Here is a 144179-nt window from a genome sequence, read left to right on the forward strand (position 1 = left end):
CAAAAACAAGACTTCCTGAATATTCAGCGCGAGTCTTAAAACGTAAAATATAGCTACATGCGGTGGAATCTTTGTAAAACACGCTCAGTAGAAGTCATTTGAAGTGATTTTACAAATTATGGACACAACTAGTCCGGAAGCGTCGGTTGTCTTTTAAGAATCAGCATGAAATGTCGCCTTGTGACGCATGATTCCATTCTCAAGGTGTCTATACACCTTGGCTTTACTTTGAGCGAATAAAAAGAGGGGCTCCTCCTCTTCCGACTGGGGGGGAAAATATTTTGAACATCGCTAGTCGATCTGGAGACAGCTGCTTTGGTTTGCTTGATGCTATCTTCCTTGACAGTTGAGTAACAAGTCAATACACTCAGCAGGTAAGCCAACGTCGTCGCTCCAGTTTTTATAGGCTAGCTATTTTCTTTTTTTTTGTGCAGTCCCGCCTGCTATTAGAACCTGGCTGCAAAGATCCACTGGGAGCCGCAGGGAGTAGTCCTTTGCTCCCCCCCAACCTGGGAGCAGGGACCTATCATAGCAGAGGACAGTAGGGATATATATATAGGGCCTAAACTACCAGTAAGACTTTAGTTTGCTGACGAAGTTTCTTGGATAAGAAGCGAAACGTCCGACACCTTCAAAGAAGTACAGATGACGGCTGAAGAATCCTTTTCATCGATGGACCACTCCTGTACGACTGACGTATCCCCTGGGATTCACTTCACATTTGAGAAGGACTGACTTAGAACTGAAGGACTGACGATATGAAGGTTCATGTAGAAACACTTTTACAAAACAAGAGCAAATAAATGATATTTTTGTTGTCATGGCAACCAATGACAGTATTGGCGCCAGTTACATTCAGAATTAAAAGAAATGCAGAATGACTCAGAGGTTTTGTGCTTGGATGTAAATTGATTGGTTCCCAGCACTTATGTCACCCAATGACAGCACCGTATCTCGTGGTTTATAGCCATGTGGATTGGCTGTGCATCTCCTCAGCCTTGCCCTGCACCTGGTCTGTTTGATCACGTGGGTTATTATTATATAACTCTACTGCACGGATTTTTGTCTATAGCGGGTGGTCCTGGTCCCCCCCATAAACCGCTTTAGTTTCATTGGTACAGAAGTGGGTTCAGTGATCCAGTTTCAGGGGCAGTTGAATATCCGGTGAGCCGTAAATAATTAAACTATCGAATTTAGGGATCAAACACAAACTAAAATACAACAAAAGTTTTCAGTTTTGGGCTACTTGCATTTGAAAACACCAGCAGATTTTTTCCCCTCTCAGGAGTTGAGAATTGATTCAGTGCTTTAAATAGTTAATTACTCTCGTCTCTGGGTGTGTGAGTTGAGAGTGAGAGGGGTTGGGGTGCATGGCGACGCTTCTGTCTTTTTCCGGCCGAGCCAGCTATATATTTTTCAGCTCATGTCTGAAAGAGTGGCTCCAAGCGCCCGGGGTGGGCTCCAGCCCTCTGATGGTTTTCCAGTGAGTATTTGTCAGGTCAGACTGTGCACCGCCCGCCGGTCTCCTCTCCTCTCCCCGGGTTATTTATTACCTCTCTCCCCCGCCGGCAGCGTTGCGGCTCCGCGCCGCTGCCAGTAACGGCGCGGAGGCGGGGGCCGCAGCAGGGGGGGTCGCGGACGGACGAATAGCAAACGCAATGGACTCGCAAACGAGCCACTTTAAACTTGGTCTTGGCGTGACGCTGTCAGACTTGAGTCCTATGAAATCATTTCACTCATCTGGATTAACTCCTTAAGGACTTTTATATTTTAAAAGCACCCAGTTGAAAGACTGCGACTGCGCTCCCTTTGTTTTGTTCCGATTCGGCTTCCAACTGTGTTATTAATCCCAACTGATCGCCATCCATAACGCATTAAAAAAATCTTCACGACAAACGCAGACTCAGCAAGATGGATCATCTGGATTGCTCTCAATTCCCTGGTCGTGCCGAATGGTTCTTTAGTAAAAAGAAAACCAATTATATTCTGCCAACGAGTTTTATTTAAAACACGGGTGTCAAAGTTGAAGTCCGGGGCCCAAATATGGCCCACTACATCCTTTTATTCGGCCTGCTAAAGCAAATCTAACTTGTGAAATTAGTCCAAACTAACATTTTAAAATTTCCCATGTAAACCACAATAACAGTTATTATCTTTATTTAGATTTTGAAAACGAGTTATTCATTAATTTCTTGTGCGCTCTATATGTACTATGTGAAAAGGATGAAACAGTCTACTGGCCGTCCTAAATTCAGAATGGCCCCTGAGAGGAAACTGTTACAACAACGTGGCCCTCAGTAATGAAAAAAAAGAGTTTGACACCCTTGATTTTAGGTAAGTAAGGAGCTCTATCAAACGCCGTCACATCATCTGTACAGTATAAAGCAAAACTTTGAAATACGAGTGCTACGTGTGGTTTGTCAAATACAACATTTGTTTAAAAAAAGATGCTATAAATGTCACGCGTTTTTGTGGTTGAGATCCCGGGATTCAAGGGAACGGTGCTTTCATAAAAAGGGAATCTAAATTCAAAAGATAAGACATCTTACGTTCGGCTAAACAACATCTTGGCTAGTCCTTCCATTGTGTTGTAAAAGCCAAAGTGTTTTTTTCTTCTTTTTGTTCATTGTCTTTCCTTACAATACATTAAGAAGACAGTATATTTAAATTTTAATTTAAATACCGGGGAATTATCCAATATTTCATTAAATATATTAGATACTGTAAATTTGTCATACAATCAGTTTCCTAAACACCGTGATGCATGAATTTCAGTCTGTTAATGCATAAACTAACGCTAACTTGTTTATTTACCAAGAAATATTAAAAATATGTAGTGTCCTAAGATCAGAGCATTGTCATCAAATGGTGAGTATAGTTTTTGCTTCTTTGAATGTTGATGTGCCGATGACCATTTTGTGTTTGGGAGCCTTTTACTGAGCGAGTTGCTTGTTCTGTAGCCACATATGTCTTCTTGTGCCGGTTCCAAGCCCGGATAAATACAGAGGGTTGTGTCAGGAAGGGCATCCGAGGTAAAAACTTGGCCAAAACAAACATGCGGATCAAACCTCTAAAGATGGAGGACACTGATTTGCTGTGGCGACCCCTTGAAGGGAACAGCCGAAAGGAAAAGAAGAAGTTCATTGTCTTTCTTATAGAAGTAAAGGTTAAGCGTCAAACAGCAGAAAGAGTGACGGAAAAGTCTGCAATGAGTTGAAGGGATTGGCTAAAGATGTGAAAGTTGAAGCGTTGACATTGTAAAGGTTCGGGGAAACCCTCCAGGATGACTCACAACTTGGGATGTGTGTGTGTGTGTGTGTGTGTGTGTGTGTGTGTGTCTGTGTGAGTGTGTGAGTGGGTCCGGGTCTGCCTTTTCCGACCGCTTTCAGCACGGGGCCGCCGGCTCCACTAAAGTTTCCGTGACGACACTTTGACATTTGGGGTAAAAGGTTGGTTTGATAGTGGGAGAACCTCGAAGCTTCTCGTCTGGAAGTCTTCCTCTTTCTGGAAATGACTGCTTCAAAATGTAAACGGGCACGCACACACACACACACACACACACACACACGCACGCATACACACACACACACACATGCACGCATACACCATAAATGTCAGCGGGTTAGAATTTATGTCAGTGCTACTGTTCAGTGCACTCATAAACGAAGGAAGTGACATTATTGTTTATTTCCAAATATATCTGCTTTCATTCTCTAAGCCGCACCCGCTTTGATTTGTGTCTCTTTCTGATCCCTTCCCACCTTTGCTTCGACACGTCACAGCCGGCGAGGTCCAGAAGGAAACTTGTCTGTCTTGATCTTTGCTGTGGTAGCCAGCATGTGTTTTTGTTCATGTCTGCGGCGGTTTGGCCTGCCCGGTTCTGGCTGCGGGCCTTCTACCAGATCTGGCCACGCTGCGGTCTCCGGCCCTCCCATGCAAGCCGTCCGGCTGCCGTGCGGCGTGCCTCCTTCCTGTGTGTGTGTGTGTGTGTCAGAGGCCGTTTGGCCTGATTTATGGGTCCCGGACACACAGTACTTTGGACCCCACCTCTGCCGCTCCAATGGCTATTCCATGTGTCGGAAGGGGAATCCACCTGGGTGGTTCGACGTTGATGGGGGTCAGATGTGGACCTGCTTACGAGCTCCACAAACTCAGGGCAACGTGCCTGCGCAGAGTGGGGAGTGAAGCTGCTTCCACCAAATGTGCTTCCCAGGTTCAGGCAACATGCTTCCAGCAGCGCAATAACATGTCTGAGCATCCGATCCTCTGAACTGTTCTCCAGTTCCACCTGCTTTTGGTCCAAGATGTACGACTGGCTGAGGAATACAGATGAGGCGGAATGTTTTTCGGACGGGATGTTTTAGACCAAGGGTGTCAAACTGGTTTTTTTGCCGCGGCCACATTGGAGTGACGGTTCCTCTCGGGGGCCAGTATGAATTTGGGGAAGTCTTTGGAATGTTTCATCTCATACACGTATTCTATACAGAATAACTCGTTTTCAAATTTCATCTCTCATTGTGGTTTACATGGCACAATTTGACATTTTGGTTCGGACTTTAGCAAGCATCATGGCACTTGGCAAGTTTGATTTGCTTTCGTGGGCCGAATACAAGGATATAGCCGGCCAGATTTGGCCCCCGGACCTTGACTTAAACGTCTGGTTGAGACTAATCATGCGACTCAATCTTTGGGTTGATGCTTCGAAACGTAGGGAGTCCCCCTCGTTTGCCTCATCAGCTGACCCTGATAACACCGCTGCACATACCGTGTTTTCCGCACAATAAGACACGCCTTGTACATTCCAAAAACATACATGACAGGCTAATTAATCACTCTAAATCAGGGGTCAAGTCATTTTTTGCAGCGGGCCACATTGTGGTTATGGTTTCCTCTCAAGGGCCATTATGAATTTGGGGAAGCCATTAGAATGTTTCATCCCCTCCACATATTACATATAGAGAGCACAACAAATTAATGAATAACAAGTTTAAAATCTGAAGTCAAGAATAATGACTGTTATTGTGGTTTACATAAAAAAAATATGACATTTTGGCTCAGATTTTAGCAAACATCATGGAATTTCACAAGTTTGATTTGCTTTCGCGGGCCGAAAAAAACGAGTTAGCGGGCCGGATTTGGCCCCTGGGCCTTGACTTTGACACCTGTGCTCTAAATCGTCCCTAGGTATGACTGTGAGCGCGGAGGTTGTTTCTCTCTGCGATTGGCTGGCAACCAATTCAGGGTGTCCCCCGCCTAGTGCCCGAAGACGGCTGGGGTAGGCTCCAGCATCCCCTGCGACCCTAATGAGGATAAAGCGGCCTGGAAAATGGATGGATGTATAAGGCGCACCTAAAAGCCTTCAATTTTTTCAAAAGCTGACTATTCGCCTTATAATGGAGGGTGCTTTGGGATTGAATGTGAATGAAAAAAGACAAAATGAATACCGGTAAGTTTTAAAGTGACGCTTCTGCTTGTCACGCTTTGCAAGGTGGTGGTGGTGGTGGTTGACCCCAAAAAAGCAGGCAGGAGGAAAGAGCAGGGTGTATTTGACCAATTGTATTAAAGTCGACAGGAACAAAATCTCAAACAACAGTCATCAGAACAAAAAGGCCCAAAGTAGCAAACAAAGCATCTCAGGTCACAAGAACTTTGTTGATGTCAATTAAGGAGCTTCACTTAGAGAAAATTACTGCTGTGCTGCCTAATAATGTCGAAAGTGAGTTGGTGAGTTTAATTTGAACACAATTAGTTTGTGATTTTTATCAAATATGTGAGCTCGCACTGCTTCACAATTTGTATCCAACTGCGTTTATAAATCAAACTTGTCTCATGGTGACGACTATAATGTCGTCCATCATTTGAGTCGACACGGCTTCGTCCGTCGCTGGCCCCCTTGGCCGCTGGCTTCCGCGGAGCCTCCGCGGTTTAAATGGGCCAAGTTGAGACGAGGCGGTGAGTGCAAATCTTGTTTGGTCTGCGTCTGTGAACTTCAGCCTGACTCCACTCAAACAGACACGCACACACACGCGCGCGTGTGCGCGCATTCTAGCATTAAAAACACAACGGACCAAAACTTTAGACTCTATGGTTACCAAAAAAAACGCAATGCAATATACCGAGAGTGCAGCTTAACGCAAAGTGTGTCGAAACAAAACACGAGTGACACCGCAGAAATCATTTCCAGTCCAAGCCAAGGCAATAAATCATTTAGAGGGGTGGTGGGTGAGGGTGTGTGTGGGGTGGGGGGTGAGGCAGGGCGGGGAAGTGCGCGCGTTAATGATCCCCGTATGCAGCATCATGTCCGCGCCCGGCGCGCGCAGCATGTCAGGTATTAGCAGAGTGTGTGTGGGTGCATGTGGGAGGTAGGAAGCTGTAAGAAGCTGTGGGGCTGGCGGGGAGAGCGCTGCCGCCGCTGCGAGCGTCACACCGCTGAATGGGAATCTATCCGGCAACTCCAGCAGACCGCCGTCCCCTACGCGCGCCCTGCGTAAAACCAAGCGGCGCGTCTCCAAGTGTGGCTCGGGCCAACCCACAGGCGGCGAGCGCGCTCAGCAGCTCGGATCGTACGCGGACTTTTCCCGCACTTGTTCCCGACTGGCGGCGGCTCACCACAGAGGCATGCCCGCCATCAAGAAGGAGCGCCTGGACGGCGACGACATGGCTTTGGCCGCCTTCAACCAGTCCGAATACTTGGCCCCTTTAAATGCCGCCGCCATCCCGGTGGTGACCCCGCACCCGCCGCCTTACGAGCACATTTTGGCCCACCACCGCGCTTACTTGGGGCTCCACGACTCGAGCCTGCATCACCAGCACCTCCAGCACGCCACGGACGACTTGATGCTGGAGAGGTTCTCCTCCATCCCGGACTTCCAGCCTTTCTTTGACAACGGCGAGCCGTGCATCGAGGTGGAATGCGGGGAAAACAAGGCTTTGCTTTATATTAACAAACTCTGCCAAGGCAGCAAAGGACCTTCCATTAAATATCGAGGCGAGTGGCTCACTCCCAACGAGTTCCAGTTTGTCAGCGGACGGGAGACGGCCAAAGACTGGAAACGGAGTATTCGACACAAAGGTATGTGGCATCACCTGGAGCGGACATATTTGGGCTCACTTTTGTTTAGCCGAATGGAGTTTTTTTTTGGGGTGGGGGTGGGGGGGGGGGGTAGCCGAGGCAAAGTTCCTCCACTTTACAAAATGAAGAGTCAAGAGGGCTGCTCTTCAGGGCTGAAGTGGGGAAAAGGGACAATTCAATTCCTTTTTATTAATCTTGGTTTGTATCATGTTGTATAGCAGGCTCGATGTGATACTTGGATGAATTCACTTTTGTTGTTTCTGCTGCTATGTTCAAGATAGAGCTAACTTGCTTTATGAACACTCACTTTAGGCAGGGATTCCCAAACTGTGGTACGCTCTCACATGGGAGTGCTGGTCCAATACAAAAATCGCTGAACCATTTTTTTGCCAACTCCCTTTGCCACCATAAATTAATGAACGTGTTAATCTGAATATATCCCCATGGTCATAATTTCATGTAAAACAACTTGAATGGCTATAAAATGCTTTATTTTGATTTCTTTCTTTCTTTTATTATTATTTTTTCTTGGCTATGTTTGGGAAAGGTTACTTGAGTATCTGAGATTTCTTCAACCAAAATGCTTATTAAGCGATCCACAAAATCTGCAGTGGTGATGTTTACCCTCCACTTTCAGGTGAATGTGTTTTGGGATTGGGTTGGATGCTGTCAAGGTCATCCTAGATAGATTTGTTGTGAATTTGTCGTTGACAAATTCTCATTCATTCATTCATTCATTCATTCATTCATTCATTCGTTCATTCATTCATTTGTTCGTTCCTTCCTTCCTTCCTTCCTTCCTTCCTTCCTTCCTTCCTTCCTTCCTTCCTTCCTTCATTCGTTTATTCATGTATTTATTTATTTGAGCATTTATTTATTTATTTATTTATTTATTTATTTATTTATCTGTCAGTTTATTTATTTATATGTCAATTTATTTAATTATTTCTTTATTTATTTATATGTGAATTTATTTATTTATGTCAATTTAATTATTTATTCAGTCAATTAATTTATTTATGTATTTATTTATCAGTTTATATATATATATATAAATGCATTTAGTTATTTATTTGTCTATCAGTTTAGTCATTATTAATTTATTCAATCATTTATTTATGTATGTATTTTTCGTTATTTATTTACAATCCATAACATACCTGTTGTCAGTGTGGTGTTTTTTGTTTTTCATTTCTCTTAGTACAAGAAAGTGAATTGGCTTTGTTTTTTAAAATTTATTATAAGGAGGAGGTGGTGGGGGCTCAGGCGTCATGTGATCTTTAGGTTAGACTTCTTTGATGGATACACCATTGAGCAGGTGAGATTTCAAAGCAACTATTCCCGCTTCCCCCACCCACAACCCCCAATATTTTTAAGACTGAGATGTATTGGTGGGGAAGAGGCGGGAGGGAGTTCACCACGCCTCAGACCAGGAGTGATCGAGCAAATAATAACAACATTCTGCTGGCTTTGACATCACCTTTTTGGTAACTGACGAGAAAATGAAAGTCCCGTTGATCAGATTTCAATGCATTCAGGTAACGTGTTGCTGTTCTTTTCATTCATTCATTCATTTGGAGTTTCGCATTTGTTTGTGTTCTAGGGAAAAGTCTCAAGACCCTCATGTCCAAAGGAATCTTACAGGTGCATCCTCCGATCTGCGATTGTCCAGGTTGCCGAATCTCATCTCCCGTGGTGAGGATATTTTATCTTCTGTCAAAATCTTTTTTTGTGTCATTGTTTGTGTTTTGGACTAACACCGCTGAGCTACATTGATAGTAGCCTGGAACGTGTATGCACGGGATATGAACAATTTAGCCGACTTGTGATGTGGTTTATTTAACATTAACTCATTCAATGTCAATATGCAAAAAACTTGTCCACTCCAGTGGCGGGGTTTTTGCCATTTTCACTAAAGTTGCAGGCACCACAGAATATTGAGTTTTAGGACTACATAAACATTTGATGCAGCATAAGAAACTTTTGTCTCTCTTCTTTCATCAGAAACAAGAGTGAATTCCTAAATTATATGGGTCTGGACTTATATGAACTTGAAATGAGGGCGGCTGTCCAAAGGACAATGCAATACATACATATTGGTTTATACAGCGCTGTAACAACAGCTGAAGCTGGAACAAAGCGCTAATATGGAAAAAAAAGGAAATGCTGCCCCCTCGTGGAAGGGAAGAAACATAGCCAGAGGTCTGGCCTGCACTTTATCGGCACCCTCAATAAGAAAAAACAAAACCGAATAAATCCAGAAATGGCATTCCACGTCATATTTTCAATTCTCGAATAAAAATTTGGGGATGCCAGTGAATAAGTTAAGGACAAATGCAAAAACTGAAGCAAGTTTGTTGTTGTTGTTGTTGTATTCTGTGATGTTTTTGTCCTTGAAAGTGATGTTTTGACAAACATGCACTGTTCACTTGGCCGATGAAGAAGTCGGAATTGGTAAATTCTGATTGGACTTGTGTGTTTACCGTTTGGTGGAATCAAAATAGTTTTATCAGCAATGGTCACTCATGAATTTCATGTTGTTCGGAAACGGAAGGATGCCAAAAAGTGTGACAACATACCTCGGAAAAGGCAAAAAAAAAAACAGGAAGCGTTCCCGACAAAAGAGAATTAAAGACCACCGCCTGTAGTTTGTGTGAGAAAGCAACAAGAGCTATTTCATTGCTGTGTTTGTGTTGTCGCCCCGTTGCATGATGGGAAAGCGCGTTTAGGGAGCTCTGCCTTTGTTTATAACCTTTCCGCTGAAGACCCTACAGGCACACTGTGACAGATTTGACAGTAATTTTCTCTCAGCGTGAATAGCGAATGCACTTCCAGCCTTTCAAAGACGCCCAGCATCAAACAGCCATTTATCCAGAGACAACGAGCTGTCTGGCGTGGCGCGTATGCATGCCTGTGTGCTTGCGTGTCTTGCGTAGACTGTCGGTCAACGTTCAGTCAGTCTCCTCACCTGGCTGACAAGCTCTTGTTTTGCCCATTGCATCCTCTCGGGCTTGACTGGAGGGGGCCAACGCCAAAACTGAAGGCCCCGCAGATGTGTCACGATTACGGCATCGGCTTTCTCTGGGTTTCAGCTTTGCGCAAGATCACACACACACACACACACGTCAGATCTCTTCACACAGGTGCGCCAAGTTGTGGGTCTGCGTATGTGCGTTTTCATCACCACGGCGTGCATCTGTTGTCGCTCCCCAGCCCTAATCTTGAGGGAAGGGTGTAAGAGGCTTAGCAAGCTTCTGAGTGTGTCTACCGCTGATTATTGTGTGTGTGAGACACGCAAGGCGAAGGCGCCTTAGATAAAGGCGGAGGTGTTTGAGTGATACAGGTTAACTGGACTGGACTGGATAGCAAACTACATCTGCACTCTAAGGGTGTGTGGAAAACTAGTCCGCCAGCCACCGTGGCACTGTGTGGTTTGGTTCATCCGCCGAAAACTAGTTCGTATGCCAAGATTATATTCTCGTGAATTTAATGTTCGTAAAGCGGAAAATTTGTGAACTAAAGTGTTTGTAAACTGAGGTATCACTGTAGATGGAATTGGAGAAGGAATTGGCTGAAAGAGTGTCCACTTTGCGCTTCAAACATTTTCTAACTACTGTACAGGTATGAAAAGAAGTAAAAATAACCAGTTTAGAGAATGTTTTCATTAAAAAAAAGATACAGCACGTCAGGATGTTGATGTCTATTGTCGCATTTAAAAATACTCGTTGATGGGAAATGTTTCGGTTTTTGGAACAGATTATGGTCAAAAACCGAGGTTTGACTGTAATTAATCCAGGTAAGAGATGGGAAACCAGATGCACAGTCTAATTTTGTATTTTTTTACGTTAGGATTTGATTATCTCAATAGGTTTGCACGTGTTTACACTCAAGTAGAAGGTTATCGTCCAATGACTTTTTTGGCTTGTCTCGGCACGTATTCTTCAACCTCCATTTGCAGGCGTGATGGAGTGAAACGTTGCTATTGACGTAAGCGAGGGGATACGAGAGCCCGGAGCTTGTTGTTGTTATGGTCCTCGTTTCCTCGTCTGGCGGTGAAGCCTGAAGTTTAACCCGCCGACTGAATACCACCATGACGCCTTAGGACACCCACGTGCACTCTGTGCATACACGCACACCCACAACCACACACATATACGCACACACTCGCACGCAGGCTAAGAATGTCAGCAGTTTCACGCGAGGGCGGCGAGGGTGAGACGGCGGAGGGAAGGCAGCGGGGCTTGTATGGCCTCTATGGCGTCGCCCCCCCCCCCCCCCCCCAATCCCCTCCGAATCCCCTCAGGGCATGGCAGCCAGCACTCCCCGACCCACGCCATCCCTCCCACCCCGCTTTTCGTCCATCCCTACATTTCTCCCCTCCTTCACACACACACACTATACGCCTGCCTACTGACACAAATTACCTCATGCGGACATTTATTTTGAAAGTTTGACAGCTGAACTTTAAGTGATCTCGTTTCGCTATAGGCATGAGGCGAGTTTTTTTTTTAGTAAAAAGGAAAAAATAATAATAAAAAGTACAGCTGGTGGGAAGACGTTCCACCTGCCTGCTGAGGCCTCGTGCAAGATAATTGCAGCGTCAGCGCCGACTGGAGCTCTTTGTCATGTTGGCACACAAACGCTTGACAGTTAGTGATTAAATTATATGTGTAACGTCATGTGCTCGCACTTGAGTGATTGATAGGCTGTTGACTGGCATGCTTTTTTTTGTTTTCCCTCTTTCCTAGCCTCATGTGTGATCAGACGTCGACTTTTTTAATGGACGTACTCAATGCCGCCTATTCCGGTATGAATTGGTCCATAAAATACCAAAACCTTCCCGGGGTGGTTTAATCCTACGGCCCCACACTCTAAATGTGGTGTTTGTTCACTTTTATGTGTGCACGTCTATGTGTGTGTGCGGGTGAGCCCAAGATGGCCTGCTGATTAGCAAGCTGTGTGTGCATGCGTGTGTTTGCGTCTCCTCCCGGGAGAGCTCGGTTTCCTCTACTCTGTTATTTCAACGGAACTGGCGGAGGATGGGAGGAAATTACAGTCGCCTCTTCTGGCTCATAAAGACCCCCTCCGCCTTCCCCAATCGTGCCCCTCAGGCCCACCTCTCCTTCTCCCTCTCCCGCCGTTGCAAAACGGAATTAAATCCACACGTTGGCCAACATCTGTGGAAGTGGCCGCCAACACTGTTGTGCTTCAAAATAAAAGCTCGTTTGTGAGTTTTGTGTTTACGTGTGTGTTGCTATGGTAACGCCCGAATAGGCCATTGGATCAGAAGTAAGCAGAGTTTTGGTCAAGTGCTTTGGCGCACTTTCGGACTGAGTGATGTGCTCCTTTATGCACGCTTAATGGAGATCAATCGAAACCATGACGTGTGTCAGACATGTTGCTAACACGTGTGTTGTTGTTTTGTTTACTTCTAAAATTCATTCAAGTTGAGTTAGGTAATAATGGGTTAACACTAGTATCCTATTTCGCAAACATGTGATATGGACCGAAAGGCAAGTTTGGATTGATCTGCATGAATGAACAAACCGTGCGCGTTTCATTGTGTCGCTCAGTATTTCAAACAGGTGAAATAAGTTAAGGATAAGATAAGGATCCTTCTGATAGCTTCCCCTCCCCCCAGTTGCGATTTGCAAGGTGGTGGTGGTGGTGGTGGTGGACCCCAAAATAGCAAGCAGGAGGGAGGAACAGGATGTATTTGACAAATAGTATTGAATAAAGTCGATAGGAATAAAATCTCCAACAAAAAAGTCATCAGAACAAAAAGGTCCAAAGTAGCAAACAAAACCATGACAAGGCAAAAACAAACCTGTCAGAGTGAAACAAACAATGACTGGACACTGAATGGTCGTCCCGGTAGTCTTTTTAACTGCCACTGATTAAAACGACCAATACCTGTGCAGCTGCAGGTGGGGTCGTACAGTCCCAAACCGAAACGTGACACCCTGCAGCCCTACACCGACATCATAAAAGCCAAGAGCTATTATTCTGAAAATTCATCTTCCCAACATCCATGGCCCCATTCCGCGTCAACATGTGATTTCTTCCACGAGTTGCCGTGACGTCAAATTGGGTCTCAGCCGTCTCATCTTCTGACGTCCGTTATGGCAACAAGCTCCAACAAGAAAACTTAAACGGCTACGAGGAAATGTAATTTGTCGTTTATTTAGTAAGGTTATAGAAATCACACACGGCCATGATGATTCTGCCCGATCGCATGAACTACTTTTGGATTTTTCTTCATGATAAAAGATGACGGAAAGTCTAATAAAAGGTGGATGAATTAAATGTGGTAAGATAAAAGTAGGCAGTTTATCTGGGCTTCCTTTACGCGGCGATTCCAAAGGATTGCATTCCAAAAAGGAGGAGTGAGCATGTGCGTGAGTAAAACCTCATCAAAGTGCTTGTTTAAAACTCAAGGAGGTGTCGTTTTAGTGGTGTTTTTAATGAATTGCGCCGTTACATGTCAGGAAACCCATATTAGGTGTGTTTGTGATACTAGCTTGTCTTTGCCTTCACTTCCGCCATCGCACAGATCCAGTAGCAACCTGTCTGGAAAGCTCCCCCGCGGTGGTCTCGGCGGTCCAATCCAAACACGCAGGCGGCGGGAGAATGAGGGAGATGGAGGATTTGGGGGGGGGGGGGGGGGGCGAAGGGCGGGTCGGGAGGGGTGGTGGTGCGTTTGAGACAAGAGGGACAGGGGAGCGTGAGAGGCGCGTTGGCACGCTTGACTGCACCACCACTGACCTCCCAGCGCCGCTCCAGCACTAACCCACCACCCCCAACCCCCGTCCCTCCGCCTCGCCGCCCTCTCGCCCTCTGTGCATCGCCGCCCCCTCCCGTAGTCGCAACCCCCCTGCAGCAACTCCCGCTTCTCTCCCTCCCCTTCCCCCTTTTGCCCTGTGCCGCTCCATTGGGCTGAAACTGCCGCTCGGCTCAGCGCGTGGGGGCCAAGAGTGCAGATGAATGCGAGCGTGCGTGTGTGTGCGCGCGTGAGTGTACGTGTGTGTGTGTGTGTGTGTGTGTGTGTGTGTGTGTGTGTGTGTGTGTGTGTGTGTGTGTGTGTGTGTGTGTGTGTGCGTGCATGCGCGCGTCTTTGTTTTGTGTGTGCGTGTGGGAAGGTGTGGAGGGGCTTAGTCGTATGCCTGCCTGCCTCCTCACGATGCTTTCTCACTTTTCTTCTCTCCCGTCTCAAAAAGCCCAAAAAAATGAACAAAGTTTGCTTCATTCAAGTAGGGAATCAGTTTTCACTTGGTCAAATTTTGGGGTACAATGGTACTTTGAGTTTCGTGTTTAGTTTGTGACCAAGTTCGAAACAGTTTATTCCTATACATTTTCCCGATTGCAATGCCATCAGTGTTTTTCAGACATTTATTAATAACCACAATAGTTCTTCATTTTATAAAAGACATTGAAAGTACATTGGGCAGAATAAATTGGTTTGATAAGTTGCTAGAAGTGCACGCTGGAATGCCCGCATCGTGTGTGGTGTTCTTTTAAGGGGTGTGGCCATGTGTATGACGTAACAAACGCGTGTCACTTGGACTCCTTTTGTGTTAATGCATTTTCCTGTTTGTTCCATGGAATAAAATAGCTGTCAGTGCTTTGGTGACTGTAGCTGTCCGTGCCCACACCACACGGTGCTAGGCGTAGAAATAAAATAACAAAAATAGGGTCCGGGTGGTCGTAAGTGGCGCCGGTCGTAAGTCAGATGTCACCTGTATTTTCCTGTTTATTATTCTTCGTTTTTAACAACCAAATTAGGCATGCCTAGAATAACGCACATACAAAGACAACACAGCTTGCCGTCTGAGTCCTAAATGCCCTCTCAGGGTCATGCTTTGTGAGAAAATCGTGATCACTGCGAACACTAGAGAAGCGTATTGTTCCGCCATGACTTTTAACTGAAATATGCTAGAGCACGCTCAGACTAAAACTTACCAAACGTGCAGGTTTTAAAACAAGCTTAGCGAGTTTGTCTCATTAACTGAGGAGAAAAAACATTCAGTCCGTCCCGACAGTGACCTCAGACAGTCGAAGTCATCTGCAATCTCTCGGGCTGTTTTTCCATCACTGCACATGTGCAAAGTGGGTGAACAGCTGGCAAAACTCAAGTTACGAAGCCACTTATGCACTTTGATGTGCCCGTGGTGGTTGTTGTTGTTGCTGTTTTTTTTAAAAGTATTTGGTAAGAATAAAGATACATGTATGTATGTATGTATGTATGTATGTATGTATGTATGTATGTATGTATGTATGTATGTATGTATGTATGTATGTATGTGTGTGTGTGTGTGTGTGTGTGTGTGTGTGTGTGTGTGTGTGTGTGTGTGTGTGTGTGTGTGTGTGTGTGTGTGTGTGTGTGTGTGTATGTATGTATGTATGTATGTATGTATGTATGTATGTATGTATGTATGTGTGTATGTGTGTATGTATGTGCGTGTGTATGTGCGTATGTATGTATGTAAGTATGTATGTATGTATGTATGTATGTATGTATGTATGTGTGTGTATGTATGTGCGTGTGTATGTGCGTATGTATGTATGTATGTATATGTATGTATGTATGTATGTATGTATGTATGTATGTATGTATGTATGTATGTACTGTATGTCTATTTATGTATATAATTTTAAAAACGCTTCCACGCTACATTTTGCTTCCCTCCCAATTGCTGTGCCTAAACAACATCGCTCTGATGCATTGCTCATACTGTAGTTAATGTTGTTGCCCCACCATTTTATTTTGCAGTCCCGGGCCTCAATGTATTTGTCTCTCTGACATCACAAAGGTCACGAGTTGCATGTGATGCTAATGTGAGTCTTTGTAAACAAACCGCTGCTCTGGCATGACAACAACAGTCCTGTAAATAGCATTTGTCGTATTCTCGTCACGTATTTGTGGCGCTAATAACCTATTTCATATACACGTTAGCTGGCATATCGAGCAAATGATAGCCAGGGTATTTAGAGGGTTAGCCGGGGTGGAAATGTGGTGACCGGCAACCTTGTAAACACTTTAATCAAACTACTACGGTACTTTAATCCGGTTATTGGCAGTAATTAAGTTATGTTGGTCTGTGTTTGCATTCTGAGTGATCACAATCTAACCAGCGAGAAGTTTTCGTATCTTATCTAATCAACATCCAGGCACGAACCTGCGGAAATGTCACCCCAGTTTCCACGCGCCAGAGCCAGACACGAGGTGGTGAGACTAAAGAAAATAAGAATTTGGACGTGGTGATGAAATGGACCTGGAGACTGCATTCTGTTTGTTTTTGGCCTTTTTTCAGAGCTTTTATTTGAGCGTGGTAATGACCGCTTCACCCCACACTCATGCCTTGTGCATCCCCCCAATTCTCTCTCCTTCCCTGTCATCGCTTCAACCCCCCTACCCACACCTCCCACTCCCTTCCCCAAAGACCTCATGCCAAATCGGCCCGCCATCCCGCCCGCTTTCACGCACGCACACACATACACACAAACGCACACACACACAAACGGCGAGGTAACGGCAGACAGGCGCGTGACTCATTAGGCATTCGTCCCCTAGGGAGTTGGCAGGGGGGGCGCGTGCGAGGGGGAGTTTGCGCCGCAGCTGCAGGAATGTCACGGGCGGCTACCATGGTGTGTGTGTGTGTGTGTGTGTGTGTGTGTGTGTGTGTGTGTGTGTGTGTGTGTGTGTGTGTGAGGGAGGGGTGAGCTTGCTAATGCTGCTTGGAGCCAGCGGCAGGCTACCTTTCAGGAAATAACGCAAGGGAAGTGAGGGAAAGAAAATAAATGAAGGAAAAAATAACACCCCTTATTCTTTGTTTTTTTTTCCCTCCGCCAAAAGCGCAGCTAAAAGTCAGAAATAAATCTAGGGAGATTGATTGCTTAATAATCCCTGTTTGAATTTCAATGCCTTTGTTTAGCATCAAGGTGGTTTTGTTGCTTTCTATTCGAGCCTTGGCTTAGAATTAATCAATTCGTGATGACACCCAAACATAGAAGAATGTATGGTTTTTTTATCCTTTATAGACACCATTTCTTTTCTTTGTGTTATGGTTCTCAAGAATGCAGTCTGAACTAATGAATGGATCCTTCAGCATTTACAACTGTACCAAGTAATATTTGATCCAAAAATGTTACAGCTGAAAGATTTATTGGCTTACGATTTGGAAAATAGCTTCTGTTTTGTTGTTGCTCTGTGTAAAATTGACATCGCTTGTGTTAGCATTAGCATTGTTATTTTCCATTGCATTGAGTTATGTGCAGTATTTATGCAACGGTTTGCTTGCAACATGGTGTTAGAACATAAACATGGTCAGTCAAGATTAGTCAAGAATTGATTAATTTACTTTACAAATAGTTTCCAACTGTATACATAGATTAGCTTTCATCTTGTGAGCATGTCCGCCATGTTTGATGTGGCACCACCCTCGTATGTAATATCATGTTAGCTTCACTCTACCTCAGAAAGTGACATCCTGAAAAGCGCATAAAGTTCATCATTTACACACACAAATTAAGTTTGGGGGAAAAGATTAGCACCCAAAAAATGTACATAGCATTAAAATCAGATACTTATCCATGTTTATGCTCACATTCAGCACAATTCAGTATTTATCACCACATAGATAGTTTGCCACTAAAATGTTTAGTGCAATATATGTAAATATTTATGTGTAGACATTCATTTTTAAAGGTAAGTTGTTTTCATTTCATATTTAGAGACAATGGACTTTTTTATACATCCGTTATCTGATCTGCTTATCCTCAAAAAGGGTTGTGGGCATGCTGGGGCTTATCCCAGCTGTCTTCAGGCAGCAGGTGTGGGGCATCCTTGAACTGGTTGCCAGCCAATCGCATGGCCAACAACCATTCACACTCCCAAACCTCACAAGGGACAATCTAGAGTGCTAAATTCATACATACATGTACAGTGATATCTTGGTTTACGAACTTAATTGGTTCCCAGACAGAGTGTGTAAGGCGAGAAGTGTGTGTATCCCAAAAATCAATTTTCCCATAGGAAACCATTAAAATGAGAATAATACGTTCCCAGGTCCTCATAAAAAATAAATTTCTACTTTCTAATTTTCTAAGCCTTAAAACTACACAAAATATACCATTGCTTTAACCAATCACATTCAGAGTTGGCAACCCAAGGCCTGCTTGCAAACGCTGGGAATGTCAGTTTTCGGAAATTATAATTGATTAGTCTCACTAGCCACTTGTGAGAGCATCCTGGCTAGAGTCCGCACACTGTATCTGTAGTGGGCTGCATAAGCAAATATATTGTTGTGTTGATTTAATAGTGGTTTTGTCAACCCACAATGGCTGAAGTAGGATCAGAAATGGATTTGGTTGCAGATATACTGTTAAAGCCATTTTCAAGACGGACTTTTCAAAAATAGATGGATATCGTTAAGAAAGGTTGGACAGCTCCGAAGCTAGCAAAAATATTAAATAATATTGCAATTTTATGAGGCTATCAAGAATCCACACGTTCATAGTAAAAATCCGAAATGATAGTATTTCTTACATTTCTTCAAATCACAAGTTATTTCCTGGCCAATGACACCCTCTAGTGGATTGATTCCTACATAGCACTACTGAAGGCCTAGGAGTGACATGCACGGCCCACCACTGGTGAAATGTATTCCATGTTCAAGAAAAGTATTTTTTTTTACAACATTTGACCAAAATAAAACACATATTGACAATACGCTTTTTGACAATTCGACTAAGTTAACATGTTGTACACTCGCCTGACCTGTATGTGGGCAAAGTGGGATTGTTTCCCATTCAGTGACAGAGTGAAGGTGGGTGTGTATATAAAGAATAATTATTGAAAGATTGTTCTCTGATCATAGTCTATCCGATGAATCATTTAACAGAAAAAGCCAAAAGAAAAAAATGTGTTTTTTAATATATATTTTTTAATGTATGAATGTGAAGCCCTGATATTTTCTTTGGCTACTCGACTGTCAGAGAAAAGGCGTGGGAGGCGATATTCATAGTGGTGCTTGTAGTGGGACTTTTATGAGAGACTTTTTTCCGAGTCTGAAATGAGGTTGCCCACACACATTAAGGTTGCGACACACACGTTCACACGCGCACACATTCGTTGCGCGTCTTTCCTTTTTAGGGCTCCTACGTGGGCCGCCTGGGGTGTGTTACACTCGGTGTTTTTGCTTTGGCGAGCCCTCCCCCGCCTTTGCGGAAGTGTTGCCGGAAGCAGTGGGAGCTCAACCCAAGCCCTTCGTCAGTGCCGCTAAAGAAAGCATTGGGGCTTTCCGGGAGAGGTATGGGCGTGTGCGTTGTGTGGAAGCGAGGGGGACTGTCAGGCTGTCTATGTTACAGCCAGTGTGGGTGGTTGTCTACAGACTCGCATTCGCAGTCTTAGTCACAAGTGTGCTCAGACAAGCTATTCCTGTCGATGCTATAATGCTGGCACGCTCCGAGTAAAGATCCCCACTTTAGAGGGGAAACGCAACGTGGAAAGACCAGGAACAGGTGTGCATGCGTGGGTGTGTTTTGGGTGGGGGTAGCGCAGGCGTGTTTCCCTTTTAACAAGAGCAATAAAGGGACTTTGACTCTGAGAATTTGCATTGAACAGATGCGAATGTTTTGGTCCGCTATGCTTGACGTGACGTCGACTGGTTTGTGTTTAACAAAGGCTCCCAGCCCTCCTAGCGAAAACCACCACCTCAAATTACAAAGCGGTTCCTCACGCTGTCCTCCAGCATTAAAGCAATACTAGCCGCGGCACGAAAAGAAGAAAGAGGACAAAGTGCTTTTTCTGTGGCGCCCAATGAGGGGATAGTAAAGGGAGAAATATGGCGCAAGTTTGTGGCCTGCTCATCCTGGGGGATGCTTTCACCCAAGCCGGGTTCCCTCCCCTTCCCGGCTCTGTTTAATGTCTGCCATTTGAGAGACTCCGGAGGGGCTGCACCTGTTTGCCTCTTGGCTAGAAGCCCCCCACACAAACACTACCTCCTCCTCCTCCCGACGCCGCCGCCTGCCTGGCTGCCATTCACGCTGCAGCGCCTCCTGGGAGGCAAGAAGCGAGGCGAGGAGAAGAGGGGGAGGGAAGCAGAAAGGAAGGAAGGGGGAGTGAGGGAGAAGAGCAGGATTGCGTGTGGTGGAAGGGATAGCTGCAGGGCTGGAAGGCGTCCGGGAGTTGGAGTGGAGATGTCGTCGTGCAGGGAAAGCGAGACACCCGGGAGGACTTTTGACTTCAATGTCCACTTTCTCACAGCCACCTTCCTTTGTGGAGCCTTTTCTCTCACAAGTTTTACTCGCCATGTTCACTTTTCTCGCTTTTCTTTTCTCTCTGGTCGTTTTACTCATGGCCTTTCTTGCACAAACACAAACCAATGCTCAATTCCTTCTCCAAATGTCCCAGTTCTCTTGCTCCCTTCCAATTTCCTTCTTTTTCTTTTTTCTTTGCTCCTCAATTTCGTCTGCCAAGCTGATCATTCAAGATTCCACCTTTGTTTCCACATTTCCGAAATGTTTCTGCTTATTTGTACAGTGAAAATATTTCAGATATTCACTCAGTGGCCACAAGATCAGCACCAAATGACACACTTAAGGAGCTATTGCATCATCAATGTCCTCATTGTCATCTGCTGTGGCGTCAAACTGATTCAGAGAGAATTACGCACGTGCGGAAAAGACAACCACAAATATTCAAATTCAGTAACTGGCATATCAAATGCTGATTTGAAATCAAATACGAAAAAATACTTTTTTTTTGCCGCATTCGTATCTATCACCCAAAGTGTTGTTATCTCAGCATGTTGAAATGTTAACCGCATAAAATGCTTACTTTTCTCCTGTGTGTGCCTTGTTGTCCAGAATCGTGGGCGCCTCGCTGAGAAGCGGACCATCCCGCTTCCCCCCAACCGTGTGCCCAAGAAGGAGCTGGCCTCCATCTTCAGCAGTGACGACAGTGAAGGGAGTGAACGGACCGGCGGAGATCATGGCCATATTAAGCAGGAGGACGAGCTTCATTACAGTATCGTGCGAAAGGGGTACGTCATGTTTGATTGATGTGTGACTGACTTAAGTATGTCAGGCTCAGTCCGTAACACGTGCACGTAGTTATTGCGTTTTGCTCTAAAGGCTTGTTATTCTTTTCTCATGATGTGCGTCTTGACATGATGTTGAGTCATTGATGTCTTTTTTTTCTTTTTTCCAAAGCATTTCTTGCGATGTGCTCAAGTGACGTTCGTTGCTATGACCTCATGTCATCTTATTTCACGTTTGCAGCATAAGCGGCAAATAATGAAATGACCGTTGGAGCCCTGCGAGCGCTCATCTTGATGGACATTTTTTTTTCCTTGCCGACCATTTAACAAGATTGAGGACCTTAGTGCGTAAAGTGATTAATTAATACAAACAGAATAAATCAGACGTGGATTAATGGAAGGAAGAAGTGACGCTGCCTAAAAGCAAACCCTGCACAAATTAAGAACGGAGCTGTCTGGCATCAGCAAACAGATTTGGCCCCCAGTCGCACATTCTATTCATCACGTCGGGAGGAAGTCAGGATGTTTAAAAGTCCGCATGATGAATTCTGGAAGTGGTTTTCAGTATCTCGGCGAATGAGCGACTGCCTCGCAGCAATAAAATTCCCGAGTTTGATTGCACCAAAGGTCGCTCTGTGTCTGACTTGAGGGCCTTCCTAAGTGTGAATTAGAGTGCGCCCTTTTTTGCCCATGTGCCACATCTCCGGTTACTATAGGTCAGCATGACCAAAGTCCAGCCCAGGGGCCAAATGCAGCCCATGGTCAATTTTCATCCGGACTGCAGTCCTAAAATCCCGTCATGCATGTTTTTGGAATGTTGGAGGAAAGTGGAGTATCCAAATACCCCTCCCATACAAACACACTTTTTCAAAGAGGCGCCACACTCACTCGTGATCATTTGATGCTTGAATAAACTGATTTGTGCGATTGTAAAATGTGACGGAGTCGGCAGGATGAATATAATGCAGCGGCCGTTCATTGATTAACCACAGAAAGTCCCCCGGCTGCATTATTAGCAGCTTGTGCAAGCTCATTAGCGGAGGGGATGTTTTTCATGTCTTGAGACTTGGCGTGTGACACAGCGGACAGCGCACCAACTGTGACGCTTTAAATGGATCCACTAACCTCATTTAAGAGGGCTTCCTCTCCCCCTGACACTTGTGCCGCTGGCGCGTTAAGATGATAATGAATTTAAAGAACACTTATGACGAATATGTCAGGCTTTTACCCTTTAGAAAGGCCACGGACCCACTGGAGCCGGAGCTCCGGTCTGTACTGGGCATCCGTCTCGGCGTCGCTTTATCCGCCGATGCAGGTCTGGACGAAAGGGATAATGGGATGTCCAATCACAGAAATGTGATTTCCATTGACCGCAGCTTCGTAAGTGAGTCGCAGGAGGGTCTGAACAAATTGGATTTGGCCATTGGTTGTGAAAAATACAGGACGCCTCTGCGTGTGTGTGTGTTTCTGTGTGTATCATCATCGGCAACCGCAACGTATCGCTAAATTGAGGCTGAATGTGTTTGTCCAAAATATGTCTTCTCCACACAACCTTGTACAGCTTAATGGGCTGAATAAAAAGCACACTTTGCTGCTTTAATCTCCTCCATTCTTCCCTTTATTTTCAATTTGAGCCACAGATGATGACAACTACGAATTGACAATTTATAGGAGAACGACATTACTGAGGATTATAACACCGACTGATACATCACGACCTCTCAGCGGAATTTCCAGGATCTATGCTGTGTATGCCCACTAGAGCATCAACAACATTTAAGAAATTTGAGCCACCCCAAATTAAAAGATTTAGCAATGCCATCAGATGGAAAATCATTGCTGTATCAATCACACTTGAAGTCCACATCCGGTCAACCAATGGAACATTTCATCTAAAAAATGAAAGCACGTTCTCTAAATAAACATATAAACAAACAAATAAATGTATGCTTGAATACATGAAGACATAAATATATAAATCAATACACAAATAAATAAATGCATGAATAAATAAGCACAAATAACTACACAAATAAAAACTATAAAAATAAACGAATACACAAACACAAATAAATACATACAAATAAATAAGTAAATACATAGAAAAATAAATACACACAGAAGGAAAATCATTGCTGTATCACACTTTAAGTCCACATCTGGTCAACCAATGGAACATTTCATCTCAAACATGAAACCACGGTTTCTAAATAAATAAAAACAAACAAATAAATGAATAAATAAACAAATAAATCAATACAAATAAATAAATACACAATAACTATAAAATAAATTAATAAACATAAATAAACACAAATAAATAAAAATATATATACATAAAGAAATGGGTAAATAAACACACTTAGATAAATAAATGCATACACAAATGACTGATTAAATAAGTGGATAAATTAATAAATAGGCAAATAAATAAACAGATGAATAAAAATAAATAAACATAGAAATAAATAATTATATAAGTAAACAAGTAAACAAATAAATATGTTCATACATAAATAAAATCTTACTGTTTAATTTTTCAGTCCATTTAAAGATTGATTAAAATGTGCTGACAAGGAGTCGGTTTAATTATCCAGTAACAATCTCTGGAGCCTGCTGATGTTTTCAGTTTACCCTCCTTGGGGGGTGAAGGGTGTGACGGGGTGTATATGTGCATTTTCAGTGCACATCATTTGCAACTTAATCACCATTGAGGGGAAATGTCGATAATATTACTGAATGAGGAGATCAAATAATGTCAGAAAAAAAACATCAGACCAACAGGACCTCAATTCAAGCTGACAAATTGTCATACTAAAATGTGGCAAACGACATTAAAGAGACTTGGGACCTTACTTAAATGAGCCAATTGACGACACGATGCAAAGTAAAGGCACAAGTTCCGGCCCATTTAATTTATATTATGTACAATCTTTATCTGATCCATCTATGGGCACAATTATGAACATTTGTGCAAATGGCAACGTTTCATTTGCACAGTTTTTAAAGAAATCACCCCTCCATTTTTCCCCCATAGTTATGTTTAAATGTTTCTTGCTATCGCATTCAATGGAGCCAGAAAGGTCTTTAATCAGCCACCGTTTTCCTGAGAGGTGCACAAACCAACGAAGCCTTGAACTTAAAGGACAACCGAGGCCTCCGGACAAGTTGTGTCCATAATTTGTAAAATCGCTTCAAATGACTTCTACTGAGCGTATTTTACAAAGATTCCACCGCATATAGCTATATTTTACATTTTAAGACTCGCACTGAATATTCATGAAGTCTTGTTTTTGAGTTGGTGACGATTCGTGACGTCACGTCACGGAGGGAATGCCCCTGACCAAGAAAGCGACACGCAATGCATTTTGGGGTACTTTGTTTGGTCTGAAAACTTCGTGTTGATCAGTGTTGATGGCGAAATTAGAAGGAAAACACATAAATAACGCCATGGTGAATCGTGGTGTGTTGCACCAAGACAACTATTAGATATTCGCTGACACAAATTCCCAGCAGACAAATCAGCCCATTTCCAACGGAGCTTTGGCGCCATCTTCTGCATTTTCTGGGAGCTACATTGGAGTCCAGATGCCTCAAAATGACACGGAATAAATAACGTCTTTAATCGATTGCAAACATTTATGCTTTCCTCTTCAGAACTATTTGAGTCATATTCACAACTGGATGAGTAACAAGAAAGCATCTTCTCCGAATCTGAAGCCATTGTTTTGATTCTCGAGCAAGGCAAGACGTCTTGGCGTGACCTCACGAACAAGGGGGCGGGACCTTCTGAAACTGGACACTTCCGGGTTCAATTTGAAGTAGTTTTTGGACACTTTAAGTCATTTTTATTGGTGTTTTGCATTTGACTAAAAATATCATCCTGCGTGTTTTGGGTACTTTAGATGCTATATAACGTTTTTCTGATGTCAGTTAGGAAACAAAAAAGTGGTGTCGGTTGTCCTTTAAATAACTGCAATTGTGCTGATTAGAAAACACAAGACTTTTCCCATAGGGTGGGTTCATATTTGCACATGGTTACGTTTGTGTCAATCCGAGTAAAGAACCATGACCACGGAAACAGTTTATTTCTGACGTATTCAACATTTCGCTTTGCGGCTGTATTGAACAACTGCGCTTATTACCTTCTTCCCGGAAAGGGGGGGTCACGGACAGTGTGAATTTACTGGAAATGTCTCTCTTCTAAGTGTTAATTAGTGAGCTTCGGGGGGTGGCTTTATGGCTTTGTGGAAGTGCTTTTTGTTTGAAGCCATTTTGGTATGGTTGATGCTTGTTTTCCAAAGCAAAATAAAGAAGTATTTGAGTGGGTGTTGACAACAAGTAACTATTCTTAACTAATTACTCATAAGTCTCTCTCAAATTTGAAGGCAGCTTGTGCCATGTGATGCTCTTTATCTCCGTTTGACTAATTAAAGAATTATTTCCAGAGTTTCTTAAAAATAAAGGAAGCGGGTCGATGATGAACATAGATTGCGTTTGGCCAAAATCTGCGACACTGTTCCAATTGGAGTGACTTGTTGTGCCTCAGAAAAAAGAGCATCAAGTCAAAAACGAGCGAGTGGTTATTTTTATTCCTGTTTATTCTCACCTCTGCTTGCTTGACTTTCCATTTTGTGCTGTCTTTCATAGCTGCAAGCGGCACAATGGTTACTGTCTCTTTTATTTTGTTCGATTCCTCCTTTCGAATTTTGGTCCCATTGCTAGCGTTCTGATAGCCGGGTGGACCCAGCACCTTTCTGTAAATGAAGGACTCTTCTTGGCCCTCTTTCCTTCAGAGTGCAGGAATTAGGCATGTTGCTCGCATTAGGACCAATTTATTTGTGTGGTGTATTTTTAGGACAAAAACAGTTCCTAGCGTTGTATTTAGTATATACAGTAAAGTCTCGTTATATCGATATCGGTTATATCGATAGTACTGCTTATTACGATACTATTTCTATGAACGCAAGGAGAAAATTTACATGCCGCAGGATCGGATATATCGATAGTCCCGTTATATCGATATTTTTTCCGACTCCCGAGAATATCGATATAACGAGACTTTACTGTATATGTAGTTAATAGGCTATTGCTAAAGCACGACTGTCCAGTGGTTAGCACGTCATCCTCACAGTGCAGAGTTATCAATTCCAGGTCCGGCCTCCCTGGTTTGGAGTTTGTACGTTCTCCCTGGGCCTGCATGGGTGTTCTCTGGGTACTCCAGTTTCTTCACACATTGCAAAAACACTCAAGGCAGGCGGAGTGAACACTCTAAATTGTCGCAAGATGTGAGTGTGGATGGTTGTTTGTTTCTGTGTCCTATGCAATTGGCTGGCAACCGGTTCAGGGTATAGCCCGCCCACTGCCCAAAGACAACTGGGATAGGCTCCAGCACCCCCTGTTACCCTTGTGACGATAAGCGGATCAGAAAATATGTGGATAGATGGATAAAGCACGGCTAAGCTGACAAAACGTCAGGCACAGTTTGAGCTCTTGCTTGCCACCTCATTTGTAAAAGCATTCAGATGCTTGTATTTAAAATAAAGAAAACAAAATAAAATCGGTGCCTATTTTACATCCTACCTTGAGTTCTTAGTCATTCTGAGAGTCATTTATAGGCGCTGACGGATGTGGACACCAGGCTGTACTTTGCCCCAGGTCTGGTGTAGGCTGAAGTTGGTTGTGCGTTCGGTCTGCTTTGGAGGTTACAGCTCTAGATCTTCACGCCCTATCCCGCTTTTGACCTCTTTCTGTCTTGTCTGAGTCGCTATTTCTCCTCCACATTAACATCCCCATCGTCTGTCTGTCAGCACTTTGCCAGTGGCTGTGTGAGACGTGGCGTCAGGGTGCCTCCGCGCCAGCTTTTGCCAGCTCATATGGTGACCTCCAGCATTGCTACCTCAGACTCGCCGTGCCAAAGCCTCTGTGGGGTTACTGCTGCACCATACCGAGTCCTTTCCTGTTTTTCTGGCCTGTTCTCAGTTGTAGTTGCATGATATATGGGAGTCAGTGCAAACAAAGCACCCTACAAAGGGTTGTGCTGATTCTTGTGAAATGTTGAGGTCCTGTGTTGATTTGGAGGGATTAAGATTTTAACAAAATGGAGTAAAAAATAACACAGCAAAGTGACCATGAAGGATTTCCCTTCAAACTTATACACTGAAGAAAATCGGGTCCAGTTAGTCCAGTGATGGCATTAGCAAACATATTTGTAGCGTATTGAGATCAAACTATTATTAAGAATTGTATTAACAGCCATTTTCCACCTCAATGTCTGGGTCGGTGAGTCTCCTGTGGTTCAGGATGCAAGGGTTGAGTTGACCGTTTCAGGGATGACTTGAGGCTGAAATGGCAGATTGTGTCCTTACTAGCGGCCAGGCTCAACATTAACATAATACTCCACTCACCACAGCCTATCCTCACCAGGCTCCCATCCTGAGAGCTCATGTGGGAGCGCTGACTCAGGTGACTGGATCTTAAGCTCCATCTCCTTCTCCACCATCTGTGGGGGGGAGTGTGACCTTGCCGTCATCCACTGAAAGGAAAGGGTAGCCAGACGTGGGTGAAGATCGGCCCCAGCCCCTCATTAGGACAAGCCGGACAGCTGAAGAAACGTGCGCTAATTACTCCGCTAACAATGCCCTTGCCGTTCATGGCTTACAGCGGACGACGTGCCACAAGGACGATAAACCTCTAACCTCCCTGAGGAGCTCACGATAGTATTATGATGGTTATTTTGAGTAACCGATCGAGGGAGACCCCCTTATGAGGCTGCTCTGCTTTTAATCATCTTGAAAGCTGACATGTCATGCTTTGCGACATACAGTATGAGAGGATAAGTTAAAAAACACGGGCTAAAAAAAGGTCTTCATAAGGATTGTTTGGGGTCACAAAAAGAGAGACTAATGAATTTATAGACTTAGTTTTTTGGAATGTCAGCTAAAAGCGGAAAAAAATCAAGCCTCTGCTTCCACAAGCTGTTTGCCATTAAGTGTGACGACACTTCCACTAGACGGCTGCTACACTCCCCCTGAATGCTAAGCGGCTATTTCCCATCATTATGGCATTTAATGCGATCAGGATGGTAATCAGATTGCAAATGAAATACCCCCCTGACACACTTGTGTGGGTCTGCTGGCGAGGAAAGAAGGTAATTGATGGGGAATTGGACAGCACCAGCCAACTTGGGGGTGTAAACCCATTTTTTGTTCCGTTCCTGCGTTTAAAGCAAGGCTTAGAACGAATGTACGTTTTTTGTGTGCACCAGAGCTCCCCCTATGGTGAGGTTTATCAATGTTTGTGAACATATAAATTATAGGTAAACAGCTGCTTTTTTGGTCATTGCAAAACCTCATAGTTTGATAGGCAATAGAAAGAGACACACTTTTTTTTTCGTTTATTAATGTTAGTTACAGCAAAAATTAAAATAAAAACAAAAATATACCGCTGTTAAATGAGAAAAAGTCTACTCCAACAGTGAAACACTGTCGGTATATTTTCCAGATCAAGTTACAATAGTTGGCAATCCTGCATTGAGACCGATCACATGATTAAAAAATAATCTACCCCCCCCCCCCACCCCCCACATGCATGAAGCACATTTAAACTCATTGAAACACACTTAATTGTTTTGGGCTCAGTTTTGAAAGTATTCATTTATTGCTTGTTTCACTCTTTTGTACACTCAGTTCTTCAACTAAGAGGGAAAGCAAAGGTTCAGGCTATGACCCCCCCCCCCCAATTGAAATTTACTGTAAGACTGACGCATGAAGAAAAAAAATAATTCAAGCTGTAAAATGTACAACCAAACCATTTAATCCACTCTATCTTAATGCTAGCTTAATGCTAGTTTAATGCTAGCATATAATGCCAAATACAACTTCCATGCTAATTGAAATCAGCCAAAATCTAATGCGAATTACGAACCTTCAAATCATTACTAATTTTAATGGATGTAGCATCAAAATATACAGATGAAGTATATAACGATACTTCAAATATTATATTCACGCTGCTCCCTTGAAACATCTATGACTGCAACATGACTACATGACTTCCAGTAGCAGCTCGGTGCCCCCGGGGGATGTTGCACAATGTGGTACGATGCGCATCTTAAAATGTGGAATGGTATATCAATTTAAAATGTGTTCTAATTTTTAATATTGCCTTCAAACAGCTGGTATAGTGGCATCTGTTTCAGCAGCAGCGTAATCATTGCGCCTGTTGAACTACCTGTACTTAAAGGTCGTGAAATCGTTGGATAATTGATGAGAGCCAAAAGCGCTAGCGGTTGTAATGTCATCTGTCAGAACGTGTGACACACGTATGAGTTAAGAGCCAGTTTAACGCGATCACCTGTCACTGCTGAGTTTGGGCATACTGTGGGTACCGTCAGTGGTCATTTAACAAATGTCAGAAAGAAAGAATAGGGAATGAAACCAAAAATTCGGAAGATACAAAAAGGAGAGGAGTAGCAGTACCTTACAATGCAGGAATTTCTGATTTCAGAGTCCTTTGGCAACACAAAATTCCTACGTATTTCAAACCGATAAACACTTTGAGGCAAAAATTAGTGCATCCAAAAGATAGGCTGCCAAATGAAAAACAAAGTAATGTAGTTTATTCAACACATTGTAAGAATGAAAATTGTAAAGAGCAGTACATTGGGGAGACGAAACAAATTCTCAAAAAAGACTTTAGCAACATCGCAGGGATAAAACTAGTGGACCTCAATCGGCAGTACATATGCACCTAAAAGCTAGCAACCACTCATTTGACGACAATGAGGTTAAAATCTTAGCGAAAGAACATAGATGGTTTGAAAGGGGAGTAAAAGAAGCAATTTTAATCAAACAACTAAATCCTTCATTAAACTGGTTTGGTGGGGTGCGGTTCAATTTGGTTATATCAGTGGGGCTGCAGGGAGTAGCACTCTGCTCCCCCCCAACCTGAGAGCAAGGACCTATCATTAGCAGAGTCCGGCACCGCCATGTCTGGACAGTAGGGATATATATATATATAAGGCCTAAACTAGCAGTAAGACTTTAGTTTGCTGACGAAGTTTCTTGGATAAGAAGCGAAAGGTCCGACACCTTCAAAGAAGTACAGATGACGGCTGAAGAAACCTTTTCATCGATGTAAGGAGAGTGTTAAAAAAATTACGTCACACTGGTTTGGATCTGGGGATTTCTGTTTGGAAGTGTTTAACGCTTTTGTTTGTTTCTCTTGTCTTCTTCTATGGGCGTGCATCAGTCGTGACAGCGACCTCTCTACAATCATCTCAAACCTGCACCACAGCAGACAGCACGGCATGCCTGAGGGCCAGCCAGCCTCCGACCACAATGCCAGTCCGGGACACACAGGTAGGACCTCCGGTGATGTTGCGGGGCACATTGTCATATTGGCAATTATTATTTTATTTGTCTCTAATGTGCGATTGGGTTTTTTTTTTGCCATTGAGTTCTTGAAGTTCGCTCTCTAGTCTCTTGTTCAATGTTCTTTTTACATTCCATGCAGCAAGTGTGGATTTATTTTGTCTTTATTTCAGTTTCAAATGACCTCTGAATAAATAGCTTTGTTTGCTCTTAATCCAAACAATCATGTGAGTTGAGGAACCGTGTTGTGCTAAGATAGGTAGGATCTCACAGACGGAACACAGACAGCTTTTAATCGCAGCTATTTGTCAAGTAGCCCGTGTGTGGATATTGTGCCGCCATGAAAGACATATGGTTGGTAAAACGACCTCACTAATCAGCAATTATCACAGAGTGCTTTGATGTTTTATGCCACTCGGACGATTAAAACTCACATAGTTGTGTTTAGCCTGTAAGCTAAATATACAAAAAGCACATCTTTTTTTATTTGTTATTGCATGCGCACCACTTTGTAAAAGCATTAGTGATTCCGCAAAAGATCGCCTGTTCACGAACGTTCGAGTAAGGTCTAACACAGTTGACTGGAAGTTTGTTTTTCTCAACTTGAACATGAATGGTCATCACTTGAGAAAATTCTTAAATAAAACTCGTGATATGAAATTCTATTTAGCAGCAGAACCCCAATTATAACTCATAAATTATATATAGTGCATATGCCATGCATTGACTGTATGCAAATAGTAAAGCCAACCCTGCGCATAGTTGCACGTGGGTGCGTTTGAAGTTTGAGTGCAGTGAATTACTTGACTAGAAAGCTTGGAAAAGCTAATTTATAGTACGAATGTCTCTTAGGACAGCAGTTATAGAAGACATTTTTTATTCCGCATGTACAATGCAGCTTTGTAGGCAAAACCCTAAATTTGCCCCCGGAGTGACCCTGCCCTCTTCTCATCCTATTAGCCATTAGCGCAGCAAGTGGCAAATCAGCTCAGACCCATCACCTCCATTCCCCCGCGCTCTGTTTGTTCATCTTTTGTCTGCGGGATTAATTGTCCATACGGTACCTGTGGGAGCCGGGCATTGTGGATACACGGATGCCACCAATAGACGGGTAGCGCCTTATACCCAATTTAGGAATGGATTTTCACCCCGATTGCTGTTTTAATCATCCTCTTTCCGCACCACTTAATTGTTGAGTTGTTGCGCTAACGAAGAAAGACACAAAGGGCGGACAAGGACGTTCATTTGGCGACCGCTGACGAAAGGGGGTTTGCCTTCGCCAGAGGGGGTCCTGGGCCTGAAAATCTGCCCGTTTAAGCATTAAAGTGCGATTTAACAGGCTGCCCGCGCGCCACGGTCCGTGTCTGTAAACAGGTCCAATCCGATCAGTGCCTGTAATTCTGTCTGCCAGTGAAATTAGACGCAACACACACATTCACAAGCACACGATTGCACACAAAATAGCGGTAAGCGACACGGAATGCGTGCCCACGTAAAATCAACACAAGTTAGGGAGGATTGACGTCTAAATACAGCCTCGGTGTCTGTGTAAGGTTTCGGGCTGGGGATTATTTAACTTTTTTTTTTGTCTAGCCTTTTCTCCTCCATCAACGTTGCAACTTTACGGCGAATTGTGAAATTGAAGTGTGCGCAAACAAAAACAGGAAGTAGATGAGGCAGAAGAAGAGAATGCTCACAGGAGAGAGACGCTGTGATGGAAGAAACATTTGGAATTAGTGAGACAGAGGAAAGAGAGATGAATGAGTGTGCTGGCGGCTTCGGGGGAGAGCTGGCGGCAGCTATGGTGGCGGACAGCGCCGCCTGTGTATATGTGTGTGTGTCTGTGTGTGTGTGTGTGTGTGCGTGCGTGGGGAGGAAAGGAGGTCGTCTCTGTGCCGGAGCAGGCCGTTAATTAAATCTGAGGGACAGACAGGAAGGCCGCCTCCCGCCTTCTCTTCTCCTTTCTATCCCTCCCTCATTCGCGCTCTCGCTCCCCAGCCGGCGGCTATTCAGAGGGTCTGTGAGCGGCGATGGGGGGATGTGGGGATGAGGGGATGAGGGATGGAGGAAGGGAGGTGGGGGCTGGCGGGAAGGGTGGCGGTAGTGGTGGGGGAATGGGGGGGCGGACGGGCGCCGTTGCTGAGAGTCTGGCGGCCTGTGGAGACTGTAAACTGTGGCGCTGTGGTCAGACCGGAGACTCAAACAGGCAGATAAGGTGTTTTTGGACCGCCTCCTCCTCCTACTCAGGCTCCCACAGGCAGTTACAACTTGTGTGTATGTGTGTGTGTTAGCATCTTACCCAGTGTGTTTTTAAGTGCCTCTTTTGTTTTTTACTTGCACATGAATCTGGAACACAGCATGTTTAGGGAAGGGGATTTCTTTTTTTTCCCCTCAGCCAGGTAGTGAGTGCAAGTTGCCTTTTAAGTTTTACTTATGTCGGGTTCTATGAAACAAAGCAAATACTTTTGGATTTCTCAGGCTGTAACGTAGAGATGAGGAAGTATGGGTGGGTGGCAAATACTGTAAAATGTGTCTCGGAGAGGTTGATCTTTGACCTTGCCACTGTTGGAAGGCTTGCTTCAAAGAACTGAAAAATTATCATTGTGTCTATTCCAGAAGTTGAGGTGGATATTTTGGAATAGGGGGTGGTGGGTGAATTTTCTATAGACTATAGGGGTCACAGGTGAGGTTGAGGCTATTGCAGTGAGCAGAGGGCAAAAGTCAGGGTAAACTCTGGACTGGTCACAAGCCGCATGCGGGACACATTGAGACAATCAAACGTTCACCCTTATGGACAAATAAGTGTCTTCACTAAATTGGCTTTTTGGAATGTGAGAGGAAGATGGATGGACAAGCAATCTTCAAAAACAAGGAACTTCGGAGCAGACTGTCCATCCAGCGTCAACTCTCGGAGCCGTGAGACAAACGTGCTAACAACGTAGTCACTCTGCTGCCTGATGGGATGATGTTCACGTTTTATTTGAACGCAAATAAAGTCGTTCATTTGTGTCTCACAGACACTAATTTGTCCAACTACCCATGTCGGGTAATGGCTTGTCGGGTAATGTCGATTTTTAATTTAATCTTCAATCATGTGAGGGTGCGTAAAAAAAAAATCCCTAACCTTTAAGATCCGTTGTTTTGATGGTAATGATTCACACGAATAGTGTTGCTGAGCAACAGGTGCTGTAAGTGAAGTCTGATCAGTCAATTCAAGGTTTGATGACGAACAGATACACATTTATTTATAAAAAATATACAGATTGCTACACACACAAAAAATAAATATATTGACAACAAAACAAATAAATAATAAACAAATGACTAAATAAATTAATCCAGAAATTGATAATTACAAATAAATAAATAAATAAATACATACACATATACATAAATACATAAACACCCAAATAAATAAATACATAAATAAATAAATAAATAAATATATAAAAAACAAATAAATAAATAAATTAATTAATTAATTAAAAATAAATAAATGGTTTAGTAATTAGAAGTTATCTTCGGGACTTGATCAATCAATTTTGATAATATGCATTCTCTTTGTAATTTTCATTTTGAAAACTTCCTGCTGTCTCCAATTATGTGGCCTCACTCAAAATCCAAGAATAATCAAACGTAGCTACCGCCAGACTCCAAATAATTACTTGTTAATGGCTTCCTCCGTGTTTGTCACAGCGTTACGCTAATCTAAATGCGCTAAGTTACGGTTTCCGGAAACTTCTTAAACACACACGGCCACCTGTCCGCCAGATGACTTAGCAGTTAGTGACATTTTGTCCACATGCCGCCCATAATTCTTCTAGAGTTCCACTTTTCTTAATTTCCTCCGTCTCCCGCCAAAAAAGACTAGCACGCGCCGTCAACTATATTACCACGGCGTGTACTTTGCATGTTGGCAGCGTCCCATCCTCCCTCGGCACGAGCCCAGTGCCCTCACGTCGCCCCCGTCTCCATCACCCACCGCGACTGCCCCCTCGCCCAGCTGCATCGGCCCGTAAGCCAATCAATGGCGGGGCTTTCAGGGCCGGCGGAGGCCCCAGTGCGCGGAAGGGGGGGATCAATAAGTTATTAGCACCATTCTGTCAGCTGTAATGTGAAGATTGATTGGGGGGGCTGCGGCTGGCGGCCCACGTTCCCGCTTGTCACCCTGCCTCCCCCCCCCTTCCCCCTTCTTTGCCACCCACCTTCTCCCATTCTGGCCTGATAAAGATGACAGATTAACGGAGTAAGAGAGGAATTAAGGAGTCTGGCTGTCGGAGCTGTCACCACGCTCGCTGCAATGGGGAGAGGACGGAGGAGAGGAAATTGGACTGGAGAGAGAGAGAGAGAGAGAGAGATAGAGAGAGAGAGCAAGGAATGCTGCCTTGCTTGATGGTTCGCCCTGATGGTGTCACATGAAAGAATGGTTTAGAGCCGGCTTTTTCCTCTCGGTTTTGAGACGCTCTTTCCCTCTCATCTGTTTTTCCTCTCAGCCGGATGAATTGCGCTTCTAAAGGCGGTTAACTTGCAAGGTTGACATAAAATGGCATTTGGACACGTTTCTGATGGCTGTTGAAGGGCGAAGGATCCAGTTGGGTTTGCATATAAACAAATCACAAGTTATTGAATGGTTTCACAACGCAATTCTAGGACCATTCCACTGTTTACGTTCAACGTGCAGTCTTGCAGTTTACACCGCTAAACTCCGATCTGATGGCTAGCATCTCTAGCTTGACAGAAATGCTGCGTCAGCATAAGCTGTGGCCTCTCACGGAGTGACACCTGCCAGCAATTTCCCGACAGCGAACAAAGGACAACATTGGAGGACATCCAGTGTCCTGTGTTACTTCTTCTTGCCACGTGGCTGTTTATTACAAATGGGAGACAAGGTTTGTTTTAGAGAAGGCGCATTCAGGATTTTGTCGTCAGCCAGAAAGTCGCGTGTGCCAAATGTTTTGCAAAGTTGGTACCCTGGCAACTTTTGAGAATTGAAACATTACTATACTAGAACATTCCAAACCGTACTAAACAAATATAACACTTCAGCAGTCCGTTTGGTGATAATGGTGAAGGCAAAGCTAGAAACTTATAAAGAGATCCTTGTGGGGTGCCAGCTGCTTCAACGGGTTGGTTGAAGAAAAACAAAATATATAGAGACTTGAAGTCTTGAACACATAAGAGAAGACACCCAGTATCGATACAGATCACAGTTGAACATATCAATATGCTCTCATCATAGTAATGAATGTAGTTGTGTTGTTTGCTCCATTCCAGATCACCAAAGAAATTCCCCGCACCAATCATCAAATAATAATCACCACCAACATAACAGGCATGTGATCGAGAAGCGCTCCGGGTAGCAAACTTGACTGTAAGTTAGTAAACGGCTTGCGCAGACGCTAGCACTGCTCAGGGCTGGGCATTAAAAGGCAGCATCAGTCTTCTAAGAAGCACCATTTAATTGGCTTTAAAAGCTTGCCGCCCTCAAATCTCTGGCCCTCGGGCACCCAGCTCTGGAGACTGCGTGTCTTTAGTGAGGTCAGCTCCAGAGATGACTCCAGGATGTGTGTTTGATCATCAGCGGGCGCCTCCGAGCGTGGGTTGGAAGCATGCTTTTTGCATTTTCTGAAGGTGGAATGGAGGATCCAGCTAATGGAGATTGTTGTCGTTTCTGGATTAGAAGATGTCTTTTTTTTTTTTCGAACAAGGGACAAGTGGGGGACGGGGGTGCAGAGCATTGGGATTGCAGATGATGAGGGGCATCATTGAGAAGGACCCTTCATGTATGCACGTGTGTGCGCGTGTGTATGCGTGTATGCGTGTGTATGTCTATCTATCCATCCTCATTAACATCTTCCACCCTCTAATGGTTTTTCGGGTGGTAATGCTTTTGAATCTCTTCAACAACATCAAACAAGGGATTAAAAATTGAAGGTTTTTTTCCTCCCCACTTAAAGATGTTGTGGGGAAAAAAATAAACACGCCTAAAGGCACCGTAATTTGCATACCATACTAGGATGTATCATATGGTGGTGGAGCAACTGCTTTCCCACGTGGAATTCAAAAACATATTTTAACACTCTACAATTGAAGTTATGATCACGCTCAGTACCGCATTTCTAAAGTACTGAAATGACCGAGTTTTTGCAAGTACATGACTTACCGCTTGTAATGTATTTTGACCTTGCGATGACCAGACGGCAACTTTTCTCTCGAAATGTCCACTTAGTGGACATATAAACCACTTCCAGCTGGCATGTTAATATTATCCACAATTCCAGTCAGCCTGTATGCCATTTGGGACCCTAATTAAGTCTCGATCTTGCCAAGCTAAACTTTATCACCATTGGGACTATAACCCTGAGCTAACATTGTTGACCAGTCTGCCGCTTTAAGGTCATTTCTGTAAATAATTCCTGCGGCTCGACAGTGAAGTATTGGAAATAAAGTTGACTAAACAAGACAAAAAGTGGTGGAGCCCCACCAGAATGTTCAATCTTTTCCATCTCCACTCAGAAACATTTTTTTTCACAAAGGAGGCAATTTTCCAAAAATACACTTTGATATCAAGCCAAAAGATGTGTTTGTTTGAACAAGGCCTGAGCTCATGACAGAAATCGACAAACTTTTGCAAAGAATAGCCATTGTTTTTGTTGTTCATTGTTTTTATGGACACATACAGAGTAGACAGAATGGCCGTTCTCTTTGTCGGGGGGGTAAAAAAAGCTCCTCCCCATCCCTAAAAATGCTCTGAATAAAGAGACGGCAGGAAATCGGAAAAAACACCAGAGGAAGCAGTCTCTGCTGTTGTTTGTCTGACAGAGTCTGACAAAATGCGAGGTGCGCCGGAAAAAAGAAAAAAAACAGCCAGCAAGAGAGATGACAAACATCTTTTCCATTCCTGCGACGCGGTCTGCATCTCCTCCCTCCGTGATTAGGCCCGTATTGATTTGAGGTGTGTTTGATTGGATGGAGGTGAGACGGCGGCGCTGGAAGGAAGGAACGCTTGAGAGGGGAGGAGATGGCGAGGAGGACGAGGAGGCAGTGGTAGGGGGTGCTGTGATTGTACACAAGATGAGGAACGGCAACGAAATGTTTGTTCACAAGCTGGAAATGGGCTGAACATCGCCAACAGTCAGGACCAAAACAAGAGCAATGTGCGTGTTTAGCGGACCTTGACATCGAGTAAACACGGAGTCAATAATCACGATTCCAAGACATGTCTCACCGAATGCCGTGTGGTGGAAATCAAGGAACTGACAGATGAGAAAGAATGTATTCTTCTTCTCTTATTTCTTAAAGTATAGTACCAGTAATACACCATAGGAAAATGACGTGGGCATTCGATTGGAAATTTTAGTATCTTTCACGAGCTGAGAAAAACACAGTGGGCAAATGGCACCCAGGCTGTTGTTTGGACACCGTCTGCTTTGAGGCGATGCAACCACAGTTTTTTTAACCACATCTGGTAAAAGAAAAGCAGAGAGAAGACCTCTGGGCAGTCTGTTGGAAAATATGGTAGTGCGATAGAGAGACAGGACCCTTGTGCTGTTTTCACATCTCCAGATACCTGTGGCCTCAATAACTCTTGTTCCAGCTTTTATTTTTATTTTGGGGTGGGTGGAGGGAGTTGCTCTTTAAATCTTTTAACTCACGGCCCCAACTAATTTCCTAGCAATCATTCGTTCAGGAAGACAAACCATTTTTTTAATACACCAATTGCATTAATTTCGCTGTTTTTGTCTGCATGTTTACAGATGACCTACTCGGAAAGAGGAGAAGCTTTTCTCCCAACAGTAGCAGCAACTCCCCATCCGACAGTAAGAAGTCCCGCAGCGTATCCCCCAAAGGTAAGAGCAAGTATTGCACTCAAGACCAAAAACTTTAGTGGAGTCAGACAAGAATTGTCAATTGTAAATTCAACTTGACTCACTTGAACTCTGAAACTGCACAAGGCATTGCATTATGAAGTATAAAGTATATACAGTATACCGTTTTCACCAGGAATGAAATGGGACAGAATCAGTCAAGAGGCAGTGTTGATTTTACCCAAAGAAGCCAACATTTTAAAATTATGCTGATAAAATGTTTTGTTTGGACGCTTTAGAAGAGCACTTTTCTTGCACTTTGTAATCTGCGTATAGACGCTGCCCACCTTACGAACGAGATACGTTCCGAGCTGTCGTTTGTAAGGTGAATTTGGTCGTAAGTTGCTTCAGTTCTATATTTTGTATGGAATGTACGTATAGAAGTCAATCACTGAATAGGGGAGTACAAAACACAAACGCTCTAACAGTCGTAAAATGAACTCATTGGCAACACTTCAGCATAGCTGGGCGCTGATTGGTCAACCTTGATGTCTTTCGCATCTCAGAGGAGATCCTTAAAAAAAATAAATCCCATTCACAGCTAATTAAGACATCACCGTTAATCACTGAAAACATGTAACACATGTTCAAATATATGTAAATGTGTGATGATGATAGCAGACCCTCATTATACTTTACATGTATTGCATCACGTCACAAAGCACTTGCGCACCTCCAATTTGGGAATCCAAATGCAATTTAACATTTCGGAAGCAATATCATTGCACATAAGTTGGAGTAACATAATCAGGCTAGAATTAATTCATTTTATTGTTGCTAGATACAAAATCTTTAGTTGACATTTTCTATTTGCCAATGACACGATACAAGTGCATGATAAATTGTGGATTGACAGGAATACCTTTGGCGATAGTGCTGCAATCCAGTCACTATAGTCTATTATTCATATTACTCTTATGTGGCGTGGAACTGGACGCCCGACGCAGCCAACAGGCTTTTCCCTCTCGGCTTCCGGAGAAGACTTCCTGACTTATGCATTATAGAGCAGGCAAAACCCAGGGCGCTTTACCGTACATCCAAGCCCAACCGTGGAAATACTGTACATCAGCAGCATGCATACTGTTCATAATTTGGCACATAAGTACTGGCTTGTTTAATGTAACTTTTGATTAGTTAACCTGTCAATAACAGCAATCCATAGGACCAAGTCACGACAGCAGGGTTTGGTGACATTTGGTTTTTGACTGCTCCTCCTACACACCTACTTTTTTAGGCCCCATCTCAGCCTATTAAAGATGCAGTTACTTATATGTGAGTATGTGTGTGTCTGCGTTTCTGTGTGTGCGTGAAGAGCGAGGGGAGAGAGAGAGTGTGAGTGAGAGAGTGTGAGTGAGAGAGTGCATGTTGATTTTTAGACCAACAGTTTACCCATTTTATGTCTGTGTTTTCAGACTCCACAAACATTTTTAATGGAGCCGACGTCCCAAATGGGTGTAATGTGTTGTTTTCACCAGGAAACAACACATTAGATCGTTTTCACCAGTGAGTGAGATGGGACATTTATTTTTTTAAACTTTTTGACTATAAGTTACAAATGGTACTGGATTTTGTGGGTTTTGATTTTGTGCATGAAATGCAGCTCTTCCGGGCTGAATTCAAATGGAATGAGTGAAGCTGCTTTCATTGGCTTGGAAAAACGTTGGCTGTGGTCATTCCCACAACGGCGCAGATGGCACTTTGTGCGTCGCTTGAATAATACCCCAAAAAAATAGGGGCCAACTCCGGCCCTATATTTATATCTGATGTCAGTTAAAAAACAAAAAAGTGATGTCGTTGTCCTTTAATGACTTTTTTTGACACAGCATTTGCAAGAAGGGCATTTTAACGTTGGTCCTCATCAACTAAATTGGTCCTACTCTCGTCCCTCAGAGACCGCACAGAGCCCAGAAGGAGAGGCAGGTGGTAGCCACAGCCACATGAGCCCTGAGGAGCACTACAGGCACATGATGTCAGCGCTCAGCGAGCACGGATCCTACGAGGAGCAGCAGCAGCGCCTTTACCAGCTGGCCAGCAGCATGGGACTACCCGGACACGGTCAGTCCGCTGTCTTTGTCACTCCAATGCATTTTGGGGGATGTCAAATAAACAAAGCGCACGTGCCAAAATATCCATCACAGATGCGTGACGCGTTGTTATCCTCGCCGCCATCGAAAGGTCGACCTGACATTTCTAATTGTCGCATTGCCCACCCTGTGTCAAGGTGGGATTCACATTGATTTCCGACCACCCCGCCGCTTTGTCATTAACAACGCCCGCAAGCGGCATGCATCAACGCAGCCATTGATCCAGAACATCTTATTGGCTGGTTGCCAGGCATCTAAATCTCACAATATCCTTGTACACTTTGTCTTTGTCTTTTTTTTAGAAACAAGTCCATATTAATGGAACTAAAACTGAAAAAAGATAAATGAAAGTGGTGAACATTGTTGTTAAACCATGGCATCCACTTTTTTTTAAATAACACAACATACGTACTATTTTTCGAGAATTGAAAAGTGTGACGTGGAGTGCCATTCCTGAATTTGTTTTTTTTCTTGCGGGGGTGCGATAAAGTGCTGGTCAGACCTCTGACAATGTTTTTTTTTTTGCCTTCCAAGAGGGGGCAGCATTTGTCTTTTGTTACAGCTTAAGCTGTTGTTAAATCAATATGCATGTATTGTATTTTGTACAGCCGTCCCCATTTCAAGCTCAGATAACTCCAGACCCATTTAGCTTAGGAATTAACTGTTTTTCTGATGAAAGAAGAGAGTCTAAGGTTTTTAAAGCTGTATTGAATGTTTATGTAGTCCTAAAACTCAATATTCTGTGTGTGCTGCAATTTGAGCGAAAATGACAAAAACCCTGGCACTGAAGTGGACACATTTTTGCACATCATCTGGCAGTGAATGAGTTAAGGTCTTCCTATGTCGTAGCATAAAAAGCCAATCAATGCCCAGCTCCATTTCAGCTACTTTTATTTTTATTTCATTAGCACTGATGAAAATTTAAGGAGAGGAAGCCAATAAAAGGTTGAATTACCTTCCTGGGGTCTTAAAGGAGGCATATTTCAGAGTACTATGTAGTCTGATTGATCACTGATATACTTTTCCAGCAGTGTTGCTGGTACAAAACTGATATTTCACACTTCAGTGTTATCCTTGGCATTTAGTATTTTCATATCCATTCCATTTTTACACCTTATGTCACACGGAAGCTGCCTTTTTGTGTCGCCCAATCCGCATACTATGCTGATGTCAACAAGTGAAACTTCTTACCTGACGATTTACATATTCACTGAAACTGGCTAGCTGGCTTTTCAGTTCTTGGAATGAAAAATCTGAGATTTTTTGGGGAAGCAGCTACATCTGAAATTTGGGAACGGTGACCGTTTTGTGTCACGGGAGGCAAAAATGAATCTGTGCAGGGAGAGCCACTTGACATTGACCTCGTCTCCAGTGGGGGCCCTCGTGAAGCACCTTCCTTACCAGCCACCGTCTCTTCTATACATCCATCTCAAATCTTGCATTCGTCTTTCTCTCCCGGCAGCCCCTTTTGCTTTGGTCCCCACAGAGCTTGCTTTTTTTGTTTGTTCATGTGTGTGGATTTGGCATTGGTGTTTCTGTGAGATGCAGTTTTCTCTCTGGGCAGTTTTTATCTGAGAGGGTGGAGGCCGGGGTTTGGCTGGTTGAAATAGCCGACAGGGTTTTCCTTTGCACCATCAGTAGATGAAAGCAACTTGTGAGGAGAAATGAGAAAACAAAAGTGTGTGTGGGGGAGGGGAGGTATAGATCCATTTGAAAGTGAAGGGATGGGTGAGTCATTGTTATGTCTGAGTTTACCCAGATTAGAAACGATATGCTTCATTTTTTTATCATCACGCCAGACAAATTGACCACTTCACCCCCGTGATTGCTCCAAACATAATCAGTCAAAATTAGGAACCGTGACAAACTCTGCATATTTATTTACTTTTGCCTAAGATTGCCACATTGTGAAAGGATTCGCTATTTGCTGCTGTATTCTGGGCTAAGCGGATGGATGTCGGCTTTTCGGTACCTGCCAGTCCACCAACCCCATCACAAGGCCGGCCAAGCTGCATCGGCGCGGCATTCGTCTGCTTCCTCACGAGCTGAACTGAAAGGATTTCAGGCTCAGTTCTAGGAATGATGGCGAGAAGGAAAACAGGGATTGCACAAAAGGAGGATAAGCGATATGGACCCAGTGGTGTGAACTGGGACCCACCAAAATAACTCATACATAGGAAGAAAGGTTTCATGATTTTCAGCATTTGTGTTGTTTCCTCTTTAATGGAAGGAAAATTGCAGTTGCATGGAGTGGTACATGTAATACTGGTTGAACTTTGATCTGATCAACCTTCAAAACAAGATGCACAATTTGGTCAATTCACAATAATGATTGTTACAGTGCCCGAAATGACAGATTAATAGCTACCAAGAGAAGCTGACATTGCAGTCTACATCGTCGTTTCATGGTCCTGGGTGGACACACATGTCCAACACCAATGGCGGTAATTCCAATGTCCAACGTCTTTTTTTCACAGGCCTAGCAGTGGAATAAAACAGGAAATCAGAACCTTCCAAAATAAAACCAGCGATTGCTCTGATCTTAGCTTAACTGTTATATGGGTCTGGAGTTATATGAACTTTTTACAATTTACATTTTACAAATTATGGACACAACTTGTCCGGAGACGTCGGTTGTCCTTTAAGTGTTTGTATATTTTTGAACTTATTTTGGCTTTTTGAACCACCACACCCAAACCTCAATAGTGATGCAATCCCAAATCACTATAATATCCCTTTAATTGAGCTGCTCATCCAAAATAGCCGATTTGGTGTGTAGCGTTACCTTGAGGAAATTCACAGAGGTCAACGCTTCCATCGTGTCACCCCTGCATCATGCACTACTGTGTGCTTGCGCTCCGGGGCTCCGGTTTCCTCTGATCCTTCTCTTATCTCCTCACAACCACCTCAACACACACACACACACACACACACACACACACACACACACACACACACAAACGCACAAAACCTTGTCTGCCGCCAGCCGAGTCCCCTGTGGCCTGGCGCAGCAAACAGATCGATACACCGGAGCTAGGCCGCATTAATATCTGTCGCTTCACCTCCCACCCAACCCCCAACCTCGGCGCCCGCTCAGCACGCACACACACACACACACACACACACACACACACACACACACACACACACACACACACACACACACATGGCGGCACCTAAATCACCCTGACACACACAAACACACATAACGCCCATACAGGCGGCGGAAATGGCCCGCTGGCACCTGAGGGATCTGTCTAATTAAAAATGAGGGGGGGCAGATAGATTGAGGATCAGAGAGAGAGAGAGAGAGAGAAAGAGAGAGAGGGAGACACAGGATGGATTTTTCCCTCATTAGAAGCCTTGTCTCCTGGTGCGTCCTGGCCTAGCCAATAATGATGAGGTCTCGTCTGCGAGAGGAGCGGTGAAGCTGGGGCGGGAAAGACGAGGAAGCAGGTCGAACGAAGAGAGCGGCAGAGGTCAGGGTTCGGCGTGAGGCAGCGCGAGAGAAGACTGTTTTGGTTGCGGAGGTGAGAGGGAGAGCCATGCATTCGGACTTCCATCTCACACTGTCCATCCATACTTCGATCCACAAATCATCACCAGTCATGATCATTGCGATTGCGCATCGTGAATTAAGGGGGTTTATGTCCAAGAAAAGTCACACAAAAGTTAGGTCTGTGAATCACAACAGTGGATGGTGTAAAAACAAAAATCAAATTTGCCTTTGAAACTCAATCATTATGTTACCTGCTTCCATTGTTTAACTGTTTGCTGTTTGAAGTGCACTTCAACGGCCAAACATTTAGGGGGAAAAAAACGGATCGCCAAACTATGTTCACGTTAATCAAGCTCCACAAATAACCCGCACAAGCCATCTGTACAATTTGAAGAGAACATACAAGCAAGGAAACCAGCTACTAATGAAGTTTCTAGTGTGTCTGCCTATATCTGTTGCTGTTGCAATATCACAATTTACAAGATGTACAACCCAGAGCTCCTTGAGGCACTTTATGCAAAAAGCTATCCATTCCATCAAGCCATCAATGACCATCACCAAGGTAAATAAAATGACTTTATTATATAGTACAGTTGGTTTATTTAATTACAATACCATAGCACATTTATTATACATAAAATAAGGTATTGTGGGTAGTTTTAAGGCTTATTTAGTTGAAAATTGTTTTATGGGGATCTGGAAACGGATTATTCTCATTTTAATGGTTTCCAATGGGAAATTAATGTTTGGAATACACACTTTTCGCCTTACACACACTTTCTGGGAACCAATTAAGTTCGTAAGCCAAGGTATCACTGTATTAATTTCGAGTTTACTGCATTGAAAGTGGTGGCGGCTCCCTCATGGGAGGCAAAAACTTTGCCAAAGGTCTGACTGAAGCTTTAAACACACACACACACACACACACACACACACACACACACACACACACACACACACACACACACACACACACACACACACACACACACACACACACACACACACCCACCCTTCTTCGCAGAGTTGCTTGCTTCAACTCTGCCATATTAGAAGGATTCTAAGCATGAAGTGTCCATCTAAAGTCACAGCACATCTCAATTAGGGTGGGGAAATGATTTCCCACCACTGTCTGATTTTACTTTGGCTAATAAGTGCTAAATTACAAATGTGGCACTTCATGTGTGTCATCTGACTCCTTCCTTCATGTCCAACATGTGTGTTAGAGAGATGTTTATGAGGATTTTCTGGCTTTCTACTTGAAATTAGCCGCCGGATGCTAAATTTGTACTTTCCCTTCTCTTGTTTTTCCTTCAACTATCATTCTTCCATCACATTCCCTTTTCCCTGTTCCCGTGTTTTCCATCTTTGTTCTTTACTCAGACGTGCTGCGCGCTCAGCAGGAAGCGTTGGCTGCGGCGGTGAGGAATCCGGCGGCCTTAGAAGCTCACCTGCCCACGGGAGGCAGCTCCTCATCATCTAGCCAGAGACGCAAGCAGGGTCTACCGCAGCATCGGGATGCGCATTACACAGAAAGGTAACAAATCTGTTACAAACGCTTGCAGGCCACAATTTTGTTTGGTGTCAGGTTTGATTAATGAGTCACGCTCGCACTGTAATGTCTGCCATAGAAGTGATGGTCACTTGCTTGGCGGACGTTGATGTACGGAAAAAGGAGGGGCAATATTTTGAAAAAGTGGGTTGGTTAGTTGCTATAGTCTATGTGTGGGTGTGTGTGTGCCCAAATAACCTCTTGCCTACAACTATGGAGACGCATGGCTGTGTACGCGGCTCGTACTCCCTCCCCTATACCCACAATGCTGGCCCCGGTGCCTCCCAAACAAAGCCGGGGGCAGCGGGAGTGGGCGGATAATTGCTTGTCGATTATTTATGTGGCGCGGGGAGAGGCGGGGGATCGATAATGGGCCGACGGTGCGGCAGCGGGGAGTGAGTGAGGGAGGGAGGAAGAGAAGGGGGGATGTTTGTATGAGAGCAGGGGAGTGAAGGGAAGGGGTGGGGACATAAGCAGGAAGCGGAGCGGCCTCCTGGTGCGGTGTTGGGATGTTGTGCATCGTGTGCATGTGTGTGTGTGAGTCTTTTGTGTGTATGTATGTGAGTGCGAGCTCGGGTGTTTGCACGTGTGCTCCATTTTTGAGTGTCATGTACGCCATATATGCAGATTGAATTATGAATATAATTTATGCGCGCATGTGTGTGCAGTGCAAATGTGGTCAGCGAGCCGCGTCTATGCGCCGCCAGTATATACAGAGCAACGTAATTGGCCAGACAGAGTTAAATAGGCCTCACCCCAAACCCCAAAACCTCCCATCTGCCTCCTCTTTAACCTCTTCATAAGATACACCCTTTTGGATGGCGTATAATGGAGGGGGTTAAAAGAGAAAATGGGCTCAAGGGCACTTGGCATTAATTGTAACTTTTGTCAGAATGAGAGAAAAAAAGGGGGGGAACGTAAAGTGTATCAGTAAGTGTCCAATGAAAACCCTTTATTACACCTGTCCTCAAATACTGTATCCAATTTGGACATTAAAGCCACGAAATGACCATAGAAACCACAGGTACTATATCCATCTTATCTTATCAAAGTCAAAGAGTCAAAGTCAGCTTTATTGTCAAATATGCTAATATGCATGACATACAGCACAGATGAAATTACTGTCCTCTCGGACCCAGCATGCATGGCACTTTATCTTATCTTATCTTATCTTATCTTGTCTTGTCTCATCCATCTTTAGCAAGCTGGTTAGTTCGCTAGCTAGCTAGGGAGCTAACTAGCCAGCTAACTAGCTAGCTAGCTAGGCCTCATCATATTTTGGACTATATTAATGCAAAAATGTTAAAAAATGAAAAAAAAATGTTTTGTATGTTTTTCATAAAACAGTGATGATATGTATATGCACACACACACACAAATAGGCCAATCTACATATCGAATCAGCATTTATTGGAGAGATACAGCTTAGAAGGGCATTTACATCACTGACAAGTTCATTCAAATCTACATAAGATAACAAACACAGAACCAAAGTGATTCCATCAAGCCCTCTCTGAATACGAGTATGACTTTGAGTCATGACAGTGAACCAAACCTTACTTTTCTTTCGTCCAGTAGCACAATTAATTCGAGTCTAGTGGAACATGGGTGTTACGTTCCCATACTTTACACCGTGGCGCATTTGAGTTGTAAAGGGCCGGACAGTGTTAAAACAGCACAAAGAAAGAACAGGAACCAAATTCTAGAGCGACCCCAAAGTGGAATGAGTGCAAAGTGAAGAGAGAATTCAAATAGAGATAATTGGTGAAATGAAAAGCCGTGGCTAAGGAAGCGAGTCGAGGCGGCAAATTCCCTTCCTCACTCGCTGTACGGCTCACCTTTCCTTCGACCCCTCATCATTGATTATCTTGGGCCCATTAGGGCCCATTGTTAAAAACAAATCATTAGGGCCGCTCAATGGGCTTAGAGCCTGACGCTCCATTTGTCTGGCCTTAAATGGCGCTAAGCTCGCCGAGCATCTGCCAGGCAAATAGGCAGGGATGGAGAAAAATAAAGAGAGGAAGGAAGTAGCAAAACATGGGGGCTTAAAATGGGGATGAAAAGATGGAAGCAAGAGCAAAAAAAGCGAAAAAGCGGAGAGGACGCTGTGACGGAGTGAGTGAGAGAGAGAGATGAAGCAAGATAGGGAGTGAGGCGATGGAGAGAATGTGAGATAAGGGAATGGGAGGGAGGGCGGGAGAGCGAGGAGGCAGCTTCATCCATTTTAATGAGCTTCCTGTGTAAATGTGTTCCTGCGGAGAAGGAGCCGAAGGCGGCTGCGCGGCGCTCCTAATCCCCCCACGCTCCCGTCATTAAGGGCAGTCCTGTCACACACACACACACACACACATACACACAGACGTGCATGCACGCACACGCGCATTCTCACAAAACACAAGGCCGCACACACCTCGCCTGGGCTGCTTCAGGACAGGAACGCTGTCGCCACTCTGACAGGTCGTCACACACGAGTGAATTTCCCAGAAGCCCTTGGCCTCACTGGCGGCACAGCGAGACACACACACACACACACACAGACACACACACACACACACACACACACACACACAGGCCAAGCATGGAGCTTTGCATTACTAAGAGTCCACGTTGCATTTGTGCAATAGGAATGTATGGAAAGGCCAAAGAGAAAACAGACCAAAACACGTCACTCGTCCGTCCAAATTGTGTTCTAAAAAAAAAGCGTGAGAGAAAGAATGAGAGGAAGGCAGCGGAGGGGAGTGTCGGGCGCACTCCTTTCCCGCCTTCTCTCCCTCGCTCTCCGTGATTAGGCCTAATTATGGTGGCGCAGACGCCTGGCAGCCCCAGTCATGCAGCTTTAATTGACCGTTATTCATCTGCGGCCTAACGCTAGGCAACGGTGGGCGGCGCAAAGCGACGGAAGGAAGAAAAGGGAACATCTGAGAGGCGGCGGTTGAGGCAGTTTGGCGTGCGGGGAGCCGACCGCGGGTGGGGGTCGTTGGCGGTTTTTGCGTGAGCGGCGGCGTGGCCCCGCGGAGAGGCGCGTCGCCAGGCTAATTGCTTGCCCTGAGGGATTATACCAGGTGATTACACACTGGGCGGTGTAATTACATAAGAAGCGGCGAGTGGGGCCCACGGCCCGGGGTCACGCGCCACAGCCCTCACCCAAGATTAATTGGCGCTGCCACAGGAGTGCAAGGCGCCGCCGGAGAGAGCGGTTATACGATTAGCATTAACATTTCAGCGGCAAAGGCGATCGATGAATGCTTTTCACCCCCTCCCCTTCACACACACCAATAAATCACAACCATCACCTCCCCTTGTCCCTGCATGCGAGCGTTCCCTCCAAGCTGTTCCGCTCCCTCGCCGCTAAGCCAAGCGAGAGACAAGCAGGCGCTAGCTAATTTGAACATGGTTCCAAAACAATATTTGCGGTTGCACGCATCCCGTCGTCGGTTTCCACGTTGGCTTCCTCAGCTCCCTTCCCATGTGTGGCTGTGTGTGGCGACAGGCTCACACGCGGACTGACTGGCGTGCGAGCAGAAAGGCTACATTGTGTTAGCTATTGATAGAGTTTCAACGTAGGGCTACCAACATTAGTTGACCCGTCACAACTACGGCTAATTTAATCGTTGACGTCGTCATAATTAATTTTACAGTTTTGTTTTTTCCTGTCAAAACTGCTCAGTATCCAATTGTTGTCTTTATGTTTGTCTGTGATGCACGAGTAAAGTCGCGGTAATCTGGGTCATGCGTACCCTGATTTTGGAGATCAATTTAATACTTTTAAAGGACAACCGACGCCTCTGGACAAGTTGCGTACATAATTTGTAAAATCGCTCGAAAATAAAATATGACTTAGAGCGCCATTCCCAAATTTGTTCGAGTTTAGTTGTTTTTTTTTTGGGGGTGGGGGGTGCCGATAAAGCACAGGTCAGACCTCTCGCAATGTTTTTTTTTTCCGTTCCACAATGGGGCACCATTTGCTTTTTGTCCATGTTAACGCTTTGTTCCAGCTTCAGTTGTTGAAGCGCGATATAAATCAATATGTGGTGTTGCGTTGTATTGCATTTTGTACAGCTGCCCCCATTTCAAGCTCAGATAACTTCAGACCCATATAACTTAGGAATTAACTCTTTGTTCTGAATTGCGATTTAAGTGAAAATGACAAAAAAAAAAACATGCCACTGGCGTGGACACATTTTTGCACATTGTCTGGCAGTGAATGAGTTAATTTGCACAGACCTCAAAGAATTCAAGCTTTAGGATAATAATGCTTTTTGTGATTTACGTATGATTGACGAGTGGACTAAATAGTCGTTTGCGCCAGTCCTAGCTCAAAGGCTCCAATGGAAGCCGGCATCATTTTTGCCACCTTGCAGCGAATGAGCGCCAAGGCACATTTTGACACAGCCACGAGGTCAACGTGCAGAAGACTCATTATTCTGTCATCTTAAAAAACATCTTCCGACTGTGAAGATTTACAAATAACTGGCAAAATGAACGAGGAGAGGGAGGGTGGCGTACCTTGACGAAATGGTGAGTGATGAGGAAGGGGAGGGAAGAGAGGGCAAAAAGAAGGGCGCAAACAACACCCATTTTTCATGGAGGACATAGAGAACAGAAAGAGATGGTTTGCTTTCAAAAAAGGAGAGAGAGAGAGAGAGAGAGAGAGAGAGAGAGAGAGAGAGAGAGAGAGAGAGAGAGAGAGAGAGAGAGAGAGAGAGAGAGAGAGAGAGAGAGAGAGAGAGAGAGAGAGAGAGAGAGAGAGAGAGAGAGAGAGTAGAGACACTGAGTGGGAGAAAGGTGAGAGGCGCCTTTCCCCCCTTGACGAGGACAAAGGACGAGGGAGATAATGGAGAGGCCTTTTCAAAAGTTGAGGTTGCAGGACGCGCCATCTTTTTAGCAGCATCAATGCTGCCTGGCAAAGTGGGAGGGAGGGAATAGGGGGAGGGCATCAAAAAAGGGGGGGTAGGAAGGGGGGGGTGACGGTGCGAATAGAGGCGGGATGAGTGTTAATTAGAAGGTCCTTCAGCCTGTGGCCCCGGTCAAGATGCAGGGGCCGCCCCAGCTGTCAGAGCATGACACACTGGCATTGTGCATTCAGCTCTCATTATGTGTATGGCTTGAATGCATGTGTGTGTGTGTGTGTGTGTGTGTGTGTGTGTGTGTGTGTGTGTGTGTGTGTGTGTGTGTGTGTGTGTGTGTGTGTGTGTGTGTGTGTGTGTGTGTGTGTGTGTGTGTGTGTGTGTGTGTGTGTGTGTGTGTGTGTGTGTGTGTGTGTGAGGCGGTGGTGGAGGGTACAGCAATGGCCAGCGGTGTTTACTGCAGCCTGACAAGACTGATGAGGCACTGGGGCGACGTCGGGGCCTTTGGAACACGGTTGATAAAAATACAGCGTACACATCGATGTGGCAGCACGAACACAGAATGGCGGAGGCGCGTGGCGACGGGGGAAAAAAAAACAATAACATGCTCGTTGGAATGAACGTTCCAATTGAAAACGTTTTCTTTGTTTTCATCTTTGCTTCCGCAGAGAACTGTCCCAACCTCCGCCCCTCCTTTCACCTTCAACGGCCCCTCACATCGCGCTTGGACCTCACTTGAGGGCTCCTTTCCTCGGTTTGCCCTCAGCTCTATGCCAGACCCCCGGTGAGTCAGCATTTGACAGTTTAACACCTTTGTCAGCATGATAATACTTGCACTGGTTCCCAGCGTGTGGTCATTGATTCATATAAGAAAAAGTTAAGGGTCACATAGACAACGTTGGTCCACCTCCGGTTGGTTCCAATTTACGATCAATTCGCTGAAACGCAAACCGTAGCAGTATTAGAATAAATATTAAACTTGCTTCTTGATGTGAGTGAGTCACTTGGATGTTTTTTTTTTCTTTTTATCATACATCTCTCGACCTGCAGTGACTATCAAATTGGAAAACTGGTCGGGAAAGCAAACCTGTGCTGTCCGAACAAAAACCAAGTGTATTTTGTTTGCCATACGAACTGAAACTAAATAAATCAATCAATCAATAAAAGACTCAATTTTTATGAGATTAGATTAGATGAGTCTTTATTAGTCTCGCAGTGGAGAAATGTACATTTCACTGCAGCAAAGTTATGAAGGGAAGAGTAAAGGAAAGAAAGAAGTCGAAAAACAAAATACAGGAGCTGCTGAAAAGGCAGCCACTCTCACAGCGCCATCTCGAAGTCAAAACAACAACAAAACAACTAAATAACAAATAATATGACACAACATAAAATACACAATCATTCAATCTTAAGCACTTTCTGCACCCTCTTTGTTGTATGAAGCAGATGAAAGAGGACAGGCGTCCTTTTCACCACTGGATCAGAGACGTCAGGGCGGTATATGCATGTCCGCTACAAGTTAAATGTTGAAAGCAAACACGAAGCTGTAGTATCCATTGACGAAAAGAGATTGTCTCACATCTCCTGTCGAACGTAAATCCGCTTCAATTCCAAGTCGCGACAGTTCCACATACGCATCGGCGCTCTGTGCTGACGCTCATCCTTTTCCTACAAAATATTAAAATAGTATATATATATACATGTCTGAATGAAGTCAATTCAATAATCTGCAGATGCTTTTATTTTTATTTTTTCGCAAAAAATATACATTGAAATGTTTCTTAATAAGCATACATTTGTAAAATTAGGCTCGCCATAAAACTCGTCATAAAACTCTCTGTCCTCAGCAGTAAACTTTGTTGACGTGCTGTGTGTCGAGAAGTAGAGGATGAAAGTCACCTTGCATAAAGAGGCGCAGGCTACTTTGACTACATTATGTCTTGTCCCCTCATTGTCATATTATAAGAATAATCCAAAGGGAAAAAAGCACGTGCCGTACGCCGTATGAATATGAATAATGTGTGTATGAGGACTAAAACAAAATTGAAATGAGAAGATACGATACACAGCAATACTTAATGTGAGGTGAGAACATTATGACTACCGTATTTTCCACCCAAAAGCCTTGATTTTCTTCCAAAAATGAAGCTGCGCCTTATACGCAGGTGCGCCTCATATGTGAAGTCATATTGAGCCACAACTACTGTCAACTCGCAACTACTGTCAGCTTTTTGCCCTGTAGAAAAAGTCATGCGTGACCATAGCCTCTACTGTAGCGCCTTATAATGTGGTGTGCCATATATTTGGAAAACTTTGAAATATTTATATATTATATTCATTTTTTTCTTTCATTAAAGGTGTGTCTTATACTCTGGTGCACCTTATATCTTGAAAAAGTTTGAAAATACACCATTCATTGGGGGTGCGCCTTATACTCCGGTGTGTCTGAAACTCATGACACAAAGTTAGCGGACACCAGGGCAGACAACTCTGTAAAGTTGCCTACCCCAAGACAACTAATCGCAAAAAAAAAAACATTGTTGCAAAGTATAAATGATTTTTTTAATTAAGGAAGTACCTACCACAAATGCTCCTCTGCTTAATTTATGGTAAATATCCCTTGTTGAAGATTTTGCTCCAGTTGTCGTTTGTCGTCATGGTGCACAATGCAATGTTTGCATTGCGTTGTCTGCTAAGGGCGACCTGGACTCCTCTTTCTAAGCGCCTTTCAATACTCTCAAGTACACTTTACAGTCACGGTATAGTCTGAAGCACGAAACAGGCTTCTGATTGGCTGCCGTGCCAAGTATGCAAATTGCCAAACGAACGTTCGTTTGGCAATTTGCAACAAACATTCGTTCGACTAATTTGCATACTCGGCACGGCAGTCAATCAGAAGCCTGTTTCGTCCTTCGGACTACACCGAGACTGTAAAGTGTACTTGAGAGTTTTGAAAGGCGCTTAGAAAGAGGAGTCCACGTGGGTTGTTGCGGTTTTCTTGTAGCTTTTACTTTATTGAATAAAACAAATGTTTGATTTATTTATTTGTATTTCTTGAAGAAATTGTCAGCCCCTCAGGCCGAGACATTTTGAAAGTTATACGCCCGACGTAAAAGTTGTACACCCCAGGCTTCCGGGCAGACGTTATTTCAAACACTGCTTATACACCAAAAAATACTGTATTTTGTACAATATTTTCATTAGGATATTGATAGTTGTGTATAACTAACAATTTTGGTGGATTTTTCTAAAATACTGACCCTTGTGAAACTGTGTTTGAAAGTTAGTTGTTCTTTTTTTTCAATCTAACTCTTTGGCAGTCAGTATATACAATACCAAGGCCTATGAGTCACCATATCTACTTGACGTGGAAAAAAGGTGGACTCTGAACTGTTTACATTTTATTTTCCTTTTCAAACCCAGGCTATGGTTTCCTGCAACCGGCTCAAGCCGAAATCTTTGTGCGGCAGCAGGAAATGCTGAGGAAGCAGAATCTCGCCAGGTGTGTATGCAAGACGTTGGTAAATGTTGTGTGTGTTTGTGTGTCTTGAGTTTTAGAGTCATGCCTTTTTTTTCCGCAGTTATTCCAGTGGATGGAAATGTCTCCTTGTGAAATGCTGAAATCCGACTTGATGGGACTATGTGTGTGTTTTGTGTGTGTTTGCCCGCGACAGACTTGAGATGTCAGCCGAGCTTTTGAGACAGAAAGAGTTGGAGAGTCTCCACCAGCGACAGCAGCAACAATTGCTGAGCTCCGACCCGCTTGCCGCCCACCCCGCCAGCCTGCCCTTGGACCACCCGGCCCTGAGGAGCCTTCAAGACATCCCCGAGGGTCACCCGCTCCGGGAGGAACTGCTCCGCCGGTCCAATGCCATGCTGGTGCTTCGACACGGGGCCACGGCGCCCCTGCTAAGCGCCGACCAGCAGGAGCAGCCCAAGACGTCATCCACCCACAAAGAGGCCCAAGACCAGAGCTCCACGAGCGGTTCCGACGCCGATTCCAAGAAAGCCGTCCACCGTGGCTCTAAGCCTGAGCACCGCGCCGGCCATCGCAAAAGAAGAAGAGCGGACGCGGGAAGCGAGGGAGACGACGAGCAGATGAAGGAGTCGGACAGCGAATCAGAAACATGTAACGAGAGGCGGGAAGGCCCCGCTGCCAAATCGAGGAGTAAACACAAAGACAGTCGAGAAAGAGACGGCAAAGGGGCATCAAACAGTGCAAAGGAGAGTCGAGAATCCTCGGGCCGGCTCAACGCGTCTTGTAGTTCAGCCGGTACCAACTCGCCCAGTCGCCACGTATTCACCTCGGCGCTGGGGAAATCCGATGTCAAGCTCCAGCTTCCACCTGGATTTGTGCCACCCCTGCCTGCTCTTCAAGGACAGTCGTTGCCCTTTGGATTCCCATACATCAATCCTTACTTTCACATGGGTGAGTAGCTCAGACACACACACTATACTGGCAAAAAAGGGGGTGGGGCTGCATGTGAAACCCATTAACCTTCACAAGGTGTGCCTATCTGGCTGCCTGTTTGAGGGTCTGCCTTTCATCACATGGTTGGGGTCAGGGCTAGATGTTCCAGGTTAGGACTTAGGGGTTCCTGTTATGGTTAAGGGGATGGTTAGGGGTAGGGTTGAGGGGTTAACGGTTATGGTAAGGCATTAGAGTTAGGGGTTAGGTTACGAGGGTTGGTTAAGGGTGTATGGTTATGGTTCGGGGTTAAGGTTAGCGGTTAGAGTTAGTAGGGTTAGAGGTTAGAGTAAAGGGTTAGGCGTTAGTGTTAAGGTTAAGATTAGAGTTAGAGTTTATGGTTAAGAGTTAGAGGTTAGGGTTATGCGTTACGTTTAGTGGTTAGGACTAGGGAATTGTGGGGTTAGGATTATGGTTCAGGGTTAGGGTGTGGGGTTAGGCTTCGGGGTTATGATTAAGGGTTAGGGATGGTGAGGGATCAGGGGTTAATGTTAGAGGTTATGGTTCAGGGTTGTGGTTAGGGTTAGGCGTTTGGGGTTACGGTTAACATTAGGCGTTAGGGTTAGCGTGTGAGCGTTAGGGGTAGGTTTTGGGATTAATTTTTGAGATTATGGTGAAGGGTTAGGGAGAGGGTTATGGGTAAGATGTTAGGGGTTAGGAGTTAGGTGTAGGGTTAGGTTGGGGGTTGAGGCTCGTGCTTCGGGGCTATGGATAGGGGTTAGAGGTTAGGGTTAGATTTTGGGGTTACGGTTAGGGGCTAGGGTGAAGGGTTAAGGTTAGGGTTAGTGGGTCCTTAGGGGGTGGGTTAGAGCTTTCTTTAGTCTCACGTTTTTGTGTGAGTTTCAATTATTTGGTATTATTGAACTCACATATCCTTTATCCATGCAGCAGGGAATATATTATGAAAAATAACATTTATTAAGAGCATATATCTTGCGCATGTTTTTCACGTTTAGCCCAAATAATTTTAAATCTAAGAGGCACTCCAACAGATTGAAGATTTTTCGTAAGTCAAGCAGTACCATTCACGTGTCGTTCTTCTGAATTTTATTCAATGAATCTGCAACAAAAGTGAAGAAATAGAAAGGCCCTCCACCTTTTGTCTTTTAATTGATTGGTCTCCCCCCCCCCACCTCAACGGGTGCTGCTTTCAGGCTCTGTGGGAGGTCTTTTCATGGACGGGGAGGACTCGGTTCCAACAAACCCCGTTGAGGACTTAAGCAAGTGGAGCGTGGAGGATGTATGCGGCTTCATAAGCAGCCTGGCAGGATGTGCTGAATACGCTCAGGTGAGCCTGTGGACAACAAGAAGGGGGAGAAAGAGAGAGAGGGAGAGAGACAGAAAGAGAGACAGAGAGAGAAAGGAGGACAAATGGAGGCCAGGGGCAGGCTGACCAATAACCATCGAAGTGTGCAGTCTTCACCATTGCGTCTCCTGATGGTCGTTTTGTACAATGAGTCAACATGATTAAGAAGTGTGCAGTTGGGGCGTGTGTATGTGTGTGTGTGCACAAATTGCGAGTTTCAGAATGTCCCGCCCCCTTGTTCGTGACGTCACCCCAGGACGTCTTCGCCTTGCTCTAGAATCAAAACAATGGCTTCAGATTCGGAGAAGATGCTTTCTTGTTACTCATTCGGTTATGAATACGATTCAAATAGTTCTGAAGAGGAAAGCATACATGTTTGCAATCGATTAAATAAGTACTTGCGTATCAATTCGAGCCATCAGGTCTCCAATGTAGCGTCCCAGAAAATGCACAAGATGGCACCCAAGCTCTGTTGGAAATGGGATGATTTTTCTGCTGGGAATTTGTGTCAACTAGTATCAAATAGTAGTTTTGGTGCAACACACAACGATTCACCATCGTGTTATTTATGTGTTTTCCTTCTAATTTCGCCATCAACACGAAGTTTTCAGACCAAACAAAGTACCCAAAATGCATTGTGTGTCACTTTCTTAGTCAAAGGCGTTGCTGACGTGATGTCGCGTCAGGAATCGTCACCAACTCAAAAAAAAAGACTTCCTGAATATTCAGCGCAAATCTTAAAACGTAAAATATAGCTATATACGGTGGAATCTTTGTAAAATACGCTCAGTAGAAGTCATTTGAAGTGATTTTACAAATTATGGACACAACTTGTCCGCAGGCGTCGGTTGTCCTTTAATGTCAAGACATGAGATCCCAAAACAACATGAAAATTTGGATTTTTAGATTAAAATAGCTATGTTAGTCTTTTGGAGCAAGCGTGGAAAAAGGAAAAAAAAGGAATAAGGAGTGTGAGTGGGTTGAGTGCGTGCGTGTGCGTCTGAAGCGGCTTTGTCTCCGCCAGGTTTTCCGGGAACAGGTCATTGATGGGGAGACATTAGCTCTGCTCAGTGAGGAGCACCTGCTTGGCATCATGGCACTAAAGTTGGGTCCTGCCCTCAGGATTCGCTCGCAGGTACACACACTGCAGCTGTGCGTGTATCCTCGTGTGCCAGATAGTAGAGCCGACAAAGACAGCCAGCGTAGCGTAGAATCCCCACACGTAGGCTGCCCTGAAAAACAGGAATTCTCTCTCTCTCTTTTGCTTTACGTCTGTGTAAGCTCTCAGTCGTACAGGAGCGGGCCATCGATGAAAAGGTTTCTTCAGCCGTCATCTGTACTTCTTTGAAGGTGTCGGATGTTTCGCTTCTTATCCAAGAAGCTTCGTCAGCAAACTAAAGTCTTACTGGTAGTTTCGGTCCTATATCTATCCCTAATGTCCAGACGTGGTGGTGCTCTCAGGTTGAGGGGAGCATAGGACTAATCCCTGCGACTCCACTGATTACCTGTATTGTCCTGACTGACGACTGTCCTGATTGCCCAATTTGCCCGCCATGGTGGGGTGAGGTTCAATTTGGATCGGTCGTACAATAGATTGCTTAGGCAACATAGGCTTCGTTATGCTGATGAGCTGATACCAGGGCAAATTGGGCAATCAGGCCAGTCGTCAGTCAGGACAATAGAGGTAATCAGTGGAGCAGCAGGGATTAGTCCTCTGCTCCCCCAACCTGAGAGCAGGGACCAATCATAGCAGAGTCCGGCACCACCGCGTCTGGACAGTAAGGATATATCTAGGGCCGAAACTACCTGTAAGACTTTAGTTTGCTGACGAAGCTTCTTGGATAAGAAGCGAAACGTCCGACACCTTCAAAGAAGTACAGATGACGGCTGAAGAAACCTTTTCATCGATGTCTTTTGCTTTGTCGTTGTGTCTGAACTCAAATGTGTAAGCAGCACGTCTCCGCCATTGCTGAGTCCCGTTTCCTCGTCTCATCGGCACAGGTGGTGCGGCGCATCGGTCGACTTTTCTACATGACTGGATTTCCACTGGCCTTCCCGTTCCCGCCGTCGACCGCCCTGCGCCCTTCGGAGCGGGACGGGGACGCCCCTGGGGTGCCCGCCGACACCCCCACCTTGCCCCTCTCTTTACTCCAGAGACCCGCATCCACAAACGGAAGCTCTTCTCCTTTCAGTGGACCCACCCCGGGCTGCTCGTCGCCCAAGCAGGAGAAGAACAACGGCTCCGCGGCCGTGGGGAGATAAGGGCTCCCTTTTCACAGGGTTCGCTTGAACTTCCGGGCCTTAAAACGGAAATGGACGGACGGGGTGGGCAGGGGAAGGGAATGAAAAAAAAAAAAGGCATCATGAAGGACGACATGGACTGAACGGAGATCCTGGCCCGTGGCTGCGTCTGAGCCGAATCCAAAGAAAGTGGCTCTGGAGACGCCAAAAAAGAGACAGCTGGTCACAGACAGCACGCCAAAAAGAGGCCACAAACGCCACATTCTTGCAAGTCAGACAAGCCAACGCCAGCGGAAAGCCGTCTGTCCTTTCCTTCATTCCTTCCTTCCTCCCTCCCATCCTGTGCTGGTTTTTTTTCTCCCCTTTCTTTTCGGTACTTGTCCACTGCAAGCCCAGCACAATCCAGGAATAAGACTCATCTCCCCCTCCGACTTCGGGGAAGCTGTCGTCGTCCCCGAGGCTGGAGCGGCGCCACGCTAAAACGAGCTCCGTCTTTTTCACAGCAACTATGCATTCCACTGTCCCGATACCAAAGATGACCGGATGAGTGGAATTGAAACCGTGATTCTGCTTCTGTTTGCATGAAGGCTGTCAGACAGAGAGGAAGTGCCTCAACGCGAAGCACTCGATGGGATTGAGAAAGTACTGAATTCGGACCACACTGATCGGAATCACCAATCGCAATTTCTCATTTGCCCCCCCAAAAAAATGTGAGTTATTTTCATATTGCAAGAAAAAAAATGGTTAAAGGACAACCGACGTCTCCGAACAAGTTGTGTCCATAATTTATAAAATGGCTTCAAATGACTTCTACTGAGCGTATTTTACAAAGATTCCACCGCATGTAGCTATATTTTACATTTTAAGACTCGCACTGAATATTGCGGAAGTCTTGTTTTTGAGTTGATGACAAGTCCTCACCCGACGTCACTGAAGGAACACCCCTGACTGAGAAATTGCATCACCTCAATGCATTTTGCTGTACTTTGTTTGGTCTGAAAACTTCGTGTTGATGGCGAAATTAGAAGGAAAACACATAAATAACGCGATGGTGAATCGTTGTATGTTTCACCGAGACAACTATTAGATATTCGCTGACAAAAATTCCAAGGTGAAAAATCAACCAATTTCCAACGGAGCTCTGGCGCCATCTTCTGTGACGTACACATCAGTCTTGATCCCTCAAAATGACCCAGAAGACCTTCTTTAATCGATTGCAAACATGTATGCTTTCCTCTTCGGAACTATTTGAATCATATTCATAACTGGATGCGTAACAAGAAAGCATCTTCTCCGAATCTGAAGCCATTGTTCTGATTCTCGAGCAAGGCAAGACGTCTTGGCGTGACGTCACGAACTGGGGGCGGGACTTTCTGAAAATGCCCAATTCGCAGCTCAATTTTTTTGCAGATTTTGGACACTTTTTATTGATGTTTTGCATTTGACTAAAAATATCAGCCTACGTGTTTTGGATATTTTAGATGCTATTAAACGTCTTTCTGATGTCAGTTGGGAAACAAAAAAGTGATGTCGGTTGTCCTTTAAAGTCACCCTGAGTGTAAGTCTACCCCAGTGCCTTGGGAGATGTTCCAGCTACCCGTTGACCTTGAGCGGGATAAAAATGATTGAACACAGATGGGACGGATTACAAGAAAAAAATACATCAAATAACTGTCATATTATATAAAGGTCAAATGTCGCAAAGTCAAAATAAATTTTCAATTACTGTATTTTCCGGTGTATAATCATTTCCGGTGTATAATCATGCACCACCAACGAATGGTGTATTTTCAAACTGGTTCCATATATAAGGCGCACTGGAGTGTATGGCGCACATTTAATGAATGAAAAACTTTTCCAAATATAAAAAAACGTTACCAAATATACGGCACACCACATTATAAAGCGCTACATTATAGGCTAGGGTTACGCAGGAGCTGCTGACACGAGCTGCGAGACCTGTTCTGGCTCAATATAACTTTACATATAAGGCGCACCAGCATATAAAGCGCAGGGTCATCTTTGGAAGAAAATCAAGGCTTTTGGGTACGCCTTATACACCTGAAAATACGTTGCGTCACGTTAAGGAATAAAGTCAAACGTTTCATGACTTAAAGGACAACCGACACCATTTTTTTGTTTCTTAACTGACAGCAGAAAAACGTTTTATAGCATCTAAAATACCCAAAACATGCAGGATGGTATTTTTAGTCAAATGCAAAAGATGCAGTTTCAGAAGGTCCCGCCCCCTTGCTCGTGACATCACGCCAGGACGTCTTGCCTTGCTCGAGAATCAAAACAATGGCTTCAGATTCGGAGAAGATGCTTTCTTGTTACTCACCCAGTTATGAATATGATTCAAATAGTTCTGAAGAGGAAAGCATACATTTTTGCAATCGATTAAAAAAGTTCTCCCATATCAATTCGAGCTGTCAGGACTCCAATGTAGCTCCCAGAAAATGCCCAAAATGGCGCACAAGCTCCGTTGGAAATGGGCTGATTTGTCTGTGGGAATTTGTGTCAACTAGTATCAGATAGTAGTCTTGGTGCAACACACAACGATTCACCATAGCGTTATTTATGTGTTTTCCTTCTAATTTCGCCATCAACACAAAGTTTTCAGACCAAACAAAGTACCGCAAATTGCGTTTCTCGGTCAGGGGCGTTCCTTCAGTGACGTGACGTCAGGAATCGTCACCAACTCGACAACAAGACTTCCAGAATATTCAGCGCGAGTCTTAAAACGTAAAATAAAGCTATATGCGGTGGAATCTTTGTAAAATCCACTCAGTAGAAGTCATTTGAAGTGATTTTACAAATTATAGACAAACTTGTCCGGAGGCGTCGGTTGTCCTTTAAGTCCAAATAAATCCAGGAAATATACAAAGACCCGTATTTGCTCAAATATGAGATATTATATTGTTTCTTTCTGCAAATTAAATGGCAGGTTTGTTTCATTTGACTTCATTTTTTGTTGTCTTTTCAGTGTGGTCCGAATAGTCTAGTCGCATGTTGCTGGAAACAATAGCTCACACCGTTTGGACATTTGTGTTGACTACTGTTGGGAGAGTTTGAAATAATAATAATAATAATGATGATAAGAAGAATGATGAATCATGCAAAATTGTACAGAGTCATGCTTGAAATGAAAATATCCAGAAGGTTGCATATGCGGTACTTTCAAATTTTTGCTTAATGTAGATGCACGAAAAGGAAAAAAAAAAGTTTTCTTGACTTAAAAAAAAAAAAAAAAAAAAGATAAAAATGTGACTCGCTGAACTTTTGTGGTACTTTTGTTCATATATTTTCCTCTCCTTTTTGTTGGACATTTTTTTTAAACTAATATTAAAAGGCGCTCCAATCCTGAATGCTACTGTAGCATATGAACAAGGACAAAGTATTTATAGGACTTAGTAAATAAAGCAAATTATATGTATTATAATTAACCCCTGAGATGGATTCCAAAGATACTTTTACTTTTGGTTGCAGGGCGAAGAAAGGCACAGAGCTCTTAATACTTTTTTTTTTTAATCCACGCAAGCAATTGATTCAAATGGTCCCTTTAAAGGTTTTGTCTTCATCCTATTTTTCTATTCACCGCACGGGTGAAATAAATCATAAAGAAATGGCGCCATTGTCTCTTGTGGTCACGTTTTTTTTTCCCCCTTCTCAACCCTCTGTATGTCTTCTTTGGGTTTAAGTAAGGTTTGCAAATAAAGGTTGGGGGTTTTCGAAGCGGAGAGGACAAAGCATTTTTTTCCTCGGCTCGGTGTTTGGACGAGGAAAGCCGCACGGCCAGCACGCAGGCAGGAAGACAGCGGGACCAGTGAGAACTTGGCAGAGAAACACAGCAGCCTGTGTTGCCGCTCTCCCACCTGGGCCCGGCTTCTTGGCACGGCATCAGACGCCAACCCGCCAGGCCGGCACGCCTCCGCTGCCTCAGGCCTTGACGCCCACCTCCTGCCTAGCTTAAGCCCCCCCCCCCTCCCCAAATCACCACCACAACATCAACCTCCCTCCCGCACCCTACGCGCTGGCCTGAGGGAGTCCGAAGGTGGGCAACATGAACATGCATGTGGACTATTGCTAAGAATTTGCATACAGTGGGACCTCGGTTTACGAACGTTAAATTTATGAAAATTAAACCTTGGCATATGCACTACTTTTCGGGATACACACGGAGCGCCGCCCCACCACGGCTGGCGGAGTAATCTTCGGCGGAAGAACACCAAAGCACACGATCGAACAGCGTCACAGCCGGCCTACCTTTCCACACCTCCTTTCTCTTAGTGCACACGTCGTTCATCTTCAAGGATTTATCATGGATATTTTTGCTGTTATGGGACCGAAAAAGACCCCACCATAGGCTTGTGTTCAGCCGAAGAAGACACAAAACAAAATTACAGTCGAGGAGAAGATCATTGAGAAACACGAATGAGGTGTGCGTTTGTCTGACTTCACGGCCCAGTAGCAAAATGCTAAGTCCACCATTGCTACCATTCTTCGCAACAAATAAGCTATTAAAGGTGTGTGTGTTGCTAAAGGTGTTTCCGTGCTGTCAACGGTCTCGGGCAAGAGAAGAGGTTGAAAAACTTCTGTTAACATGGATTAACGAAAAGCAGCTAACCGGCGACAGCGTGAATATAGCAATTATATCTGAGAAAGCACGGCTAATTCACTCTGATATCGTCATGCGGCAACCTGTAAGTTCGCCGTTTATTGATGATTTTAAAGCTAGCAACGGATGGTTCGAGAACTTTAAGCGCCGTACAGGGATTCATTACTCATCATGGTGAGACAGCCAGCTCTGACAGTAAAGCTGCCGAAGCCTACAAGGGATCATTCGTCGAAATGGTGAAAGAAAAAGGCTACGTTCCTCAGCAAGTATTTAATGCAGATGAGACCGGCCTTTTTTGGAAAAAGATGCCTAACTGGACTTTCATAACACAGGAAGAGAAGTCTGAACCCCATTCCATCAAGCCATCAACGACCATCACAAAGGTAAATAAAACGACTTTAATAGACAGTGCAGTGTATTTCTTTCATTACAATACAATAGCACATTTATTATACATAGAATAAGGTATATTGTTTGTAGTTTTAAGGCTTATTTAGTTGAAAATTATATTTTATCGAGACCTGAAAACGGATTATTCTTATTTTAATGGTTTCCTATGAGTAATTAATTTTTGGGATACACACTTTTCGCCTTACACACTCTCTGGGAACCAATTAAGTGAGTGAGCCAAGGTTCCATACAAAAAAAAGGCAATGAGAGCATCAAATGTTCGGGTTTTAAGCGTGAGTATCAGATTTGGGTTTGAAGACGGGGGTTCATGCTCCAAAAGTGGTTTTGACTTCCATATTAAAACAAGCCAAACTGGGGTTACTTAAGCAAGTTTATGGTTTATAAAAGGACATGATGGATTTGTACTGTACAGAGAAGTCAATTCAACTGTCAAAAGCAACAAAAAAAAAAAAACATCGTATTAAACGACGAAGTGGCTTTACGCCATCAGTCGTCATCAGAAAGCTCCAGATCTTCCACCACATCTTCGTCTCCTTCGGCCAGCTCGATGAGAGCAGAGGATGGGAGTGGCTGAGGGACCTTTGACACCTTTTCATCCTCTTTGTCCTCCTCTTCCTCATCTAGAAAATGGAGAGCGGAAATGAAATGTGAGTTTCTGGTTTGGATGTGATGGCATGAGAATAGTTTGCCAACTAGGCGATTTTTGGCTTGCTTTTATAACGAGCCAACTGTCTTATCAATGGAAATCTTGGAAGTTGGGTTCCAGATAAACGAGAATATTTTATATAATAATATTTATATAATATTTTTGCAACGTGTCCTGATAAAAAGGGATGATTAGGATGGAGAAAATGGTTAATTTGACCTCAACTGAGCTGTTATTGGAATCTATTTTTAAAAGTGTTATTTCTATATTTTTGAAAAACAATAATTACATTAAAAATAAACAAGTAAAATGGCCTTTTTAAAAACCGTCATAACACCACAAAAATACTGTAGTGACCTTGAGAGTTTTGAAAGGCGCTTATAAATGAAATGTATTATTATTATTATTATTATTATTATTACAAACCAGAACATTTTAATTCAAAAAAAATGTGCAAACATGACAAATAGTAAAAATATTACAAATATATTCCTCGAGAATTTATAAATGACAAAAATAAAGTGAAACTTCTTCTTCTGAAACTTTCTCAGATCATTTTGAAGTAGTTTTGGGAGACTTTTTTGGGAGTCATTTTTATTGTCGTTTTTCATTTGACTAAAAATATCAGCCTGCGTGTTTTGGGTATTTTAGATGCTATAAAACGTTTTTCTAATGTCAGTTAGGAAACAAAAAAATGGTGTCGGTTGTCCTTTAAAGCTGCTCAAGCTAATTTAGCTTAGCATTGCTCGCTCTCGCTACACATCGCAAAGCTGTGATTAACCCCGTAAGACTTGACCCATCACAGAATAGTCAGAAAATTCAGATTTTTGGGATCGCTTAAGTATAAAATGATGTGATTATTGGCGGAAATGTGAGTGGAAATGAATGAAAACCAGCTAAGTATGACAGTCACAGTTTGACTGGTCATGACAGCATTGGGCGTGGCACAAAAGGGGCAAAGATACAAAAAAAATACAAACAGTGCTGTTTATTTTATACCCACCCGAGTGTCCGTCACTCATGTCAGACAGTCCCTCAAGATCTTCGTCGTCGTCGTCATTTTCATCACCATCGTCATCACTATCGTCATTTTTATCTAGGCACAGATAGAGACGAGGGGGGGGGGGGATAAAGAACATTACACGCAGATAAAAAAATAAACCAATTCTCTCCCCACCACAATTCAATGAATTTTTCTCAAGTTTTCATTGCGACACGCCTGCCGTTCTTTGGAGACGCCTCGATGTGGGCCAAGCATCACAGACAGCTGCAAAGCGTTTCTGCGCTCTTGCGTGTACGCTTCCCTCCCACTCCTCCCAGAGATGGAACCCAAAGTCGATTACAGCCACTGCCGCCTGTACGGCACCAACAGCCGTGACAGTTTACTACTGGCAATTTCAGACGTCTTTTGGCTGACGGCCTAAATATAGCAAACGCTGGCAGGTTTCATAGCAACGCTTATGATGGAGGTTCTATGCGCGTGTGAAATAGCCAAAGGGACGACGGGGGTTCACAGGCTTTGAAGTCGAGGTGCGATGAGACATACGCACGTACGACGGAGCGGCTCGTCCAGTCTGCTACGCACACGCGGAAAAAATGTAGACGTAAACATGGAGACAAATTCTCTCGCCATCTCAAAATCAATGGCTTAGTGCTCACTTTGAATTTTGCTATCTTTAAAGGACAACCGACGGCACTTTTTTAAATGACATCAGAAAAACGTTTTATAGCATCTAAAATACCCAAAACACGCAGGCTGATATTTTTAGTCATATTAAAAACACCAATAAAAATGACTTAAAGTGTCCCAAAACTACTTCAAAATCAGCTCGAAACTGGTGATTTTCAGAAAGTCCCGCCCCCAGTTCGTGACGTCACGCCAAGTCGTCTTGCCTTGCTCAAGAAACAAAACAATGCTTTCTTGTTACTTTGTTGTCAAATAGTTCTGAAGAGGAAAGCGTAAATGTTTGCAATCGATTAAAGGAGTCCTCCCATATCAATTCGAGCCATCAATGACAGCAATTTTAACTTTTAAGACTCACGCTGAATATTCAGGAAGTCTTGTTTTTGAGTTGGTGAGGATTCCTGATGTCACGTCACGGAAGGAACGCCCCTGACCGAGAAAGCGACACGCAATGCATTTTGCGGTACTTTGTTTGGTCTCAAAACTTCGTGTTGATCCGTGTTGATGGCGAAATTACAAGGAAAACACATAAATAACGCGATGGTGAATTGTTGTGTGTTGCACCAAGACTACTATTTGATACTAGTTGACACAAATTCCCAGCAGACAAATCAGCCTATTTCCAACGGAGCTTGGGCGCCATCTTGTGCATTTTGTGGGACGCTACATCAGTCTTGATGCCTCAAAATGACTCGGAAGAATGTCTTTAATCGATTGCAAACATTTATTCTTTCCTCTTCAGAACTATTTGAATCATATTCATAACAGATGAGTAACAAGAAAGCATCTTCTCCGAATCTGAAGCCATTGTTTTGATTCTCGAGCAAGGCAAGACATCCTGGGGTGACATCACGAACTGGGGGCGGGACTTTCTGAAACTCGCCATTTCTGAGATCATTTTGAAATAGTTTTGGGACACTTTAAGTCATTTTTATTGGTGTTTTGCATTTGACTAAAATCATCATATAATAGCGTGTTTTGGGTATTTTAGATGCTATAAAACGTTTTTCTGATGTCAGTTAGGAAACAAAAAATGGTGTCGGTTGTCCTTTAAAGTTTCCCTTAGATGACCCGGAGGACTTCCAAGCCCCCCCCCCCCCCCCCCCCCCCCCTTGACCCCACCCTCTTTCCCAACGTCAAAGCAGCGCATACATACACCACATCATTTGCCTCCTGCAAGTTGGCCGCGTCAACAAAGAAGAAGCTTGTGAAGACTGAAGAGCGGACGACCAGGTCCGTATTGGTGTGCTGTCATGTGTGTGCGCGCACGCCAATGAAAGCAAGAGAGGAAGCCGCCACCTCTGGCTGTTCCACTGGTCTGGTTTGAATTAGGAACTCCCGCAGGGAGCCCGAGCCCGTACATCCTGTCGACGGAGGTCAGTTTGTGTTTGTACTGGGTGGAGGAAAAGAGCAACCAGAGGGAGGCTGGGAGGCACGGAGGGGGGACGGCTGCACGTGCGTTTGCGGGGACTCTCCCGACAATCAAGTCCAGATGCATTAAGGGGAAGAGAAAAAAAACTACAGCCGACTCCTTTTTTTTCTCTCCGTGACCTCGAAAAACCACCCCCTTTCCTCGCCCCAACTTCTGTGAATGTGTTTCGAGGTGAAACGTGTGGACGACAGCTCCAAAAGGACAATGTACAAAACAGCGAAGGGAGTTAAGGACGCAAAAAACAAAACAAAAAAAACTATTCCCTCCATCAATCCAAGGCGAACATTTACAGTTGATTTACTTTACATAACACAAAAGTAAAACAAAAAAATACAAGAAAAACTCGATGGCAACAAGCCGACTTGAGCTGACGTCACCTTTTGGAAATGACGCTACTTTTTGTTATGAATCAAAACATGGCAAAACACCGCCCCCCAGAGGCCAACATGGATAATGTATCTTCTCTTTTTGCTTTGCAATCCGGGTGGTCCTCGAAGGTCGAATGCAATCCGTTCTGGGACATTGCTTGAGCAATCCATTCATCATTTTGCATTACAGTGAGACCTCAAACTTTTCGTCTTACAAACGTCAAATTTATGAAAATTAAACCTTATAATAAGCACTATTTTCATAATACACACCCACCACGGCTGGCGGAGTGATCTTCGGCGGAAGCACACGACCAAACAGCACCAGAGGTTAAGTTACCAACAGTCCTTATGGAAGGTGACTCTCCTTTCATCAGCCATCAACGACCATCAAAAAGGTAAATAAAACTTTATTTTACAGCAGTTTATTTCTTTAATTACAGTCCTCACGTAATGCGCCTCTCCTTCCAAACAGCAATTCCCTTTGACCTCCAACACCATTCCATCAAGCCATCAATGACCATCACAAATGTAAATAAAGTGACTTTATTATATAGTGCAGTGTATTTCTTTCATTACAATACAATAACACATTTATTATACATAGAATAAGGTATGTTGTGTGTAGTTTTAAGGCTTATTTAGTTGAAAAGTATATTTTATGGAAACCCGGGAACGGATTATTCCCATTTTAATGGTTTCCTATGGGATTTTTTTTTTGAGATACACACTTTTCACCTTACTCTGTCTGGGAACCAATTAAGTTCGTAAGTTGAGGTCTCACTGTATTTGGGACTGGCTCGTCAATATTAATTAAAAAAAGAGATATATTTCTACACACACTGACACACTCACCTTTAATTGTGAGTCCTATATCGTCATCATCATCCTCGGAGTCGCTTTCAAACAAGCCCTTAAACTCCTTCTTGTCCTCTGCTTTCCTCTCCTGAATCTTCTTGCGCTTAATCTCTGGCAAGTTCAGATCATGCATCTTGACAAAGCAGAAAAACGGTGTTAGTGGATTTTTTTTGGTTGCATTTTCGTCACTGAACGGAAAGAATATTATTTCCTGTACAAACTTTATACACGTGTTTTTAAAAGAAGCATAACTGATTTGTGAGCTGTGTGGGTAAAAAAAAATGTGTGCTTTTTTTGGAGATTTATTTACCCTTTCTTTTCCAGATATCTCCAACAGAATTTCCTTCTCCCTCAACTTCTTCCATTGAATGTAGTATCTGCTAAGAGGAGTTCCTTCCTTAGCGGTCTCCTTCTCCCATGCCGCCTGAAGAGAGCAGAAGATCACAACAGCATATCTTCATTTACTTTATAGAAGAAATCAACAAAGACCACAGGGGCATTTGAGATAGAGGGCAACTTCCAAATTAGACGACAATCGGTTCTATGACACCTGTTGAACTTCGGTTAATTTATTTATATGTATTTTGGAAAGAATATCTTCTAACACGACCACTCATAGTTGAAAGCGAAAAAACAATCTCTCATACTGTATGAGGATGTTAAAATACTACACAGGGTGTTGCCTAGGTTAGCGGCTAGCTTAGGAAGCTAGCGTATCAATCTACAACATCCTTTGTAACGCATTCCACAAAAGAACTTTTTTTGTCGTGGCAAGAAAATAACACCTGTCTTGACAAAGACCACCATCTCTAAAAATCACTTACAAAAACCACAACATTTGTGTCTTCTGGAAGACATTTCCGACACTCGCTAACATCAGACAAAAGTACAGTGATACCTTAGGAACTTAATTGGTTCCCAGACTGAGTGTATAAGGCAAAAAGTGTGTATCTCAAAAATTAATGTCCCATCGGAAACCATTAAAATGAGAATAATCCGTTCCCAGGTCTACATGAAACATAATTTTCTACTTTTTCATTTTCTAAGCCTTAAAACCACACAAAATATACCCCATTTTATGTACAATAAATGTGCTATGATATTATAATTAAAGAATGGAATGGGTAGTTTTTTTGCATAAAGTGTCTCAAAGAGCTCTGGGTTGTTCATCTTGGAAGTTGTGATATTGCAACAGCAACAGATGCAAGCAGACACACTAGAAACATAATTATTAGCTGGTTCCCTTGCTTGTCTTTTCATTTCAAATGGAACTGAAGGCTTGTGGGGGTTATTTGTGGAGCCTGATCGATGGGAATTTTAACCTTGCAGTCTACACTCTGCCTTTGAACTATCAAAGTTGAAACGAGTCCAAATTTCAGTTTTCTATCCATTCCACTCACTCTCTGTCGTCTGCCTGTCTCTTTCATGTTTGTCTGTCTCCTCACTGCTGCATTCTTGACCAATCACGTGGCTTTAACCAACGACTGGGGGTGGGGAATAGAGGACCAAAACAAGCCGGCTGCCATTTTCTTTTAGGAGAACGGACTGGTTCGCGAACAACACATCACTCATTGTGGCAGCTCCGTGTGTATCACGAAAAGTAGTTTGTATGTCAGAAAATGCATGGATGGATAAAATAATAGAGTAACACAATATCTTGAAATCACTAATGGTGTGCATAATTGTTGGAAACAGAACCGCAAGTTGTTTTTACCCGATACTACGAAATAAAAGGACATAATCGAGAAAACAGCCTTGAATGACTAATTTATGTTGGTTCTCGCCCGAGCTCCAGTGGCAAGGCGGCAGAGGGAGCTGGTGGCCAGAAGGGGGGCCGTGGCCTTTTGCGTAGCAGCAGCGGCGGCGGGGTGACGTCCCCTTTGCCGTGCCTGCAGGGACACCTCCGCCACTGCTCTGTTGACAGGAAGTGGATGCCGCGGTGACAGCATTCAATGAGACAGCCGTGGCGGTGGCGGCGTTCAGACCGCTGCGGGAGCCAAGCTGTCCGTTCATTTCGCACACGGATGCGTTTGCACATCTTATTGCCTCGCCTACTTAGAAGCACTGAGACCGTCCGTCTCTTTGTGATTATTTTCAGGTCGCTGATTATTTCTGACAGGCAAAAAAAATGCAGGCGTGGAATTTGCATAACGCTGTTCCTAATCTGGCGCTACGATTGATGGCAAAGTGATCAAGGTTATTCTTTGAAGATTGCATAACAATGTGTGTCTTTGACAGGCCCGATGTGACACATCAGCACATTAACTCATTCACTGCCATTCCCGAATTTATTTGGGAATTGAAAAGCATGATGTGGAGTGCCATTCCTGAATTCTTTCGGGTTTTGGTTTTTCCTGCTTGGGGCTGATAAATCGCTGGTCAGACCTCTGCCAATGTTTTTCCTTAGACCCATATAACTTAGGAATTAACTCAGTTTTTCTGATGAAAGAAGAAAGTCTAAGGTTTCTTACGCTGCATTGAATGTTTATGAAGGCCTATAACTCAATACAGTGATACCTCAGCTTACAGACTGTGTGTAAGGCAAAAAGTTCATCTGCCAAACATTTATTTCCCATTAAAAACCATTAAAAATGAGAAGAATCTGTTCCCAGGTCTCCATAAAACATAATTTCCTATCAAATAAGCCTTAAAACGACACAAATATACCTTATTTTATGTAGCATAAATGTGCTATTGTATTGTAATTCAAGAAATAAACTGTACAGTATAATAAAGTCGTTTTATTTACCTTTGTGATGGTCGTTGATCATATTGCAGTCATGATGGATTTTTTTGTGGGTTGATGATCACTCATTAAAAAAAAGGTGAAACAAATTTTAAAAGCTGACTTAAAATTTTTTTCTAAGAATATCTAATAAGTAATTTTCAGAGCCCTTTGGTCTGCACTCACCACAGCGCTAGAATTGGCCACTCCAAAGGTGGCGTGTTGTCGTTTAGCGGTGATGTGGTTGCTGTTCTCTCGCACCTTCTCCATCAGCTGGCGCACCGGCTTGCAGTAATTGGCCACTTTGCATTCTTTCAGGAACACTTTCAGCTGGAAGAGGAAAAGGGTTTGTCTTTAGGGTCATGAGGAAAATCAGATATTGGACATGGGTTACGGGATCGATGTTTTTTGTTTATTTTTTAATGACAGGGAGCATAATTATTAGTTTGTTGAAATAAAAATGTAATTGATGTGTGTGTAACCCAAAAGGCATCTTTGTGTTTTTGTCCCTCGGGAATCCCAATGGACGAATAGATACACGCACAATTAAATGTCGTTGGTCTCTGTACATTTTGTGCGTGCGCACTTTGGATTAATGTCAACACCCGCCTCTTGCGTTGTGAAATACCCCCTCGCACAGGAGGTCGAAAAGTGCTGATTTTGTGCAAATGTGGTCTACTCGACACAAAACAGCGGCAGGGAAAAACGCAAACCAACAAAGTCATCCTACTGAGGTAATCAAATTAGTCACCGTTGTTTTGGAAAAATCTCTTCACGTGCTGAACATTTGCCACTTTCCTCCAACACGAAAAGTGTACATTTCCTTGAACTGAGTTCAACATAACTGTGACGATCACGGCAGGGTTACCTGAAGGAGAGTGGGCAGAGCGAGCTCTGGGAAGCCGATGGAGCTGGCTTGCGTGTGGAAATATTCCAGCATCAAGTCATAGAGCTGGTCGATCAATCCGTCCTGCGGCAGGGTAGAAACAAACAAACAAATTCAACATTAGCTTTAATGAGAAATAACTGAACCGGATTTTTCACACTACAAAGCACCCCTAAAAGCATAACATGTTTTCTTAAAAGCCAACAGTGCGCCCAAGAATCCAATGAGCCTGATGTATGGTGTTACACCATTGCTTCTTTTTCTCGATTGGGTTGTTTCCCTGTTAGTGTTCCTATGCCACCTAGTGGTGATTATTAGCGGAAAAATTATAACCGAAAAGGCTTCTGCCAAGACACTAATTGACATGTGCTTTCACCAACACACACTCGGATAGCGACTTAACTACCGTATTTTCCAGTGTATGAGGCGCAACCCCAATGAATGGTGTATTTTTGAACTTTTTCCATATACAAGGCGCACAGGACTGACTATAAAATGCACGTTCATCGACTAAAAAAGGTTTTCTAAATATAATACTGTATATTAATAAACATTTTACATATATAAGGCACACCACATTACCAGGCACTACAGTAGAGGCTGGGGTTACGCACTACTTTTTCTACACGGAGAAATGGAGCCGGTGGCAGCTCACAGTAATTGCAGGACCTGTTGTGGCTGGAGATGACTTCACATATACATTACATTTAATTTCTAAGCGCATTTCAAAACTCTCAAGGACACTTTACAGTCACTGGATTTTTTTTTGTGCGGGTGAGCAGGCGCAGGGTCATCTATTCAAGAAAATGAAGGCTTTTGGGTGCGGCTTATACACCGGAAAATACAGTAATCTGTGAGCTCTGCGCAGCCATTATGAATCGAAGTAATACCAAAAGCAGTCAACTACTGACTAAACAAAGAAAGACTCAAGGATATTTAACACTTTGTTAATGTGAGGTTTGTGTGCCTTTTTTTATGAAGCAATCGACTTCATTACTTTTGTCTTTCCACCACTGTATTGTGTTCCTGTAGCACAATTTACTGGATGCAGAGCGCAACAACAGCCATTGTTGTAGCTTCTATCCTATGCACCTTACAATGGAATGTCCCTTATGTATGAAGACTGTTTTAAAATAGGCCATTTATTGAGTGTGCGCTTTATAATCTCAAATTATTTATCGATGGAGCAAACCTCCAAATGGAAGTCAGTTTTGACATCAAGAAAAGCGCCACAGTGTTGGGTGTTTTTCATACAACAATTTTTGTTAACTTTTTCTTGAAAACAACCTTATTTTAGCACGACACAATCGGCATTTGTTGAGCGGTTGACTCTGGGTTTATATCCAAACATTCAACGCTAGACCACGTCGGGTGACGTGACAAAGAATGTGGGAATAATCCCAGAGGGCTGCGCCGCACTCCTCTTTGGTTGCAGCACTAAGCGTGGCGCCTTTTGGGGCAGATTTAGAGGCCTGGAAGGGGGGCGTTGAGTGCTCAATCCCGTAATGTGCGCAAATACACACACACACACACACACACACACGCAAAGACTCGGCACACAGTGTCAGATGTGTAACATGAAAGCAACTCTAGCCAAGGCCTGAATCAGTCATTAGGATCAGCTGCTCATCCACGGTGCAGCAAAAATCAGATGCACATGTCCAATGGTGGCCATCTGAGCCCTTCAGTTTAGACCAGTGTGACAACCTATCTTATACTGTGCATGTCGAACAGTTTGAATTTGAAATCAACCATCTTACAGACCGTATCTCGTTTAGCAGCGAAGGTTTTTGAGTGTTAGCGCACGGATCGAAGACGGGCTTTTCATCAGGGTTCGCCCAATGTTGCAAAGAAAATTTTCAGACATACGCGAACAGTTTTAACGCTCATAAAAACAGTATAACACAATCGGGCAGTATGACACAGGCTTGGATGTTTAACATCAATAATGAACTTTTTTTTTGTGAATTAAATACAATTGGAAGTCCCTTAAACACCATAAAACAATTTAAAAAATCATAAACAAATGAAATCTTTTCATATTCAGCAGGCTTTACCCCCCCCCCCCCACACACACACAATTTGCACACAAAAAAAATCACACTTTTCTCTGAGTTCCTTAATAACCATAGCTGATCCAATTGAATAGGGTGTGTTGGGAGTAGGGAGGGCTCGAAAATAGGCAGGGTATGGCTCTCGACGACCCTTGGTTCCCCACCGCACCAATATTTAAAATATTCTGTTATTGTTGCATGTGATGTTCACTAGGCCCGTTACCTTGTAAGCTTTCTCTATGAGGTTGACTTTGTTCAGCTTCAGGATGACGGCAAAGTTGATGGGCCTTTTGCTCATCCGTCCTGGTTTCTTGTTAAAGTCCACTTGCTGAAAGATCTGTGAAGGAAAGCAGTAAAAAGAATTGTGAGGAACAGTGGGTGAAGCCTGACTTTGGTGATCACCTTTACGTGGTGTCAGGCAAAAGGAAGTGCCGGATTGCAGCGAGGAAAACTGGCTACGACTACTCAACATGTATCTGCTTGACAACAACACTGTGAAAACTGAGGAAAAAGCGAGTTTTACAGTCAATGTCAAACGGGATCCTGATCTTACACTTAAAACGTGGAGCCAGAACAAAAATTGTCCAATGCAATGACAAAACACTGCATGTCCGCCATTGTTGCGAAGAGGAAGTCAAGATACAGTATTTACACAAGTTATAAATTGATGGCTATCCCACCCAGCAGGCCCTCTTGGAGGCAAACACAAGCCACATCAAAGTTACAAATTATATGATGGGAAAAAAATCAAGTGAAGTGTGTATCGCTTGGTGGAAACACAGCATTGTATTACAAGGCTAAGCACGAGTGAAAAGCTGTCTAAATATGAAAACTAGACAACTATGGTTTCATAGATTAGGCATTGTTTTCAAAATATGAAATAGTGTACTATTCTGTTGATTTCAACACTTTAAATATTTGGTTTGAACTCGCATGTTTTGCATCCTATCAGATGAGACTTTCGTATAATCGAAAATGTAATTTCGCCTTGAGGTATTAAAACAAGGTTGTACATTGAACAAGTAGTTAGCAGTTCCAATGTCGGAGGTACGAATTTGGGCAGCAGTTTTCCAGGGTGGAGTTTTTCTGCAAAGTATTTCATTTACCCCCGCATTCCAAATACAAGACAAAGTTGTCCTTTGTGTGAATCTAAGTGTTTTCGCCTGCGCGTGTTTTGCAATTGACTGGCTATCACTCCCGCCAGATGACAGTTGGTTTCGGTTTCAGCATAACTGCAAGACGGCATTGAGGAAAAGGGGTCGACAAGATTGATGGATGGATTAGATTAAAAATTGAATAGTCGTTGATTAAATCGTCAAAATCATGTGGGGTTTTATGTCTTTACTAATACAGGACAATACATTCTAAAATATATTTACATTCTTGAGTAGAGCCTAACATTCATTTCTCAATTTTACGCTACGATCATGCAGCACATTCTTAGGCGGTGGGAGAACATTCCAGGCAGTGCATGGACTTTCTGTCCACATGCTTTGGCGTTGTGCTCATGGCGCACACGTGAAAATGTGCCGCGTCCGTGTTTGAAGCTATTTCTGACACCCGCTTATCATTGTGTGGTTCTGTGCGCCTGTGTGGTCGTTAATGTGCTCAGTGTGTGCGAAGCAGAACGGCGTCGCTGGCCGCTGCTGTCTCGATAAACAGAGGATGTGGTGGCGGTCTGAGGGAGGGGGAGGGGGCATGGCGAAGTGGGACAGTATGGACCAACCCCGATGCATGCTTGGGTACGTGCACACGCACATTCTGCTGATGCGAAAGCGGCAACGTATGCACCCCCGCAGAGAAGTTAGAACGCACACAGGCGCAGCTGCCCTAATTAAATCAGTAGCAGCGCACCCCATCTTAGCTTGAGCAAAAGGAACAATACATGAGTAAAATCGGACAGGGGAAAGAAAAAGATAGGCATCACAAATGGTTTTGATGTTGGGGATGTAGTGGGGCGGGATGGGGGGACAGCTAGCTAAATGGGGCCTATGCATGAAAGTACAGACGGGTAAGAAGGGGTGCAGGGGTGAAGTATGGCATCGGCAGAGAGGATGTGGTCTGCGCAGCGGGCTGAGTTTAGAGTGTGAACCACAACCGCAACTTTATCGCTTTTGTCAAACTGCTACACGCACAAACCCACACAAAGACCGCCGCTATAGGGGGAAGTTCAGTCGTTGCTGGCAGCAGAAAGAAAGCACTGTCTTCCCTCAGACGGAGCGCACGCACTACACCCGGCGCCTTGAGTAAGTTGTCAGTTAGTGACGGATGATTTCGAAGGCAACGAAGCTTTCCTGCAGCTCATAAACACGCTCCCCCCTATGGACAGACACACAACACTGGTTGTCTTCCACGTAAACTCAATCAACTCCAGCCATTTTCCTAAAAATGGGAGAGGCTGTGCCTGCCATTTTTTGAAAACCTTTGACAGATTTTTTTTATAAAAATATTCACCATTCAGGATTGATTTTCAATGTAAAATTATTCATTTGTACCAACTTTTCAACTAAATATCTTTAGATGAAATTCGTGAAGCTCTCCAAGTGAAAAATTGGGATTTTTTTTTTTTTACTTGAGTGGTCAGTGCTTGGTGCAAAGGTACAAAGTACTTAAAAAACAAACAATGGAAGACCTCAAAATTTAACGATCTCTTGTGAACACAGCGGTGCCTTTATTTATTCAGAGCACACTGAAGGAAGGTTTGATTTAAAGAATGTATCATTGTGACCTGGTTTTGAACAGGTTTATTTTAGGGCTCTCATGCTGCATTCCTGAAGCGCACTTTCTGAGAAGCGGCCCTCAACAAAAGGCCCTTCATGTCTATATTTATCTTGAATGGTCAAAATTCCAACGCGCCGGCGCTGTATTGTTTTGGTGTTTTTTTAAAAAAAAAGTACATTTCAGGATCACTGGAGATCACTACGCGGAAAAAAAAGTGGAGCAACTTTAGCCACGTAGATCTATTTGAACAGGACAAATACGCCACTACAGTGACATGGAGACTCACCTCTATGAGGAAAGGAAGAACCGGAACAAACATATTGGTGCTGCCTGATAGTTGTGTGAGAGCTCTGCAACAATGCATCCTCAGAGGATAATATCTTGCCGTGGGTACCAACCTGTTGAGGGACACAAAACGGTGATCATTGTCGCCACCTAGTGTTGGTGAAACATACATTTTTTTTGCTGCGTTCTTGAAAAAGGTGAACATTGGACATCATTACGTGAAGTACTTACTTGATGGTACCAATGATCACTTGGCACAACGGATAGATGAGAGGGTTAAGCACGTCACTGGGGTGCAGGGTGCCGAGGACGCGACACCACAGGTAGAGACAGTGGATGTACTGCCAGTTGTACACTGACTGGTATGTTTCCTGAGAGACAGACACAGGCACAGTTTCAAAGAACTCATCTCAACTTTCTTAACGACAATGTTACTCAGTCATTATGGCCGTTGCTCATTACGACGTGCGTGCGCTCACAGTCGGTCGGCTCGGGTCAAAACCGTTTGCGGACCCCTAGATTATTCCATTAATTACTCAGAATGAGAAATGTCCCTCTCTCGTTTGACCAATTCTTAATGACACTTCAATACATAAAAAAATACATTGTCTTATTTGAAATAGGAAAACATCGATATTGATATATACATTTATACAATCTCCCGACATGTATTAATTTGAATATGCTCAAAATTGTATTTATGGTTTATAGTCGGAGATTATTAATATTGGATATCTTCAATATCTGTACGTTAGCAAATGCTACTTGCTTCAGAATCAGAATCAGAATCAGAATACCTTTATTCGTCCCGCAATGGGGAAATTTGCAGTCCACAGCAGCAATTGAAGAGGGATGGGGTTGGGGTGGGAGTGAAAGGATAGAAAACAAGATATTCTAAGCATAACAAAATAAAAATGTCAACTGTATACTGTGCAAATGTAGATGTGCAAAAACCGTTTTATAAACAAGACTGTGTTTACATGTTTTTCCACATGTGATCATTGGGAATTGTGAAGCCTGACAGCAGTCGGTAGGAACGAGCGGCGGTACCTCTCCTTCTTGCAGCGCGGGTGTAATAGTCTCTGGCTAAAGGAGCTACCCAGAGCTGTCAGGATGGGCAGGAGGGGGTGGGAGGGGCTGTCCGTCATAGCTTTTAGTTTAGCTAGCGTCCGTCTTTTGATACAAATATTCATCAATGACAGTGATTCCCCACTATAGAGTCCAAACTAATCGTTAGTTAAAGATTCTAATTATGACTGATTTTTATCCGCTAAGGTCGCAAATTTTGCATTTTATGTTTAAAATGAAAAAAGTATTTTAATAAACCAATCACGCCTCAAAAAGGTATGTTAACTTTTTTATCTTATTTGCATGGTAATATTGTTAAGAAAGTCATTACTCTCAAATTCAAAGAAACTAGTAAGGAAAAAATATTACATTTTGTACATACAAGTACATTCAACATCATGTATTGCAAATTACTTATGCAAAACCCCAAATTTAGGTTTGCCCGTCACTACTGCCCCTTTTGAAAACCACTGGGTTAAATCATTTCCAAAATGGGGGTGAGACAGAAATAAAATTAAATACAGTAAAGTCTCGTTATATCGATATCGGATATATCGATAGTCCCGGTTATATCGATACTATTTCTTTGCACGCACGGAGAAAATTACATGAAAACAGGGTCGGATATATCGATAGTCCCGGTTATATCGATATTTTTTCGGACTCCCTTGAATATCGATATAACGAGACTTTACTGTATTAAACATGACCTAACCGAGAGTGATGAAGTTTTATATAAAAAAAAAATAGGTGGGTGATTTTGATGTAGCAAATGCAACCTCAGAGAGTGAATTCTGAATCCCAGAATTCTTTTGAGGATTACATTTCAAACTATCCTTTGGTTTGGTAGTCTTCCCACATCCACCTTTTCACATGATGGGAAACCAACCTTTTTATTCATGGTCATGGCGTTCCTGAGGTGGATGGCAAGCTGTCGGATGTAGACAAAGGCATGCTGATAAGTGGCCTGCGTGTCCTGGGCGTACATTTCTGTTAGAGTGCGCTGCATGAAGTTGATCATGGGCAGCGCATTGGGGGATGTGAACTTGCAGTTTTGCACATAGGAAATGTACATTTGCTGTGAGTGGGGAGGTAAAAAGTCATATTAATTTCTTGACATTAATCCACATTGAATAACATCACACTGTCTTTTTGTTACTCACCTTCAGAATGGGGTCAAGATAGGTTTCTTGCTTGTGTCTGCAGATTTTGTTGAGCACCAAAAAGGCCAGGACCCGACACGTCTCTTCTCCAGTGCTCCATTGCTTTATCAATTGCTGAACACAAACAGATGTGATATAGATGATTCCGCAAGAATCAAGGTCCGTGCAATGTCGTTGGAGGTGATTTATTATTCAGTTCCTTTTAAAGATAATAGAAATTTTTGGGATGCTACCCTCCATCTAACATCTGTCTTACCTTAACCAGGTACCGACATTGTTTTGGGAGACAAAGAAAATAAGCGACGAGTTGATTGACGTGTCTCAGGACAGCGCCGATGACTGTGGCCTCCGTGAGACAGGATAGCAACTGTGGATGACAGCATCAATGAATACAGAGCACAAGTGTTTGTTTTTGAGGGGGTAGGGGGTGGTGCAGCATGCCACAGAAGAGGTACAACTTCAGAATCGATCAGCGTTTCGATCTGGAGCCCACAATAATGGCAGCAAACCAACCTGAATAACGCCGCTCAGATACATCTTTATGTCTAATTGATTCTTCTGCCATTTCGTACTTGTTTGTGCAAGCACCAGTCTACAAGTAGCAGCAACAGAAGAAAGTCATTCATTTATTTCCATCAGCCCTAATATACAAAGTGGTTGAATTTGGCAGTTTAGAGAGTCCCTACCGTTTTGAGTCTGTTGCAGGCTTTAAATTGAGCATCTGCTGGAAGGCACCGTGGATGTTTCGGATGCAGAAGATGACCAGGGAATTAAACACTGCAGACAGAGTTGAGGATAAATTACATCACTACAGTTACACCAATACAAGCAGATCAAAGACATTTGGAAGATAACATTGAGCAGTTCTCCACAGTCACAGGATAAGTTTTTCTGTGGGTTTAATTCTTTGATGGCAGGCAGGTCCTCCAACATATCCCAATTAGATGGCTGATCATGACAGATACAAATGACTTGCGACTTGAATTCACCATGAAGGTGGAGTGAGAGAGGTGTTGTGAGAATATGTGCTCAAATATTTTAGCAAAATGTCAATGATTCTGCAGTCTTGCTCTTTTGACTAAAACACAGATACAGCACGTACAGTACATGTCTATTAACTATTAATAAAGACGAACCCATATTGAACTTATTTACGGACATTGATGAACTTCACTTAGTTATACGAGTCATTCAATGACATTTTTGCAATATGTTGAATGATTTTCCAAAGAATGTATTCATAATCATTTTGCATGGAGTTTGACCCCGACCCCAAGTAGTCATTATACCCAGAGTTACATTGCAAATATTACAATTATTACAATTTCACCATATAAAATGAGTGCTTCTTACCTGAACTATCATCCACCGTGTATTTGGACTGGGTAGCTCCGTCACCCTTAGTTGTAGCAACGGCAGCCTTGAAAGCTTGGGTGATTTCTCTGATGAGGCGGGAGGAAGGTGCCTTTTTTATAGAAGCTTTCCAATCACGGATCATTTTCTCTGTGATTTTAATGGTATCGTCTTTCCTCTTGGATTTCTTAGAGGCTTTTTGAGCCCCATCCTCATCATCGCTGGCTTCCTGGATGTAGAAGGTGGTTTTGTAGTTGGCGAATAATTTATGAATTGATGAGAAATTTTAAACACGGGTGTCAGTCCCACCTCCAACGTAGATGGGAGTCTGTGGTATTTGTCCTCATCCTCATCCTCACTATCCGTGTCATCAAAATTCAAGAGGTTATTGTCATTTTCCTGGAGAAACTTGTAAAACTCTGGATCTTTATTTTTTAATCTGGACAGCTGGTCCTTATGCTGGGACGCTTTACCCTTCTTCACCTCATCGCTAAGGAGGGAGAAATGCATTGTTTTAGGACGGCGTTTAAATTCGTACGTTTGAATTAACACGCATGGCCATTACTTGTTATCTTTCATCTTCTCCTTTTTCTTCTGTCCATTTTGCACTGGTGATTCTTCGTTCGCCTCCTCTTCACCGTCTGAATCCAACCCATACCGCAAGAACTCGTCGAAATTGAGGTCCTCTAGTTTTCTACGGCAAACATAACATCTCTGTCAATCACTTCGTTTATATGGAAATAATGATAGTTTCAAGTATTGTCATCAAAAAGAAGCAAGGCCAGTACATTTCAAAAGCAGTACGGATAACACGTCCTCCTGATTGTTGATAGCAACGGCTAGCAAGACTCCCTCAAGATAGCATAATCAGTCACCTTAAACTAACTCACGTTCACTGTGCAACATTCCCAAACATAGCAATCAATATTAATGCCAAAACATAAAATCCAGTATTATCCCAAGCCTGTGAAACAAATGTACAACAAACTCTTGAAAATAAATATATACATGTACGAAAAACAGCACGTACCGTTTCCCTGCCATGCTGTTTTCAACATGTGTAGCCGAACTTCCTGTACCCACAATCCACCGGGAGCTGTTAGTTTTATGTTTCATGGACAACTACTGATGCTTTGTCACCGGTGTTTGTTTTTATTCTTTAAAAATGACCGTGTGATTCCCTCAGATATGTGTACCGCTGTTGAAAGGCCATCGAAGCTACATTGATCATACATACATACATACATACATACATACATACATACATACATACATACATACATACATACATACATACATACATACATACATACATACATACATACATACACACACACATACATACACACATACATACATACATACATACATACATACATACATACATACATACATACATACATACATACATACATACATTGAGTGAAATATGTTTACAATTATTTAGTTTTGTGTATTCTAAAAAAGTTAAATACAACGTTCGGCGCGCACAATAATCTTGTTTTTTGTTAGTTGTGTTGTGACGCTGCAAATGATCTTTAAATCGAATGACAGCTGTATCCGAGAGACGTACATGACCAATCATGATTATTTAAAATATATCCGGTCTTTCGCGCAAGCGCAGACATACCATTCAAATTTACTTCCGCACTCAAAGATGGAGGCGGACTTCTTAAGGTTGTATGTGCTAATTGCAAATTTTATACAAGCATCAATATTCAAATTTAAAATACGTGTTGGACTTTTAAAAATCAGTATATATTTGAGGCAAAAATATAACTTAGAGTGTAATTTTGCCCCAATTATCTAAAAAAATAAAGACCTTCATTTTGAATCGTATCGTGCTTTTAGATGAACTATCTTGTTCCACCTTAACAGTCACTTGGTACCGTCAATATGTATTTTTTGTGCATTGACGTCAGTCGTATACTAGACACAGAACAGGCGTTTTTCTTTAATATTTCCTATGCTTCAGACAAATATGGATAGATAGCTTTGCTGCACCCGATTTCCAAACGATCCTGACTGCGACAGCTGCAGGTTCTTCTTCAATTTTCTCGGGAGGAGCTATTATTGCAAATATAACTGCAACAAAGCTACCGGTAAAGAGACAATACTGTATCTCTGTCTGCTAATGTTGTCTATGGATAATTACGGGCCAGGTTGGAAAAAAATATTCATTCGTAGAATTACACACGTGTTGTGATACAATAAGATGTTTACGTTGTACAGTAGTGTCGGCTCTCGCATTTTTGAAGACAAACACCGTGGACATTATATATTGTCCCTAAAGGCAGAGCATAATTATGATGATTATAATTGTCGCGTGCGTGCGTGCGTGTGTGTGTGTGGTGATGGTGGTGTTCAGAATAAGAATCAGAAAGCCTTTAATAGTCCCACAATGGGGAAATTTGCAATCTATAGCAGCAAAATTGAGGGGGGGGGGGTGAAAAAATAAAAACAAATAATAGAAATAAAATAAATAAACAAAATAGTAGAATGGAAAAGGTTTGGAAAAGGGTTCGGAGCTGCTGTAGAGGTAACCACACATATTGTTGTAAAGGCAAGGCTTTCCGAAAGGTTCTGTTTGTGATGAAATGTAGAGAAAGAGATGCCGTTTCATTGTATGATCAGAGCATTGTCATCAAATGATGAGTATAGTTTTACTTTATTTGAATGCTGCTGTGCCGATGACTATTTTGTGTTTGGGAGCCTTTTACTGAACATCTTCATCTTTATTAAGTTCACAGAATTGCTTGTTCTGTAGCCAGCAAGGGGACACGATCCAGTGTATTATTGTGCTGGTCCCTAGCCTGGATAAATACAGAAGGTTGTGTCAGGAAGGGCATCAGACGTAAAATTTTTGCCAAAACAAATATGTGAATCCCGAAAGGAAAAAATCTTAGTATCGTTTCAGATACAACATACCCAATAATGTGTAAAGTTGATGTATAGCGGCTCCAATGTTATTTGATGGACTCTACAGCTTTGTGTTTACTTTCAACATTTAGCTTGTATCAAACGTGCACATTCCACCATGACGTCTCTGATCCACTGGTGAAAAGGACGCTTTGATCCCCTCCATCTAGAACTGAAAGAAAGGTCAATCCAATCCTATTTATATGTATCCGGTTTGAATTGCTTCATGCAATGTGACTACAATATTTACCATAGCAACATTTTGTAGTTAAAAGTCATTGTTAAGATACACCCTTCTCATTACCAATAATCATATAAAATGATAATGTACACACTGTATACTGCATTATAGACCTGATGTTTTGCTGCTTTGGGTTTTAATCAGCATAGACAGCAAGTTCCCTGCGAGCCTGCAATTAATGATTGGACTTCTTGGATGTGCTGAGAGGAGTCCTGTCATAGCTGTCACCATGAGAAATACAACAGTAGCACAAAGAACCGTGATTGCTCCGGACACCTGTCATAACAGCGGCTGATGAACTAACCTCTTTAGGTGGAAGATTGACGACAAGGTTTATTTTATACTGTAGTTTTCTAAGTAATGACAATCCCTCTTTTCAGTTGGCCAGAGTGCGGCAAAGGCCCGAGCCGGCGACCGCCACACCCGGCACCATGATGGAGGGAGGCATGCAGCTGCTGAACCGCGACGCTCACAGCATCTCGCACAACTCCAAGCGCCACTACCACGACTGCTTCATGTCCATGAACAGGATGAGACAACGCGGGCTGCTGTGCGATATTGTGCTCCATGTCTCAAACAAAGAGATCAAGGCACATAAAGTGGTGCTGGCTTCTTGCAGCCCTTACTTCCACGCCATGTTTACCAGTAAGTTCAGAACAGTGCATATCATCCCCCCTCAAATGTCGAAACAGCATGAGTGCAGTAAACACCTTATGCATTTTAAAGGACAACCGACGTCTCCGGACAAGTTGTGTCCATAATTTGTAAAATGGCTTCAAATGACTTCTACTGAGCGTGTTTCACAAAGATTCCACCGCATATAGCTATATTTTACGTTTTAAGACTCGTGCTGAATATTCCGGAAGTCTTGTTTTTGAGGTGGTGACGAGTCCTCACGTCACGGTCACGGAAGGAACGCCCCTGACCGAAAAAAGGACACGTAGCAGTCCTTCCATCACGTCAATGCATTTTGCTGTACTTTGTTTGGTCTGAACACTTCGTTTAGCACCAAAAAGAGGCAGAAGAGGACGACAAAGCTCCGTGTAAGGAATTAATCAGCCCGTGGAAACGGAACCTTACATGGAGCTTTGTCACCGTCTTCTGCCTTTTTTTGGTGCTACATGTCCCGCCCCCAGATACCTCAAAATGGCACGGAACAAATTCTTTCATCGATTGCAAACATGTATGCTTTCCTCTTCAGAACTATTTGAATCATATTAATAACTGGATGACTAACAGGAAAGCATATTCTCTGAATCTGAAGCCATTGTTTTGAATAATAATAGTATTTTTATTTTTTATTTTCCTTTCTTCTTACTTTCATCACTTTTCTGCTGTGACTTTCTCCACTGTGAGACTAATAAAAACTAATCTAATCTCTTAATAATAATAATAATAATAATAATAATAATAAATGTGCATGAATGAGCCATTTACATGAAAACTGGTCCTCAAATGAAAATATAATTCGAGCAGCTGAACACTGTTATTGTGTCCTTGAGCAAAACTCCAAATTGACACTAGTCAACATTTTCAACATTCCTACTATAATGAAATTGGTCCCCTCTCTGCTTATGTGTTATTTTCCGGTCGTTGTTTGTGTGGATGCATGCTTGCTACTTTTATTGTGTACTCAAATGTAGATGAGATGTCGGAGAGTCGTCAAACCCACGTGACGCTTCATGATATCGACCCCCAAGCATTGGAGCAGCTCATTCAATACGCTTACACAGCGGAGATCGTGGTCGGGGAGGGGAACGTTCAGGTAAGCGACAGATTCGATCACCAATCAATCAATCAATCCTCAATATGCATTGAATACCCCGGGACTACTTCCAACCTGCAATCCTTCTTTAGACGTTGCTTCCAGCGGCTAGCCTGCTGCAACTCAACGGGGTGCGAGACGCCTGCTGCAAGTTTCTCCTCAGCCAGCTGGACCCCTCCAACTGCCTGGGGATCCGAGGCTTTGCTGACACACACTCCTGCAGCGACCTACTCAAGTCGGCGCATAAGTATGTCCTGCAACACTTTGTGGAGGTGGCCAAGACAGAGGAGTTCATGTTGCAGCCATTGAAACAGGCAGGGGCAGGTTTAGTCGTGTAGCCAAATGAGCTTGTTCAACAACTTCTCAATGTGAATGGTTTCCATTCCGCAGGTCCTGGATCTGATTTCCAGTGACAACCTAAACGTACCATCCGAAGAGGAAGTATACCGGGCTGTGCTGAGCTGGGTGAAACATGACATAGATGGGCGTCGGCCACATGTTCCATGGGTAGGATGCATTTTGTCTCACCCGAGATGAATTCGGACTACACTTAAAGGACAACCGACGTCCCCGGACAAGTTGTGTCCGTAATTTGTAAAATGGCTTCAAATGACTTCTACTGAACGTATTTTACAAAGATTCCACCGCATATAGCTATATTTTACGTTTTAAGACTCACGCTGAATATTCTGGAAATCTTGTTTTTGAGTTGGTGACGAGTCCTCACCCTACGTCACTGAAGGAACGCCCCTGACCGAAAAAAGGACATATTGTAGCAGTCCTCCCATTACGTCAATGCATTTTGCTGTACTTTGGTCTGAAAACTTTGTGTAGGACCAAAAAGAGGCAGATGAGGGCGACAAAGCTCCATGTAAGGAATTAATCAGCCTGTGGAAACGGGCTGATTAATTCCATACACGGCTTTGTCGCCATTTTCTGCCTTTTTTGGGTGCGACATTTCCCACCCCTGATGCCTCAAAATGACACGGAATAAATTATTTAATCGATTGCAAACATGTATGCTTTCTTCTTCAGAACTATTTGAATCATATTCATAACTGGATGAGTAACAAGAAAGCATAGTCTCCGAATCTGAAGCCATTGTTTTGATCCTCCAGCAAGGCAAGACGTCTTGGGGTGACACCACGAACAAGGGGGTGGGACCTTCTGAAACTGGCCACTTCCGGTTCATTGTTTTGCACATTTTGGACACTTTAAGTCATTTTTATTGGTGTTTTGCATTTCACTAAAAATATCATACTGCATGTTTTGGGTATTTTAGATGCTATAAAACGTTTTTCTGATGTCAGTTAAGAAACAAAAAAGTGACGTCGGTTGTCCTTTAAAATTTCAACTCACCGAAACAGTGTTACCGTCCTGTCAGTTGATGAAGTGCGTGCGGCTGCCGCTGCTGAGGCGAGACTTCCTGATGAGCAATGTGGACACAGAGCTGCTGGTGCGTCACCACTCGGAGTGCAAGGATCTGCTGATCGAGGCTCTGAAGTATCACCTGATGCCCGAGCAGAGAGGCGTGCTCAGTAACAGCAGGACAAGACCTCGCCGTTGCGAAGGCGCCAGTCCTGTGCTCTTTGCTGTTGGTCAGTGACAAACTCAAGACAGTCAATTGGATTAAAAATGGCCACAATGGTCCAGTCTGAACTTTGTGTATCAGAATCAGAAAACCTTTATTCGTCCCACAATTAGGAAATTTGCAGTCCACAGTAGCAATTTGAAGGGCGATGGGGTGAGGGGGGCGGTTGAAAGGATAGAAAAAATAAGATATTCTCAGCATAGTAAAATAAAAATGTCAACTGTATACTGTAAATGTGCAAAACCGTTTCATAAAAAAACTGTACATAGTGCAAGTATCAAGAAAGGCATATTGATATATGTAGATGTATTGCATCAACCCGTATTTACAGTACAAGTGTCCAGTTTTTTTATCCATATCTGATTATTGAAAATTGCAACGCCTGGCAGCAGTCGGTAGGAACAAGCGGCGGTATCCCTCTCCTTCTTGAGGTTCAGGTTACGTATTGTGTGAATGTTGGGAGGATTTCAGAGAAACATGATTAAAGTCCCCTGAGATAATGAACAGGGCGTTGGGGGACTGGGTGTGCAGCTTGTTTAAAACAGTCATGAGGGCATCGGAGGCAGCGCCGCCATTTGCCGTAGGGGGAATGTACGCCGTGTGAGACGTGTGAGAAATCCCGTGGCAGGTAATGAGGCTAACAGCTAGCAGCTAGCAGCTCAATGTCACGAATGCAGAGTTTTTATTTTACTGTGATGTGCCCAGGGTTGCACCATTTGTCATTCACAAACACAGCACCCCCCCCCCTCCTTTCTGCTTACCGCTGCCTGCATTTCTGAAAAAACTTCTGTGCTCGTTTTGGGTAAGGTGGGGGTAGCCTGTTTGCTATTCATGGAGACTGCGAAGCATACGATACCAGGACAGACCGCTGGCACATGGTGGCATCCATGTCCAATCGTCGGGCCCGGGTAGGCGTGGCAGCTGTTGGGAACAGACTGTATGCTGTCGGTGGGTGAGTGACAATTCTGTTAGACACACAGTACATGCCTAACTTTGCTGGTACACCATATTATTACTTCAACATACATTTGTGAATTTGTAACCGCTAATTACTGTATTTTCATTGCCTTGGATGTGCTGCAGCCTCTGCCATCTGATTTTGGGCGCATTGATCACCAATGAACAAGCTCACTCTGCTTACACTAGCATGTCCAAAGTCCGGCCCGGGGGCCAAATGCGGCCTTTGATCAATTTTCACCCAGCCCACAGCTTCCATCATACAATCAATAACGTCTGGCCCCGCATGTTGAATGAATACATTGGGCACTAGTGCTGTTACCTTCGTGTGCTAAGTGCTGCCATCTAGTGGCTCAATTAGGAACAGCAAATTAGTATATGAGTAATTGACGTGGCCAGCACCAACTTCTGTATTTGTGCTAATTGCTACCTTTAGAATGCACTTTAGAAGACCACTAAATGAGCCCCCCAATTTTCTAAAATGGCGATTTTCAAAAATGTGCCACCACTGTCCTACAGTTTCCTTTTCATTGATCCACGTCATTCAGGTATGACGGGACCTCGGATCTGGCAACTGTGGAATCATATGACCCCATCACTAACTCCTGGCAACCTGAGGTTTCCATGGGAACAAGGAGGAGTTGTTTGGGTGTCGCAGTGTTGCATGGATTGTTGTATGCGGCGGGGGGTTATGATGGAGCTTCCTGTCTCAATAGGTACAAGCAGCGACACACAAACACATCAAACAGGACGAGAATGTATGTTTTGATTGTCTTTTGAAGACATATTCTCAAACATCTTTGCTCTTTTTACAGCGCGGAACGTTTTGACCCCCTGACCAGCACATGGACCTCAATTGCTGCCATGAGCACACGCAGGAGATATGTCAGAATCGCAACTCTCGGTAGCAATTTTTATTGGAATTCTTCACATCTATAACGTAGCATCAAGCTGGACTTAAAGGACAACCGACATCACTTTTTTGTGCCTTGCCGGAGAATCAAAACAATGGCTTCAGATTCGGAGAAGATGCTTTCTTGTTACTCATCCAGTTATGAATATGATTCAAATAGTTCTGAAGAGGAAAGCATACATGTTTGCAATCGATTAAAGAATTTATTCCGTGCCATTTTGAGGTATCTGGGGGCGGGAAATGTAGCACCAAAAAGAGGCAGAAAATGGCGACAAAGCTCCGTGTAAGGAATTAATCAGCCAGTTTCCACAGGCAGAAGGACTGCTACAATGTGTCCTTTTCTCGGTCAGGGGCGTTCCTTCAGTGACGTAACGTGAGGACTCGTCACCAACTCAAAAACAAGACTTCCGGAATATTCAGCGCGAGTCTTAAAATGTAAAATATAGCTATATGCGGTGGAATCTTTGTAAAATACGCTCAGGAGAAGTCATTTGAAGCCATTTTACAAATTATGGACACAACTTTTCCGGAGATGTCGGTTGTCCTTTAAGCTCAAAGGTTTAGAGATGCATTTTGATACTTTTCGCTTTCTTTTCCCACCCAGACGGCAACTTGTATGCGGTAGGTGGTTATGACTGTTCTTCACATCTTGCAACAGTGGAGAAGTATGATCCTCAGGTGCGTTTTCTGCTGTTTCCTATGATATGGGAAATCTTTGTTTTGTGGGTCGAATATTGATTTTTGTCTGTTTCTGAATCGTTTGATCGGATGAGCAGAGCAACACGTGGACACCCATTGCTAATATGCTGAGTCGACGTAGCAGTGCCGGCGTGGCCGTCCTGGATGGTATGCTGTATGTCGCAGGAGGTAATGACGGCACCAGCTGCCTGAACTCGGTGGAAAGGTTCAACCCCAAGACCAACACATGGGAGGGAGTGTCTGCCATGAACATCCGCAGGTTTGTCGACAGGCACAACTCACAAAAAGTAGGATGAAATTTCCTTCATTCAAAAAAAAAAAAAATCTAAAAAAGCCAAATTGAGTCAGCTTTGAAAATACCTGTGAGTCGTTTTCCTTCAGTTCATGATCATAAAAGTTTGTTGTAAAAATTTGGAAGTTTGTTACTGAACAACTGCAGCAAAAGTGACTTCAGTGCGTCTAGGAACAGAGCCTAAAACATTCATCGTCACACAAAAATATCTTTAACTCATTCACTGCCAGACGATGTGCAAAAATGTGTCCACTCCAGTGCCAGGGTTTTTTTCATTTTCACTAAAATTGCAGCACCCACAGAATATTGCGTTTTAGGAGTCTAGACTCAAGCTGAATATTCAGGAAGTCTTGTTTTCGAGATAATGACGTCACGGACGGAACGCCCCTGACCGAGAAAGCGACACACAATTCATTTTGCGGTACTTAGTTTGGTTTGAAAACTTCATGTTGATCCGTGTTGATGGTGAAATTAGAAGGAAAACACATAAATAACGCGATGGTGAATCGTTGTGTGTTGCACCAAGACAACTATTCGATGTTCGCTGACACAAATTCCCAGCAGACAAATCAGCCCATTTCCAACGGAGCTTGGGCGCCATCTTCAGCATGTTCTGGGTGCTACACATCAGTCCTGACGCCTCAAAATGACCCTGAAGAACTTCTTTAATTGATTGCAAACATTTATGCTTTCCTCTTCAGAACTATTTGAATCATATGCATAACTGGATTAGTAACAAGAAAGCATCTTTTCCGAATCTGAAGCCATTGTTTTGATTCTCGAGCAAGGCAAGACGTCTTGGCGTGACACTACGAACAAGGGGGCGGGACCTTCTGAAACTGGTCACTTCCGGGTTTAATAAGTCATTTTTATTGGTATTTTGCATTTGACTAAAAATATCATCCTGCGTGTTTTGGGTATTTTAGATGCTATAAAACGTTTTTATGATGTCAGTTAGGAAACAAAAAAGTGGTGTCGGTTGTCCTTTAAGATCGTTCGATGTGTGATAATCCCGCGCATACTCTCGGACAAATATAGATTCAGCAGATCAGCATCGAGCGGTGGTCTTTGGAGATGGAGCCGTCTTGGATCTGTGGCTGTGTCAGCTCATTCGCTCAAACCTCTTCGACACACACGCCCAGACGCCCTCTTGCTTTTGTGTGAGTCAGAATGTGGTGGGAGCAAGTGCAGCGCCATGAATAAACCATGGCGCTGAGTGCTTTTCTTATCCGGTTGCTGGGCTCTATTTAACTGTGCAAGTAATGTCCCCGTGTCCTGGCCTCCAATTTGTCTCTTGACCCAAACACCCATTCTCATCGGGAGAGTATTTTTCACTTGTTTGTGCACTTGTGGTGCAATATTTCAAAATCAAATCATTTTTTGGGCACTAATTGATCTCAGTTTTTCATCTGTGTAAAAATGATTTAGCTTTTGGTTTGTTTTGTTTGCCCATCACAGGAGCACTCACGACTTGGTGGCGATAGATGGCTGGCTGTACGCCGCGGGAGGTAACGACGGCAGCTCCAGCCTCAACTCCATCGAGAAGTACAACCCGCGAAGTAACAAATGGCTGGCGGCCTCGTGTATGTTCACGCGTCGCAGCAGTGTGGGCGTGGCTGTGCTGGAACTGCTCAACTTCCCACCGCCGTCCTCGCCTACCTTGTCTGTGTCCTCCACTAGCCTTTGACACGGGGTCATCGCATGGATGACTTCAGCCGCCGCTGCGACACCCCGGACTGGTTCTGGGAAGAGACGTAACTGTTCAGTTTGAGGGGCGTTGGGGGGTAAAGATGAAGTATCGGCTCATGGTTGTCATTACTGGCACTTGTGGTTCAGATCGGCCATCATAAATGTCCTAAAAATCTGAATAGACCTCAGAGGTCTATTATTGAACAATGACATTGAATATTTTGCCCTTCTATGCAGCGTCCTATTCAACCATACGCTGTCTACCCAAGATAGAAACATAAACTAAAGAAGATTGCACACACCTTTAATTGCAACTACCCCAAAATACAGTGTTTGCAGTCTCAAAAGAGACACGAAAAAAACGGAATGTCGCTCATGGGGTGCTTAAAGCAAACTGCATGCTTATTCCATCCACAACAGCTGGCTAGCATCACCTCCCAAACGGGAGAGTGAAAATAAAGTAGTACCGCTAATGTCACGCTAGGTGGCAGTAACATGCCAAGGTATTCGCCGCCACACCCCCTTATTACCTTTCAAAATCGCTGTAATACAGCATGCACGCACCACACGACCAGCCAAGCTCGCGTGTCTAAAAAAGTTTCAAACGTTGAAGTGATGAATTTTAATGTATTGATAAAAATATGTGGATGTTAATATGTTTACCTGTAAAATGTTGAGAGGGAAACAGGAGATCCCTAATGTTAAATTCCTATTTAAATGTTAATATGTTTATCTGTAAGATGGGAACATCAGGTGCCTGTTTAAAAGTGTTTCAAGATATTTCTTTATTTGAGACATGTCGTGACAGCGGGATAGCGTGCTTGCGTCCGGTGTTTATCCAAAATTAGTTGTCATGCAGAATTCCATTTGTTTCGTAAAGGACAACCGACATCACTTTTTTGTTTCCTAACTGACACCATGAAAACGTTTTATAGCATCTAAAATACCCAAAACACACAGGCTGATATTTTTAGTCAAATGCAAAACACCAATAAAAATGACTTAAAGTGTCCAAAATCTGCAAAAAATTGAGCTGTGAATTGGGCATTTTCAGAAAGTCCCGCCCCCAGATCGTGACGTCACGCCAAGACGTCTTGCATTGCTGGAGAATCCAAACAATGGCTTCAGATTCGGAGAATATGCTTTCTTGTTACACATCCAGTTATGAATATGATTCAAATAGTTCTGAAGAGGAAAGCATACATGTTTGTATTGGATTGGATTGTATTGGATTTGCCTTTATTAGTCTCGCAGTGGAGAAATTTGCAATCAATTAAATCATTCCGTGCCATTTTGAGGCAACATTGAGGGGAAATGTCTAACCGAAAAAGAGGCACAAAATGGCGACCTCCTGTGGCCACCTCCGTTTCCACAGGCTGATAAATTCATTATATGGAGCTTGGACGCCCTCTTCTGGCGGCTTTTGGGTGCAACACGAGGTCCCCAGACCAAACAAGTACAGCAAAATACATTGACGTGATGGAAGGACTGCTACAATGCGGTCAGGGGCGTTCCTTAAGTGACGTCACGGACGGACTCGTCACCAACTCAAAAACGAGACTTCCTGAATATTCAACGCGAGTCTTAAAACGTAAAATATAGCTATATGCGGTGGAATCTTATTAAAATACGCTCAGTGGAAGTCATTTGAAGCCATTTTACAAATTATGGACACAACTTGTCCGGAGACGTCGGTTGTCCTTTAAATCAACTTGCCCATTTCTAATGGAGATGCTGTTACTGTTTAAATCTGCAGGGAAGGACTAAGGATCACATGCTGATCAAAATGTCCTGTAAATAGGAAGACGGCTCAGTGAATCCATGTTGTTCAAGGTGAACGTGACTGCAGCAGTGATTTAAAGTTTCTGCTCTGCTTCAATGTGGTGAATATTTATTTGAACTGTAAAATATGAATCTAATTCAATGTATTTTGCACTGTTGCACATGGAGCTATACAAAAAAAATGAAATAAAGATGTTCCAAATGTGATCCAAGTTTAATACAAGAGCGATATCTTTAAATCGACACATCCTCAAATATATTACGTCACGCCGTGTCTTGAACCTCTCGCTAGGCTCACTTGCTGCAACACTATCACATGGTAGTGTCCCAAGATGCTCTCTTTTCACTGTAAGCCGCATTGACGGCTGAGCACAAAGGTAACCCATGAATTTGGTGACAACACATACCGACCTCTGTTAACAGAGGAAAGATATCCGATTACAAGAATTTCTGTCTTGATGAAGCTAATACTGATTTCACGATCAAATTAATGAATCTTCTTCTTTTCCTTTCAGCTTTTCAACCGACCCTTCAAGGGGTCGCCACAGCGAATCAGTGTCCTCCATCTTCAGAGGTTTGATTGTCATGCTTGTTTTGGCCAAGCTTTTACGTCTGATGCCCTTCCTGACACAACCCTCTGTATTTATCAGGGCTTGGGACCGGCACAATTCAGGAGATACTGGCTTCTGTCCCCTTGTGGCTACAGAACAAGCAACTCTATGTATGAACTTAATAAAGATGAAGATGCTCAGTAAAAGGCTCCCAAACACAAAATGGTCATCAGCACAGCAACATTCAAAAAGGCAAAACTATACTCACCATTTGATGACAATGCTCTGATCTTACCGTGAAATGGGCATCTCTTTCCCGACATTACATCACAAACAGAACTTCAAAGTCCTTTAAGATGCGTTATCTTCCCGTCACAGTATGTTTTTCACATATATGCATCTGTTAAAGTTTCAGAGAGGTCCTCACAAATTCCCCCCAAATGATTTTTTGGTGTGTATTTTCATTTCACTTGGATACACACACTTTTTACTCACTGTGTGTGTTTATGTGTGTGTGCGTGGTTAATGAGCGGAAAAGGTTCATACCACAAAAAGTAAAACGATATTTTAACCAAATTCACAACAGGAGTGAGGACTTTGAATGTACCCATTCAGAAACCGCACTCCTGCTGTTATTTCAGTTTCAACTCCACTTTTTATGGCTTTGTTTTTAAAGAAGTTGCAGTAGGAAATGGGGTGACATTTAGTGTTTAAATATAACACTAGTTCTTCTCTAAACTTATCAGCAACGGTGGTCCTCACTCCTTATCTGGAGGTATCCGGACCTCACACAACCATTGAAACAAGAATATGTGTGTGTGTGTATGCAAGTCTGTATGTGTGTTTGAATGGGGTTATTTTGAAGATATAGAAATAAATGCAAAGCTATACTATCGTATATAGATTCTTCAAATTTCCCCATTGTGGGACGAATAAATGTTTTCTGACTCTGATTCAAGATTCCAACCCATTCCATAAAATCTTTGCAAAATCTAAATCCCAAATTATTTCTGTATAACTTTCTGCCTCTATCTCGGAGAGAAATACACATTAATTTTCCAGTAATGATCACATACAAAACACAATGTGAGGAATGAATTTGTGAAACGGATGGTGAGTGATCTCGCCTTCAAAGGAGCACCAAGGTCCAATTAAGATTCCTTTATGTTGGCCCTGTGTGAGAACTTTGGCACGTTGAAGTTTCCACTGGACACCTGATGTTTGTGCTCTCAGAATCAAGGCTCCGTTGAAGTGGGCCAAGGTGTGACTTTAGCACCCGTCTCTCTCACCCGCTGAGTCTGGATAAACAACAGGGAGCGGCAACCCGGCCACCCCACACACGGAGAGAGGTTAAGATTAGATTGGTTGCATTGGAAGATATGAATAAAAAGGGTTTGACACATTATGCGACAAACTCACGCGAGCTGTTACCAACACACGAGGCGCGTTGAGCAATATGAAATAAATGCATTCAGTTAGAAATTGCTCATTCCTGTTCAAATTGGTAAATCAGAGCTTGATGAAAACAACGGTAGGGATGAACGTTAGAAGGCACTTCATGACCCTGGGAGGTCATAATGAGGTTGAAAGTTTGAATAAATGTATTATGCTGAATTTATTTACTCTACAATTACAATATGAATGCCTCATATAATTATACTAATGATGAGACAATGTTATGTAATTACATTCTGCCAATATGTCGAGATAAAAATCATTTTGTCTTCGGTACTTCTTGGTCGTAGAACAGACTCCAGACTACAACTATTGAGGAATGTATCATTGTTTCTATTGGATTGGATTGAATTTGCCTTTATTCGTTTCGCAGTGGATAAATTTACATTTCACAGTAGCAAAGTGATGAAAGAGAAAAGGAAAGGAAGAAATAGAAAAACAAAATACAGGAGCTGCTGTAAAGGCAGCCACTCTCGCGGCACCATTTTGAAGTCAAAACAACAACAACAAAATAAATAACAAATAATGTGACACAACATAAAAGACACATGCAGTCATTAAATGTTAAGCACTTTCTGCGCCCTCTCTGTTGTATGAAGCATTTTTAGATGAAAGAGGAGAGAATCAACGCATCCTTTTCACCAGTGGATCAGAGACACCATGGTGAAATGTGCACGTCTGCTACAAGCTAAATGTTGAAAGCAAACACGAAGCTCTAGTGTCCATTGACGAAAAGAGACTGTCTCACATCAGCTGCCCCACGTAAATCCGCTTCAATTCCAAGCCGCAACATTTCCACATATGCGTCACCGCTCTGCGCGGACGCTCTGTCACTTTTATTGTTTTTCAAATGTTAATCCTCAGGTGATTTAACTTGTTTTACTCACTCGGCATTCAAACTATTATTATTATTATTATTATTATTATTATTATTATTATTATTATTCAAACACAGGAATCCCAGATTTGTACCCGCAATCATTCAGGAGTGTACCACAAGTGCGCTGTGCAACATTTAGTTGAAGAAATTTGTATTTTTAGACCAATTAAGCAACTTTGGATAATTTCCCATGACACACCTGGTGATCTCTCACAGCACAGTAATGCGCTCAAGAAATAAGGTCTGGTCTGCTGCAAATGAAGTAACCAGTACATGAGTAAGTAAGTCTCTTTTCGTCATCTCTTTTTTTGGGGGTGGGTTGGGATGATGAATCCTACTTGAAGCTATGGATGGAAAAGAGAGATGAGATAAAGCAGAAAACCCCGGGAATATTTTGCAGGACGTCAACTTCCTTGTGCCTGTGAGGAATACTGGTGGAAGATGTATGAGTCAGCATGCTGGCTGCCTGTGGCAACAAGCCCACTGTCATAATTCTCCATGATGGGCCGCATATTAGAATGACATCTCATTTCATTTAAGAATGACGGGACTATGTATCTATTGATAGTCAGTCTGTCTGTCATTCAATCGATCACTCAATCTTTCTATTGAACGTTGGTTTTAATTGTTGTTTGTTTAGTATGACATTTTGTCCTCATAAACCTGTCACCTTATATTTGTTATTTTTGCTGAATTCATATAAAAACAAGTCGAAACAATCCAAATGTATATTGGCATGATACTAAAAGTGTTTCTTGGGAGATATGTTTGGAATAGCTATATTTCTAAGATGACGTATTGTTTATAAAACACTTTATTCATGTTCATATTTATGTACCACCATCCATAACAAAGTTCTGTTATGCCATTCATCAAATCCCTGTTTCAGTTTAATCTTGTTTCACACTTTATCCGATGTTAGGTTATCTCAACTCAAATCAGTCGGCTACACTTTGTTGATAAAATCAACTTTCTTTGAAATTGTTACAGGTTGCTTAGCCCATCAAAGAAGAGATTTTGAGAGAACAATAAAGTATTGTATGACAAAGTGATAACGACCGTGAAGTGGACCGTTGATGCCTCAGGTAATTCTGTTTTACAACCTGTCCAACAGGTTACTTACAAACGGGCGGCGCGTGTTGGATTTAATAATTTAAGATGGCTGCAGATACAAATAGAAATAAAACTATACATGTCGCACAGCTGTCCGACTGATAAGACATAGAACTGTGTGTCATCTTTATTGCCAAGTACTGTATGTAGAACACAAGGAATTTGTTTCCGGTAGAACACGCTGCACTGGTATCATCATCAAAAAATTGCAAAGAGGCACTATACAGTCCTATTTTGGGTTACTGTTTAAAGGGTTACTGTCTTCGGGGAAGAATGTTTATTTATATTTTATAATTTATCTCTTGGGAGCGAGCTCCCTATGCAACCGTGATCGTTACTCTTTGCATACCCATATGCAAATAAAAGAAACATTCGAAGACACAACTATCTATGCTTCACGTCGCGTAACACTGACAGACGACTGACTACCCCAGGCTAAAAAACGATGGGGTGGGGCGGGGGTTATATTCCCTGGGTTTAATACAAGTTACCTGTTTATTTTTGTAGTCTGTAAACGAATCGGGTTACATAAGGCTTCCTGGGGAAAAAAATCGCAAACCAATTAACAGATTTTAACCCATTCCCCCACATCTTTTGGTGAAAAACGTCCCTTTTCACAAAAAAGGTTTAAATGCACTATCATCCGCTAAAATAGACATTTGGAGTGTAACTTGAAAATGCTACAAAACAATGCAAATATATTGCGAACAACACAGTTATCCCACAGCTGTACCCTATCGCGAGAATACTCGTTTCACGCGTACAATGGCTCTCAAAGATTTAAAATTGACGAGTATACACGAATAGAGCTGGTTTTGGAAGGTAAACGTTTTGAGGACTATACTTGTCAACTTCTTTCTGCCGGCGAAGTCGTTAAAACATAAGCGATAATTATTGTATTAAATTCATCTTGTCTACTTGATATCTAATTTAAAACAGATTGTTTTCTTACAGACAGTGTATTTCAGGTGTTCAATTGCCTGACATGTTTCGGCGTATACTTCCGCCTTCGTCAGAGTGTCACTCTGACGATTGCGGAAGTATACGCCGAAACATGTCAAGTAATTGAACACCTAAAATACACTCTGTAAGAAAAGAATCTGTTTTAAATTAGAACAGCGATAATTAGAAATAGCCTTACAGTAGCAAGCTCATGCCTGGGAATGCTTTTGTAAGCTTCGTCCTATTGTCCCTTTGATTGACACACGCCAGTCTGTTTGCATAGACCACCATTTTTTTAATTGCAGTGGCGACCCACACACAATGAGACCCGTTTGGCTCCTGGAAGGTGTGAAACGGCACACTTCTCTCCTATCCCTCCCCCTGAGATTGTCTTTGTAGCTGCCAGGATTGATTGTCCAGACAGAACCAAGTCAAGTCCCATAAGGTGTGAGACAATCTAATTATTCACGCACATGCAACAATGACACCCCCCCCCCAGCTCCGCCTACTTTTACACTAGCACACTCGGTATACAACTCTCAGCTCACATGCTTCTCCCTCAGTCTGACAATCGCACTTCGTGCACTGAGCTGCAGCTCCGGACTACTTCATACCACCAAATACTTTATTTTTCTCCGACTGAGGACATATATACGAACGCGCGAAGAGTGACATTATGGGGAGCAGCATTTCATGTGTGCCCCAGCACAACTTCGCTTTTTCCAGCAAAAGTTTCATCCGCAGAAACAGGTAACCCATATTATCCAGATATACTTTGTCTATTCTTAATGTATCAGAACCGCACATTCCGAGTTGACTTTTTACCCGTGATCTGAGGTGGAAAGAATTCCTAACATTTGTCAGCCTTTGGAGAAGTAGGAGTTGTGAATTCCAAGATCCCATGGTAACACGGGGGTCATACCGGTGGCTTTGGTTCTAAGAATTGTCTGACTGGTGGGCCGTCTGGCTGTGTGTCAACGATCCGGTTACCATTTTTACTTCCTCCACACATCCCCGTGAGTGCGAAGATGATATGACAGCTGTCAGATGTTTTCCAGCGACCTAATAACAAAATCAGGCCTTGACCATACTTAATAAAAAAAAAAAAACCTGTGATCCCCGATATCGCAAAATCAGATTGTCACGACCTTAACACTATAATTGATGGTTTATATGGCTGGTTGTGTTGAATCCCAATGGATTATATGTCTGGGCATGCTCCGAGTCACTATTGGATCATCACATCTGATTCCCATTAGCACCCGTCCTTCTAGCTTTCACTGATGATTCAGTTTCTGGTTTTCAGTAACTTGCCCAGAAGCTCATAAAATGTGGTTTGTATTTGTAAACACACGCGCACACGCACAAACTCAGGAACAAACTCACGCACAAACTCATGCACAAACTCACGCACAAACACACGCACAAACACTACAAACTGGATCAGTGGCTCAAGTATGCACAGTAAATTCTGAATTACCGTTCCTTTTGTGGTCAAATGCCATTGCGGTAACTACTAGAAGATGATAGGTGTGTAACTGCGCCGCCTGATTAGCATTGTATCCATACTTTATTTTTTTTAATGTTGCACCCACAGATTGCACACAGAGTATAGTTCACATACTTTTCTCTAAGTTGAAACAAAACCAAAGTGTAGCGGAAAAGCATTGGATGGCCTCTAATGATTGATGCTGTCTCTGACTTCCTGATTAGACAGGACTCGATTCCCACCATGCAGACAAAGGCCCACTTTGTTGCACATACACACAACTACACGGACGGATAAGCAGGTCAACCCCAAAGTGACACTGCACCAGCCGTGCTGAAGCGCTTTATCGGGGCACCGAGGTTGCTTCCTCATGAAGATGTGACACTAATGATAGCAGGCGAGGGTCATGCAAAACAAAGAGAAGCATTGAATGCTGATTTTCCTCTGCATATCAGCAGCCCAGGAGTCAATTGTTCGAATTAGGTAAATGCCTGTCACTGATGTTATTAACACAAAGGGAGGAGGTTAATTATTGGGAATTGTGTGCCGAGGAGGTTGGGGTATAATTAAATTACCTTAGAATGATTTATGCAAAAGTAAAATAGTTCTCAAAATAATTAAAATTGTAAAGGGAACTGTCAGTATTCAGCATAGGGTGAAGTACTCGAGTACTTTAACAAAATAAATGAATACATAAATAAATAAACATAATTTAAGAGAAATACTCATGTCAAAGTAAAATCCATAGCGTATCTAAATTCCGGACATAATGTAATGTTGTACATGTAGAATGTTACTACCCACCTCTTATTGTCTGCACATGATTTAAAATTTGAAAACACAAAATGAAATGTTGAATAGGATCACAAATGCTTATCGTCTTGGCTCTATCTCCCGGGGACAAAAGTGGATGACAGGCAACGCCTGTAAACAGGAAATGTCCCTTGAAAACTCACTTGGGAAGCAAATAACAAACACCGAAGAAAAAAAAAAAAGTGCTAATAGACTTTCTCCGTCTTGAGCAGCAGTCGCCTGTTTCGCAAAAAGAATCCCCAAGAAGGGCAGGAGAAGTCCAACAGTATCATCAATATCCTCTGCACTGTCACCCCGAGGAAGGTAAAAACTCCCCTCATCTGCGACGCAACCGTCCTGCTGTGGGGGTATGGAAAGTCCATGTTAATTGCTGGTCCGGTTGCAGGAAATGTCTACAAAAGACCTACAGACCATCGAGAACATCAAATGGGATCCTCCATTCCCGTATGACCCGGCAAGCGGCTGGAAGAAGAGCAGCATCAACGTCAAGAATTACGGCCGGCTGATTCACAGCGCCAAAGTTCGTTTCCGCTTCCTGCATTGCCAGGTAAGCAGAATCGCTAATTCTTTTTTTTAATGGCCTCGTGATGAAGCAATAGGAACATTTTATGATTCTACATAATCCAATTTAATGAGCTGCTTCATGAGAATTAAAATATGGCTCAAAACTGCAATGACACATCCATAACAAACCGGAAGGTGTCAAAATTACCAAAAGCCGGTACAGCCTTGCAGGAAGCTACTGTACGAACATTGAGATACAGAAACACGTTGATGCAACTGACGTTGTGGTTTGCGGTGAATAATTCAATCCATTTTCCAGCCTGTGTTTGGACACGCTTTGCCGAATGGTGATTGTGAAACATATTTGGGTGGAAAAAAAAAACATCAGGGAGTGGGAGGGGAGCTGTTCTGATCGCACATCCTGATAGACGGGTAGCTTTTGCATAGTCAAATCCAGAACAACAACAACAACGACATGCTTCCTTGAAATTATCGATTAATCAGAAGCTGAGACAACAGACATGGGCAGGTGATTCTTCTCAGACAAAATAAAAAGTCACGAGCTAGAGACGCCAACACAAGAGTTGAATGTAAAAAAAATAAAATGCATTTACAGTGACAACAAGGCCTAATTTTGACAGTGACCTTTACGGGTTTATTGATTTACCATTTTCAGTATTCTGTGCTGAGTCAACATAATCTTTATTTATCGACAGTTTGCAAAATCTTGCCACCTGTTAAAGGAAGTCAATTAAAGCAACAAGTCCAACTTGACTTTTAAGCTTCTCATATTGTCACTTCAGGATATACACGATTGCTACCTGGATCTCTTCCAGACACACCTTCACTTTGTGTCCAACAACACCCCTGGATTGACATACCAGGTGAGTTTTTTTTCGCTCCTTCCTTCAACCTCAGAAACACCGATACCTTCCTTCAAATCCATGCTTGAATCATGACGTCAGCATTTTTACGAGGTTTCATGTTCGCCGGGATCAGAGGTTGGAGTCATGCCGTCATTACTTCTGACATACTGTACGTATCCTGTCAACCGGGGGAGTGTGTTGGTAAACAGATAGGATGATGACATATCCTCACCTGTCTACTGAAGCATGAGCAGTCATTAATCATCCGAGCACCTTGTCCGCTGAAGTCAAAGCGCCCGTTTTTGTCATCACATACGAGACAGCATTGAGGCGGTGAACTTTGGTCGTCTCGGTTTGGTTTAGATAAATGAAAAAATAAAAAATCTTGTTCAAACACGATAAGATGTGACTGATTGAAAACAAAGATGGCGGATGCTTTATTCACATCAAGTGACGTGTTATAGGTTTTATAATGATTCACACCCATGATTCAGTTGGCCTTCCACAATTACTAGACAACTGACCGAAGAACACTCCAGTGTTTGGTCCACCAAATCATGTGGAACAAGACAAAGAAATGATAGATGGATCATCCTTTTTCTCTTCTGTGTGCAGGGAACTCTTCCGCTGAAAGAGCTTACCATCTGCAACCTGCAACAGAACTGCAACCACAGCCAACCGATGGAGTACGCTTTTCAAATAAACGGTGAGCGCTGAATAATATGAAATGAAATAAATGTTAAATTAAAAAAAGAGGAATTAAAGCAGATCTTTAAAAAAAAGGCAGAATATTTTTAAGTCTTAAATTGTGCTCATATTTTTCTGGAGGTCCTTAAAAAATAAAATATAAATAAATGGGTAGACAGCTAGCAAGATCGGTAGATAGCTAGCTAGATCGGTAGATAGTAGCTAGATTTGTAGCTAGCTAGATTTGTAGATCGCTAGCTCGATAAAATAGAAAATGTTACCACGCGCTCTTTTCAAGCTCCAACATTTCGTACATAATCACATTCCGGTAATTCAACTGCGCTGTGACCTTCGTCACCTACACTCAACTTCAAGACTAACTAGAGTTGGGGCCCCCTTTAACCTTGGTCAGAGGGCCAAATCTGCCTCAGAGGCCTCACTTTTTAGACAACAGGTGCAGTTCACAGAGGCCAGTTGCTCCCTCCACCCCAAAAAAAGCCCCAGATACCAGTCTCAGTCTGGTCACTGGTGCAAGTCTACCATGCATTCCGTAAACGATTGCCACCTTCATTTTTGAACTTGCCATCCACCAGGAATTGTTGTGGAAGTGCAACATTGTGAAACTTCCATCCAATCTATCCATTTTTTAATCCGCTTATCCTCATAAGGCTTGCTGGGGGGTGCTGGAGGAGATCCCAGCTGCTCAACTGTAACACTAATTGAATAAGGTGACAAATATGCCAGAAATTGAGGATATTCATGACATTGGGGGCATATTATTATGTCACTTTGACTCAAATTTGCTTTGAATTTTGTAGCTTTCCCATTCACTCACTTACCATGAAACCTTATGACTATATGGAACCAATTGACAACGGAAATGTGATAAAAGTCTGAGTCAAGTGAGCGATCTGACGTCGCGATGAGTGTGAGACGTTTACTTTACCTCTACGAGAAAAGAAAATCAATGGCAACGGCAGCCGACGAAGAGCATGACGAAGCAAAGTGATTGGAAAGTTCCAGGAAATGTGAACAGCGGCATGAAAGTTACACAACCCCACTTTTGTGACCTACAACAATGTGTTTCAGACCCAAAGCATTTCCTTTCTTTAACCTTTTGAGCTCATTACAGGAGCGATATCACAAATGTGACCTTTTCAAGGATAATGATGCTCAATTTTGACACATATATGGATTCATCTGTTAAGGCATCTGTTTCCAGTAAAAATTAAATCAAACTTCTTTGCCGTTTATCTCTGGTATGTGCACATTTGATCGAGGGGAAAGTCTTTCCCATTCCTTCCGGGCTCTCAGTGTGTGGGAGGACTACACCGCGATGATTTGAAATTCTTGTGGGGATCTTCAGAAGAAAACCGTGTGACGTGTGGTCTTCCACATATGTGAACAGTTACTGCATTCTAGTCATAATAAGGAAAGCCAAGCGGGAACTCCTTGACTAAGTGTAAAGTTATCTTGGCAATAAATGATCTTTGTTTCCTCACAGGTGTTAGTCTCAACCCCATCATCGTCTATTGTTCCAACCAACAAGAAATGGAGCGATGGTTTGGTCTTCTGAAGGAAAATATTGAAGCCAATGGCGGCAACGCTGTCGCACCCGAAAACTACACTAGAGTCAAAGTAAGTTTTTACAAATGGATTGTCACATCTGGGCCAGATGAATAGTGGAATGGTGTTCTTTAGTATTGGTGTGAGATCAGAATCAGAAAGCCTTGAATAGTCCCACAATGGGGATATTTGGCGTGGGGTGGGGGTCAAAAGATTAGTATTCTACGCACAAAAGAAAATATCAGGAGACTGAAATGTACAACTGAACAAAAAAGTTTCATAAAAAGAACTGTACTTGGTGCAAAGTATAAAAAAAGATGAACTGTGAGATGTGTTTGTGTGTGTGTGTGTGAGACAATTTTTATTCCTAATTTTTAATTTTAACACATTTGTTATATATTTTGATCCATTTTTAGTCTTTAAAAAACAATTATGTGTGAATTTTGGGAGATTTGGAATGGATTAATGCATTTACATGGAAAATGCGTCTCTACTTACATTTCCTAGTCAAGATTTTTTTTCCAGGACTACTTAATACTAATTAATTTTGTAAGTAGAGCTAGCACTATATTTTTAACTCATTCACTGCCAGACAATGTGCAAAAATGTGTCCACTCCAGTGCAGGGTTTTTGTCATTTTCACTCAAATTGCAGGACCCACAGAATATTGAGACTAAGGATTACATAAACATTCAAAACTGCATTAGAAACCTTAGACTCTCTTGTTTCATCAGAAAAAAGAGTTAATTCCTAAGTTATATGGGTCTGGAGTTATCTGAGCTTGAAATGAGCGGGCTGTCCAAAATACAATACAATACGATGCGACGCAACACACCACAATACAATACAATACAATACAATACAATACATATTGATTTATATAGCGCTTCAACAACAGCTGTAGCTCAAATCCGAATCAAATCGGGAATGGCAGCAAATGAGTTAAATGAAAGTAACAGATGGAGTTTAATTAAATGGCACTGTTTTTATTTTAGGACAGTTTTCATTTTTATTCTTCCTCTTGCCAATTTTCTAAAATGAGATAAACTAACAGGGAAAAAAGCCAGGTGGGGAAAAAGCCAAATCATTCTGTTGGATCACAATCAGATTGGGAAAAGCAGAAGGACAGAATACTGAACAAGCAGAGGTCCAAAAATTATCAAAACAATCATTCTCACCATAACTTGGACCTTACTTTCATACATGTCTCAACTTGCCCGGTGGGAAAATATCTGTTTCACCAAGCAATGAAGAAACAGGGAGTGTGTGTGTGTGTGTGTGTGTGTGTGTGTGTGTGTGTGTGTGTGCGCGCGTGCGTGCGCGTGTGTGTGTGCGTGCGTGCGTGCGTGCGTGTGTGCACAAGATGAGTTAAATAGATCACTCCTAGCGCTCCTTCAGGGCCCAAGAGCAGGGAGCGGTCTTGACCACACCACAACCGTTTTTAACCCCTAAGCACCGCTACATACGTCATGTTTTCAGGTGTGCAACCGGCTGATGAAAATGAGATGAGGGGGGTGGAGGCGGGACATGCACTTTGATTGACAGCTGGTTCTTGAGTCATCTTCTGTGTTTAAGTTCCCTGATGCACTGTGTTTCTTTGGTAGCAAAACCAGGAGAAGACTTCTGCAGGAAGAGAAGAACTGAGGAACTCAATCAACAAAGAGCCCATTTATGAGTGGGAGGGCTCGCAGCGGGACAGCCTGGGCCCCATAACCCATGTCACCAAAGTCCGTTTGCAGCACCTACCCTGTCAGGTACAACCAAAACATACACTCATGTTCTTTTCGTCGCTTTTCGGAAAACATAAAACTGCTGCGTCATTGCATTCAGGCTCATTGAATTGTTGACACAACTTGAAGAAAGTAGGAAATGAGTCACAGAGTATTCAAATTGTGTAACATTTTTATTACACTTCCGCTGCATAACATAAGGGTTGAATAAAAAAAAGGGGAGTGACGTGGCCTCTCCTGCACACCCGTTTCTTGCCTTTATTTATGTTTAAACAATGATTAGCATAGTTCGGTCCGGCACTGTAAACTGGAGCACAGTCAGGATTTTGCTTTCGGGACAAATAGAGAAGAACGTCAAGCAATGCAATCGTTTGTGTTGTAAAAAAAAAACAAAAAAACGATTGCTCGTCTTTTTAATTTTAGAATAAATACAAATCACTAATTTTGGGGAAATCAATTGTGCACTGTATGAATAAATGAAGTCCACATTTATAAGCACATTTCAAAGGAAAAAATACACAGAAGTGCGGTGCAGATTAAAATATGAAATAAATCAACACAAAACGGCTAACAGCAAAAAAAAAAAACTAACACCAAAATTATCAAATATAATTACCATGTAACTCCTTAAACGGTTTGTGATGTTTTTTTTCCCTTTTTTTCCCTTATCCCTGTAAATTAAATTAACTAATATTGTTATCAGAAAACCTTTATTCGTCCCACAATGGGGAAATTTGCAGTCCACAGCAGCATTTTGCAAGGGGATGGGGGGGGGGGTGATAGGATATAAAACAAGATATTCTAAGCATAGCAAAATAAAAATGTCAACTGTATACTGTAAATGTGCAAAACCAGTTTCATAAAAAAAACTGTACATAGTGCAAGTATCAAGAAAGGCATATTGATATATATATAGCTGTATTGCATAAACCCATATTTACAAGTGTCCAGTTATTTTTTGCTGACATATTCCCCTAGCAACTATTAAAAAAAAGCTTCTACCAAGTTTAATCTTCACTAAGAAACAAACATCTTAAATCATTTTTTGATTTTTACATCATGTCATAATCACATCTGAGCTTTGATTGGTCAGAGCAATGGTAGGAAGGAGTAATTGATTTAAGATGTTGGTTGTGTTATTAGTTCACCACTTTCCATCTCTAAGTATGCACGCTTACAAGAAGAAAAAAAAAAAAAAATATATATATATATATATATATATAATGTAAATAATTGTGATGACCCGTAAGATATGGAGGCCCAAGTTTGAGAATCACTGCTCTAAGTTGGATAGCCAAACAGTTCTACTTTTTCGGTAGGTGGCATACCTAAGGTGAAGAGTATCAGATAGAGATGGAGAACCAAAAAAAATCAAAAAACAAAGCAGTAATCATGCCACAACGTACTGAGATTGTTGAGATTTATTCACTGTGGGAACGAGCGGCGGCCCCATTGAAGTGTGTTGAGATTTAGGGTGTGGGAAGTAACTACTCTCACCTCTCACAGCTGGAATGTCAGCTGTATCCACGGACACACCCTGTGCAAGAGTCAGGAAATCTAACTTACACTTTCCAGAATATTCAATACCCAAAATTTAGCAAGACTCATACTTGGCCTCACTGCAGAGGATGAAAGTATGCACATGATGTTTTTTTTCTTCAAAGAGTTACAAAGAGTTTGAAGGTGACCTCGCTGCATTTCCCTATTCAGTCTTATCTGTCCACAAAATGTTATCAGGCTTTATTAGCTTAAGAGCAAAATAAATACAGAAATAAAAAAAAAGATGCTGTTATGCCTCGTGCCGCTTTAAAGCTGCAAAAGAGTTGTGTAGGTCAAGAACGTTGAGTTTTAGTTGCTGTTAAAAAATTATCGATAAAGAAATCAATCACGGGAATTCTGCAATTGGGAAATGCGGGTGGTAACATATCAGAATCAGAAGCTTTAATAGTCCCACAGTGGGGAAATTTGCAGTCCACCGCAGCAATTGAGTGGGGCGGGGGGTGAAAAGATAAAAAAAACACAAACTGTACATAGTGCGAATATAAGAAAAGCATATTGATACATGTAACTGTATTGCATCATCATAAGGTGGCTGTGCTATTTACAGTACTGTACAAGAGTCCAGTTTTTTTCATTCATGACCTGTAGAACTTAGTACAAAAAATATGGGTAATTTACTGTGCTCAAAAAGAGTACATGAAACCAACACGTGACTTTTTTTTTTACAGCAACAAAGTGATCGACTACTGGTGATGTACACGTCAACAATGATCATCTTATCAGAAGAGGAGAATGGCTTCTTCTACAAGGTATTGACAACGCTTATAAATACGTCAATTTAAATTCTATAGTACCCACGAACACCATTTAAAGGACAACCGACGTCTCCGGACAAGTTGTGTCCATAATTTGTAAAATGGCTTCAAATGACTTCTACTGAGCGTATTTTAAAAAGATTCCACTGCATATAGCTATATTTTGAATTTTAAGACGTGCGCTGAATATTCAGGAAGTCTTGTTTTTGAGTTGGTGACGAGTCCGTACGTGACATTACTAAAGGAACACTCCCTGACCGAAAAAAAGACACATTGCAGCAGTCCTTCCATCACGACAATGTATTTTGCTCTATTGTTTGGTCTGAAAACCTTGTGTTGCACCCAAAAGCTGCCAGAAGAGGGTGTCCAAGCTCCATATAAGGAATTTATAAGCCTGTGGAAACGGAGGTGGCCACAGGAGGTCGCCATTTTGTGCTTCTTTTCTGGTCATTGTTTCTCCCCAATGTTGCCTCAAAATGGCACGGAATAAATTATTTAATCGATTGCAAATATGTATGCTTTCCTCTTCAGAACTATTTGAATCATATTCATAACTGGAGGTGTAACAAGAAAGCATATTCTCCGAATCCGAAGCCATTGTTGATTATGTACACAACTTGTCCGGAGGCGTCCGTTGTCCTTTAAGCTCTTTCTTATCTGCCGAGTTGTGCGCATGCCTTGTTTTATCAAATGCTTCATGCTTATTATCTTTGTCAGGGGAAGCTTCCGCTCAACATGATCACAGTGACCACACCTTGCCAAGACGTCAAGCCCAACACTTTTATGATTGAAGGTAGCGACATAACGCGCAATACAATAAGCGTGGTATTATCATTGTGGGAATGCTGGCATCCGTGACATGGTGATTCATTGGTGTATTCTAGAACAAACATGCATCCATCCCAAACGCAAGCGGGGTAGTAGAGACTATAACAGGTGTCTTCGGGGGACACCCTGAAATGGTTGGCAGCCAATTACAGGGCATGCGCAGATGACCCAGCGATTCTCACACTCATACCTAGGGACAATTTAGAGTGTTCCATTAGCCTGCCACGTCTGTTTTTGGAATATGGGAGGAAACTGGAGTACCCAGAGAAAAGCCACAGGGACATGTGGAGAATATGCAAACTCCACACAGGATTGTCAAAGCTGGAATCTAGAAAGAACATGTTTGGCGTATTGTGACAACTATGGGTTTTCTCCGGGTACTTTGCTTTCCTCACACATTCTAAAAACGTGCACGGAGGGTTAATGGAACACTCGGTGTGATTGTGATACCAGGTGGCTGTTTGTCTCTGGATGCCCTGCGATTGGCTGGGGATCAGTTCAGGGTGTTCCCTGCCTCGAGCCCGTAGACAGCTGGGATAGGCTCCAGCGCACCCCGTGACGATTGTGAGGATAAAGCAGATCAAAAAAATAGATGGGTGAATGCAGTATCTTGTTCAATTTTGTTTGTAGTGCCTCCATTGAAAGAAAATGAATACAAGGAGTATACCAACCTAGTGTTGAAAAAAATACACAGCACTTTAAAACCTGCTTTCGTTGATCATTTATGTGAGCTTTACGCTCGGAGGAGAATATTGAGATTCACATTATACTAACTAAACAGCTATGTGACCCACCCTAGTGTCCAGCGTTATGCATATTATACACTGAGTGAACTTTTGCAGGAATGTGCTAACGTCACAAAGTGCAACCCTCCATGAATGAATTGGTTTTATCCCCATTGAATGACAATCTGACCGTGGCGCATTCCACCGAACGACTGAATCGAATGACACTCTTTGTCCAACAACCGTCTCTCCTCCCTTTTTCTGTTGCCAGGCAAGCTCATCAACCCCATCGTGGTGTCCTGTCGAGATAGGAGAGAGTTCTGCGACTGGATCCAACATTTTAAAGCTGCTGACGTGCCCGTTCTCAGCCCACCGCCCCCGGTCTATGACATCATCTACACGCCAACACACAGAGAGGTAAGAACTGTTCTACTTTTTTTGTTTTGTTTTTAAACTAAACAATCAAGTAGTTCACAGTTGCCGTCAATGAGCAGAGCAAGCTATATATTATCTACACATTGTGAGTCACCAGGATGGGAATGTTAAAGATACTTGCAATTATCCAACTTAGGGACAAAGCAAACTATTCTTTTCTCATCATGTCTCAAAATAAATCCATGTTGGAAACAGTGCGCTAGTCTTGTGTTTGGTTTCACTCTTCTGAGGTTTGGGGTGTGATTCCCGCCTCCGACCATTCCATGTGAGAGCTCATATGGTCTCACTGTACTTGCATATGTTTTCTCAGGGTACTCTGGTTTCCTCCCACATCCTAAAAACATGTTTGTTAAGTTCAGTGAAGACTCTAAATTGTACATAGGCGTGAATGCGAATGAAGGGAAATGACAACGTGGAATTTGTTTCCACTGAAGGGAGAAGTGTTATTTATTTATGTATTTATTTATTTCCTGGAGTATAAGGCACACCCCCAACTAATGGTGTATTTTCAAACTTTTTCCATATATAAGCCGCACCGGACTATAAAGCGCACCTTCAATCAATAAATTCAATTTTCCAAATATAACAAATATATAAAAGTTTTCCATATAGAAGGCACACCACATTATAAGGTGCTACAATAGAAGATGTGGTTACGCACTACTTCTTCTACAGGAGGAAAAAAGGAGTCCGCGGCTGCTGACAGTAGTTGCGAGACCTGTTGTGGGTCAATATTACCGTATTATTTATAAGGCGCAACCCCCAATGAATGGTGTATTTTATGTATGTATATGTTTATTTTATGTATATGAATGAAGAAAAAATACAAATATAAGGCACACCCACAGTATAAGGTGCTACAATAGAGGCCGGGGTTACGCATGACTTCTTCTATGGGGGGAGGGGAAATGGAGTCATGGCTGACAGTAGTTGTGAGACATGTTGTGGCTCAATATAACTTCACATATAAGGTGCACCAGTGTATCAGGCGCAGGGTCATCTTTTGAGAAAAAAAATCAAGGCTTTTAGGTGCACCTTATACACCGGAAAATCAATACTATAATACGATAATCAATACTATTTGCAGTGTCATCATGTTAATGAGTGGAAACCCGTGTGTCGTGTAGGCGCCACAGTTTGACAGGTGGAGTGGAAACAGTCAAGGCTACCCTGAGTCCCTCAAGTTCAGTCAGAGCGGACATGGATCTCACTGCCGTCAGTTCCCCACTCATGAAGAAAACCCACTTTCTCCAGGATACTCGGAACCGCTCTGTGTGAGTTGCCATCAATGTACACGAGCGCATACAATGTGAATGATAAGGAAAACGTGAGTGCATGTTTTACTGGAGCACAGCAGCAACTTTGTTTTCCCTTGCCAACCAGTTAATTATTAAGCAAGGTCAAGAGTCTTGTTTCTGCCGAAAAGGCTCAGGTGGTACACCTCAAGGTCGACAAGAGAAAAAAAGCCAACTACGTATAATTAAGTTGGAATTTCTTCTGAAACAACATCCCGTGTACCGAGGCATTGATTCCCCGCTGCCCACACGCTCACTGTAGAAATAATGAAGCATATCAGAACATTTTATGACATTCCTCAAAGAGAACTGCAACGCATCACAAACTCCCAGATACGGCTCGCTGCCAATAAATAAGACTTGTTGATTCTTAGCCTCTGACCTACACCCATCTAATAAAAATGACAGAGAACTATTTCCTTCCTCCCTTCAGTGTCACAATGCTTTGAAATGAGGCAGGCCCAATTTGAGAATGATTGCATCGTTTGTTGCCCACAGTATAGCCGCCCCTCCTCCACCGAGACCGCCCGCCTGGGAAGCCGCACCAGCAGTTTCTCTTCCCACACCAAGCCTGAGCGTGACCCACGACCCTTGCCGACGCGTTACTCGTCTCCGAAGCGCACTTCCTACCTCCAGTCGGGAGATAGCTCTGTTGCAATGCCACAGCTGTACAGCACGCCGTACGCTGGCCCGCGTCCCTTCGAGAAAGGCCTGCTTGTCAAGGTAATCAGTCAGCTCGGTCTCTGAACATGATACGTGCATACAGTTCTTCCTTATGCCTGTCGACTTATCTTACATTTCACTATAAATACACCGTGAGTAGGAAGGTGAGCTCAGTCATGATATGGGGTGCACGTGTGATAGTAGTGCTAAAGCTTAGACATGCCAACAGAAGAATGACTAGAAAATATTTAACCTATTAACCTCAATGAGCAGAAAAAAAACTATAGGGCTGATAGATTGGGTCTTGCAGAGAGTGCATATATTTCGTAAATATATTTTTAAGTTAGTACTAAGCAAAATTAAGATATATAAACAAACTCGTTTTACAGAGTTTGTAAAGGTGTTTTTTGAAAGCAATTTTCCTTCTTTGACTTCCTGATTCTATCAAACATTCAAAGAAATTTGTGGCATGTGCAAAAGTATTTACACACACGTAATTGAGCCCTATAAACTCTGCCTAGCAGCAAGCTGGCACGCAAATGATCTTGGTGCTCCCTAAGATAAATAATTAATAGTTGTTGTCTGTGCTATTTCGTAACTCATTCGCTGCCATTCCTGAATTTATTCGGGAATTGAAAAGGATGATGTGGAGCGCCATTACTGAATTTGTTCGGGTTTTGGTTGTTCTTGCGAGGGAGGAGGCGGAGTTCCGATAAAGTGCTGGTCAAACCTCTGGCAATGTATTTCCCTCCCCCGAGTGGGTCAGTTTTTGCCTTTTGTACAGCCGCCCCTGTTAGGAAAAAATCTTGTTCTTTTCTTCTGGTTCGGTTCTTGATTTGTGTAGTCTAAATATTCAATCAGCAGGAGGCAAGGTGATATACAAAAAAAGAATATTTATTTATCAGGCAGCTAGAGAATGTTCTTGATGGGACAGCAAAGCCAAAAGAGAGAGAGACAAGTGCGGTTGGCAGAGCGCGTCCCGAGCAGATATAGACATCAGGAGTGATGTCATTTTGGAAAGGACCTATCATCTGCTAGATACTGTACAATCATGAATATTTATTATTAGACTGAAACATGATAGCTTAAGGTTTGTATACTAACTACGTACATAAGCTGAGTACATGTATACTAACTAACATATACAAATAACTAAACTACCTACATATATGGCCTTACTAACTGATGAGAATAAGTAGAAATGAATAACATGGGATGTTTTTCGGATGTGTATATAACTAGTTCTAACAGCCCCCATTTCAAGCTCAGATAACTCTGGGCCCATATAACTTAGGAATGAACTATTTCTTTCTGATGAAAGAAGAGAGTCTCAAGTTTCTTACACTGCTTTGAACTAAATCTCTATGTTTTGTGGGTCCTGCAATTTGAGTGCAAATGACAAAAACCCTGGCACTGGAGTGGACACTTTTGCACATCATCTGGCAGTAAACGAGTTAATACATTTGGACTATTTGTCACAAATATATCTAAAATCCCATGACTGCTCTAAACTAACACTTGGTTCTGTTCTGATCAGTCAAACAGCTGGAACACATCTCAGACAACTTTTGGCTACTCCCTGAATGTCCCACAGCGGCATTCCGACATGTGCGCTCCTCGCCAGCCATTGTCCCCCCTCTACGACGTGCCCTGTAGCCCTGACATCTTTGCCTTGGATGAAGAGGGTGCCGCGGTAAGGGGGTTATTGATATTGCATATCACAGGTTCAATTGACACCACACGGGTTAAGCTCCTCCCCTTATTTTAACAAGGATTCCTTGGCACCTCGATGCCCCAAAAAGGCAGAAAAGAAACATGTTGATATTAGCTCATGGCTTTGTCTTGAATACAAAAACTGTCAGGAAGTCTTTTTTTCTGTAAATAACAGCAGATAAATTCTCCCTTAAAAAATCTAAAGTGTCTGAAATGTTTAGTTATGAGCGCTGCTCATAGAACAATCTCCAAATCATCTCTTTTCTTCCCGAACAGAAGAGCTGGCAGGAGCCCAGTCATCTGTACCATGCCCAGCAACAAAACCCTTTGGTGCCTCCCTCTTCCTTCAAGCTCTGCACCCCACCAATGGGCAGACCCAACCGGAGAAGCCTGGACGTGACCAAGTCGCAAGGAGTTGCTCTGGGCCAGGAGAAAGAGAACCCGAGGGGTCAACTGGAGCAAAGAGCCGAGGCCGTGTCGAGGCTCAAGCTGTTGAACGCACCCTCAAAAGGACAAGAGCGGGTGAGAAATAAAGAAGCGTTCATCTCCCAGGGCACTCCAGTTACTGGAATGTTGTGGTACAACATGTAAAGGTGGTTGACTAAATGACAGATACGTGCAAGTGTTTTTTTTTTAGTGCAGGTGTTTTTTATCAGTTGCTGCGGATGAAAGAGAATATTTGTTATTTCTGACAACAGGAAGTGACAATGTTGTGTTTTCACATCTGTTGACAGGGACACCAGCGGTCCAACTGTGGGATCAACTCTTCTCAGACGTATGATTACTCAGCAGGTAAGAAGGTGATCATGAGCGTGATGAAACAATACTTAGTTTATAAAGACCACTACGTGAAGGACAAAAGTCATGAAATGTTGTTACCAAGTTTGTGGGAACATTTGGAGAAGGTCCCTTTTCTAAGTGCATAAAGCAAGGTCCATAAAACAATGTTGGTTTAAGTTGAAGAACCTGAGAGCCCTAGTCTTAACATAGTGGCACAGTTTGGTTTTTGTCACCACTTAAAGGACAACCGACACAATTTTTTTGTTTCCTAACTGACATCAGAAAAACGTTTTATGGCATCTAAAATACCCGAAACACGCAGGCTGATATTTTTAGTCAAATGCAAAACAGCAATAAAAATGACTTAAAGTGTGCTAAAATTGCACCAAAATGAGCTGTGAATTGGGGATTTTCAGAAAGTCCCGCCCCCAGTTCGTGATGTCACGGCAAGACATCTTGCCTTGCTCGAGAATCAAAAGAATGGCTTCAGATTCGGAGAAGATGCTCTCTTGTTACTCATCCAGTTATTAATATGATTGAAGTACTTCTGAAGAGGAAAGCATACATGTTTGCAATTGATTAAAGAATTTATTTTTGCCATTTTGAGGCAACATTGGGGGAAAATCTCTCACCCAAAAAAAGAGGCACAAAATGGCGACCTCCTGTGGCCAACTCCGTTTCCACAGGCTGATAAATTCCTTATATGGAGCTTGGACGCCCTCTTCTGGCCTCCTGGCGGCTTTTGGGTGCAACACGAGGTCCCCAGACCAAACAAGTACTGCAAAATACATTGACGTGATGGAAGGACTGCTAAAATGCGTCTTTTTTATGGTAAAGGCCGGTCCTTTAGTGACGTCACGTACGGACTCGTCACTAACTCAAAAACAAGACTTCCTGAATATTCAGCGTGAGTCTTAAAACGTAAAATATAGCTATAAGCGGTGGAAGTCATTTGAAGCCATTTTACAAATTATGGACAGAACTTGTCCCCAGGCGTCGGTTGTCCTTTAGGGCAAGTAAATAAATAAATAAACAAACGTGTGGGCATTGAGATATTTGCGGACAATTGCAATTTTTTGGGGGGGATTTACAAATCCTTTTCTCGTTCACATTTGACACATGCCGCTTCAATGGAATTGGGGTTTGCAGTTAGAGAGTAAATTAAAAGAACTTGTAGGTTTGACCCATTTCTAAAAGCCTGTTTATCTTTTCTCCCTCTGGTAGATCTTCATTCATACCTCAAACCCACAGAACCAGATGACCAGGAAATAGACTATGACAACATTTGGGAGTATGATCACTACACTGGAATGATTCAGCCAACGTCTGTAATTCCAACACACTGGACGGGATTACACGCCGGGGCCAGGGGCCTTGGTGCCATGGCAACGGAGCAGAGATGGTCATAAAGCAAAACAATTGGTTAGCACTCGTCTGGACGTGCGCAAACAATGGACCTCTCTACCAGTGGGATTATAAAAGCGAACAAGTGAAGGCTGTGTTGTTATCCAGTAAGCATACAGTAGCATTAAAACATTCGGATGAAGTGGTGGGTGTGTGAAGGGGGGGTATTCTTAAAAAAAAGAATAATACATTCTGCATATGATTTCACATACTGTATTTGACACGAATGGTGTGTATTGTATTTTATACTTGGAATTTATTTTGTTCAGGAGGAAGTAAATCTCTTCATACGTTTTTTTTTTTTTTCTTCATTAAAAACAAACAAACAAAAATCAAGTCATAAAAAACATTCCCCTGGCCATTCTTTAATGAACCTAGTGTATTTATTTTGTCAATGCTATACTATTTCCTGTATGTCAATACAGATTTATTTGGGCTGTGAGGATGTAATATTTCTTTATTATTCTGATACAAGTGTGGTGTCTGTTCATTTGTTTGAGGTGTTTATTTATATGTTCAAGAAAATAAACTGGTGAAACGAGCCAAATGTCCTTCAATTATATCTAACGTGGATATATTGGACACCCGCACAGTCTAATAGTATATATATATCCAATGCAAGCGTTGTATTAAAAAGCCTGTCCATCAAAAATATATATGTATATATTTGACATTAAGGGCATGATGAGCAACAGTTTTAAAAACAAGTCAAAACTTTACTTTTCGGCCCAACACTGTCAAGCAAAGGATTAAATTATAGAACGATATCAGAAGGTGCTTTTCCAAGATCTGTGAGAAATTAATAAATATATTTATGAATTATGAAGAAGATCAAGAAATATTTGGCAAAATTTGTAAATTACTGCACGGTTCTTAGAAGCGCTCGAATTTTTTTGTGCTAGTCTAGTGATCAAATACTGCTCTCTAGAGGTCGGATAGCATAAATGACATTTCTATACTTTTTATACTACGTACTTTTGTTTACAAAAGTCAGAATAACAAAATAAAAACAATCACATTCACAGCATATACAAAATATATGTATAAAAAACACTTAATGAACTGGATGTCATGGTCATCGATATTGTTTGTCATGCAGAATATTTTTACACTGCACACATTAAGCAATTTGTCGTTTTTGCCACCACTCCCGAATTGAGCCACGATTAGTTTGTTCCACACGTGTTTCTGTCACTTAGATGAGCACGTGACTGCTTTTGTTTACGTCGTTAAACTATTTACGAGAAGTACGGGACAGGTAAAAATCGCAACTATCGCCTCATATGACATCGGATTTAGAATCTCTACTCCTCACTTAATATACCTTAATTTTCCACTGATTCTAGAAATTATAAACTACACAGAATTACAATATAACACATACACAAAAACTCTGCAATCCAACCCTTCTAATGAGTAACAGCTTTGAGTGGTCTCTTGTAGCTGCCCAATAGTTTCTGGAAAAAAAATCTCTGACCAATCGGTCATACCCAGCAGACTACTGACATTGTACCAAGGTAAAAGGTAAAATAAGTTCGTTTTTGCGCGTACTTTTTCATATTTGATTACCACTGTATTTCTTGTTAGGAATGCTAAGGATGGAAATAAAATAGCCGTGGTTTCTAACTGTCCTTAATTACGAACACTTTCAATTATTACAACATAGATGTTTGAACTTTTGTTCACTAGATAGTATTCAGTTAAATCCCACCTGGCCCGCTAAATGCGAGATTTTCGTTTCTCGTCTCTTGTGAAATGTACCATTAGCCAGGTCTGTTTCTTATTGGAGGTGGCTGAGCCTTTGTTTACAGTGATCAGTGAGGACAATGTGACTATGGAGCCCATCCTTTTGTCATATAGTCACAGACACTAAAAGATGCGGAGATACACTATCGTTGTTTCTGATCTTATTAACTGCTAAACTGTACTTAGTTGGTGCCTAATGCTCCTTAATTGCAGCGGCATGTGTTGATTCAACACGGTTGCCTTGGGTCATTCATCATCAAACCTCGTAATAATTTGCACCAAATTTGATGGACAAACGCATCACTAGTTTTTTTTTTAATTTAACTGCTGATTGGTGATTTTAAGTCATTATTATAAATAAGTGCTACGTAAAGGTGTTTTTTTTACATATAGTTTGATTTATTCCTATATTTTACGAAAGTGAGACAACCACAGGCTTGTGTGGCCACAGCACCTGGTGTAGTCGGCTGTTTTAACATCGATGGCCTTCTGTTTCCACCAACAGGATTAGGTTCTTATGAGCCATTTCTTGGATTTAAGATTGTATTCTGATGAATATAATCTCCCACAATATGCACCCCTGATTGTCTACCACATCGGGTGCAACAATTTGTGTTTATCAAACAGTGACCAGTGAACAGACGCATTAAGGTCCAGCACAGTGACACCGATGTTTTCATAAACTGTATGCAAGCATCATTTTTTTGGGATGATCTCGAGAAAACAATGACATGCTGTTATTGATGTTACAATTACAACACATTTTATAGCTTTATGTGGAGGTATGAAGCACTTGAACTAATTTAGAATATACTTAGGTACGTCTGTCCATCCATCATCCATCCATTCATAATCCATGCTGCTTATTCCTCATTAGGCACTAGGTGGAATTGACAAATATTTAAATCAATGACTATACAACAACAACAACAATGTGTGCCTGCCTTTACAAACTATTTAAACACCTTTGATTGACACTATCAGTCAAGTACTGTATTGAATATATCGTTTGCAGAAGTGCAGAGCAACCCTGCAACGCACAGACATGCAATCAGGATGGACAAGCGATGCAGAGTGAAGAGTTGGGAAAAAAAACCCTGAATAGACCCTAATCATAATTAAATGAAATAATATTCCAGTGAGTTCTATTTTCATTAATATCTACCGGTACACTAATACGAAATACAGTAAAGTCTCGTTATATCGATATCGGATATATCGATAGTCCCGGTTATATCGATACTATTTCTATGCACGCACGGAGAAAATTACATGCAAACAGGGTCGGATATATCGATAGTCCCGGTTATATCGATATTTTTTCGGACTCCCTTGAATATCGATATAACGAGACTTTACTGTACTCGGATGTGGTAATCTTTCAAAATTGAGGATGAATAGCTTTGTAAAGGCCAATATTTGACCAAGATGTCTTTGATGTGCAGTAAATTATTTTCACAGCCTACTGTTGAATTTGAAGAGTCTATTGGGAGTTTTGAAATTATTATTATTATTATTATTATTATTATTATTCCTTGTCTAAAGAATTTAAACAGGCCTGCTGACGAATGTGGCCATGGGCCCCTTAATAGTGGTGAGATTGGATCAGCTGAACTTTGACCATAGCGTCTTTGTCTACCGCTCAAGTGCTCAAGCAACCTTGACAACACAATTCTTCGCGTGAAACTCCCTCAACAATGAACATGGACGGACATACAACAACGTGAAAAACGTGTGAGTTTATTATATTCCCACTCTATTGGTTGTTTATACATTTAATACATTTAACGTTCGATTGAAGGTATTCAGCGCACTGCTCCCTGTGAACCACTTGATGGCGCCTCAACCATATTCTGAGATGAAATTGCAGTGGGCCTGATTTTGGAAACCGGACGACAGAAGACACACCAGGCACACTTGCGGGATGATGTGGGATAAAGAATCTTCCTGAAGTCCTCCGGCCTCCTCGTGCTTCTACGTATTGAAAATATCCAAGGTATGTTCTGACGTGAAATTCCCTACAGGTGTGAATGTGAATGCTCGTTTATGTGCCTTGTCATTGAGCTGGTATCCAAACCGTCTCTGTTGAAAAAGGTTGAAGTTATTTCAAACCTTTTTACACCAAATGTTTTTAACCCACTCACTGCCAGGCAATGTCCCAAAAAACGATCTAGTGCCAGGGTTTTTGTCATTTTCAGTCAAATTGTAGGACCGGCAGAATATTGAGTTGCAGGACTACATAAACATCCAATACAGCGTTAATAAACCTTAGACTCTCTTCTTTGATAAGAAAAAGAGTTAGTTCCTAAGTTATATAGGTCTGGAGGTATCTGAGCCTGAAATGGAGCTGGGTGTACAAAATACAATACATATTGATTTGTATCGTGCTTTAATATCTGAACGAAGTGCTAACATGGACAAAAGGCAAATGCTGATTCAAAACAATGACAAAACAGAATCAAAATAATGGCTTCAGATTCGGAGAAGATGCTTTCTTGTTACGCATCCAGTTATGAATATGATTCAAATAGTTCTAAAGAGGAAAGCATAAATGTTTGCAATCAATTAAAGACATTCTTCCGGGTCATTTTGAGGCATCAAGACTGATGTGTAGCGTCCCAGAAAATGCAGAAGATGGCGCCAGAGCTCCGTTGGAAATGGGTTGATTTGTCTGCTTGGAATTTGTGTCAGCGAATATCAAATAGTTGTCTTGGTGCAACACACAACGATTCACCATCGCGTTATTTATTGTGTTTTCCTTCTAATTTCGCCATCAACACGAAGTTTTCAGACCAAACAAAGTACCCAAATTGCATTGTGTGACGCTTTCTCGGTCAGGGGCGTTCCCTCTGTGACGTCACGTCAGGCATCGTCATCAACTCGAAAACAAGACTTCCTGAATATTCAGTGTGACCCTTAAGATGTAAAATCTAGCTATATGCCGTGGAATCTTTGTAAAATACGCTCAGTAGAAGTCATTTGAAGGCATTTTACAAATTATGGACACAATTTATGTGGAGGCGTCGGTTGTCCTTTAAATGTGGGAATGTTATTTCTGGATACATTTGGGTGATCTCACTTAATCTCACTGTGACCCTATTGATCTTTGACCTGGGCACAGGTCTAATCTTCAAAAATAAGGCACAACACCTGTGGCTGCAGCTGAGTAAAGGGGTCAAGTTGCACAAAGTTCTATTGTTTTCCCAAAGTTCAAAATAAATTGAGTGAAAATGTTGTCATAGGACATGGGAAAACAAAAAAGGATCAGATCAGTGCCACTGATCAAAAGTCACGACATCATTCAATCTAGATGGGACAAGAACTCAAAATTGTGTTTAGATTTGAATGATTGTTTGTCCATATATGCCGTGCAACTTGGCAAGCAGTCGAGGATTTACCTCACCTCTAACCCGATGCTATTGGCAGAGCTGATCCCAACAATTTGTGGCATACACTGTGTTATTTTATTCCGCATCCTCTATTAGATTTGCATTTTCTTAGAAAATAAATTAAAGAGTTTAGTTTAAAATGTGCTTTCATTTGTATGACATTTCTTCCATCCTTCCATTTTTTATATGATTTGCCATATTCATTAGTTGCAGGCATGCTGGAATTGATCGCATCTGATTTAGGGTAGGAGGCAGGTTACATCCTTAACTGGTCGTCAGCCAATCACACATAGACAAACAACCATTTTCACTAAAAATCACAATTCAGTGTTCAAATAAACTATTGTACATGTTTTTGGAATGTGGAAGGAAACCAGGTTACCCGGAGAAAACCATCACAGGCACTCGCGCATCACGTGCACACCACGCGCTGAAGCCGATCTGTCGGCCTCCGCGACTTCCTTCCACCTCGTCATGCAGGCACACAACCACATCGTTTCACATTAGTTGCATGCTGCCAGAGTATTTTTAGCGCCGCAGACGGCGACTTGAGATTCCTCCTGCCGTCTCCTGCCTTGAGGCGGTCTGACTCCTGACACCAGTAAAACAATTCAGCCTATTTTCCCAGCTTCCTCCCTTGAAGTAGAACAGTTGCAGTGATTGTGAGGCGCGCTAGCATGACCTACAAGAGCGTGACATGGTGTCACACGCCTGAACCCGAGGTGCACGCTGACCCTTGGCTTGCCCTCTCTGGACAGCGAAGCTTCATAAATAGGCTGAAACGCAAGATAAAATTATTTCATCAATCTCTGCTTCACACTTATACCCTACCCCTGCTTGCAGGGGAGCTGGAACTGATGCAAACTAACTTATAGGACAACCGACGTCTCCGGACAAGTTGTGTCCATAATTTGTAAAATGGCTTCAAATGACTTCTACTGAGCGTATTTTAATAAGATCTCACCGCATATAGCTATATTTTACGTTTTAAGACTCGCGCTGAATATTCAGGAAGTCTTGTTTTTGAGTTGGTGACGAGTCCGTACGTGACGTCACTAAAGGAACGCCCCTGACCGAAAAAAAAGACACATTGTAGCAGTCCTTCCATCACGTCAATGTATTTTGTTGTACTTGTTTGGTCTGAAAACCTCGTGTTGCACCCAAAAGCCTCCAGAAGAGGGCATCCAAGCTCCATGGAAGGAATTTATCAGCCTGTGGAAACGGGCTGATTCGTTCCTCACAGGAGCTGGTCACCATTTTCTGCCTCTTTTCTGGGATGCTACATTGCAGTCCAGATGCCTCAAAATGACACGGAAGGACTTCTTTAATCGATTCGATTAATTCTTTCGAACTATTTGAATCATATTCATAACTGGATGTGTAACAAGAAAGCATATTCTCCGAATGTGAAGCCATTGTTTTGATTGTCGAGCAAGACAAGACGTCTTGGCGTGACGTCACGAACTGGGGGCGGGACTTTCTGAAAATGCCCAATTCACAGCTCAATTTTTTTCAGATTTTGGACACTTTAACTAATTTTTATTGGTGTTTTGCATTTAACTAAAAATATACTGCGTGTTTTGGGTATTTTAGATGCTATAAAACGTTTTTTCTGATGTCAGTTAAGAAACAAAAAAGTGACCATTGGATGGGTCAAATAGCCATACAGAGACAAGCAAACATTCACACTCACACCAAGGGCCCAATTTTTGTGCAATTACAATCATCACTTAACGGACACAACTTTGGGTGGCCATGCAAAAGTTCATCTGGGCAAAAGTGCATCTGCGGAGGATCAAGTAGGGTCTTTTGAGAAAATGACATGAGCCGTTATTTTAGGAAGGTCACAGTGTGTTCAGTGAGTGTAATTTGATGGTGCCTTTGTAAATGTCAATGCATGTATTTCTAATTTGCCGATAAACATTTGAACATGATTACAAATTTGTTTCACCTCTAAACGTACTTGAATTCCTTCTGAGGTACTTTTTTTCAGTTTAGTATCTCACTAACTTTGCTACACCCATTCTTGTAAATTGACTTAAAGAGAAATTCCTATTTACACTAAAATTCAGTAAATTGTACTTTATTTTTGACCAAGGTATGTTGACATTAAACTTTTATCCTTGAGAATGCATTCTTCTGTGCAGACGCACTCCTGTTTACTCTGGGTTAAACATACGCTGAGCCATGAGACAAATCATTCTTCTCTTAGTGGACTTGACGGGTTAATAAGTTATCTCAAAACAAAGGAGTGACAATTCGTCCGCCGCAAACTAAAGGCTTCCTTCCTTAGGCCTGGGACACCCGGGTTATCAGGGACAATGGCGATCAATAGGAAGTGCTCTGGCCAATCACGTTGCAGCTCTGTCATTCACCTTTTCACAAACACGTAGACTGACACGGCCTGAGTGCCCACACAGAGCTCAACTTTGAAATTTGCCAGAGAAGTAATAAAAAGAATGCATTGTTTCAGCCTTATAAACGTAAGCTACACTTAATTTCTTCATTTTAATTTTTAATTTTAGTGGTTGTCCAGTCGACTAAAAAAGTTCACTGAACAGTACGATTTTGTTATGACACTTGCGTTCGTCTGGGGTTCAATGGGGCCGCAATGAGATCATTTCCCAGACCATTCTTCCTCTAACTTTGTCACAGACCGTCTGTTAATGCTCGGAATTCAGTATCACTGCAATGGTTGCCTTCCTGTGCAGTGCCCTGGTTGCCCTCTTGATGTGACTCAGCCATTTGGTGGGCAAAGGTGTCATCAGTAACATCGCTGGCAAAATGAGGTTCAAAAATTAGCATTTTGAACCTCATCAAAACACGTTGAATAACAAAACGGATAATCAAGTTGGTTCTAAAAAGCTTCCATGAGCTGAATGTGCACCTGTTACCTTTCCTATGTGTGAGAAGTAGACCTGCAATTCAAACTTTAAATTTGAAGCGTTTTATATCACGCTAGCTATCTAACAACGAGCTTTAGCTAACTACTGCTACGAAACATGGACGCGCTGCCGAGTCATTCTTTCCGCAATGCTCAGATACCCTTCTGTTAAGTCTTGTACTCTTGAAAAGGATGAATAGCAAAGACAGAGAAGCCATGCTAATTGTTAGCCTAAGATTTACACACTTTTTGTGCGTTCAACACTAGAATAATCTCCTTGGCTGATCGAGTACACTTCTCACATAAGTCTGTCTTGAATAGTGTTAAAGAGGAGTGAATGGGGAGCAAAATAGCAGGCAAAATAATAATGTGGCTGGACTCTGAATAGAAATAATTCTAGCTGAAATTAATCGCAAATAAAATAAACTCAGTTTATGGCGTATGTAAGCTAGGAGCAATAGGCTACTCTATAATGTTTATAGCATATGTATAATCAAAACTATTCCCAAAATAATGTTATACGTTTTATGAAATCCTATGAAATCCTGAAGTTTAATCGTCATTTTAGAAATCTGCAAATTAAATGTTCTCTTACTCTTTTTTATATTCAATTGATCTTTGCTTTGAGACTAGAAACTTTGCAGCTATGCACAATGTGAATTAACACAGATTTTTTATTAATTAGCTCGATAAAAAAACCCCACCCCCCTCCAAAAAAAAATCGTTTTTAAAATATTTTTATTTCTAAACAAAACCCAGATTCAGGTAACTGGGATTAAAATTTTGCTCAGCAAAAAACAACTTCTCAAATGTGATTTGCTATGAAAAAAAAAGACAAATGTCAGCTTTGCATTTGTGGTTCATTGTGGAACACCCATCATGTCACTCTCAAAAACACGGTAGTGATGTAGTGGTTTATCAAGGACAGACAATAGTCGCTCAATGGTGAAGAAAACGGCAGATTAGTTGATTGTGGAGCCACATTTGTTAATGACATTTCACTATCCGCCTGAATGGGACCTTCTTGTGCTGACACAGATGGTTTTAACTCCTTTTCCGTGGAGGTCCAGAAACATTGAAAGGAAACTAAATTAACACGACCAAGCAGTCAGTGCGGGCCCACTGTGAGTGTGGAAGAATTTGCACGGACGCCAAAGCGTTCATGCAACAATACGGTGGTTCTCAGATGAGTGGTCGTCAAGCTCTCGGGGGAGTGCAGCACTCCAGGAAAGAGACTCTTCACTTGTGTGATGCTACAGGCCAAATAGAGAGCCAAAGAATAGAGGCAAGTTGGAGCTTATTTACTTGTTGGTTGGCCAAACAGAAAGGCTGTTAAATAGCGTTGCTTGATGTGTTCACTCTCGCTTAATGAGGCACAACAAAATGCAAATGGTCAGAGGTCGTCATTACCGATGTCGTAGCTGCCCTGAACCTCTCGGGGCTCTGACCTTTTCACTCAAAAATATAATCGGCCCTTGTATCGAGGCTGTTCGTGAGAATGGGCGGAATGAGTGTAGTCCAGCAGTGCAGTAATTGATTAAAAATATCCGTTAGTTTAAAAAACAGTAAATACAGGATTGCATAGAAAAATAAAGACCAAACATAAATGAAACTGCAACGATCTATGTTTTGATGTGTACTGTGATGGATCCATTCCGGTGTGTACCTGTGGTGTATTAAACAGTTATATAAACGGCACACACCCATGGCAGCTGGGATATGTTTAGTTACGTTTTACACTCTGCAATAAAAGAACATTTTTCATCACCATGGTGACGTCATATATTATAACTGATGAACTGACTGGGTCATTGGGAAAAATCCACACCAAATATTGAGTAAATAATTAGAATGAGGCGGCACAGGGTATGGAATGCATGGAAAGTCAACTTCCCATCCCAGATGCCAGATTATATTGAGAACCTCCATCATTCTCCACAGCTCTCTCAGATCTCCTGCTGTGCTCTAATATAACTTGAGAAGAGGGCACAGAGGCCAGCGCCATCGGTGAGTACATTATAGTAGAAGCTGTCGCATGGCCTTGCAATATTACTAAATAGTAGCTGCCTCTTTTGGGGTTGCTGAGGAGAAATGCTCGCTTTTGATAGGTGGGGAGTCAGGATTTCACAGTGGGTTTTGGTTGATTAAAAGGGTACCAGCACAGTGGTGAGCTGTGGTACCCAACTGCTTGCATAACAGCAACATATATTACAATGATCAGTTAGGGGCCGGAGCAGGTTCCCACAACTATCACAAAATGAGGTGGGGAACATGCTGCGAGAGGGATTTAAATGCCTGAGGTGTTTTTAATATTATCGCTCCCTGAAAAGTGCAGCTTTCAGTTTGACTGGCCACACCGTTATGAGGCACACCCTTAATAAGATCCAACGGTAAAACTATAGCAAATATTCTGCCTTTGTTTGATACAACTTGAATTGGATCTCATTTACATCATGCAAGTACGCTTAGATGCGCAACAATTTATGAAGGACTGTGTGGATAACGTGAAAAATGATCAATGAAAGATTTTATTTGGAATGAGGTGAATAGCAGTTCCACTAATCTATAAAACAAATCCCTTAAAGGACAACCGACACCAATTTTTTGTTTCCTAACTGACATCAGAAAAATGTTTTATAGCATCTAAAATACCCAAAACACGCAGGCTGATATTTTTAGTCAAATGGAAAACACCAATAAAAATGACTTCACGCCAAGACGTCTTGCCTTGCTCGAGAATCAAAACAATGGCTTCAGATTCGGAGAAGATGCTTTCTTGTTACTCATCCAGTTATGAATATGATTCAAATAGTTCTGAAGAGAAAAGCATAAATGTTTGCAATCGATTAAAGAAGTCTTTCCGGGTCATTTTGAGGCATCAGGACTCATGTGTAGCACCCAGAAAATGCAGAAGATGGCGCCCAAGCTCCGTTGGAATATCAAATAGTTGTCTTGGTGCAACACACAACGATTCACCATCGCGTTATTTGTGTGTTTTCCTTCTAATTTCGCCATCAACATGGCGAAATTGCAACAAAATGCATTCTGTGTCGCTTTCTCAGTCAGGGGCGTTCCTGTCGTGACGTGATGTCAGAATCGTCACCAACTCAAAAATAAGACTTCCTGAATATTCAGCGCGAGTCTTAAAACGTAAAGTATAGCTATATGCGGTGGAATCTTTGTAAAATACGCTCAGTAGAAGTCATTTGAAGTGATTTTACAAATTATGGACACAACTTGTCAGGAGACGTCGGTTGTCCTTTAAATTGCAGACTTTGATGAGTTATATTTTATGTAAAAGTGTGTGTTAATCTCTCACATATGTACAGTAATTCCCAAGTTGAGCGTACTAATAGTGATTCCGACCCAGTGTGCAGCGGTAGCACCGTAAGAGCATTATTGACCGCTGTTTTAGTCAAGTTACACTCGCCAGGCCCCCATTAATCTTTCTTCCTCCCAGTCTCACCTTGGGTCAGAGTGTTCCGTTTGCGCCTGCTGCTTCACCTTCTCTTTTTGCTCTCCTGCTGAGGACATTGTAAAGAGCTAAGGCACTTCATAAAGGCTCTCACAGGTAAGAGAGGCCTGAAGACTAGCTACCCGACTGGGCTGTGACGCGTGCTCGCATACTGCCATTTCTGTGGGATGAGAAAGCATCCTACTTAACACAGAAGCACCTTGAAAGAGCAACGCAGTCCGCTCAAGAAAGTTTTTATGGCGTTTTCATGTGTAAAATGTTACACAACTTATTTTCAGCAGCCACAAAGGCGTAAAATAATTCAACCACTAATGTATTATGATAACGTTTTGGAACCATAAAACCCTCCGCCGCATGATGACAAAAGTAACACGTTTAGCATTTAAAGCCACTTGTTATCAGGCAGAGTTCACATAGGTTGAATGGCCAAAACGAGAATGACAGCAACAGCAGGGCATAAACCACAAGTTTAAACAATTAAAATAAATCAATACTTCCATATAATAAATGACAAGTACAGAGCAACCAGCCAGTAGTTAACTATTTAGCTAGCAGGCAAAACTAGTGCTCTCTATCTTGATGTAGTCGCTACTCCTCTTTTCACAGTTTTAAAAAGGATTCCCAACTAGTTGCAGTGTAGAATAGAAGAAATGCTTAACATATTCTTCCTTGTCATGTCATTAGTTTTGGATCAATTTGTTGCTCAGCATCAGGTTTTGTTAAAAGTGCCCAACTAGGCTGTCTGTGGCATCAAGGAGGCCAGCACAGTGTAGTTAAGACAGTCACTTGTGAAATTTAAGTCGTTAAAATAATAATTAAAGCTCCCAACCTGCAACGAATGATAAGCATAGAGGAGCTCACAGTTGGTAGATTGTATAGTGGCCAATGTTAAATGTCTGAATATTCACTCAGCGGTCCTTTTTTAACAGCAAATAGCAAATGTTAAATATGACATCTATTAGTTGGGTAACATTGTTTTCATCCAGTTAAGTATTCACGCAAATATTTGGCTTACTTTCTAAACTGTGTCTTTGTAGGCATCAAACAAAAACACACCAATGTCTATTTGAGGGAATAAGGCGAATTCAGATGACGACAATAGAGTCACTGCTCCATCTTAATTAGAAAATACAAATGTGGAATACAGGAAAAAAAAAGTACGTTTTAATGCTCTATCACCACTGGATATCCTTTTGAGCTTTTTAGCTCATAAAATTTGTGCCTTGCCTTGGTAAACCACAATGCCACAACCCCTCCTGCCCCCCAGACATAAAGGAGATCCACATAACCGAGTATGAAATATGCTTTTATATTCTTGTCGAGAGCTGAGGCGCGACAGCAGACTGTGGCAAGGCGACATACGCAAGACTCAGCCACTTCCCGCTGTTTACAGCTTCAGCGGCGAGCTATTTCTGAGGTTATTGATGTGTGCGCTGACTGGGTGCATTCAAAACAACTACCCTGCTGCAACAGGTTACAAGTCCAACTTGCCACTCATTAGCCTCTAAGTGATTGTAATCCGGTCTTTGAGAAGTAGTGGCCCGCTATGTGGTTTCTCTGCACATGTGAGCGCCCCCACCGTCCCTTGTGCTTGTCCACCTCACTCAGCAGCATGGTCGCGAGTCCAAACACAATCGGCTCTCTCAGATGTAATCATTAAAGCGGGCGGGAGAGCATGGCCTCTTTTATATCTCGGGCTTCTGTGGACCAGCTTGAAACCAGGCACAGTGGTTACACTGCCGACCCAGTGGGAGAACCCCATCCTGGGCTGGCTATTGTTGGCCTCACCCTTCAACGGGCAACCTGTGGTTCGTTTGCACCAGCTTGATTTGTCTGCCAAGACCTTGCACTAAAGCCGGCCAGGCAGGGGTTCCGGGTCAATATTGGTTTTGAGTGCTTGAGGAAAAATGTCAAATTGTTAAATTCTATTGATGTCTTCCCACTGGCATTTGTTTCTGCGGAATAGAGGGGGAAAAAGACTCATGGGCTATTAGTGCAAATAGGGCTTTGTCTTAGGGCCCAGCTTCCAGCAGGCAACTTAGACTGCACAGACCACAGAGAGGTGTTATCCGCCTTCAGAATAGACAAACTGCAGGTAAAAGGCAAATGTTAAAATCAGAAATGTAGTAAAAATTACAAACAACCACAAAAAAACTTTAAAATGAATTGCATATGATCACGTGCGTGCCAAATTTTTATTTATTGATTTATACCAATCCAAAGTTGCCATCTCGGAACCATACCCCGAGGCGCCGGATACACAACTCTCTCCCCGCCGTCGGCGCACACACATACACTACATTACACCACCAACAATTGCTTCAGTCTGTCTTGTGGTAAACAGAGAGAAAGACAAGCTGTTTTATAGAGGTTTACCCATACGTCTTCCCTCTGCTTTCTGCACTCTACTGTCTGTTTCCGCCTTGCAGGAATATATGATCCTTTCCAAAATGGCCCCAATGAACACAAAGCTATAAAACAATTCTCTGTTTTTACACCAATGGTACCGCTTTCTCCTTCTGTTCTCCCTACTTTCTTGCTGCCCTTTCAACCACCAAACTTTATTAGGTGGAAGACTGTCATGCTATCACATGTCATTTCCTTCACTGGTAAACAGGGAGTGGACATTGTAAGAGCAAGAAAAAGGCACATAAAGGTCCATACAGCTTTTAATGAAAAAGATTGATGGAAAATGAAATTACAAGCGATAATAATGTTGGTATACCTTATTGTTATATAGATTATTACATCTTAAATACACGAATGTTCCAAAGCCGCACGCAAGGGCACCAACGCAAAGCAAACAAATACACACATCTCTCACTGGTAAGTGAGTTGTAGATATTCCTAATGTTGTTCTTGTATTTAACCAGCGACACTAATCCTCTCCACCGTGGACCCTTTTTCTCAACGAAAGCAAAGAACAGTCTCAGCAAGTACTACGTGGTGCAAAATTGTGCAAATAAATGCAAATAGCATGACCGATATTACAAATATTTAGTCCTTTCAGTATTATGATGTCATGTTGGCAGGGTGCCCAAGAGTAAATGCATCTTGGGAGGATGAAAAGCTCCATCTTATCCAAAGAGGAACCTTAAGACACAATTGCAAAAAAAGATGCATGTGATGGCACAAGTACAACCTCCAAGTGTGTCATTCGTTGGCAACGCACTCCTACTTCGGTAGCGTTGGCTTTACACAAACATATTTGCACGTTCTAATTTGCTGACTCTGCTGCAAGAGGCTGAGCCAACAACTTTGTGGCTGTTGTAATGACAAGAACAAACAGTGGAAAAACATTGACATTGGTTAAGAATTACAGCTGGCAAGGAGAAATAAATCATATTACTCTCCGGGGCTACCCGCTGCCTGTCATGATCTGGTTGGCGACCAAGGGGTGGCGCTGTCGGCCCCGCCTGCACCTGCACAGGTGCTGGTCATCCCGATCAGTGGCAGTCAAAAGGACTCCCGGCATGACCATTCGGTATCGGGTCATTGCATTGTGCAGTGCATTCATTGCATTGTGTAGTGTGCACCCTGTCAAGTTTGTTTCATCTTGGCAGACTATTACTCTTTGTTTTCTTTGATACTTTGTATTTTTCTGTTCTGATGATTTTTGATGTTTTAGATTGTGTTCCTGCTAACTTTGTTTTAATACAATGTCTCAAATACAACCTGCTGCCCCCTCCTGCCTAATTATTTTGGGATCCACAACCGCCATCACCTTGCAAACCGTGACACTGCCAGGGATACAGTATTTACAACAGCCCAGTGAGAGGAAGTAGCAAAAAATAGCTCAAACATGAAGATCAGTTGCTGCTTCGGGGAATTGCTCGCTAATAAAAGGCTTTCTCACTTGGCGAGAATTACTTAGCGGTTGCTTGTTGTGGATTTACTTCCCACACTTCCTCCATTAATTGGAACCCTCCATAGCCAAGCAGAATGTGGGATGAAGATATATTGAAGTTTCTTCAACAACATTTGACAGTTCTCAGTGATTCATCTTCCTGAATGGATTATCGTAATGAACTTTACTTTGGATTCAGCAAATCCTCCATTAAATGTCTCCAGTTGGTCCATAATGCTGACGCTCGCCTCTTGACTGGTACTCGTAAGAGGGAGCACATAATTCCTACTCTGGCATCCCAATACATTTTAGACCTCTTATTTGTTTTCACATCTTTGAATGATCTCACACATCCTTACCTCTCTCAGCTCCCCTAGTCCCACACAGCTGCCAGATGCCTCGGGTCTGTGGACCAGACATTGTTAGAGGTACCAAGCACCAAGCAGAGGCGATCGAGTCTTTTCCATTGGTGGTCCTTCTCTTTTGAATGACCTCCCGCTTTAACCTTCGGCAAGCCCCCTCACATGGCCATCTCTAAAACTCATGTCAAAAATAATTTCTATTCTTTGGCTTTTATTTTTACTATTTTTGTGGCCAACACCCACAATTGTAGAGACACAACAGGGAGAAAGCAGACATCAACAAGAAAACACATTTTTATGACACACAAGTACCCATTGGCCTTTACTTGACTTTTCTTCACCGCTGCTTTCAATGCAGAAACATCAGTTTTACTCCACTGAACATATTCAGCAGTCAAAATATATATAACATATATTCAGCATCATTTTCTTGATTCAGATTTTCAATTGACACTCTGTTTGAGTCTTGGGCAAGACACTTCACTCACCTTACATCCATCGTCACTCATGTATGGCCAATTGTGAATTTTTAGTGGTGGTCAGAAGGGGCTGTCGGTGCATACCGGAAGTGACGCTTCCGTCGCAATGTAGTTGAATACCACCAGATTGTGAAAGTGTGAGGATGTGTATCATGTAGAATGTTTCAGCATTTTTTTCTGACCTATTTTTCTGACCTATTTTTAGATTGGTACATGTGGGAAAATCGAGTCTCAAACCAAATTTGTTCGCAATGTGACCTAAATAAAATTGAATCTTTGTTCTGCACAAAAAAAGTTGGTTGGTAGGCAAAGGAATCCATGTAGCCTTCAAGTTTCCACAGCTGAATACAATGACACATTTATCACATGATTGATTGATTGATTGATTGGTTGGTTGATTGGTTGGTTTATTAGTTATTGGTTATTTATTATTTTATTTAACAAGTGTTCCAGTGATTCAGGATATTTGTATTGTATTGTATTGTATTGTATTGTATTAGACTTGATTTGTCTTTATTAGTCTTGCAGTAGAGAAATTTACATTTTTTATATTGATGATGTAAATAGGGAATGCCCAAACTAAAACCAAGGTATATTGTCAACATATTCTTGTTTAATGCAGCAAAATAATATTCTGAGAACACAACACTATGGAGGACATAAAACAAAGGTTTTGCCAAGGAAACTGCCGGCCGTGCATTGCCGTCTACTCTAGAGTTTTGGTTTATAGACACTGTCAACAAAGACATGTTCTGGCAAATGACAATGGCTGAAGTAGGCGGAAGAGCGAAGAGCTCACATTGTTAAATGAAGTCCGAAATCAGCCTTTTTCTTTGTTTTTTATTGAGCAGTCAAGTGGATGTGCAGCTCAGCGGGGGCTTCAGTTTAAAGAAGAGGGAATGCTCTTTAACACTCAAGGTTCAATCAGGCCCGTACATTCAAATGCACTTACTTCCTATTGACTTAGCTACACTTCCAGTACGATTATATTGTGCATCAGGGTTATAATCTAGTGAGTTAAACAATACATGTATTGCCAATGCGAACACATAAAAGGTGGGGAAATTCAAATTCAAATGCAAAGAAAATATGCTGAGAAATAAACCCGAACATGTTGGCATGAAGGGTCATTTTTTTGTTCTTCATGACTACAAGCAAGTGTTTGTTTGTAATTATCAGTAACTGCACATCACTGCACAAGCTTGCCCCATTGTTGAAATAGTAAAACACAATAACATGACGGCATTTCGGGTTATTCTGTGCACATGTGACTCAGATGTTTCCAGTCATCTGACAGCTAATCAATCGAGGCAACAATATGCAACTGTTCTTTGAATGACGTAGATCACGGTTGATCATCTGATGCAAGTCGATTTCCAGTCTACATGCTTAATGACAACGCCGCCAACAATTGATTACAGACCTTAAAGAGGCTAATAAGGGCAACAAAGTGGTTTTGTTTTGTGTTACACCCGACCGCCAAGTCATGAGCCAAACTAACAAATCAACTTAAAAATAGTCCAAATAGTGTAGCTGTGAAAATAATGTGACTAAACACACGCCTGATTTCACAAAGTAAACAATGCTCACACCAGTATTTTAAGAGACAAAATCTATTCAACAATGGATTCAAAATATTCAGTTTATTCACATGAAAAATAATCCAGTTGCATATTTTTCATAAGTTTAGCAGATGATCACATGTCAAAAAGACACCTCGTAGGAGCCACTTCAAATAAAAAAGCATAGACACGCAACAGGCTCATAAATAATAATACATTTCATTTATAAGCGCCTTTCCAAATTCTCAAGGTCACTTTATAGTCAACGGATAAGTTTTTCTGCGGGGGAGCAGCGGCATCCACACGCGCCAGCGTTCACTCAACCCGGAAGTAACTTAGATAGAAAGCAAATCAGCTAGCTAATAGATAGCAAATAGCTAGCTAGCTAGCAAGGTAGCTAGTTAGATAGCTAGGTAGCTAGCCAGGTAGATAGCTAGGTAGCTAGATAGCTGGATAGCTAAATAAATAAAAAGAAGTGAATACTCACCATAGTCCAATATCCTGTGACTGTAAAGTGTCCTTGAGAGTTTTGAAAGGCGCTTATAAATGAAATTTATTATTATTATTATTATTATTATTATGGACTATGGTGAATATTTAAGAACAAGCTTTCAAACTTAACAGCTGGAGCTGTGAGAGCGCTGAAGGAGGCACATATCTGAGGGTCGAATGGTTAGCGCCTCACAGTGCAGAGGTCCGGAGTTTGATCCTGGCTCCGGTCTTCCTGTTTGGTATATGGACATTCTTCCCGTGCCTGCATGGGCTTTCTCCCAGTACTCTGGATTTCTCCTAAATTCCAAAAACATGCACAGCAGGCTGATTGAACACTCGAAATTGTCCCTTGCTGTGAGTGCGAGATAGGTGAAGGTGGATAGTTGTATGTCTGTGTGCCCATCAATTGGCTGGCAAGATGTTCAGGGTGTCCCCAGCCTCCTGCTCAAACATGGCTGGAATAGCACGCTCCCGCACCTCTTGTGAGGATAAAGTGGATCGATGGAAAGAAAATAATCTCATAGATTCAATCTCAACGTCCTTGTAAAATAATTCACTTTACTTAATTTCTATTTGACTATCATTTGCTTGAATCCTTTTTTATGGACTCAAATGTGCTGAAGGAGGCACTGTTGCACACATGCAAAAAAAGGTCCATATCTATACTAAACAAACCTGGTTTAAAAAGTTCTCAACCGTGACCACTGAAATATGATTCACGGTCAGAAATGGAGAAGAGACTGACAAAATAGCTTGCAGTGCTTATTTTCGCAGACAATGAAGAACGTGATCCTCTAATCCACTACCACAGGTGCACAAATACCTGTGTAAGCAGAGTTAATACTGATAAAGACTCTTGGAAGAAGAAAAGAGAGCAGGGGGAAAAAGTTCCCACACTTGTCTGTTTTGTTTCTTCCTGACAAAATGCAAAGCAGCAAGCCAGCCGTAAATGACATGTGCTTTTCTGTGTACGTGTGAGAGAGACTCGTGGAACTCACGTAAGACTCTTTTGTTTAGCCCTCATTCAGAAAGCGGCCGGTGTGGCGAGTCCCTCCCTGAGGCGGCAGTTTCTCCTAGATGCGAGACAGCAGATGTGGGAGGAGATTTCTCACCACGCTCTGTAACCGTTCTCACCGTACTTTATTGGTGGAAAATTGCGTCATCATGGCTGAAATGCCACTCCACTGCAGGGGTCCAGGGAGGTGGGCACAGGTTCTGGGGACGTGGTCTGTCCATGTCCTAGGCCACAGGTGTTAAAGTCAAGGCCCGGGGGCCAAATCTGGCCCACCACATCCTTTTATTCGGCCCGTGAAAGAAAATCAGGCATGCCTAAGTGCCATGAAGCTTGCTAAAGTACAAATCAATATTTCAAACTGTCATATGTAAATCAAAATAACAGTCATAATTCTTAACTTCAGATTCGAAAACTAGTTATTCATTAATTTGTTGTGCGTGGAAAAACAATTGTTTGACACCTATCATTTAGCCTTTAGCACGAATGTTATATATATATATATATATATATATATATATATATATATATATATATATATATATATATATATATGATATCATTTTGGGTGTTGGATCCATAAAATGCCAAAGTGATTGCTGCTTTAGCAAGGATGTGGATGCTTAGCTTCTTAGTAGCGGCTATATGACAAATGAAGAGTTGGCAGCCTGATCAGAATTTATAGTTGCGTAATGACTTCTACTGAGCACATTTTACAAAAATTCCACCGCTTATAGCTATATTTTATGTTTTAAGACTCGCGCTGAATATTCATGAAGTCTTGTTTTCGAGTTGATGACGATGCCTGAAGTGACGTCACGGAAGGAACGCCCCTGACCGAGAAAGTGACTCACAATGCATTTTGCGGTACTTTTTTCGTCTGAAAACACCATGTTGATCGCGAAATTAGAAGGAAAACTACATAAATAACGTGATGATTAATCGTTGTGTGTCACAGCCAATTGCAGTAACACGCATAAAGAAGGTGTACGTTTACACGAATTCCCAGCTCACAAATCAGCCCATTTCATATACTGGACGAAACGCAGCTTGTGCTCCATCTTGTGCATTTTCTGGGAGCTACATCGGAGTCCAGATCTTCACCGGTTTTATCGCTTGGAGACGGCTCGAATTGATACGGAAGGAATTCTTTAATCGATTGCAAACATTTATGCTTTCCTCTTCAGAATTATTTGAATCACATTCATAACTGGATGAGTAACAAGAAAGTATCTTCTCCGAATCTGAACTCTCTGAAACCATTGTTTTGATTCTGGAGCAAGGCAGTGTGTGACCCATAGTGACGTCACAAACAAGGGGGCGGGACTTTCTGAATCTCCACAGTTTCAAGCTCATTTGTGGCATTTTTTGGACACTTTAAGTCATTTTTATTGATCTTTTGCATTTGACTAAAAATATCAGCCTGCGTGTTTCGGGTATTATAGATGCTATCAAACATTTTTCTGATGTCAGTTAGGAAACAAAAAAATGGTGTTGGTTGTCCTTTAAGGTACAATTACAGTAAAGTCTCGTTATATCGATATTCAAGGGAGTCTGAAAAAATATCGATATAACCGGGACTATCGATATAGCCGACCCTGTTTGCATGTAATTTTCTCCGTGCGTGCATAGAAATAGTATCGATATAACCGGGACTATCGATATATCCGATATCGATATAACGAGACTTTACTGTAGTTGCCAATGTGGAGTTAAAAAAATTGTTGATTGCAAATTGTCGTGAGGTGTATTCCACCTACTCCCCAAAGATGGCTGGAATGAACTATAGCTCGCTCCCTGGGATAAAATGCATATGAGCATGGTTAGATGGGATGGATGGAGCTAAAAGATTTACTAATGTGGGCACCATGTTCAACATCTCATTGAATCACTGTAGAAATGCAGACTGAGAGCACTTGAGGCATTCTCCTTAACCTGCAGTTGTTTTATCAAATTTATGCTAGGCGAAATATTGTTTCTCTCTCTATCCAGGAACTCCATTGAAAGCATTCTTTTCATTTCAAAGGGACATTCCAGGTGAAATGGCCCAAAAAAAAATCACGGCTGTTGTCACTTGTAACGTTCCGGAATTATTCAGATAGGCGTGGATCGAACAAACATAGACAACGATAAGATTATGGTACAAAAACGGTTTATTCACAAAACGCACGCCCGACCAAGTGCAAATAATGACGCTGGTCAAACAACCCAGGAGAAAATGAGAAGAATCAAAAGCACTACAAACAGAAACAGGATGTCTAGAAAGGACAAGAGAACCAAATGGCGACAGATACAAACTGATCTTATCAAATAAAATGGCTACTTGAAAGAAAATGGAGACCAACAAACGAGGCAGAAGAGAAAATGAGTGAAATCTGGGAATATCTAAAAAAATTGCACGTTAACAATTGCTCGAGAAAGGCAAATTATCCGACAGTCAGTTTGAAAGTCCTTAAATAGTCCATTGATCATTATGGGTAACCGGCGCACAGCTGGAAAGACCGGAACACCTCTTCAACCGGCTGGAGACCCACAGAAACAAAATCATGACAGTAGACATAGACTCAAATTGTTGTGGTTGTCGGAATAAGTTCCCAAGATGCGAAAGACATTTTGAAGTTCTACTTTATTGTTTAGAAAAGAAAGAAAACCCGCTCTGGGAACCGAAACGCCACTGTCACAAATGGCTCACTGTTACTTCTCATGTTTTATGGGAAGTTACGCTAGAGTTGTTTCTCTGGAATAAAGGAGATATGGCTCATCCAAACTTTTATTTTGTAAAAGCGCAAAATGGACCTTATGTGCAAATGTAAAGTGCGTGACATTTTAGTTTTCCTTTCGCTTCTCTCTCATGAGCCCGCATTCGAATTTTGCTAACTGTCAAGTGTCAGTTTGAATAAGCAAATCCACAAACAATATAGCACGCGGTTTCAAGGACTCAACTCGTTGCGTTGGTCCATGTTAGAACCAAACGTTTTCTTTACGCTTTTAAAAAGGTGCGGGGTTAATTCTAGGTTAAAAAGTTCAAGAAGTCAATCTTGCATTATCGCTGTCATTATCCCTCGCATTGATAAAAGGGAGACCAAGATATGCGCGCGCCTGTTGCGCACCTGCACACCTGAACTCTTGGGCTGTTTCCCGAAGTTGCTCTTATCACGAGACATCACGTCAACAAAGTTAGTGGCCTGCGTCCGCTTTACAGTCACGTCAGCCATATAATAAGTTAGCGTTTAACCGTAAGGGTCCATCCCTTTGCTCAATTTCAATGCCGCCGTCTCACATTTTTAGATATTTCTGCTTAGTTGTAAATATAAGTATGGGATTAATCCAATGTCATCCATATTCTGGTCGCAAATCGTATCGGTTAAATGGAATCTAGCCTCCATGCTTAGTAGATAAAAAAAATCTACTTGGCAACAGCTTCTGTCAGGATTTAATCAATTTATTTTGGAAGTGATGAGAGGAACACACTTAGTTACATCCATCCATCCATCCATCCATGTATTTATTTATTTATCCGCTTACTGACTAACCTAATTTATTTATTTATCTATTTATTCATCCAATTATTTACTTATTTATCTCTTTATTTATTTGTCCACTCATTTATTTATCTCTTTCTTTCTTTCTTTCTTTCTTTCTTTCTTTCTTTCTTTCTTTCTTTCTTTCTTTCTTTCTTTCTGTATTTATTTATTTATTCATTTATTTATCCACATACTGACTTACTCACCTCCTCATTTATTTATGGATTTATTTATTTATTTATTTATTTGTAGTATCTATTTATTTATTTGTTTATTTATGTATTCATGTATTTATTTATTCATTGATAGATTTAGTTGTTTATTTATCCATCCCCATAGTTATTTATTTGTTTGTTTATTTCATTATCTGTCTATTTAAGTCTTTGTTTATCCATTTATTTATTTATGTAATTGGTTGTTTATTTGTTTATTTAGTGACCATGGCTTACTCAACAGACGCTTGTTTAGGACAGGTGAGCTATTAGTATCAGTCAAAATGCTTGTGGTTTCTGTAATATTTGACTTTTTTTCTGAGAAGATCAAAGGCCAGATCATAGACAGATAAGCAGCAATGTACTGATGATGTCATGGCAGCGTCCATGACTCAACACATGCAGACTCAACCGTTGAAACAGTCGCGCTTCACTTGGATGGATGAACTCCAACCTGTCTTGAACCTGAGCACTTAGAAGCTCTGAAATACTTTACTAGGCTTATCTTCAGGAAAAATGGGATCATGTGCCCCAAAAAAGCTGTTCTACGACAATATCTTGGAATGACATCATCGCGCTTAAGCAAGCAACCATTGTTATTTTGCTCATGTACTTATACTTGTCAGTTCTTTGTTTTTTTTCAAATGTATGACCATACAAAGTCCACCGACTGAACTCCCATACGGTTTAAAGTCAAAAGATAATAAACACCCGCATGCGAATGACTAATTGGGCGCGTGTGTCAGACAGGCTGCCCATCCCTGTAAATTTGAGTCAGTATGCATGCGAGGCAGCCAGCCGGCAGTGTGCCCTGATGGCTGGAACCATGTGTGTGTGTGTGTGTGTGTGTGTGTGTGTGTGTGTGTGTGCAGCTGCTGACTGGACCTGTCACTATCAGCTCCACACATCTCTGGCACTGTCTGTGTTGATACTCTGCCCGAGGGCGAACGAGTGCGCAGAGGTTGAGAGGAGCAGCAGTTTCCCACGGCTGCTGCTCTCCGCCTCGGCCCTGCCTCTGCATTCCTGGGCTGCCAGCGCTCTGTAAATGTTTGGACAGCCTTGAACAAATAACACACCTTGAAAGGCACGAGTACAGGGCCCTGTCGCACTCTCTGCACACCCCTTCTCTTCATCTGCCTTCCTCGGCTCACATGGCTCACACCCCTTCAACCCACAAACTCCCGGGCCCCCAGGCCACCCGCCATCCCACTGCCACTCTAACTTGCTCAGCGCCACGCTCGTGCGTAAGAGTCTGTTCGTGCCGAGCGCTTGCTCGTACAAACAGGTGCACACCTGTGAATAGTAATACAAAGAGAATTGGTGATTCTAAAGTACTACTTACACATTGCAGATCTCCTGGCGGTCGCAAAGCAAATACAGTGTTACTTCTACTGATGAACGTCTCGTCATATGAAATTTTCTAGTTGCGAATTGTGTCAACAGGAAAATAATTTCTCTTGTTACGAAAGAAATTTCAAGACATGAAATATAAAACAAAATACAGCATGGCCTGCTATTTGCATTTCCAACTTTCCCGAATGCACCATACTTATCACTGCTCTGCCATTTACTCTCACTGAGCAGTCTCTTTGCATCTCACCGAAATTAGCTTAGAGGTTCCGCCATTTCAGGGCATTCCTAAAATAGCTGAAAAGAATTAGGACGAGCAGTCGCCACTGTTTTCCTTACTCTGGTTCGCTGACTGCCACTGGAAAACGTCATCACATATATCTGTGTCTCAGTCGTACATGAGTGGTCCATCGATGAAAAGGTTTCTTCAGCCGTCATCTGTACTTCTTTGAAGGTGTCGGACGTTTCGCTTCTTATCCAAGAAACTTCGTCAGCAAACTAAAGTCTTACTGGTAGTTTAGGCGGAGTTTCGTGGATAAGAAGCGAAACGTCCGACACCTTCACATATACTTAACCAAGACCTGCTGAAGAAAATTATTTTTCATCTAGGCGTACTTTTTTAATGGGAAAAATGACATGTGTGGAATGCATGCATCTGCATCATTTTATATTGTCTCATAGTAAATCATAGATTTTGTATGATTGAAACCAAGAATGTCTCATCGAAAAATGCAAGTATTTTCAAAGCACTCAGTTATACGGGCTGATATTGGTTCATCGTCAGTCAAATTTCAAGTCTCAAAATCCAATTTAGAAACACCTCATCTGTACATTTGGAGCATGGCCATGGGCAGAGGCTAATCCAAAATGATTTCCTATCTATCAATCACACATTTATGCTGATGATATCTTCCAACAGCTGGAGTTCATAGTAAATGTTCATACTTCCCCAAGAAGCAGCAGCTCGTCAACAGCAGTTCTGTTTTTATTGCTGAGGGCCCTCTGGGTGAATAATTTCTCAAATTTGGCTTTTCTGCTCAGCACTTTTTGCAGCTGTGATGACATTTGGGTGTCGCCCCCTTGTTTCTCACGGTCTGCTGCCAACGCCACTCCTGCCACCGATTGTCTGCCAAGGTTGCGGTCTGTGTGTCAGCCCAAAACGTTTGCTGTAGTGAACAAACCGCAGCGGGCTTTACCAAATGGACTCAAAGCAATATAGACTCAGTGAATTGAAGTGGAGGTGAAACCAATCGTGTTTGTGCAAATCTGTTGGCTGCGAACATCATTGATTCTATACGCGGTAAATTTAAGACACGTTACAACTTCCAACAAGCTGAATTTTTTTTCTTTTGTTGTTCTACTTCTTTCATCTTCCTTTCATAACTTTGCTGCTGTGAAATGTACATATCTCCACTGCGGGACGAATAAAGGTAAATCCAATCCAATGCAATCAAAAAGTGAGGTCTGGTTCGCAACAAAATGCAATTTTAGTTAGTTTATTTAAGAAAACAAATGCTACAACCTAAATTAGGTAGATTGGGTTGCTGACTTGAAGAACCCTCCCAGAACGGCATCTTTTTGATTACAAAAAATATGTCACAGAATATTATGTAGTAAACCTTAAAAGACAACCGACACCATTTTTTTGTTTCCTAGCTGACATCAGAAAAATGTTTTCTAGCATCTAAAATACCCAAAACACGCAGGCTGATAGTTTCAGTCAAATGCAAAGCACCAATAAAAATGACTTAAAGTGTCCAAAAACGACTTCAAAATGAAACCGGAAATGGCCAGTTTCAGAAGTTCCCGCCCCCTTGTTCATGACGTCACGCCAAGACGTTTTGCCTTGCTCAAGAAACAAAACAATGGGCTCACGGAGTTCAGATTCGGAGAAGATGCTTTCTTGTTACTCATCCAGTTATGAATATGATTCAAATAGTTCCGAAGACGAAAGCGTAAATGTTTGCAATCGATTAAAGGAGTCCTCCCATATTAATTCGAGCCATCAATGACAGCAATGTAGCACCCAGAAAATACAGAAGATGGCGCCCAAGCTCCGTTGGAAATTGGCTGATTTGTCTCCTGGGAATTTGTGTCAGCGCATATCAAATAGTTGTCTTGGTGCAACACACAACGATTCACCATTGCGTTAATTATGTGTTTTCCTTCTAATTTCGCCATCAACACGAAGTTTTCAGACCAAACAAAGTACCGCAAAATGCATTGTATGTCGCTTTCACGGTCAGGGGCGTTCCAAACGTGACGTCACGTGGGAATCGTCACCAACTCAAAAACAAGACTTCCTGAATATTCAGCGTGAGTCTTAAAATGTAAAATATAGCTATATGCGGTGGAATCTTTGTAAAATACGCTCAGTAGAAGTCATTTGAAGTGATTTTACAAATTATGGACACAACTTGTCCGGAGGCGTCGGTTGTCCTTTTTGTTGTGTGGGATTTAGTATCTAAAAAGTGAGAAAAAAAACCATTAAATGATTAGAAATCAGAGCTGTTTTACCATGAGGCCCATTCACATGCCATGTGCTACCCCCAACAATCATATTTAGCCTGTATCAACAGACATGATGGTACTTGTGGAGAACACCATTTAAGAGGGAAGTGAACAGTCTTCTCTCAGGGGGAGGGTCGGGGGTGTCATAGCGATAATGGTGGGTGTTCCCCCACATTGGAGCATGTCTGCTTGTTCTCAGCTGTCCCCCCGCAAGCACACTACCCGGAAACTCCGGCTCAGCTGCTGCCCATTACACTAGGAATGTACCCTGGGGTCACATGCCAGGAGTGTGGTGGCACATTAATAACAAAGTGACCAAATCGTACCATGCGGGCCGCTTGCGCGTTATTAACGAGGTGAACCCGAGTCCTTCCCGTGCTCCACTCATCACTCCCCCTGACTAGTTTGACAGCAGCTGTTCCAGTCTCAGATTTCCAGAGTGCAGGGCGTGTGCCATCATGTGTTGGTCTGCCTGCAGGGTGGGGAGTTTACAGGGTCACTGGCTAATAAATTTGTCACCCATGCACCTTAATCCATGGATAATCTTTTCATTTTTATTGTAGAAGCACAAAATACTCTGATTTTTTTAGTTCGTCCCTATATTATTCAACAGGTTTTATATATACAGTAAAGTCTCGTTATATTGATATTCAAGGGAGTCCGAAAAAATATCGATATAACCGGGACTATCGATATATCCGACCCTGTTTGCATGTAATTTTCTCCGTGCGTGCATAGAAATAGTATCGATATAACCGGGACTATCGATATATCCGATATCGATATAATGAGACTTTACTGTGTATATATATATATATATATATATATATATATATATATATATATATATATATATATATATATACAAAATAGATGCATAGATGGAGTAATTGACATTTCACAGCAGCAATGTGATGAAAATAAGAGGAAAGGAAAGGAAGAAGTAGAAAAATGAAATACAGGAGCTGCTGCACTCTCACTGCACCATCTTGAAGTCAAAACCAAAAAAAAATTAAAAACTAAATAAATAATCTGACACAACACAAATGACACATGTAGTCATTCAATCTTAAGCACTTTATTCACTCTCTTTGTTACATAATGAATTTT

At 42.4% G+C, this 144179-nt stretch overlaps 4 protein-coding genes across 9 annotated transcripts; 3 read left to right on the forward strand and 1 right to left on the reverse strand.

Moving 5' to 3' along the window:
- The first annotated feature begins 5637 nt into the window (after positions 1 to 5637).
- samd11 (sterile alpha motif domain containing 11) lies at positions 5638 to 61981 on the forward strand. Of its 2 annotated transcripts, XM_089012390.1 has the most exons (13): positions 5638 to 7072; positions 8676 to 8767; positions 20939 to 21114; positions 30364 to 30473; positions 38243 to 38335; positions 40244 to 40408; positions 45320 to 45473; positions 51004 to 51119; positions 53759 to 53837; positions 54010 to 54764; positions 55958 to 56091; positions 57116 to 57244; positions 58111 to 61981. In XM_089012390.1, the coding sequence occupies exons 1-13, from the start codon at positions 6619 to 6621 to the stop codon at positions 58369 to 58371; spliced, it is 2718 nt and encodes a 905-aa protein (XP_088868516.1). In that variant the 5' UTR covers positions 5638 to 6618; the 3' UTR covers positions 58372 to 61981. The 2 variants fall into 2 exon arrangements, with proteins under 2 accessions (XP_088868516.1, XP_088868507.1); XM_089012381.1 differs by lacking the exon at positions 57116 to 57244 and having other exon boundaries at positions 5644 to 7072.
- Positions 61982 to 63731: 1750 nt separating this feature from the next.
- Positions 63732 to 81738, reverse strand: noc2l (NOC2-like nucleolar associated transcriptional repressor). Its single transcript, XM_089012403.1, has 18 exons — positions 81653 to 81738; positions 81188 to 81316; positions 80932 to 81112; positions 80623 to 80851; positions 79956 to 80046; positions 79783 to 79861; positions 79526 to 79636; positions 79270 to 79383; positions 78996 to 79184; positions 77270 to 77409; positions 77040 to 77151; positions 74256 to 74369; positions 71961 to 72062; positions 71279 to 71422; positions 68678 to 68791; positions 68365 to 68500; positions 65029 to 65121; positions 63732 to 63999 (listed from the first exon to the last, which is right to left on the reverse strand). The coding sequence occupies exons 1-18, from the start codon at positions 81736 to 81738 to the stop codon at positions 63866 to 63868; spliced, it is 2298 nt and encodes a 765-aa protein (XP_088868529.1). The 3' UTR covers positions 63732 to 63865.
- An 803-nt stretch (positions 81739 to 82541) lies between these two features.
- On the forward strand, positions 82542 to 94783 carry klhl17 (kelch-like family member 17). 4 transcript variants are annotated; one of them, XR_016116943.1, is made up of 14 exons: positions 82542 to 82724; positions 83927 to 84094; positions 84163 to 84427; positions 85426 to 85547; positions 85640 to 85861; positions 85938 to 86054; positions 86932 to 87145; positions 87946 to 88090; positions 88644 to 88811; positions 88911 to 88999; positions 89613 to 89686; positions 89785 to 89966; positions 91458 to 93571; positions 93986 to 94783. XR_016116943.1 is itself a non-coding variant. In XM_089012436.1 (14 exons), exons 4-14 carry the CDS (start codon positions 84214 to 84216, stop codon positions 91684 to 91686), a joined length of 1776 nt encoding a protein of 591 aa, XP_088868562.1. In that variant the 5' UTR covers positions 82542 to 82724; positions 83634 to 83724; positions 83932 to 84094; positions 84163 to 84213; the 3' UTR covers positions 91687 to 93677. The 4 variants fall into 4 exon arrangements, 3 of the variants coding, with proteins under 3 accessions (XP_088868562.1, XP_088868543.1, XP_088868552.1); XM_089012436.1 differs by lacking the exon at positions 93986 to 94783 and adding an exon at positions 83634 to 83724 and having other exon boundaries at positions 83932 to 84094; positions 91458 to 93677; XM_089012417.1 differs by lacking the exon at positions 93986 to 94783 and having other exon boundaries at positions 91458 to 93677.
- Positions 94784 to 98967: 4184 nt separating this feature from the next.
- Positions 98968 to 116771, forward strand: plekhn1 (pleckstrin homology domain containing N1). 2 transcript variants are annotated; one of them, XM_089012448.1, is made up of 16 exons: positions 98968 to 99161; positions 100926 to 101016; positions 101099 to 101260; positions 102021 to 102101; positions 102699 to 102789; positions 104275 to 104408; positions 105941 to 106090; positions 108295 to 108375; positions 109099 to 109174; positions 110206 to 110351; positions 111497 to 111643; positions 112163 to 112387; positions 113865 to 114020; positions 114317 to 114562; positions 114775 to 114832; positions 116045 to 116771. In XM_089012448.1, exons 1-16 carry the CDS (start codon positions 99088 to 99090, stop codon positions 116227 to 116229), a joined length of 2103 nt encoding a protein of 700 aa, XP_088868574.1. In that variant the 5' UTR covers positions 98968 to 99087; the 3' UTR covers positions 116230 to 116771. The 2 variants fall into 2 exon arrangements, with proteins under 2 accessions (XP_088868574.1, XP_088868582.1); XM_089012456.1 differs by having other exon boundaries at positions 114320 to 114562.
- Positions 116772 to 144179: the final 27408 nt, after the last annotated feature.

Source organism: Hippocampus bargibanti, linkage group LG01 (genome assembly GCF_051943395.1).
Source record: "Hippocampus bargibanti isolate YZ-2025 linkage group LG01, ASM5194339v1, whole genome shotgun sequence".
Taxonomy (NCBI): Eukaryota; Metazoa; Chordata; class Actinopteri; order Syngnathiformes; family Syngnathidae; genus Hippocampus; species Hippocampus bargibanti.

Coding starts and splice junctions, on each gene's coding strand:
- samd11 (XM_089012390.1), top strand. CDS start 6,619: ATGCCCGCCATCAAGAAGGAGCGCCTGGACGGCGACGACATGGCTTTG. Junction 45,474..51,003: donor GATGCGCATTACACAGAAAG/GTAACAAATCTG, acceptor TTGCTTCCGCAG/AGAACTGTCCCAACCTCCGC. Junction 51,120..53,758: donor AGCTCTATGCCAGACCCCCG/GTGAGTCAGCAT, acceptor TTTCAAACCCAG/GCTATGGTTTCCTGCAACCG.
- noc2l (XM_089012403.1), bottom strand. CDS start 81,738: ATGAAACATAAAACTAACAGCTCCCGGTGGATTGTGGGTACAGGAAGT. Junction 80,047..80,622: donor CACGGTGGATGATAGTTCAG/GTAAGAAGCACT, acceptor CTCTGTCTGCAG/TGTTTAATTCCCTGGTCATC. Junction 71,423..71,960: donor CTCTGCCCACTCTCCTTCAG/GTAACCCTGCCG, acceptor TTCCTCTTCCAG/CTGAAAGTGTTCCTGAAAGA.
- klhl17 (XM_089012436.1), top strand. CDS start 84,214: ATGATGGAGGGAGGCATGCAGCTGCTGAACCGCGACGCTCACAGCATC. Junction 87,146..87,945: donor TCCTGTGCTCTTTGCTGTTG/GTCAGTGACAAA, acceptor GTTTTGGGTAAG/GTGGGGGTAGCCTGTTTGCT. Junction 89,000..89,612: donor TGTCAGAATCGCAACTCTCG/GTAGCAATTTTT, acceptor TTTCCCACCCAG/ACGGCAACTTGTATGCGGTA.
- plekhn1 (XM_089012448.1), top strand. CDS start 99,088: ATGGGGAGCAGCATTTCATGTGTGCCCCAGCACAACTTCGCTTTTTCC. Junction 101,017..101,098: donor GCACTGTCACCCCGAGGAAG/GTAAAAACTCCC, acceptor GTCCGGTTGCAG/GAAATGTCTACAAAAGACCT. Junction 108,376..109,098: donor AGAATGGCTTCTTCTACAAG/GTATTGACAACG, acceptor TATCTTTGTCAG/GGGAAGCTTCCGCTCAACAT.